Here is a 127,296-nt window from a genome sequence, read left to right as displayed (position 1 = left end):
TGTGTGTGTGTGTGTGTGTGTGTGTGTGTGTGTGTGTGTGTGTGTGTGCGCGCGTGCATGGGACTTGTGGGAATTGCTTCTGTGGAGCTGCCATCATCGTCTGAGTCCTGGAATTGAACTAGGCTGTCAGGCTTAGTGGTAGGTGCTTCCACCTGCTGAACCATCTTGCTAACCCTATGACACCTTAAGATAACTCCTTAGGCTGAAAGATCTTGAAAGGCAAGAGTTTGCATTCTTGGTACCTTCTATTAAGCATGCTATTCAATAATGTTTGTAAAGGGTGGATAGGTGAGTGGATGAATGGATGGATGACTCATGAATGAACAAATGGACCACGGGAGTTTGAAAATATCATAGAAATAACTTCACACCATTTGATGGGAAATGTTCGACAATCAAAGGCCCCTTTAAAATGTATCTCTTCTTGATTATTTCAAGTGCAATTCAAAAATGGCATAGACTCTGAACCCACACAAACCTAGTACCAACTCTGTGTACTTTGCAGAAACCTCTGTTTCCTCATCTATAAAATTGGGTGATATTATTATTAATAGGATGGAATCTCAAGGTGGAAAAGCCAATTTCCCAAAAGGTTGTGTGGATATATTAACTATATTGGCATGAATGTACTTGAGCCAGGATCTAGCTCTCAACTCAGCTGAATGAAAAAAAACCTCACATTTCAACAGCAACAGAGGGGAGGCATTTCCTAGTTAGATACCTCCATCATCTACATTGGGAAAGCAGAGAGCGAGAGTTGAGGCTAAGGCAAGAGAGGGCCCGCCCAGCATGCAGGAAGCCCTGAGTCCAGTCTCCAGTACACATAAACAGGCATGGTGGCTTACACCATGAAACCTGTAATCCCCAGCATTTGAGAGGAAGGAGCAGGATGATTGGGAGTTCAAGGCCATCCTTGCCTGCATGGAAAGTTTAGATCAGCATAGGCTATGTGGGACTCTGTCTCCAAACAGAAGAGAAAAGGACAAGAAGGTAGACAGACCACAGTGTTCACTTATGAAAGTAACAGGTAAAATCACTTGGAGAGTCCAAGTAACTAGCATATTTCCTTCCTATCTGCAACGTCATGTTGGCAATAAAATCATAACTGGAGGATTGTTTGCGATCAAACAAAGGGGCTTGAGCTGTGTCCTTAATTAGTGATAGCCCAAGCACTAGGAGACTCTGGAAGGAAAAGTGCTATGATCTTAGAGTCACATGGCAGAAGCCTGATTCTGGTGGTCTCAACGGACCAGGATCAGCCACTTGTCCAAAGTGACGGAAGAGGATGTAATAGTAGCGCAAGCACAAAATGAATTTGTTTAGCGTATGGGAAGTGGGTATGGGACCAGCATCCTAGGCTTGCCCTGGATGGAGAACTTCAGACTGTGTAAGGAAGGAACAAAACTGGCCTGGGTGATAGTTATCTCAGGAGAGTCATGAGGGGCCTGGTTGGTGACAAGAAAGCCACTACCTACAGAGTAGTTTTGACTCTTATTGCAACATGTTTATTGGTCAGACCTGTTCTCTTGGAACTCACGGTAAGTGCAAGAAGGAATGACTCAGAAAAAGAGCGAGTCAGAAGGGCATGGTGGCTAATTAGGTCAACCACAGGACCTTCTTTCAGGGCTAAGACAATGGCCAGTTCCAGATGCTGCTCTGGAGGAGCGCAACATTAAGCTAGAAGCTCCAGCCTTTCTGCCACCTCTTCCTGCTCTGAGTCTGGGGTGGGTGGGTACAGCCTCCGATGCAGGATCCCGTTTGCGGCTGAGCACTCCACAGGCACTGCGAGCAGCTGAGCTTCTGCATCAGCCACCACCTCTTCACAAAGAAGCTCCTCCCATGAGGCCTGAACTGCGCTGGCCTACGGGGTTAGAGAGTGAGTTAGAGGGAAGTCTCGCAGCGTGCTCATAATCGCAGTTGGTTTGAGGAGGACCACCGTTGAACAGTGTCTTCCGGACAAGAGAGGACCACTGCCCCGGGGAGGCCAGGCAACTGTAGGTGCCTGTGCAAGGTCTAGTTAGTTCCTGCCCACTCCAGTGGGCACAGGAAAGGAGCTCACGAGCTGGAGACCTTGATGGCTGGAGGGAGAGTCGGCTTTAAGAATGTGGCCACTGGGCACGCATGAATATATGGACTTGGTGGGTTAGGAGAGAGGTGGGAGTGGCATGGACAGAGCCCAGAGGCTTGGAACAAGCATTGCTCTTGCAGAGGACCCTCACCTGGTTCCCGGCACCCAGTCGGGTGGCTCACAATGCCACCTGTACCAGCTCTAGAGGATTCAACACCTCCAGGCTCCTCAGGCACTGGTGAACACACACCTATACAGGCACACACACACACGCACACACACACACACACACACACACGAACATGGTTATAAATAAAAAGATAAAGCTTAAAAATAAAAAAGGACAAAAAGTTGGGAGGAAATGAGGGAGCTGAGGGGGGAATATGATCAAAATACACTGCATGCATGTGTGAAATTCTCAAAGAAATCATAATTAAAAGTAAACCATATGCACAAAAGGCCAGAAGGCAGCAATTTGTTGATCATTCTAACTCTTCAAGTGTTAGCCACATCTTAGTGATTCTTGGTATCTCAGCCTTGAAGGGGAGGAGGGTTTTAGATGAGCACTCCTTAAATACAGTGTCGAACAGAAAGCTGACCTAAAGTTTAAAGTGGCCAAGGGGAGAGAGGCACTATGAAGGCACACATGCTAAGCTTCCTTGTTCTTAGTCATTCATCGGACCTCTGCAGGACCATGAGGAGACAGCTCTCCAGCAAAACAGCAGTCAAATCCCTGTCCTTCACTTGAATGCTGGCTGCCAAGATCTGCCTGTCTTCTTGGGTGAGTTTGCATATTTTTCTTTGCCGTATTATACATATTTAAATTTTAATAAATGTGTTGAGTGTATGCATGGCACAGCGGGAATGTAGAGGTCAGAGAACAGGTTATGAGAGTCGGCTCTCTGCTCCCATCAGAGGTTGGCCCTGGCAAGCAGCCGTACCTGCTGACAGTCCTGTTCTGTCATATATTTAGGTTTCCCAGGACTTTTTTTCTTATTTTCAATTTTATGGAGGTGGAAGAGTTTACCACAGTCCCAAAAGCACTAGCAATAAAAAGAACACCCCTGTCTTGCACATCAGCTGTGAGGGTTTCCTGTTACTCCACCCAGGTCAAACAGTTCTCTTCAATCCTATAACCTATAAAGGCCAGAGCCTAGCCCATGCATGGGCCCACCTACGGGAGACGCGTGCGCTCTGGGAGATGCGTGTGCTCCTGGACTCCTCTGCCTGCCCCTTCTCCGTGGTCATTGCTCAGCTTTGTGCCTATTTATATGGGAATCAGTTTCTGCCAAATACAAGAGCAACGGCCCTGACCATTCACGGAAGGGGAAGGCCTCAAATAGTCCCAAATGAAGCAGGGGGCTGCTTGAAACCTCCACCATCTAACTGTGTGTTATTGTTTTATTTTGACGCACTGAGTTTAGTTATGGCTGCTGACATGAGCAGGGGTGGGTCCCACCTCCCGAACCACGAGCAAAATACTAGAACACAGCATGTACATGCATGGAATTGTCAGAGACTAGGAAGGGGGACAGAAACTGAGGGACAGTTTTTGGGAAGCAGGGTTGAAACAGGGCTTCTCTGTGTAGCCCTGGCTGTCCTGTAACTCACTCTGTGGACCAGGCTGGCCTTGAACTCACAGAGATCCATCTGCCTCTGCCTCCTGAGTGCCAAGACTAAAGGAGTGTGCCACCACCAACCAGCCTGAGGGACACTTTAATTCCTATATATGTTGCTTAAGGGGTTAGAAAAAATTTTAAAAATAATTTTTATGTGCATTGGTGTTTTGCCTGTATGTATGTCTGTGTGAGGGTGTGTGACCTTGGAGTTAGAGACAGCTGTGGGCTGCCATGTGGGTGCTGGGAATTGAACCCAGGTCCTCTGGAAGAGCAGCCAGTGCTGCGCCATCTCTCCAGCCCAGAAGAAAGAATTTTATTTTATATTCTTTCTATAAACCAGATACATTTTAAAGATTTATGTGTGTGCGTGTGTGTGGACAGCACCAATAATGCGCTCCTTTGAGCAAATGGCTGGAGTGGTCCTTCTGGTCGTTCTGACTGCAGAACTCTTACAGCGCTACTGTCCCTGGAGTTTCAGCCACGCATGGTGCAGGTTGTTTGCCTTGGAAAACTCTGTTAGGAATGGAATAAGAGTCAGGCCCAGGTTGGGGAAAGCAGGCCAAGGAAAGGGAGAAAGAGAGACAAGCTGGAGCCAGATCCACAGGCACGGCTCTCGAGGGTAGACTCGGTACATCTTTCTCTTTGCAGACGTCAGAACAGTCTGGTTCTGGGTACAAAGAAGGGGCTGAGTGGTGACGAGAAGTAGAGAAGAGACCCCACTTAAAAACTACCAAAGGAGCACACAGTTACACAAGGGCTGCCTGGAAACACATGCATGGAGACACACCAGGCCTTTTAGACTCTCCCAGGCAGGCATGTGTGTCCTCTCTGTAACTTTGAATTCACGTCAGTTGTGTGACCTGACCATGCCAGGGTTGAAAAAGGAGAGAGGCTGGGTGATTTTTAAGCTACTCATGTGGAAAAGAAAGGCCATCTTACCCCTTGGTGTATTTTAATTCCTATCACCCTATCACCCTAGTCCTCCTTCCAGAAGCATGTACTTGAAGGAGAAAGCAAGGGTCCTGGAAGAGCAGAAATCTTAGCCCAGACTAGATTGGATTGAAGCCATGAGACAGGAAGAGCAACCATTAGGAAGCAAAGAAGGTCTCCACACCCACTTTTACTCAGAGGACCCTGCTGTCTTCAGCAAGCTCCACCATGCCCTGCTGGAGTCCAGTTTCATGCTCTGGAGGGGCATGAGGACTGGGAGCTGAGGCTGGAGCCCGACAGGAAAGGCCCATCAATGCAGGCGCTAAAGGAGGCACTTCTCGGAGAGGCCTGTGGCATGGGTTAACTTATTTAATGTTTGTGCTACTAGCTTCTAACAGATCAGTCCTATTGTTGTATTTAATTAATCAGTTTAGTGTGTGTGTGTCCTGTATACAGTGCGTGTGTGAATGTCAGAGGACAGCTTTCTGAGTCCTCTCCTTCCACGCTGTGGGACCCAGAGACTGAACAATGGCCACAAGGCTCGGTGGCAGCACCTTTACCTGTTGAGCCATCTTTTATTTTGTTTGTTTTTGTTTTTATTTTTATTTGAGACAGATTCTCTTGTAGCCAACCTTCTGTGGAGCTGAGGATGACCTTGGATTTCTGATCCTTCTGCCTCCACTTTCTGAGTGCTGGAATCACAGTCGTGTTCCCGAAATCCTGGTTTACATGGTGCTGAAGTTAGGCCCCAGAGCTTTGTGCACACCCAGGTCCCTGTTACTTCAGCCAGGAAAACTTGACACCTCAGTTACATCAGGCAGAAGCCTAGGCATCAGACCTCTGCTCAAACCTGCCTCCAAAAAAAGGAGGACTTTGGAATGCTCCCTGGGCGGTCTCAGAGCTCGCTCAGGCTCAGCCGAGTTTCAGTCCCTTTGGTGCTCAGCAGTCAGCGGAAGGCAGGTTGTGCGGCCAGCCAGCTCCAGGCACTTGGGGAGAGAGCCAAGGCTCGTGGGTGCTTCTCTGGGCGGTCTCCAGCCGGCTCAGCCTAACCTGGGTGGAGGTAGAGGCGGAGCACTGCTTTTTCTGACCTAAGGAGGAGGGGCCGCAGCCAGGCAAGGCCCTTGGCAGCTAAACTGTCGCACATGCAGCCCAGCCCATCTCCCAAGGCAAGTACCTGAACCGCACTCTGGGACTGAGCCCTGAGCTGCTTTGGGAGCATCTTGTCTCTGGGACAGCAAGCCCTGTCCCCTATCACACAGGTCACATGGGTCCTGGGGTGACCTGTCCGTGGGGCAGCCAGCTTTCTGGCTTCCAGGCGAGGACTTGGACGGAGCCTGTGGTGGCCTTAACCCAGGTGGCCGGCTCCCTCTACGATGCAGGGCTGCTCCTGGTAGTGAAGGAGGCCTTCGCACCTGAGGCTGGAGGCTCCTCCAATTACAGTGCCAGCCAGTCGCTTAGGGGGCACCAGGAGGACCAACAGCAGAAGGCCATTTCCAATTTCTACATCATCTACAACCTTGTGGTGGGCCTGACGCCCCTGCTGTCCGCCTATGGACTGGGCTGGCTCAGTGACCGTTACCATCGCAAGATCTCTATATGTACCTCGATGCTGGGCTTCCTGCTGTCCCGCATCGGACTCCTGCTCAAAGTGATGCTGGACTGGCCAGTGGAGGTGATGTATGGAGCAGCGGCGCTCAACGGGCTCTGCGGGGGCTTCTCCGCTTATTGGTCCGGGGTCATGGCACTGGGATCCCTGAGCTGCTCCGAAGGCCACCGCTCCTTGCGCCTCATTGTCATCGACTTGGTCCTGGGCTTGGCCGGGTTTTGTGGGAGCATGGCCTCGGGGCACCTCTTCAAGCAGATCGTTGGGCACTCAGCGCAAGGCCTCCTGTTAACTGCCTGCGGCGTGGGGTGTGCGGCCCTTGCGCTTTTCTACAGCCTCTTTGTGCTGAAAGTCCCCGAGTCTGTGTCGGAACCCAGCAAGGTGTACACCGTAGATACGGTGTCTGGCATGGTAGGCACCTATCGAACTCTGGATCCAGACCAACTAGACAAGCAGAATGCACCAGGAAGCCCTCCGGCTCCTGGGAAAGGGAAGCCCTCCCGAACCATCGTTGCCCTGCTATTTGTCGGAGCCATCATCTATGACCTGGCCGCTGTGGGCACAGTGGATGTCATGGCCCTTTTTGTGCTAAAGGAGCCTCTCAGTTGGAACCAAGTGCAGCTGGGCTATGGGCTGGCTTCTGGGTACATAATCTTCATCACCAGCTTCTTGGGTGTCTTAGTCTTCTCCCGCTACTTCCGGGACACTACGATGATCATAATCGGGATGGTTTCCTTTGGGTCTGGAGCCCTTCTCATGGCCTTTGTGAAGAAGACATACATGTTCTACATTGGTAAGTGTGGGGCTTAAGGCAGCAGGGTACTGCTGGCCCTCTGTGCCAGAACTGAACTTGCTCTCTAGGGGGGTACAAGGAGACAGGAATGGGCTTATCAGTATAGTGCTGCGTATTTCCTCTATGGCTGACTGAATCTTGCCATGGTGATACCCATGGCTCTGGGTCAAGAAGATGTGGTCAGTGGCTCTTGGAATCAGTATGGAAGGCCTCATGTGCCTAATAGCTAACAACTTGGAAAGAAAAATTCTAGATAGATATCAGAGAACTGCCTGAGGTCATAAACCTCAGAGAGACAGCTAGCAAAATGGCAAGGTAACCTGGCACCCATTCCCAATTAAGAAAGCCTTGTACAAAGGACAGAGTGCCCCTCTCCAGCCCTTCCCACGCTCTCTCTCTCCATCCTCCCTCTCCTCTCCTTAACCCACCCCCATCCCTCCACTCTGCATTTGCCTAGTTAAGGGGCAGCTGAACTAGGGCTAGAGATTCAGAGTCTGAATCCTCAGACACTGGGGTGCTGCTAGCAGAGAAGTTTAATGCTTCCAGGCCAAGGCCACAGGGACTTCGGGGAAGAGGGGCTGGAAGCGGAAGGCTTTGCTCTGTTCTGACCTCCCTGCTCGAAGCTGGACTCATGAAAAGTGTTCTTATGATCTGTTACAGCCCGAGCCATCATGATGTTTGCACTCATCCCCATCACCACCATCCGATCAGCCATGTCCAAACTCATAAAGGACTCTTCCTATGGTGAGCAAGAGGACTCTTTCCAGGATGCCCTGCCCAGGCTGTCCCCGCAAGCGGGGCTGGGGAGAGGGCTCCATTGGTAAAGTGCTTGCATGAGGCCCTGAGGTTGGATTTCAGGCACTCATAAAATGCTGGTAGGAAGTACATGCCTGTAGTCCCAGAGCTGGGGCGCCGAGGAGGCCCCTGGAGCTCTGGCCTTCATACACGCACACATGCACGCACACACTCATTCTTACAAGCGCCCTCAAACTCATAAGGAACATACTTGTTTCTATCTGGGATAAAGGGTGCAGAAAAACACCTCACAAAGCTAGTCACAGAGACATATTTTGGGAAGATCCAGCTAGATGCAGACAAGATGCCCATCAAGTTGAGCCACAGAGATGAAAAGGAGTCCTTAGGAGAGTGAGGGGTCTCCTGGAGCTCCCCAGAGACCAGGCAGGGGAAACAAGGAAGGGAGGACAGGACATCTGTTGTAACCTTTGTCTCTTCCACAGGAAAGGTGTTCGTCATATTGCAGCTGTGCCTAGCTCTGACTGGGGTGGTGACATCCACCATATTTAACAAGATCTATCAGCTCACCCTGGATAAGTTCAATGGCACCTGCTTTGTTCTATCCTCGTTTCTCTCCTTCTTGGCCATTGTCCCAATTGGGTAAGACAGAAACTGTGCTGTGTGTGTTGGGGTCCTGGTGCTTCAGTCAATCATAGACTTTTTTTTTAATTATAAGCTCTCTCACAAAGAAGAAGTGTTTTTTTTTTTTTTGTTTTTTTGTTTTTTTTTTGTTTGTTTGTTTCCAAACAGATAATCTAACAATCTGTAAATCACAGTAATGAACAGACAGCTCCAAATATCTGGCTCCTTTCTGGAAGTCTTGTGAGATGATTTATTCATAGCTGCTTCGTATACTTTCTTAGAGTTGGAGTCCAGGTTAGAAACTTGCTTGCTCTTTGGTTTGGATCCCTTTCGGCAAGAGTCATCCAGCTTGTCCCTCCCAAGGACTGTTTCTTCTCTGTGCCTTGAAAGGACTCAGTGGCCCTGGCACGGTGAGCTCCCCAACACAACCCTAGGCAACAATCCCTTGACCTCTTCCTCTGGAACACCTTCGCAGTTGTGAAACAAGATCACTTAGCTCCAGGCAAGCGCAGGCAGGAGGAGGACCCAGCAGCAGAAGAGGCAACTGCTCCACGGCCAGGCACTAGCCCAGGGGTCAACAGAATGGAAAGAATATAACAGTTAGTTCTGGCTTTACTAAAAACGAGTGTGAACCACAAAGGTAGGTGTGTGCGCGGGTGTGTTTGTTAAATTTGATAAGGAGACACTTTATTTTTAAAGATCTTTTAGTTATATGAAGTATTTGTCTGCATGTTTTTCTATGTACCAAGTGTGCCCAGTGCCCACAGAAGCCGGAAGACAGAGATGGGGTCCTCCAACACTGAAGTTACACGTGGTTGTGAGCCACATGCTGGGCGCTGGGAACCCAACCCAAGTCTTTTGAAAGAGCAACAAGTGTTCCTTCTCCTCCTCCTTCTTCTCTTTTTCTTCTTCCTCCTAACCTCAGTTTCCCTTCCCTCCACTACTCCCATAACCCCCCCCATCTTCCCTCTCCCCCAGACCCACTGCTCCTCTGCTTAACTTCAGAAAAGGGCGGGCCTCTTAGTGATATCAAGTGAAATAGGCAGTAAGTGCTTTTAACCACTAAGCCATCCCCCCAAGACCCAAGGAAAAGGTGATCTGGGGGTGTCATTTGATTGGCACAGTGCTTGCTTACTCTGCACAGCCTAGCTTTCATCCTTCCCATCATAGAAGCAATGTGGTGGCACACATCTGTAATTTCAGTACTCAGGACACAGAGGCAGGAGGATCAGAAGTTCAATGTCATCCTGAGCTTGTTAATAAGTTTCATTTTTGCCTACACTATATGAGACCCTGTCTCCAAAAAGGAAAAAAAAAAAAAAAGAAGATGGTGAAGTTAATTATGCTAATATAGCTGGTAAACAAGTATCTCAACATGTGGTCAGCATACGTAATCGGGTAATAGAAATGTCTACTTTTTAAAATGACCAAATCTTTGAAATCCACTTATATATTGTCATCCTTAGAATAAATTCTGACTTAGGTATTCAGTAGCCAAATGTCCCTACCACTTCCCCCTGAACTGAAGCCCTCTCATGTAGGGGCTAGCAACATGTATCTTCCAGGACAGACACAGGATATGTCATAAGGTAGAAGGGGTTTAACACAGTCTCACTCTTGGAAGTACCTGCTTGGTCACTAGGTAGCAGTAGAAGCAGCTGTATTACTGGCAGCAGAGTAGAAGGTTAAATGAAGGCAGAGTAAAAGGACACAGTGATGAAGCCTTTCTTGTTTTGGAATCCTCACATCCTATCATAATATAGGCCTCCTGGGTTAGGAGCCGTCAGTCGTTAAGGCTGTTTGCTTTATTTGTTAGTTGAGGGAAATGACAAGAATCAAACGGGTGGGGATACTTAGCCAAGCAGAGGACCACAGCCGGGTCTCATTCCTAAGGTGTGAGAACTGAACAAGGACTGTCCAGGACTTTCCGTCCTTTAGGCCCTCCCACTGGATCCTGGCTGTTTGGGCTGATTGGATGAGAGCTAGCATGCAGTACAGATTTTTGAGGGGTCCCAACTCCCTGGTCATCTACATAGTGGATTAATAGTTTCATCCAAGTAGCCAATCCCATTTCATTGAAGGTTCAAGCAATCTCTCTAATCCAAATAAACTCCCAAAGCAATAGTAGGAAACAAGTCTAACTTGCTAAAGTAGGTCATAAAGTTATAAACAGACCAACAAAAGCAATGACTGTTTCCCTCTGCATGTCACCCGGGTTGTGCTAAGCGGGATGGCTTGCCTCCTTCAGGAAGAGATGCGAGGGCTCATGGAACAGGTGTGATGCTCTTGACACCTCACCCAGTGGACTTTGGCCACTTGTTTCTGCACCAGTTTTGTGTGTCTGTCTGTGTGTGTGTGTGTGTGTGTGTGTGTGTGTGTGTGTGTGTGTGTGAATGCCATGTGTGTTCAGGTACCCTCAGAGGCCAGTGGTGTTGGTTCTTTTGGAGCTGGAGTTACAGGTGGTTAAAGCCTCTGACATGGGTGCTAGGAATCCTGCCTCAGGTCCCCTGGAAACATCCTTACCTGCAGAACCATCTTGCCAGTCCTACACCAAACCTTAATTAGCCACTCAGGGTCTTCATGATCTCCTGTCCCAGAAGCAGGAAGAGGCTCTGGAAACAACCAAGTGAGCAGCTGACTGGATGCTCCTATGGATGAAGCAGCTACCTGCTAAGTGCTTCTCCATCATTCCTTAGCAGCAGAGAGACACTACATGCCAACAAAGTCACATTCTCTGTATGTTGCACATCCAGGAAGGATTTCAGAAATGACTGCTCTCAGGTCCCATCCCCATAGATGGGGACTCAATTGATCTGCGGCACAGCCTAGGATGGACATCGTTTTAAAATTCTCCATGTCATTTGAGTGTAAACTAAGATTGAGCATGGAGTAGCAGTGTTTCCATGACCTTCCCTCTCCTCAAGGTCACTCAGCGAGAATCTGAAAATCTCTTCCAGCTAGAGGTGGCCAGTGTGCATCAGTCATTTGTACAAGCAGCAGGAAAGACCTGTGGGGTTTCTAGCCACGGAGGCCCAGGAAGGCCGAGTAAAGCAGAGAACATGAAGTCAGAAGGCTGGACCACTTACTGTCTGCATTTTCCTTCTTGATGCCAGGGCTGCCAACAGCCTGTCTATAAATGGAAGAAGCGGGGGGGCAGACGTGGACCTGCCTGGTCCCTACAACAAAAGGGAGGAATTGTCACGAGCACTGTGGGAGTCTGACTTTTCTGCCTGCTCTTCTCTACATAAACAGGGAGGTGCCAAGAAAGTATTTGCGAGGCTCCTCTCTTGCCACAATCCTCTTCCCTACCTCCCTACCCTCCCACATACATGTACACACATGTAAGTACACAGACATATGCACACACACACATACACACACACACACACACACACACACACACACACACACACACAGGTACTCACAGGCTCGCAGAGGTTTTGTGTTGCACAGAGAAAATGTCATCCACCAGAGGAGAATGATTTCACTTTCTCCAACCTACACACTTTGGTAAATTCATGTTCCATCCCTATCCTAGGCTTTTAAAAAATGGTACTAGTTAAATACTTCATATGTGATAATTCACAAAGACTCCGTTGAAGCAACTATTATTTATCCCTATTTTGCAGAGAAAACAAAGCCCCTCTCCCTTTACCTTGCTCTAAGCTGAGTCCTGCTTAAACTCCTGCAGCTTCTCCTTCAGAGCACACCAGCTGTTGACAATTAGTGGTGCCCTGTTTAACACGCTTCCACTAGGCTGGAGGTTTGCAGGGGACAGAGACCACGGCGGTGTGGCTCCCACCTGTCCACTGTGTCCCGCAGAGAGCTCAGCACCTAAGAAGTATTTCGGGAGGATTTGTTTAATGAACAAATGCTTTGTCAAAAAGTTGTGGCCCGAGACAGGGGCTGGAGCTCTGCTGGTGGAGAGCTTAGCTAGCATGTGTGAAGCCCCAGTCTCAAGCCCCAGCTCGTCCTAAACCAGGCATGGCAGGCCATCCCTGCAACCCCAGCTCTCGGAGGGTGAAGGCAAGAGGGGCAGAAGTTTCGGGAGAGCCCCACCTAGGCTTCCCAGGAGACCCGTCTAAACAAAGCAAGAACGATGTGGGGCTAGGAAGACGGCAGGTGACATGTGTGTTGAGGAAGCATGAAGGTACAAGTTCAGATCTCTAGCGCCCATGTAAAGCACCTACAAGCCCAGCGCTGGGACAGGGGATAGACCAGAAGGTTCTCGGAGGTCACCGAGGTTGAGGCAGATAATCTGCTTGGGATCGGTGAAGGTTACTCTGGCTATCCGAGACAGTCACGGGAACGCATCAGCAGCCAGGAGTGACAGGCAACGAGGTGCCAGGAAGGTGCGTCCAGTTCAGCGTTGTGGCATCAGGAGAAGTTCATTATCACAGGACTGGAAGGAATCTGGAGAGTTTTCTCTAGAGCCAATAACAGCCTGGTGCACAGTGGGGCCAACCTCTCTCCCTGTCGGTGAGAAAGAGTGGTGGGAGATGACCCAGGCACAGGTGAGGAAAAGCTATCCCTTCGCCTCATTCCACCTCTCCCTTCATAATTCTCCTTTGCAAATTCTTACAGCATTGTGGCCTACAAACAAGTCCCGAGGTCATCACAAGAAGAAAGTGCAGAGAAATGAAGAAGCTGAAAACAGTGATAACCAGGTCCTGCCCATGAAACCCCAGTTCCGGCCTTCCAATGACCTGCTGTGTGGCTCTTGGGTCCCTGGTGGGCGGGAAAATCACTTTCTGGGTTTTGGAGGAAATTTTCTAGTTCTCAGATGCCTCTGCCAGGTGGAGGTAAGGATCTGTGTGTACAAGCTGCTTGCACAGGCATCCTAGGTCTTGGAGGGGCTCCATTCAGCCAGCCCCCCTTTCCATCACTGTGTGAAAGGCTTCAATGGAGCCTTAAGTCACAGGGCACTAAGCTAGGAGGCATGGCTACAGCCTGCATTTCGCCAGCCCGAGGGGAATGAACACAGAATGGACATTTGTAAAAACTGACAATAGTTTTGTATGCTTGGCAACAGTTTTCAAGTTAATGTAAAATCTTGGGGGGGGGGGAGGAATGAGTTTTCTTGGTTTCCTCAGCTGGAAACAAGAGCAGTGAAATGCAAGGGAGTGTTGTATTACCGTTAGGAAGCAAAGATGAGGACTGGGGCTGAAGTTCAGTTAGTTGAGTGCTTTCCCGGCATGCACCAAGCCTGAGTTCAATCTTCCGCACCACAAAAACCAGGCATGGTTGTGCATACCTGTACTCCCAGAACTTGGGGGGAGGGGGCGGTTGAGGCAGAAAGATTGCAGGTTCAAGGCTATCCTTGGCTGTATTACCAGTCAGAGACCAGCTGGGAATACACGAGATCCTGCCTCAAAAAACAGAAACAAACCCAGCAACAGCAAAGTACCAGGAGACTTCCTTAGTGACTTAGCTGACTTTCAGTCAACACTGTCCTGAGTGGATGGTGTTAAAAGGCAGGGATGTGGAGCGCCAGCTTATTCTGAGTTGTTTATCCTGATTGTCTGTTTTGCTTACAAAGCAGAATCATCTTCTAATAAAATCAATATTCACAATGTGAGTACAAATCGTTCTTTCTCTGCTAGGCTCCCCCTGTAACTACAGACATGGCATTCTCAAAGTGGAGTGAAATATACAGAGAATGCATTCAAATGCCAGGGCATCTGGACAGTTTGTACCTGATTCTCTTCCAAGGAATAATCAAAACTTTACTTTCTTCCTCCTCTCTCAAAAATTCCCTGCATCCTCTTCCTGTCTCCTGTATCCTCTTCCTCCCTGCATCCTCTTCCTCCTGTCCTCCTTGCATCTTTAACTCTTGAGGCCCCAATGGCACTGTCCTTAGTTCTTCAATGTTATTTTTTTTCTCACGACCCCAGAATTTTTTGAACATCTGAGTCAACACCTCCAGTTCCCCAAAGCACAAATCACACACCTTTATTTTCCCCTCACTCACCACTTAAGATTACTGAGTCTTTTCTCTCTTCCCTCCTACAGGAGAATCACCTCGACCCCCATGCTGCAGGATCCAAATCACCTCTGACCTAGTCCCCTTTCTCACAGTTCTCTCTTAAATCCAGCTTCTCATTACAGCTTCCTCCTTTATCACTTTTTGCCATGGTTTTAATGGAGGTCAGAGGAGAATTTTCATGATTCGCTTCTCCTCTATCAGGACCAGGGATTGCACTCTCAAGTGTCTTTATCTGCTGAGCCGTCCTAGCCATGGCTTTTGCAATTTATTTCTATCCAACACCCAGGTCTCCAGTCTGATCCCAATCCTCCAGGATCTGAACTCTGTACCCTCTTAAAAGAGCAAGGGGAAAGGTATATAAAATCAGACAGCTAAGCATATAGGAAAGGCTTACTGGTTAATATTTAACTTGGACATAATTTAAATTAGTAGCAGGAAGAGCCCTTCTGGAAGAGCTCTTCTATAGTGAATGTCCACCACACAGGTGCTTTGTGTACATAATTACTAACTTACGAACCCTGTAGAGCAGGCTTGTCTGCACTTCAAAAGTCATAGTATTGAAGGCTCAGAGATGTAACTATCCTAGAACCACAGTTATCAAATAAGACAATAAAGATTAAGTCTCGAATCTATTTCATCTTGCTGCCCCATTTTATATCACTGTAGTACTGGATTGATGACGGATTAATTGAATTAGATTATTACTAAGCCAAGTTCAGCATCATTATGAAGTCCATTTCCAATGTCTTGCTTGATTTCCAATGTCAGGCATGCATCTATCTATCTGTCTGTCTATCTATCTATCTATCTGTCTGTCTGTGACAGCACCTAATAGTGTAGCCTTGGTTGACATAGATCTGACTTGCTTCAAACTCAGAGAGAGCCGCATGCTTCTGCCTCCCACGTGCTTGGATTAAAGGCATGCACCACCACATCCAGCTTCATTTTATTTTTAACTCAGTGTGTATGTGTGTGTGTGTGTGCATGTGAGGTTGAGAAGACAAAAAGAGGTCCTTGGATCCCCTAGAGCTGGGGTTACAGGTAGTTGTGAGCTCCTGGACACAGGTACTGGAAAATGAATTTTTGTCCTGTAAAAGCAAGGACAAAAAACATAGGCTCTTAAACCCAAGCCTCTCCCCAGCCCTGGCCTCTCCTTATTAACTCTCATAAACTGCTAAACATGGCAGAAAACAAACAAACAAACAACAAAAAACCAACCAACCAACCAACCAACCAAATAAACAAAAACAGGAAGTGGCTGCCTGGACCCAAAATATAATGTGCTTTTATTTCTTCTGTGCGGGAAGCAATCTCTGTGTAATGTCCTCCTTCTAATCACAATACTCTAGCAGTTTCTTCGTCTGCCAACTTGTAGGATTCAGAAGGCAAACTGAGGCAGGACCTATAGTGAAGTGAACATGAAGCTTGTGTGTACATATGTATGTCTTCACTGTTACTCTGTATATTCTGATTCTCACCAGCAATGATCATCTGTTCCAAGAAGAGCCCGAGGCAGGCGCTCCATTCCTATCCTAACAGGGACAAATGAGCACATGACCCGGGTTAATAAAGCATCTTTTATAGGTTTATTGGTCCATTACTTTAAGTTAACTGAGGTAAAGAATTTTTTTATTTACAAGCTAATAGTTTATCAAGCAATACAAATTCTTTGTTTACCTCAAAATGTAATACTAATTCCATAGTAAACAAACAGAATTTCTTACATACAGATATACAAAAAAAAAAGTGGACAAGAACTTTGTGCCAGCATCAAAAATACAACAAAACAACTTGTTTTCTTTTTATACTCTCTAGCCATAACAAAGAAAAAAGGTGACATTCTTTTTTGGTAGTTTCATGAGACAAAGACTTGGATCTGTAAATAAATCACTTTCTTATCAACACACATTCTTCACAGCTTTTGTTTTGGCTTAATGGCAGCGTGGAGAGATAGCACACAACAGGACTCCATACCTAGGAAGCCTTCTTTCTCTGAAAGTTTTAAACCTAAAGAACAATTTTTAAAAATAATAATAATAAAAAAAAACAGTTCAAAAATTTGTTCCAATCCCCCCTTGAACAGTTAAAATATGAGTTAGAAAGTTTGCTGGCAGTTTGTTTCCGGGGAGTCTGTCAGATGTAGGCTGTCTCTCCATGCATTCCTGCCTCAGGCATGAAGGGAAGAGGCACACAGAAACAGAAATGCAGTGAGCAGGGGCTCCGAGGGAGCGGCCCCTGCCTCAGCACCGTCTAAACGGTGACGGTGCTGACTGTAAGATGCTGGTTTGTGCAGGTTTGTTCCTGGATGAAGGCCCAGCTGGCACAGCCAGTGCTTTGTTCTACCAATCCAAACGTTGCTTTGCAGTCTGGGAAAACCCCCTTCTCCCTTCAGCATCATTTCTGGCAGAGCTTGGGTCTCAGCGTCGGTCTCGTGGCGGAACATATGGCTGTGGCCCAGCCTGTCCAACAGCAGCACGCACAGAGTGTTCTCTGCTCTGACGTGGACTGTGGAAAGCCTGTAGTCCCCCATACTTGAGCGGTACTTCCAAGAGAAGCACGCCCAAATGAAGCTCTTTAGTACTGAGGGAGTCAGAACAGGTTTTGTTTGGCATTTTAACCTTTGGAGAATCTTTATCTCTGGAGCCGATTCTGCAGAAGCAGAGCAAACCTTTCATGCTATTGTATTCTAGAGGCGTCTCTGAAGCTATGTGATTAGTCACTGCTGATACTGTTTGTGTCCTCCACTCCCGAATTATGCTAAAGCACACCATGTATTTCTCACTCAAAATCAAACAGCGCCGTGGTCCCCGCTTCCTGATAGTATTTCAAAGACCATTTGGTAACAGCAGTATTGCCACCGGAAGGCCACCTTCCTGCCACTGCCCTCACCGTCTGGCTTCTGCTTTTGAGAGGACTGAAGACTGCCTATGTTAACTTTCCAGACCAACTGCTTCCACGTGTAAAACTTCCTACGCAGACTTTTCAAAACACCAGCTGAAGAATAAGGCAATTAGTAGGTACTGACAAATTGTTACAAACTACAATTAGGCTTTGAACAGTCTGTGGCTTTCTCTGGACGTGTTGGTTTTCAAGGGCTGAGCATATAAATGCAAGACATGTCTCACTGGTCTCTTAGAAGTGTCCCCACAACACTTATTTACAAATTACAGCAGTTAAAAAATACTTTGGGAACATGGTTTCTGCCACATATAAAGGGTCGGACGGTCATAGCTAGGGATATTTCAGACAGACATGACTAAGAAGGAACAGTCTGCCCTGTAACAGCCCTCACCTCACCCTTCCTAAACACAGAGAGTCCTGTCTTCTGATGTGCGCAACCACGGGGACACCTTCAAAATGGAACACTAGCAGCCTACAGAGTGGGTTTGTAAAATACTGGGTCCCTGATTATTCAACTAAATTATACACAGGGAAGAAGCGAGCAGCCCCAAAACCCATACCTCATCTGTTTGGTCATTTTCCTCAACTGTACTGCTAAGTGCCACCTGCTATCTGAGCAGAGAAAAGCACATTTGATGAGAAGGCACATCTGATCTACTGCCATCGTGAAGGCTTTGAAAGAGAGAAGGCAACCCCGAATTCCCAACATAATCCTCTAAATGAGGGTGACGCAAGTCCCCCAGTCATATACTTAGCTTACTTGATTTCTGAAGACCCTCTCTGGGCAAGTGGGACCTGGAAGGCTGTGCCTCGCCCCAGCCACAGGCAGCTGATCCTCTGGGGGAAAAAAAAATCAGCCTTCAAGGTCACCAGCTCCACCTAGTGGGACGGGAGCCCAGTTCTAGTCCACCCTAAGACCGCCATCAGCAGGGCCAAGAGCCTCCTAGGCTGTCCTTGGCCTTGCTCTACCCACCCCAACCAGCTCAGGATAGTGTAGTGTAGGTACACCTCCATGATTCAACTGACCTCACTAAAACTGAGTCAGCTACCTAGGGCGTCAATGCTACAGGACAGGCACACAGTCTGCGTGTTCTTTACTTGTTGTCCTAAAAGAGAAAATTGCCATCAAGCTCACTTCTGAAATCAAAACTTCCATTGAGCCCTTACCAAAAGCTGGAGTGTGCATGAATGGTTCCCTCCTGTTTAGAGGCCGAAAGAAGACATTCTACGCAACAACTAGAGCACTCCATTTGGCATGAAGAGACTTATCTTATATTCCACTTCTATCCCAAGGGCATGCTAGGTTTTCTTATTTCAGCTAAGGGAGCGATCTGGTGAGTTGAGAGCACCAAGCTCACTGCCTCCCTAACCCTCCTCCTCATTCACCAGCAGTCACTGATGAGCCTTTGGCGAGGATAAGACAGCCCCACACAGGCTGAGGAGTCATTCTCTCCTCACTCCAGAGCAAAGCCTGTTTTCAGTAGAGCAGCCCAGACTCTTCTTGCAAATTCCCAACACCGGCAGTGGCCTTTCCTGCTACAAACCACAAGTGTGCCCTAAACAACCTCAGCTCTCAAATCTCCTTGGCTTTAAGAACTGTCTTTTCTGCCTTTGCAGATTTGAACCTGGTAAGCAAGCCCCCATTTCTCAGGACCTGGGTAGTTATGTGGGCCAACTTTCATTTCACTGTCATGTGGTTAAGCTTTAAAAGCTCTCTCTATCCCTCTGCCTGCGGTAGAGAGTGTGGTAGTGCAGCCTAAAGGAAAAGTCTCGTGAAGAATAAACCAAAGGGGCAGTGACTTCAGGGCAACACCTTTTTAACTCCAGAAAGTAATGGAGCCTCTCTGAGGCATTTTGGCACTGTAGTCTCTGAGCTATGCTTCGTGTGGGGAGTCTCTTTTGTGCATGCTTGCGACTGTTGAGTTTGCAGACCCCGGGGAGCCTCAGGAGAAGGGAGGGCAGGAGGGCCTCCTTCACTGTCTACTGCCCCTATTCTTCTGGACCAGCCTCCTTAGCTCGCCAGCTGCTAGCCTGAGGACAGGGACAAGAGTGCCTCCTTGTGCATGGGTGTCCCTGGCTCTGCCACTGACATCACTCCTAGAGGAAAGAAAGTCTCCATTATTCCAGTTCTTTCTGGAAACTCAAAGCCTAGGAACACTGCTCACCAGGGGACATAAGCAGAACAAGAAAAAAATTTCAAGATGCATGAGAGCCATCTCTCATGAGGGAGGGCCTGTGGACCCTGCTTCCCTTTCCATTCTCCCCAGTGCAGCCCAGGGCTGTTTTTTTTTTTTTTTTTTACAAGGTTTACTTCCAGCATAACTAATCAGCACATAGGATTGACTTGGAGTTTCATCAAATTTTAGCTTCTCCATAATTCTTTCTGTAGTTCTTTTCAAGCATCATCACACCAGACACTGATAAGCAAAGCTTCATGTTTCCCAAAGATGAACATCACTGCTGGCCAGCCTGTCCCCTGATGTACATCAATGGCAGCCTGTTGGGGACTGGACACTCTACCAGCGTGCTTGGGGTGGCTCTGAGCATTCACACCCGCACCAACCCGATGGTTTGGAGGTAGAATGAGATGCTGAGACACTGGAATTGGGTGTGTGAACCGTCGTTCTTACTCTTTTGCTTCAGCAGCTCATTGCTATTTGTACCAAAAAAAAAAAATTCACATCAAAGGATTTTGGGATGGCACAGATGGGGTTTAGGCAAGTACCGATAGATGCAGGAATTATTACTTCAATCACACATTTGTCAAATGTGAGGAAAAGACAAATTATTTCATGCTGTCTAGCCGCTGTCCCGCGATGTCCAGATGCAGCTGCCTGAGGTCAACTCCATGTTAGAGGGAGTGACAGGACTTGGCATACTGTGTGTTGACAGGACTGCAAATTGACTCGTGTGTGAAGCCATGCTCTACTTCGTCTTACAAACAAAACTCTTCCATCTACCTGTAGCTCAGATTTATGGGTTTTTAGCGAAGAGTCACAGATCGAAGAATGTACTATGCAGCTTCTTCTCAGCAAGAATATATGGAAGAGCTCCTTTGTGACTGTTGGTTTTATGGCAATTTGAAAAGTTTCAAATGAAGACTTTAAACACAGCCTGCAAACCCTAGATTTGAGCTGCAAATGGAGATTTCCACAGGGAGCAGAGCAAAGAGTCTGATGCCACTCTTCTCGTCTCTGAGGGACCTGCAGATGCTTTTCTTCCTTACCACGGAACTCTGAAGGTTAAGACACCCATGTAGAGTAATTACACTGAGCTTACAGATCGGCCATGACAAGGCAACACACAGCCCTCATCACCAGGCTGCCCAGCCAGCGGGGCACAGCAGGAAGTGCTGAACTAGACACATTTGGTGAGGTAAAGGCGACATCGGAGCTGGGGCTTGGCACATGGGAACATCACTGACTGTAAAACAGCAGCTGTTCTCTAACAGGTCTAATCCCGCCATAATGACGGTTAACAAGCAACACTAGACCTTCACGGAGAAAAATGCACCTTTTTTCCAGTTCACACCAAAAAGCTTCTCCTCTGCTGCATTCTGGTGTCAGAAACAAGATCCGGCGCATTCCCTTCAGCTTCCTGAGGCATCACATAAGGACAAGGACGCTGGCTTACTCATTCAGGCATCAACGCTCACAGACACTGATTTAAATGGCCCCATGTGAACCGAAACAAGTAAATGGATGCCACTCATCACGAGCAGGGAGGAGGCCACAGCCACAGCCACAGGCCACTGTAAATTAAGGGCTTTCCAAGAAGGTCCCCACACCCCTTCCATGCTGGGACAGGTCAGTGCCCTCAGGGGTAAAGTGCAGAGCCACAGGCTCTCCACAGCTGCCGTAGTCTTGTCTCCCCGTGTCCCCGAAAAGCAGGCCCTGGGTTCTGTCCAACAACAGCAACTGGGCTGCCCCAAAGTGATGGCATTTGTCATCTGGGGGGGGTTGCCCTGCCCCTCAGTTTCAAGTCTTCATAGTGTTCCGTTTAGGAGGGTTCTTCACAACACGGAGGTATACTTCTGCTGAGAGATGATTACAGCCTCACAGACTCCACCAAGAATAAATACTAACTGAAAACAACTGTGGGGCGGGGAGAACGTATACACAGGAGAGGTGCTGTTGTGCTCTTTTCCCATGCCACCCCTCCGGCACTGCAGGGACATCTGGTCAGGGCACCATGCCCTGTGGAGGCAGAAGTGTCTCTGTTCCAAGAACAAATCTACTTGGCCTCTTGCTTCTCTTGCAGTAGTGGAATAATTGACTCCCACGCCATGAGGCACTGAAACGACAACATCCACGAAGAGGCAGCTGTTAGTCGGATCCTGTTGGCTCACCTCTGTCTAGTGGTGCCTACGCCTGTTATCAATACCATTATCAAAAGGGGTGGTGACAGGTGTTTGGAACGTGTCCCCCATCTTTATGAGAGAGCAATGTCCTGACAAGGCTTGCACGCATTCATGGTAGTGTGAAGACTACACCCAGGAGTGGAGATGGAGCCACTCTAAGGAGATCTTCACCTTGACTAAGCAAAAACCAGACCAGGCAGGAAACTTTGAATGAGAACCCCAGCTCTGAGCCCTGATGGAGACACAGTGGGAGGTGTGGGTGGGGCTTGTACAAGGATGTAAACATGAGCCAGCCACCTGAGTCAGGGTGGGTGGAAAACCTGCTATTTACCAAGCTGAAGTCTGGTTTGCTTGTTAGGGCCACTCTTAAATAATTTCTACATTTATTTCTGTGTATGTAAAGGGCGAGGGCAAATGTACCATGACATCAGTTCTTTCCTCCCACCATGGGGTTTCCAGGGATCAAATTCAGGCTGGCAGGCTGGTAGACGGCACCTTTACCACCCCCAACCCCCAACTGAGCCATCCCACCAGGCCAACGATCAGGTTTTATTAGGCCCAAATACTGTATGTATTTTATTATTGTTTATTATTATCACATGGTTCACAGTTAGAACATGAATGCAAACTGATACTCCTTTCAGTGCAAGCGCCTTCCTTTCAGATCCTTGTGACATGCCAACAACTTAGAAGACTTGGGCACTGCCACTGGGAGTGGTTGGCCCAGTGGACATGGTCCTCCCTCTCAAGAGCCTCTTGCAAAAGGGAAGGGCAAGCCCACTCTACTAGACAGCCTTGGGGTGAAAGAGGACTCTACACTGAGTCACACGGGGAGGAGAGAGGCAGTACCCAATCCAGGCAGAAAGAGGAGTGGCGAAACCTCTCTCCCAGATACCTTCTGAGGCTGGGGAGGAACCAGACTCAGAAGTCTGTCCTAAATAAGGAAGGGCTAGCCAGCCAGAAGGAGCTTGCTTCCAGAAATGGAGCTGAAGAGAGGCCCATAGCGTTTTCAAGTCCAGGCCACCCCTTCTTAGCTACAAGAGCCTTTCTGCATGTCCCAATAAGAACTATGGTTGATCAAACTTTCTCTTCAGTCCTCAAATGTGCCAAAGCTCTTTTCTTGCTTAGTGACCGTGCATATACTGTTTCCTTTGTCTGGAGTATATATGTTTGTCAGATCTTTGATTCTAAGGCTCAGAGTAAATGTTATTTCAATAGACTGGTCTTTCCTGCCCACTCCTCTAGGCCTCTAGTATTTTTTCCTTGTTCCTTTCCTTCAGCGTCCTTATTGACCCTTACTTTTGGGAAGCTATCATTAGAGCATCACTGACAGACTGAGGATGCTTAGAGGGTTGTGCAAATCCTGCTATTTACCAACTTTGTATACAATCCCTTGCATACAAAAAGTACAGGGGAAAAAAAAAGTCAAATTTGTGTAGAAGCCAAAACTATGCATCAAGATAGTGGCCCTGTTTATGTACAATGGGAAGACACAGACATGAACCCTGGGTTTGCATTCTGAGACTTTCGAGATGTTGGATTCATTCACAGCAGGCATGATGGAGACACTGGACTGGGCTGGTTTTAGCCTGGGAAGTAAGAGCACGGAGCTGTCTTTTATTGAGGGTCTGCACATGCTGGTTTTGTTCTAGTAACTCACATGTGCATTTTCCTTTACCTTCACTTGCAAAACTGATCAGCACTTCCAAATGAGGAAAGAGAGGGGCAGGCAGGCAGTAGTCTGATGATGACATCACCCCCTTTCTGACCCCTGACTTTATTCAGGAATCTCTGTCCTTTCCTGTCTGTCCTTCTTTCTGTCTTGTCTAGTGTTAGGGGGTTGAAAGGGAAGAAGAAAAGGGGTGACGGGTGGAAGGGAGAAGAACCCACAAAGTAGTAAAAGGGCAGCTGCGTATGTCCTTGGCCTCGGCCATCGCTGAGGTTGTGGCTGCTGCTCTGAGGTGATGTGCCTGTACTTTTCCCAGTTTGCTGAAGAGAAGACAGGAAGACAAAGGTGCCCCCTCCCTTCCCTGACTTCTGTCTGGAGGCCCTGCTGCTTCTGAACTGGCTCTGCCCTGGGTGCTTACTTAGCCTGTGTCTGCTCATTAAATTGAACTCTGAATCACTGCTAAGAGGTGTGGTTCTCAGAGGAAGGCCTGAGTCTTACATGAGACTCAGGAAGACTCATGGTATTGTTGGCCCATTCCAAGCACTCAAAAGACTTTTTCAACCCATGGGAAATTGACAAATCCATTTCATCATCTGGGCCAGGCTTGAAGGATCGCAAAGCTTTCCTTGGGCTCTGAGTATGAGCAATTGTGAACAATTGATCAAGACGTGAAAAGACTAGAGCTGTAGACAGCTTCCTCTTTGCAGATGCTTATCGCCTAAGACTGCTCGCCTACAGAGATCTAGCTAACTCCTCCCCCGTGCTATTTCTAATAAACTCACTGAAGTTCTGTGTTGCTGGCAGTAGGAGGCCTCTGTCGGTGTGAGCACACTCCCACCCGATCCCATCTTTATTGCACGTGTGTACCTGTGTGTCTGTCTTTTCTTCGTTCCTTTGCCTTTAGTGAGGATTCTAGGATAGCAGGCCACATGGCTCATGGCAAGTAGTATGACAAAGAGGATTTTATGATTTTCAATTTGAAACTAAGTCAACACTCAAAGAAGTTTAAGATTCCTCCCAAACTGACACAGCCTTTGAGTACCAAATTATAAGTGTTTAGTTGATGGAACCATAGGTCTGGATTGTCCCCACACACAGCTTAGAAGACAGGGGCCACACCCTGCCGGGGGCGTCCTGCCTCCCCAGAGCTAGGAAGCTCTCCAAATGTGAAGGCAAAGCCTGTTTCCAGCAGCTGAATTTCAAGACCACAGTTCTTGCAGTTGAAACTGGGCCATTGTTTAACTGTAAGGTGGCAACAAAAGGACATCAGAGTTATTAGCAGAAAGGACTTCAAATTATACACATTAGGAGTGAAACTTGATTTAAGGAGCTGGCTCTCTCCCTCTTCCCCTCTCTTCCCGTGCGTGTGTGCGTGTGTGTGAGTGTGTGTGTGTGTGTGTGTTAATGTAAATGTTTATGAGGTCCATAAATCAAGCTCTTTTTAATAGCACTGTTTTCCTGTGTAATTCCATATACCTTTATTTTAGTGTATAAGAAGGGTACTTTAAAGTTTAGCACTTAAAAACAATCACTTTTAAGGGCTGGAGAGATAGCTCAACAGTTAAGAGCACTGACTGCTCTTCCAAAGGTCCTGAGTTCAATTCCCAGCAACCACATGGTGGCTCACAACCATCTGCAGTAATGGGATCAGATTCCTTCTTCTGGCGTACATGAAGCAGAACACTTATAAACATAAAAAAAAAAAGACAGTCTTTCAGTGAAATGTCTGTCAGCCTCAACAGATGACTAAAGGAGGTATATGGCACAGTGGGAATGAAGAGCCCTTTATGTGGAACCACAGGTAACATGAAGTACCCCAAAACCTCCATTAACATGCCAGGCTCACTGGGTCTGGGAAGCAGCCAGCCATCCAGATCAGAGCCACTTCCTCTGCAGGGTGTAAGAGGAGCAGAGGAGAGCTGGGTCTCTGCTTCGAAACTCAGCACAGCTCTTCTAGGGCAGCCTCGGCGAGGCAGGGTAGGGGCAGGACAGGTGGGTCATGCTTTGGGATGTCTGGAGACCCCCACGACGGGCTCTGCTACTAGGAACCGCAGTGGCATGGGCCTGCTGCTCACCTTCTCATAATACTGGATGTTCTTGTCAGCCAAGCCCACCAGCAGCTGCCGGAAGTCATGCCGCTTGCTGCTCTGCCACCTCTCCATGTCTGCCTTCAGGTCAGCGTTGAAGCACTCCATCCTGTCCTGGCACTTCTCCACATCTGCGGGCACCTGGAAGGGAGGGAGATTTGTGGCTTTGAAGTGCGGTTGCTTCCTCTACTGTGAGCTCCTCCTCAAACATTTGGGGGGGCCAAATGCTAAATTAAAATGTCAAAAAGCTCCCTGGAAAGCAGACCTTGGGATTCCAGGATTTATGGAAGAGTTTGTAAAAAGCACTATCCTGGCCCAAATATCATCCAATCCATTCAGGCAGAGCAGAGGCACACGGGAACCCAGCCTTCTGTGTCACCAAAGGAAGGTGGTTTAGGATCTTTTAGGAGTTACTCAGCCAGGCTGATAAACTTTGTGCGAGCACGCGCGCGCGCGCACACACACACACACACACACACACACACACACACACAGCAGCAGTGGCAGTCCTGCAGTGTGTGGGAACTAGAAAAGAAGGGTTTCCTTTTCTGGTCCAGTGCTTGTGATGTCTGAGAATGCCTTTCCTCATTTATCTGAGTGAACTGTGATAAGGAGGCTACTGGCCAGCTGCCTCCTCTGAACTACACATCATACATAAACTGGGACCCTCCTGTGCTCTGGGTGGCAGGTAAACAGAAAGTCTCAGACCGCCAGGGAAATCACTGAAGGGTATCAAAACAATCTGAAGCATAATACAGCAAGTGGTTTCAAGCTTTTTCGTAAAGGTTTAGAAAGACTTTCTCAAAAGGGATGTGTGTCCCCTGAGTTTCATGACCTTCACCCTGCTATGGTGAACTGCATTCATCCCACATGGCTAGTGAGGGCCTCCAGCTCACAGTGGTTCTCCAAAGCCGGATTTTCTGTCTTATCCTAAGTGCTTCAGTGGGCCCTTACAGCGATGGAGGCTCAGTATGCCCAAAACTAGGCCAACATCTGCCAGAAGCAAATGTAACTTTGAAGGTCCAATGAGCCCAAATGTTCTAAAGCTACAGGAGTAACTATTGAGAGCTAGGTCTGCCAACCAGAACAACGCCAGCATGGCACAGACGAGCTGAGGAAGCTGGCACTGCCCCTTGTGAAGCTGCCCCACTTTAGGAGGGGCAGCTGACAGCTTGACACTCGGGCTTGCAGGCAGCCAACATTGTGACTGTGTCCTGTGTGCTTTTGTGACAATGGATGAGAAACATCTGCATTTCTCTTGCTTCAACACTTTCCTTTTTGTGACTGAGGTACTGTGAGTCATGCTCCTGTGTCTGACAGGCATTGGGATGGCAATGTCCAAGGATAATGAATGGGTGCTGTGGGACAGAGCTGGGGAGGGACCAGTGAGGAAGAGCTGTCAGCGCTGGGACCTAAGTTTGAATCCCTGACATCCATATAAAAGCTACCCTGGGCAGGGTGGTCCTGGGCTGTACAAGAAAGTCAACTGGGCAAGTCATAGCAAATCAGCAAGCAGCGGTCCTCTGTGGCTTCTGCTTTGGTTCCTGCCTGAGCTTCCTGCAATGGGCTGTGACCAGGAAGACTGCGTATGTGCATGTACATACGTGCCAAATAGACCCTTTTCTCCCCACTGCTGTTGGTTGTGGTCTTTAGTATAGCAATAGAAAGCAAACTATGAGAAAAAGTGACTTCTGAGTGTTTTTAAATACTTATTTCTTGGCTCCTAATCAGCAAGGAGCCTGCAGCTTTCACCCAGCCTTGGCTGGAGGTTGTCCTGACCTTGGGACGATCTTCCTTTCTCAGAGCCACAGCTTCCAGTTTGGCTTCATACTCTGCTTGTACTTGGTCTCTCTTCTTCAATACACCCTGTTGGAGGCAGCAAGAAGCATGTAATAGCCTGCAAAGGGGCCTCAGATTCCCCACCCTCCCCAAATCCCAGGGTCCTGAGCCCAGCCACATGCTCCCAGGTCCAGAAGCTGCACAACACCAGCTCTGAGGACAGGAGGGAGGAAGGAGAGCCAATCCTAGAGTGGGCTTTCCACGAAGCAACCCCTCCTGATGGCGACAGCAACAAATTTTGGGAAGAGCGGGGGAGGGGAATGTTGCACCTCTGCCACACTGGCCCAGGCTCAGCTTTACCGTGTACACTGAGCTTTATGCTTAAGATGCAGCGCTGCCTCCGGGCTCAGTGAAAAGCCGTAAAAACAGCTCTTAACTATGATTATTAGTTTATATAATTGACAAGAATCGTACGTGTTTACTCTGCATAAAGTGTTACAAAGTACATGTGTATTATGGTGTGGCTAAACTGAACTAATTAACAGGTACTACCTCGTGCTTATTTTTTGTGGTGACAGCATTTAAATGTACTCTCAGCACTTTTCACGAACACACTAATCATGTGCACACTGTCATAAAGCTACTGTCACTATATTATAAAATGACTACAGGAGAGTTCTTGACTCTTTAATCTGTTGGGCTGCTCCCTGGTGGACTGGTATGTCCACTGTTCCATTAGCTACTGTTTGCTCCACTGTGTGTCAAGTACAGAGACTCGGTCCCTACGTGAGGGTTTAGTCTGAGAGGTCCTGACGTATGAGGGTGTGTGCAAGAGCTCTGCACAGGGTCCGAGTCCCCAGAACCATGCAGCAAGCTTGCCAGGGATAGTGGCAAATGGGCGCAATGACAGCCAGCCCGGGAGGAACAGACATGAAGCAAACCTGGTGCTCAGTGAAAGGCATAAGGACCATGCTAGCACCTGAGAGCCAATCGCCCCTTGAGCCCTTGTGCTCCCTTCCCTTCCTTGGGCTCAGCTCTGCTGCTCTGACCCTGAGAGTGAGACACAAGAGCTTGCAGCTCTTTCCCCGACCTTCTTCTGGTTCTGGTTCATTAAAGATGGCAAACCAGGCGGTGACCCTGTGCATTCCTACAGTGCTTGCCAGAACAATTTTGAAGTGGTTTGAGGCCTTGCCCTGCACCCTCCAGAGCAAGGTTATAGAAATTTCAGACAACATGGCAGAGGGCCTGCCACGTGGGTACACTACACGTGGAGAGAATGGAATTTACAGTGCTGTACTTCCTTGTTTGTAATTTGCTGTGGTGGAAAAGATTTGCCCAGGATGTAGAGGCAAGCCAAGATGCCCAAGCTAGAAGAGACCTGACGCTTCAGAGTGACCTTTTCAGCCTATTTCATGGAACTTCTGTGGGACGAGAGAAGATGAGGAAGTGAGACTCCAGCCATGTCGAAAAACAGAATCAGGTTTGAAGCCTGCTCTTTCACCTCCCACCTAAAGTGAATCAGCAGTTTCTGGTTCTTGATCCAAGCTGCTGTGCATCTCAGGACAGATGCAGTGTGTCTGGTAGGCATCCTCTTCCCAGAGAAAGGAACTCGGCTGTGCCTGAGGTTTTTTTGACCCCTGAATATAATAAACCATGGATGTCTCAGCTAGCTAGAGGGAAGCATACCTGCTAACCAAATACTTTGGAAGTAGAGGCAAGAAAGAAGATCAAGAATTCAAGACCTGCCTAGGCTACAAGCTGTCCAGTCTCAAAATAAATACAGTTCTATCCATAAAAAAAAAAAAAAAAAAAGGCAAACCAGGAATGGTGAGAGTCTTCTTACCCACTGAGAAGCCACAAGTTACCAAGACAGTTCCTAATCATAAGGATTCTCTACAGGGGACCTTCCAATACAGCGTGGAGTTGGGGCAGGAAGGATCCCCTCCTGGACTAAGTGGAGGCACTTGGTGCCCCTGGGGACATAGTCACTCTAGAGCCCATCTTCTAACAGAAATTATCAACATTGGGAGCCCCAAGTCTTCTCCTGAAGAATTTACTTTGAAGAGTATATAATCTGTAATCATCTTCCAGGTGAGCCATTCCTCTTTCTCCTAAATGCTCTGAGATTCATTCCCCACACTCCCGAATGTCAACAATGAAACTTTCTGTTGTGATAGAAACATTCTATAACACAGCTGTCACTAGCCCCACCTGCCTATTGAATACTTGACATGTGGGTGTGACTGAAGAAACGGATTTGTGTTTGTGTGTGTCTGTGTGCAAGGGCGAGCTCCCGCGCCGTGTGTGTGTGTGTGTGTGTGTGTGTGTGTGTAGGTTCCCACCAAGACCAGGTCTTGATCCCCTGAACCTTGATGTAAAGACAGTTGTGAATCACCCAACATGGGTGCTGAAACCATAATTTGTATACTTTGCAAGAGCAGAAAGTGCTCTTAACCACTGAGTGTTCTTCTAGCCCTGAATTTTGATTTATTTCTTTAAATTTAAAGTTAAATGAATGTTTTTATGGCCAGTCGCTACCACATTAGACAGGTTAAATCTATAAAGCAAACCAAAAGAAAAACAAAAAGCTCAGGTCATTCCTGGTTTCACAAAGTCTGGGCTATAATCTAAATGTACTGGTCTGGTGCCTGTGTACTGAAATGTTCTCTCCACCCAAGATATAAACACATGATGGATCTGTGGGGCCATGGCCATTCACTCCGCACCTGTGCACACCCCTTCACAAAATGCTGCCATCTTACTGGAAAAAACAGGCATTTCCAGCCTAGCACTTCAAGGAAGGAAGCCGCACAGACACGTTCCCTGTCGGTGTGACAAGAATCTCAGAACTAATGGTCCTGAGACAATGCTTTGGACTGTCGGCCTAGTGGATGTTTTCTCTCCCTGCTTTTTATTGTCCCTTTGTTGAGGATACCAAGACTCCTGAGGGGAGGGACGTGAGAGAAGATGAATCCACCTAGATTATTGCCATAGTCTAACTACTCATCCCATTCCACCAAGAAGACAAGAGGACCTCAGATGATGCCATGTTCCTCAGATGATGCCATGTTCCTCTTCCCAGTTCATGGGCGGCTCCTCTATCTAAGCCTGTGCCACCCAACCTCACCTGGAGCGAATGGGATGCTGTCCTCCTGAGCAGGCTGGTAGGAGGATCTGGGCTTGTAGCCAAGAATCACTGGACAACATAAAAGGCTCCCAACAAACTGGTGAAGGCGAAGGACACAGAGCCTGCTGTCCAAATGAGACCTGCACAGTGACAATGGTGGCCTGTCTCTGAGGCCACACTGCTGGAATACAGGACAGCAGCAACTCTGTTTCCACCATCTTCTGACTTAGGGTTTCACAGTCTGACCACAACCCAGCCATGCTGAAGGCTGGGCATCTTCTCTAGGGACCCTCTACACACTGCTGGCCTTACTAAGGATGCCTCCCATTCCAACCACACAATCTCCGGGGAGACAACTGGCTAAACCAGCCTATGACAGTGAGGGAACATTGATCTTAGAATGGGTTGAAAGCCCAGAGGCTCCATCTACAGCCAGGCCCCTACTCCCGCCTCCGAGGGACAACTAGAAGCCACCCGAGTCTCCCACAGCCCTCTCGGTATTCCTAGCTTTCCTCCTCCATTTCTGCCTTTCAGCATCAGGATTCATCAACCTCCGGGCAGAGAATAAAACAAAAGAGCTTTGTCCCGATGGACTTCCATGTCGGCGAGGGGGCAGACAACAAACAAGGAAACAGTCTTGGAGGCAGAAGTGTCACCAAGGAAAAGGAAAGCAGGGACAAATGGGAAGGCTGAGGCTTTGGGGACGGGAAGAGCACTTCCCTTGGGTGGTCAGATGGAGAGCCCTGCGGCATGACTACTGGCCCTGCTAATCCGGACCGTCTCTAGCCTTCTGGACAGATGGAGAGAAGGCTAATGACTCTGCTTAGTGCTCACTGTTAACAAGAAAACTGTGAGGAAAAATTAAAAATGGGAAGAGATTTTAATATATTTAAGAAACCTATCAGTGAATATATGGATTCTGATGGCTCTGGGGAGAAGGACTACGAAAACTGAGATGATGTGACCGTTACTAGATGTGACCATAGTAAGAAACTGGTTTTCTAAATTCGGTTTCTCTTCATCGGTCTCTCTGACCCTTCCTCTCCCCTCCCCCCCGTGTTTGTGTGTGTGTGTGTGTGTGCCTGTGTGTCTGTATGTGGTACATTCCATACCCGTTCGTGCAGACAGAGCCCAGAAGAGGCACTGGGTGGCTCCCTCTCTTAGTCCCCACCTTACTCTCCTGAGACAGGTCTCTCACAGAACCTGGAGTTTATAATTTTTTGTACTGACAACCATCAGCAAGCCCCAGAGGCCTCCTGCTTCTGCTAACCTCACCCACTTCTGGACATATTTGAAGTTTTAAACAAAAGAATTATTAAACAATACAAACACAATACCTGCCATCCAAAATATTTACAATGAACTAACAGCATCAATGAAGAGACTTATAACTGTCACTCGTGACACGCTTGTGGCACACAGCCTTTCACCTACAATGATGAAACTACCTGGAGGAATCGCAGACATATTCTGTGGACTTTCAACATCAACACTGGATTTATTCCAAGAAAATACACAATCATGAGTTTGCACCAGATATCAGAACACATCTCTCCTGAGTTCAAGCCCTGTTTTCCTCTGTAAGCTCACAAACTGCGGGAAGGAAAGAGGGCTCTGGCAGTTGCCACGAGGCTTCCTAAAGACTCCTGTGGGTTTACTGAGCTAGTGCCAACATCAACCATGAACGGCAAGCCAACAGGCCTGCTTAGTCCTGTCCCCCCACCAGCGTGTGGAGGGAAGGATCACACCCAGCCTCCAGTAAACTCTTTTGATTTCTGCTTTCCTAACAAAGAACAAAGTCTCTCAGAAAATATACAACATCAGAAAGGTTGCCAGGCATGGTGGCTCACACCTTTAATCCCAACACTCAGGAGACAGAGGCAGGGGGACCTCTGTGAATTTACTGCTAGTCTGTCTGTCTAGTGAGTTTCAGGACAGCCAGGGCTGCCCAGAGAGACCTTTCTCAAATAAGATACAATATCAGAAAGAGAACCACAGGACTCTCTTGGGGAAGAAAAATATGGAAATGGATTTTTAGGGAGCATGAATATTCAAAAGCAAAAGAACCAATGAAGACATGCGTCACTGTCTGAAAAATCTCATCCAAGCCCCAACAATCTTAAGTGCAACTCTGGCTTTGCTGTTGAGTCACCCTGCACGCCCCTGAGCCATCTCCTCTTCTACCTCAGCTGACACTGGGTCAGGGCTTGAGCTAGAGGCGCCGGTCATCACCTCTTCTTCACCATCCTTCCCCACCACACTGCAACCGACCGCCTTCCCGCCCCACTAACCTGACTGCAGCATTTTGGGGATCAATGCTCAAAAACTCAGTTCAGTGCCTCACCCATGGGGTGAAGAAAGAGAACAAACACTTCTTTGCTGTGTGACTTCAGTTGCTCTGGCAACGCTATGTCTCACAGTGCCATCCATGTTTTAGTTGAGACACCAGTTCAATCTTTGCTTAACGGCAACTTAAGATCCTGCTCTAAGCACAAATGATATTGAGTATTAACAGATTTGCCACATGCTAGAATAGGAAAAAGTGTACAACAATTCCCTAAAACTGCACGTGCTGTATTATGTCTGAGCAAGACTGGGGAGCACCCCAATGAAGGGTGTGGAAGAGTCACATCCAGACAAACCGCGGCTTGTAAAGGTTATTCTATGTTTACGAAAGCTACCAGCACTGCTAACCTTGCAAGCAAAGTGAAAAAACGCTTTGGTTCACTTAAAATAATTTGGGATGCCTTCCTATACTTGCTTCAGCCACACAATTAAAAGGTCTTCCCCTCTACCCTCCTTTATCTAAGTTCTCCCCTCCACCTCCCTCCTAGCTCTATCTATCTATATTAAAAAGCAAAGATGAAAATATGCTGCAGGTTTGGGGCCAGAAATTTTGGGGTTTTGGCCTTTATTTCAATATATATATATAAAACTTACACAGCATTCTGCCTGCATGTATGCCTGCACACCAGGAGACGGCACCAAATCTCACTATAGATGGTTGTCAGCCAGCATGTGGTTGCTGGGAATTGAACTCAGGACCTTTGTAAGAACAGCTAGTGTTCTTAACCTCTGAGCCATCTCTCTAGCCCTCAGTATGTATCTTTAAGTGAAAGGATCAAGAGTTCAGGGCCACCGTTGGCTACTGGAAGGCGGCTGCTTGGAGGTGGGCTTTCAACACAACTCATGTGTTCACACTGGAACTGGTGGCCCAGCCCAGGAGTCCCCAGAAGCTACACTCTCTGCCAGTGTCCGAGCCACCTCGTGGGGCATGAGAACACTGCCATCCTTACGCTGTATAGAGACTGCAGATCTGTCCTCACAGCTCTGTTTCTTCTCACCTGCTGCCACTAGAACAAAGCTGTTTTCACTCTTAAACCTTTATATAGTACCTCTTTCTCCTTTTAGGTTCTTGTATTATCTTTTCCCTTGGTTATTCCTGTCCCCTCAGTCAGGAATTCAGATTCGGAACCTTGAGCTCAGTGCCGTTAGTGTCCCTCACTCTTCCACCACAGTTTTGGCATATTTAGTGGTTTTTGACCTTCCAACTGCTGTTTTTGGTCTTACTTTCTAAGATTTCCTCACCCATGTTTTCCAACTTTACCAATTTTATTTAACAGATCGTGTGCTTTTTTAACTGGTTAATTTTTAGGTCTATGGGTGCTTTGCCTGCTTGTATGTCTGTGCACCACCTAAGCACCTGTTGCCTGTGGAGGCTGGAAAAGGACCCCTGGGACTGGATCCAGAAACAGCTGAGAGCCGCCATGTCAGTGCTGGGAATTGAACCCCAGTTCCCATGTCCTCTGGAAGAGTTGCCAGTGCTCTTAACCACTAAGACATCTTGCCAGCCCCAAGAAATCACATTTTTAATTCCCAAAGTTACCTAACCATCCTTCTGTAAAGCACCCTTGCCTGTTTAGTAGCTATTTTATTTCCTCAGATAAGATCACTGTTGTAAATGTCTTCCAACCTTTTTTTCCCACTTAATTCATACCCTCTAGTCACCATATGTTGTATTTATATGTTCTTGGTATCAGTCTTCCCAACTACAAAGAAGGAACGTGTACCACATGCAAACAGGCAGTAATTTATAGCTTTTTGATGAGTGTGCAAAAAAAGCACCCAGCTTACCTTCATGGAGTCAGAGTATAGAATGTATTCCCTGAGCACAGGCAGAAACTCGTCTGTTATGTCATCTGTCAGCTCTTCCAAGGCTGTGGAGCAGTTCCCAATGCAGGCTGACACGCCCTCCAGGGGCTCCGCCAGCTCACCTTCCAGCGCGCTCCAGGTGGAGTACACAGGCCCATACTCCCTCAGCTCCACCAGGTACTCTACAGGAAGAGAGGCCAACTGGGGTCAGAGCGCACACTGCTTTGATGGATGCAGGATCCACAGCCAAGACTACCTCAGGATGCACAGCCTCGGCTGTGCTCTCTCCTGGGCACACTCTCCTCTAAGGGCAACACAGTCCTAACTTATTTAATTTCAGCATTTAGAATGCTAACGTAAGTTACTACCAACATACAAACATCTAGGATCTTGTTAATAATACTTTATGGGGAAAGGCGGGTAAGAGCCAAATCCAGGCAACGTCTTCAAAAATGGTTAGCTTTCTATTCATGCTGCGAGAACAACATTTTCCAAAGCCATGGGGGGAGACAGCCATATAGGCTCAGAGGGCCTCAGATTCCCCAGAAATGGAGTTATAGATGGCTGTGAGCCACCACAGAGGTGCCCGGAACTGAATACAGTCTCTTCAAGAGCACTCTGACAGGCCGCCATGGCTGTTGCTATTAGGGAACGGCAGTAACTGAGAGGCCTATGTGACGTGGTTCATGTCTCCGCATGACCACCACCAGCACTCAGGTGTGTCCGGCCTACAGCTGCGTTTCTGAGACGAGGTTAATCAGGTGACTGTGACAGGAGAAGGGTAGACAGGCAGTGGTGCTGACGAGGAAGGACAGCCTCAGGTGTGAAGAATGTGAAGTAAAGTGACGCAGGGCAGGGAGGAACAGGCATAAGTTCAAAAGCTCACTGGGTCACAACTCTGGCAAACACGGTTGCCACACTCTTCTTTGGAGCCATCTCTCTGCTAAGTTTGTTTCTGTACTCATCAGCCTTGAGGTTGGAGGACGTGGGAAAAGCATGCGCCATGCTGAGTGCAAGACAAAGGACTGAGTGCGAAAGTCCATTCTAGGCACGACCAGCTCCCCCCTCCTTGTATTTGGTTTTTAAGCAGAATAAGGCCGGGTTCTGTCACCGCAGCATTTCTGCAGGTTGCCTCAGCCTAGCATCTTAGACATGCCATTTCTGCCCTTTTGGGCACCATCAGTCTCAACAGAGAGCTCACCTATTTCTTCTTTGATGATCCGCTGGGCTATCCGATCGATGGTTCCCAGTTTGAGTGCAAAAGTGTCTAGGTAGTCGCCGATGGCTGCGAACTCCAGAGGCCGGCTCCTCAGCTTATAGCCTCCAGTGACGTGCTTGACTGACTCACCCACCCGGGTCAGCAATGCTATCCCCTGCTTCTTGTAGGCATTCAAGTCCTGTGGACAACAACGGAACCTCTCAGTCACACCGGAGGGCTGGGGAAACCAGCTCCCAAAGGCAGTGGCTCATTGGCAATGGAGGAAGTAGAGAACAGGAGCTGGCAGGACCACATACACACTACAGCCCCACTGTGGGAACCCATTCCTTGGGAAAGCCAAACAAACATCATCCACCCTAATAGGGAAAACCAAAGTCTATGTCCAAAGTCCAAATGGAGGAGCCATGCCACAAGAAAGTCTCACCCGAGCATGGACGAGACTTCCCAAAGCTGCAATGTCCAGGGTCTACACACTAGCATCTCCTAAGACCATGAGGCCCGTATGCAACCAGGAGGAGTTATATGTAGCTGTGAGGTAACCAGGGGAGTGGCTGAGATCAAATGAAAGCCCAATGAAGTCCCCAACACAGACACACACACACACACACACACACACACACACACACACACCTATCCTTCTTTGATGGAACATCAATAGTCACCAGACCCTACTCTTGATGGTCTCTTGCAAAAAGTCAGAGCTGCTCTGACAAGATGGTGGCTGCTATGCTTGGAGGAAAGCACTCTACAACAGAGACCCCCCACTCCCCGCACCCCAGAATCACAATCATGTGCTCATGTTCCCTGCCAACATGGCTGGGTCCTAGTCCCTCTAGTCCAGTAATTCTCAACCTGTGGGTCACAACCCCTTGTAGGGGTCAAATGACCCTTTCACAGAGGTAGCACATCAGATATCTTGCATATCAGATATTTACAAATCATAACAGTAGCAAAATTATAGTTATAAAGTAGCAATGAAAGTAACGTTTTGGCAGTGGGCCGTCAGAAGATGAGGAACTGTGTTAGAGGGCCACGGCATCAGGGAAGCTAAGAACCATTGCTCTAGTCAAGTCTACTCCCTGTCTTTAAATGCAATATTCTTTCTAACAAAATGTTTAAAGCCTCTGGCAAAAATACCCCCATGCTAGGCTACAGGGGTGGCTCAGAGGTTAAAAGCATTGGCTGCTCTTTCAAAGGTCCTGAGTTCAATTCCCAGCAACCACATGGTGGCTCACAACCATCTATAATGAAATCTGGTGCCCTCTTCTGGTGTGCAAGCATAAGAGTATATACATTAAACAAACAACAAAAACCCATGCTGTCATTAGGACAAAATTAAATGCCCGAGATTCATTCCATTCATTCACTCAAACCCTGCTAGGGCCATCTAATAAGGAGGGTGCGGAGAAGAAACAACAGAAGCATTGCCAGAGAGCTCCCTGAGCTACCAACACTGTAAACACATTTTAAATTCCGAATTCCTGTGGGTTGAGGCAAAAATAAGCAGTAGGTTGGACCTTTAAACTCTTGTAACCAAAATTTAGAAGATAGAGCATGCAGCACGGTGGTGAAGGCCTTTGGTCCCAGCGCTCAGGAGGCAGAGGTAGTGGATCTCTGGGAGTCAAGGCCAGCGGGTCTACACAGTAAGACCCTGTCCCTCAAACCAAACAAACAAAAAGCTCTTAGAGCCGAGCTGGTGATACATGCCTATGGGGGAGGGGGTGAGCAATGTGGGCTACAGAGTGAGGCCTATCCTTGTCACTGGTTTCCTTTCTATTGCTGTGAAGAGAAACCAGGACCAAGGCAGCTTTTTTTTTAAAATAAGAGGCCGACTCCTCAGCTTATAGCCTCCAGTGATGTGCTTTTTTTTTAAGGACTTAACTGGGGCTTGCTTGCACTCTCTGATGTGTAGACCATTATCATCACAGCAGGAGCACAGTGACATGCATGGTGCTGCAGAAGGAGCTGATGGCACAGTGAGAGAAGGAGGGGGCGGGAGGGGGAGGGAGGAGAAGAGGGGGAGAGGGAGATCACGATCCACTGGTAGGGGTCAAGGGACAAGCAGGCTGACAGACACTGAGCCTGTGCCAATCCACACACTTCAACAAGGCCACACCTCCCAATCCATTTCAAACAGTACCACTTTTGGTGACTGAGCATTCCAAGGTTGGGACCATCTTCTTACTCCAACCACCACAGCCCTATCTCAAAACAGCAACACACCAAAAGCATATAGAGCCCATCAGAGAAACAAGCTGGTCCCCACCACTAAACTGTATCTTGAGGCTGTCCTGTGCCATCCTCAACTACGGGTCCACAGAGGGCGCTGGGGTCTGTTGCTCATATGCACGGCACCATGCAGAATGTTCACCCTCAGTTCACAAAGGGGGACACAGAGCAAGGCTGTGGCTTTCTCCTGGGCTGACCCAGTAAAGAATGAGAACTGATGAATGACAGAGCTGCCCATGCCCTCTGGAGAAGAGCAGTCCCCTCCATCCCCTCTCCACCTCACATCCTTTCCATGTCAGATGGCTGGGAGAATATTCTAAAGCCTCCACTGCCCTTCTTGCCCTCCAGACAGGAAAGGCATCTCCAAAGGCACCATGCCTCTTCGGTGCTGTCACAGCCTCCCTGTCGCTCGGTTCCTGGATTTCCTCTCACAGGTGATATATTTTGGAGACTAGACTCAACTGGCTCATTCAACTTCATACCCCCGCTTCTACGACACGCACCCGGGGTCAGTCAAGTAACAAGCGCTGGAATTGTGGCTGACACCTACCCACCGATGCAACTATCACCACAGATGACCACAGAGATCTGAACACAGTGCTCCGAGCTTCCTCACACTCTCCCAGCACCACTGGCAGCTCCTTGGGGAGATGTCTAATCTGGAGAGGTAATGTCATCACCAAGAAGGCTGTCTCTGCAAATGCTGCACGTTAAGTGGTCCATCTAAGAACCCGGGCAAACGACATGCTGTAAAACACTGCTTTCCCAGCTTAGCACCTCAATCAAGCTGTGACTACCCAAGGGCCCTTGATCAAGATCAGGCCTGTTGCTACCCACAGAAGAAAGACCATCCCACCCGACCTGAGACTCCAGCCACTCCTTGCTAGGCCTGCCTGACACCACACAGAACCATCCTTTGTTGTCGGGTACACTTCTGTAGGACACAGAAGTTAACAGAAGAGAGTACTCATCTGCAGCTACAGGGAAGCTGTCACCTATGTGGGGTGAGGCTGTTTTGCTTTGTGGATGTTTTAGTCATACATACTCCTATAAGTAACCCCTTCCCTGGGCGCTGTGAATAAGCCCCAGTAAACGCAGTGGCTCGGCTCTGGAGTAGTCATTACGTCGGTCTGTCATTGGTGCCCTACCCTGGGGAATAATAAATGACTGTTGATATCACCTCAGGGCAGCTCACACAACAGTGTGTTAAGGGAAAAGACAGGAGAGCTGGATGAGGAGACAGAGCTGCTGTCATGGGTACAGAGGTTCAGGTCTGTGAGACTGGCCTGTTGCAGAAGTTGTGGAGAATGGCTGCTCAGCAGTGTGGGTGTACTTAACGTCAGCTGCCTGTGCACCTGGACACGGCTAAGACCAGAAGTTTCACATCACAGATAGTTTATCTTTTTTCTTTTTCTTTCTTTCTTTTTTTTTTAAAGAAAAGATTGGCTACTTGGTGAGTTCAGTTTAGCAAGTGATACTAAAACAGGGCTACATTTGTTTTGTTTTTGGCTTTGTTCTCTGTTTCAGACAGGGCTCACGTAGGCTGGCCTCCAGTAGCTGAGGACAGCCCGGAATTAAAAGTGTACACCTCCCCAAGCCCCGGGAGAGCCTGTTGTTTAAGGGCTGCTCTCCTGCATTCCCTCACATGGCATGAGATTTTGAAAGAGATACTGAAGGACCTTATCATACATCTTGAAACCCTTTGTCATTCTAGTTAGCGCAGAGTCATTCTCTCTGAGACACTCACTACTCCCACTCATCCTTCATGCAGATGCCTAATGACCAGGATCCAAGCCACAACCCTCTTCTGTTTCACTCAGTGGCGAGGACAACCTAGGGTTGGAGCTGGCTTGCCATTTGGGAAAACAAGAAACTGGGAGAACCACACCCAAGCATCAGCATTCTGAGAAATGCTTCCATGTAAACAGGCTCAACCTGTAGGGGGAGCTGGTGCACAGGCTGTCATCAACTGCAGGTAAAACAAAAACCTGAAGGACTCAGCCAAGACAGTCTGAGTGGAGAGCAGATCTCCTGGGAGCCTTTGATGTCAGAAGCTATCTGTCACATGTGTCTGTTTCCTTGGAATGTTAGCAACTACAACAAATGGACCCAGCCTTCAATGCCCTTGTCATTAGAACAGATTATACACGGCTTGAATGCAGGAATCAGAAGCTAAACGGGTTGGCTAGGGAGAAGCTAGGCTCCCTTAGGGTCTGATAATTTGATAATGTGACCCTTTTCCGCAGTGTGAGTGCAGCACCTTAGCTTTAAGGTCGGTTCTGCCTGCAGCAAGTGAACTAAGCCAGTGAACAACCAACCTGAGCTTGAACGGTCTCTGGTAGCACACTGGAAGCCAACTATTTTTCTGACAAATGACAAGAAAACACACCTAAGAGGAACAGATGTTGGCAAGCAATGGCCAGGCCCTGTGACACAGATGGAGGGTGAGGCCATAAGCCACAGAACCTAAGTCCTAGTGATGTCGACTGAACAAGTTCAATCTCTCTGAACCTCAGTTTCCTTGTCTGAAAAATGAAGCTACAGTTACTTACAGGGTTCCTGATGGGGGCTCTGCAGGCGTCCAGGCAGGGAAGCAAACAATGAAGAGATAAGAACGAAAACTCTGCTCAGATTGACTTCATCAATCTGGATCAATCTCGGTGAGTCTGATGCCAGGCAGTTCATTGTCAGCATTTTGAAAACAGTACAATTTGGGGAAAAGTTTCCAGGAAACAATCATTCCCATTCCATTCTCATCCCATTAAGATGTGCCTACACAGAAACTCCTTTACAAAGCACAAGTGGCCATGAGGGTGGGTTCTATAGTTAAAAGGTCTAGAGTCTGGTATGGTCTCTGACCAAGATGGCATAGAGGCCATAAAGTACCTGTGACATCTCCCCTAAGAAAGGGTTCTATTGGCTGGGAGCTAAAGATAACAGTGTGGGTGGGGAAAAGTCTAGGATAAACATTTTCAGGAGATTTGGGTGAGGTCTGCCTCTACCAGAACCTTAACAATATCCACTTCTGGATGAAAACTAGGTAATTCCTCCCTTGAGAAGAGGCCTCTGTGTGTTTAACATTCCTGGTTTCCTAGGGCTCTGTGGACCCAAAGACCTTTGTGCCTCCAACAGGTTCTTACGGAGAATACTCTTGTAATGCGTTTGTGTTTGTGTTTGTGTGTGTGTGTGTGTGCACACTTTGGTGTGTGGGTAGCATGTGAAGATCAGAGGACAACCCTGTGGAACTGGGTCTTTCCACCTTCACATAGGTCCTAGAGAGAACTCCGGTTCTTGGGCTTTTGTGGCAAACTCTTGGCCCACTAAACCATCTTTCCAGCCCTGAAGAACATTCTTATCAAAGGCTCAGTCTTCTTTCTTTCTCTTTTGTGCCTATTGCTGGTAAGCCTCACTTACTAACACCACCAAGAAGTGCTTAATGGACACTTCTGCCTTTGGAAAATGAGATACTGACTTTCATTGCTACTGTGAAAGGGGCGGCCTGTTCTGCTGGATTTTAAAACTGTACAATGCAATGGTCACCAAGAAAGTTGAGGGCCTTTATCATGCCCATCTCAGAGCCTCATGGAAGTGGCTCTAGAAAGAGCAAAGCAGTGCCTGAGAAGGAGCCCAAGAGTGATGGTTACAGACACACACACAAAAGCTTGCCTGTACCTTGGCCGTGAGGAACACAGTGAAGTGTTCGTTAAAGGAGAGCACGGGGTGATCCGTAATCCTCTTTAGGAATTTATCCAGCGCTTTTCTTCTGGTCTCCACAAACTCTTCTGAAAAACGATCCACCACGCCTTTCACCACAAACTTCTCAGGAAGTGGCTATAAAACAGGAGAGACACAGAGCAATCAAGACAGTGTGATAAAAACTCACCAGGCTAGCAAGTCTTTTCCTGCCCATCCGTCCAAGAGCAGTGTTTGGGGTGTTGTTCGGTTGAGTTTTGTCTGTCTGTCCTTTTTTTTTTTTTTTTTTTTTTTCCTTTTTGAGTCAGGATCTCATGTAGTTCCGGCTAGTCTCAAACTCACTTTGTACCTGAAGAGGACCGTGAATTTGGGGCTCCTGCCTCCACCCTCATACCGAGACTCCAGGCATATTTCACCAGGTCATTTTATGCTAGGCACGTTACCAGGTGACCTACATTTTGGGTCCAGGGCTGGTATTTTTTTAACCTATTAGATCATGTTATCATCAGTGAAGATTCTTGGGACATGCAGCTCCAGCAAACCGCAACTGCCCTGTCAGTTTCATGTTCGGAGGACAAAACACTGTAGCGCAGCCCTGAAACACTGAGCTGCCAAGAGCTGCTCAGCAAATGTGGCTGTGCTGTCCTGACGTATGCACGGATGATGTAAGGAGAGTCGAAGAGAGTGTATAAGAAAAGAAGGCCACGGCTGGGGAGACAGCTTCATTGGCCATGGGCCTGCTGTGCAAGCCTGGGATCTGAGTTCAAGCCCCGGTGCCCATGTTTAAAACAAGAGCCAGCTGTAGCAGTGTGTACTCGCAGTTCCAGTGCTGAGGCTGCAGAGACAGGGCCTTGCTGGGCAGCCAGCCTGGCCTACTCATTGAACTCCTGGCCTGTGAAAGACTCCATGACCCTGCCCCTAAGGAAAAGAAAAGTAAAGAAAAGAGAAGACACTGGTAGAAAATGCTACAGAACAACAGCCAGGGCTGAGCTCTATACACATATACCAAGACATGTGTTCTATACCATCTACACGGGTGTGCGCTTACATACACCCGGACACACTGAGGAAGGAGGTGACAATATTAAGCACACAAAACTTTATTAAACTAGAGTAAGACTCTGTTCCCGGTACAAAGGGCACAAGAGCACGGTGAATGAAGAACAGGAAGTGGGCACACTCACATCTGAAGATGGTCTTCATTTTCCTTTTAGGTTTGAAATCAAAACGTAACTTTATTTACTTCTCTCATTAAATCAAATTTCTCTAGCATAAATCTCTGAGCCGATAGAGCTGAACAATTTAAACTACCTTCTCACCCAGGGACTTTGAGCTTTGACTTATTTCCTTGGTGTCTTGCTCAAACGTGTGTGCTTAAAGGTGTTTTTCTTATTCATTCCACAGGGAAAATTGACTGCTATGCACAATTTTAAAATCCCTGGGTTCTGACAAAAAAAAAAAAAAAAAAAGTTGGGATGGTGTAGACAAGAGGAATCCTTATCTATCTTCTACCATAGGCATGTAAACCAGCTATGTCACTATGGAAACCAGTGGGAGTTTCTTCAGTAAACTAAAAACTGGCTTCCCTTGATAGCACGTGCCTATAATCCCGGCACTCCAGGAGTCAGAGCTCTGGGTTCCAGGCCAGCCAAGGTTGCAGGGTAAGGCTGTCTCAAAAACAAACAAACAAAAAAAAGAAACAACAAATGAAACTGTGGCAATGCAATATCCCAAAAACATGCCTTGTATTTTATGAGAATGAAACCTTTTGCTGGACCACACTGCGAGAATTAACAATACACCTTGAGGTTCCTTGAGTCTGGATTGCTTGCTTACTGTGTACTCACTGTTTAGTCTGCCTTTAAGAAAACAAGTAACAATCATCCTTACTTGCCTTGGTGTTTCATGTAATCAACTTTTACAATCTAAACTAATACACAGCTGTAATCTTAAATATGTACCCCTCCGTGTCCCTGACCCAGAACAATGCATCTGTATCATTTGAAGAAAAAAGCAAATACAGAGATTGAAAGCAACTGTCTATATTATATGTCTAGTATCCACTTATAAGTGAGTATATACCATGTGTGTCTTTCTGCTTCTGGTATACCTCACTCAGAATGATCTTTTCTAGATCCCACCATTTGCCTTGTTTTTAATTACTGAGTAGTATTCCATTGTGTAAATTTACCACAATTTCTGTATCCATTCCTCATTGAGGGACATCTTGGTTGTTTCCAGGTTCTGGCTATTATGAATAAAGCTGCTACCAACATGGTTGAGCAAATGTCCTTGTTGTTGGATATATGCCTAGGAGTGGTATAGCTGGATCTTGAGGAAGCACTATTTCTAATTGTCTGAGAAAGCACCATATTGATTTCCAGAATGGTTGTACAAGTATACAAGGATACTAGAAATATAATATAGGATAAACATACTAAAATCTGTATGCCTAAAGAAGTTAAGCAAGAAGGGGGACCCTGGGTAAGATGATCAATCCTCACTCAGAAAGACAAACAGACATTGGAAGAAGGAATAAACAGGAAACAGGACAAAAGCCTACCACAGAGGGTCTCTGAAAGATCAAAGCAGATGCTGAGACTCATAACCAAACTTTGGGTAGAGTGCAGGTAATCTTATGAAAGAAGATTAGAAAGACCTGCCGAGGACAGGAGCTCCATGAAGAGAGCAACGAACAAAAAAATCTGGGCCCAGGGGTCTTTTCTGAGACTGATACTCCAACCAAGGTACACTCATGGATATAACCTAGAACCCCTGCTCAGATGTAGCCCATGGCAGCTCAGTATACAAGTGAGTTCCCTAGTAAGGGGAACAGGGACTGTCTCTGACATGAACTCAGTGGCTGGCTCTTTGACCACTGACCCCCCCTGAGGGGGGAGCAACCTTGTCAGGCCACAGAGGAGAAAAATGCAGCCAGTCCTGATGAGACCTGATAAGCTAAGGTCAGATGGAAGGGGAGGAGGAACTCCCCTATCAATGGACTTGGAGAAGGGCATAGGAGAAGATGAGAGAGTTAGGGAGAGTGGGATTGGAAGGGAATGAGGGAGGTGGCTACAGCTGGGATATAAAGTGAATAAACTGTAATTAATATAAAAAAATAAAAATTAAAAAAAAAGAAAGCAACTTTCTAAGATCTACCACAAAAGTTGAATGCAAAATCTATGGATACTGATTACTAAACAATGTTTATAGTACTGTTTGCTGTCTAAGTCAGCTGGAATCAGTTTAAGCCCGTGATGTAATCCCTTGTAAAAAGAAGTTAAGACTTCTGTAAAGTAACCCATTCCTTCCTGTGTGACCCTTTCTGTGCTGCTCAGTTAAGTCCTTTGTTTAAGATAGACATACAGTGCAGAGAACTGACAGACACGGGGTCATATTCCCATGACAGCCTTTAGGCAGGCACAGATTTAGATCACACAACAGAGGACAGCAGACATAGGGAGCAGAAAGCAGAGAGTTCAAATCTGGAATCACCCTTAGTTCACCAAGGGGAAATGCTTTCATTTTTTTCCCTTAATTGGATACTGATGCATTATTGGTGACTCAGAGATAATCACTAATGTGTTTAATCCATGCATAAAAATCTGTTTTAAAAAAAAGTCCTGAAAACAGATCTGCTAAATAACCCTGTTATACAGAAAGACTCTAAGCCGACGAACCACACAAACTGTTCATAACAGCAAAGCTAGGGACACAGCAGAAGAATGGATGAAGCAAATGTGCTGGATACACAGTCAGTCTTCAGCCATAAGAAGCCTGTGTCATTTGCAAGCCACTGCAGATAACTAACCACAGTAAGTGGATCAAGCAGGTGTTTCCCTTCTATATGGCATCTAGATTTTATACATAAATGGGTGTGTGTGTGTGAGAGAGAGAGAGAGAGAGACATGAGACTGTAAAGGAGAATAAACAAGCTAATGGGAGACAGAGAGGTGGAGATGCTCAGCAGACAGAATGTATCTGTATGAAAATGTCCTTATCTTATTACAGAGTACCATATACAATGATTACATACAATAAAAACAAACAACGTTTCAGTTATAAAATGCATTTAAAAATAAACAAATAAGGTTGGTGATGAAGCGCAGTGATGGAGCAATAATGTTGACAATTTCTCCCAAAACCTACAAATAGCCAATGAGCACATGAAAAGATGCCACTGTAATTATTAGGGAAATGAATCAAAACCATAATGAACTTAGATATGGTGACACCAGATGTAATCTGAGCATTCAGAGGAAGACTAGGGCAAGAACAACCTGAGACCATGCTGAGCTTCATCAGCCAGCTTAGGCTACGTAACAGGTCCCTATCTCATGACAAGCAAACAACCCTAAGTATTTGTACAGATATAGGTTAGAATCTACCATAAATTTCTACTTGCAAATTATTACAATGATCCATAGGAAACATTACGGTTTAATTTTGAAACACTGACATTATACACAGCACTTGAGAGTTTGGAGTATATGTTACAAATGGTTTTAGCTTCTAAACCTGGTCTGTAATCTGAAATAAAAGTATATTTCCTGTACATTGCCACAGCGAAGCTATTTCTAAGTAGGAAATCTACACACAACTGTTCAGCCACAGAATGTACAACTTCTTGTCAGAGTCTAAACTCTTCCCCACTTTCAACAAAGGTCTACTGCACCCCACTTCATCACTCAAACCTGTCCCTTCCTTCCCTTACCAGTTTGATAGAAAACCTCACTGAAAGGCAAGAATCATTGCCAAACAAAGAGGCATCAAGATTAAAAGCCATGCCATCAAGAATAATTGTCAACCCTAGTTTAATTCAAAATGCTTGAAAGTTCAATCAATATTTTACTATTAACTTCTCTACTGAGTAAGCTAAAAGTACCTCAAAAAAGGAAGCAGAGGCTAGAGAGATGGCTCACTGGTCAATAACACTCACTGCTCTCGCAAAGGACAAGAACTGGATTCCCAGCACCCACACCAAGCATCTCATAACTGCCTGGAACTCCAGCTCCAGGCACCCAGTGCCCTCTTCTGGTCTCCTTGGTCATCTGCACACACGCAATGGTACATACAACATGTGCACATACACAAACATAAATAAAAATGAAGTAAATATTTTATTTAAAAAAAATGGTTTGGGGGCTGGAGAGATGGCTCAGTGGTTTAAGAGCACGGTTTGCTCTTCCAAAGGCCCTGGGGTTCAACTCCCAGCATCCACATGGCAGCTCACAACTGAGCTGGAGTGTCTGTAACACCCATTCCAAGGGATCTGACACCTTCACATTAATGCACATAAAATAAAGAGGGTTTGGCTAGAAAATGAAATCATTTTATCATTTCAAATTGGGAAAACAGCCATTGCAATACAAATTCTTCTCGTTAGTTCCAGTGAGAAGAAAGCTGCATAGCAAATAAATCTTTTGTCCTTCGGGAAAAGCAAACATTCATTTTGCAAGCAGAATTAAACACCATACCAAAGTTCCCAACAGATGAATGCACAACATCTTCCAAGCCTGTGCCTGCTCATCTAATCGTCCACCTGTCTGCTGTGCAGTGAGTCCTAGTGGACAAAGCAGTGACGAGGGCAGTGAGCACACAGAGAGGCAAAGCTCATGAACAATATCCGGAAAGAGACAAAACAATGTAGAAAAGTGGTCTCATTCAAGACTTTCTGGTGTGTTCATTACATAATAAAAAGAGTGAACTGTCTTTACGAATGGTGAACTCACCCCACACACTTCCAGCCCCCAGCACATATGGCTACTTCTTTCTAGTATTCCAGAAGAACAAAGCAATATAAAAAGAAAGAAATCCTCAAGGGCATGGTCAGGTTCTGAAGCTGACCTCCTGTGTTAAAGGCTTGGCCCCAGGTGGCGGTGCTATTTGGGACTGTAACAGAATTTTAGGAGGTGGCAGCTAGTAGGAGGAAGTTAAGTCACTGGATAGGCCTGTCTATGGGGTTATACTTGGCCCTTGGTCCTTTCCTATCTCTGCTCTCCTCCCTGGCTGCTATGAAGTGAACAGCCACATATCCCCAGTGCTGGGACACTCTGGCCTCAGGCTCAAGCAACGGGTCCAAACAACCGAGGCTAGAAACTACAAGACAAAATGCACCCTTCCTCCTTTTAAATTATTTCTTCCAGCATTTGTCAGTGATGAAAAGTCTAACCATGTGTGTGCTGTTCTGGTTTAGGACGAAGATCCATGTTGGAAAAGTACATGCTCAGTACATGTGAGGTGCTGTGTTAAACCCCCAGAACCACAGAAGGGGGTAGGGTGGGGCAGACAGGATACCGGAAGCAGAACGGGATTTGTGAGGACAAAGAAGAAAAGACTGAACTGAAAGGAAAGTCAATCAATTTTTTTTTTTTTTTCATCAGAACTAAGAAAGGATGCCAAGGTTGAAGTCATAGGGACTGGAAACGAAGCAGGTATATTTCAGCTCCTAAGGAGAAGCCAGTCAAGCTCAGGTGCTTTCCCAGAGGCGCTGTTTGGCTGCTTACAATTTCCTGTGGCTTCAGTGAAGTCTAAGCAAAGTGGTGACTCCCAGCCCTTCGCCCCACAGGGAACTGGAGAGGGAACACAGGGCCCTGTGCACGCTGGGAAATACTCAACCAGAGCTTAGCAAGGACTCCTAACCAAAGCAGCCAAACCAGAACGCACAGCCATTCCCAAAATGTTTAACCACAGCTGATCTGAAATGGGGAGAGACGTGGATTGACAGATGCCTGAGACCACTCTCTCCTGTTTTCCAGCCCATTCAAAGAGATTCTAAAGTTCCTTTCCACAAAATGAAAACAAATTTTTTTTAAGGGGCAAAGAGAGGCCTAGAGAGATGGCTCAAGGGTAAGACCATATTCTGCTCTTAAGGAGGGCCCAAGTTTGACACCTAGTACCCATGTCTGACAACTCACAACTCCTATCACTCCAGCTCCAGGGACAACCACACTCTGGCCTCCAAGGGCACGGGCACTCACATGCACATTCCAGGGACAGACATGTCTCCAAGAAGACACGCAAATATCCACCAAGGACAAAGGATGCTCTCAGCTGTCAGGCAAAAGCAAATAAAAAAAATCACAGTATGATGCCACCTTACACCCACTAGGAAAGCTATAATTAAAGACAGATAATAATCGTTGGCAAAGATGTGGAGAAACCGGAACTCATCACAGTGTGAGGGAATGTCAAATGCCTGGCAGTATCTCAAATGGTTACATACAGAATAACATATAATTTAGTAATTACACTCCTAGAACTGCATCCAAATATAATAACACGTAGCCACAGGAGGACTTAAACACAAATGTCCTCAGCAGTGTTATGCCAAAGGAGAAAACAAATGACATTCCATTCAGGGTGGACAGACAGACTGTGGCATGCTCGCACAGACTCTCGCCGTACAGTAAGAAGGAAGTCCTAACCGGTGCTCCTCTGTGAGTGAACTTTGAAACAGGCAGAGTGTAAGACAGAAGACAACATCTATAGAGCTAGGAGGCAGAGAGGCCACTAGACTGGGGAGGGAGGATGGCAAAACGTGAGGATTTTGATGTTTCCTTTGGGATAATAGAAGGTCCTGACATTGATCTGCTGGCTGCACCACAAAGCTGAGTACACTTAAGGTTTTGGAACCGTGAATTTCAAATGAGTAGTGTCCCCATGTGGCTGAAGTTGATGTCTGACAATGTGAAGAAACAGATTTACAAACTGGCTATGAAAGGCCGGACTCCCTCCCAGATAGGAGGGAGTGATCCCGAGGGACTCACTCAGCATTTTATCACCGTTTGTTACTGGTAATAAAATCTTGAGACTCCTTATGTCCAAAGGCCTTGCCCCTGATCTCCCTGAAGATCTCTACCATTTGATTAAGAAAGCCGCTGCTGTCCTCAAGCATCTTGAGAGAAACAGAAAGGAGGTTCAATTCCACGTGGTTCTGCTGAAGAGCAGAACTTGCTGGCTGGCTGGCTGGTTACTATAGACTAAGCGGGTCCTCGTACCCAATTGGAAATATGAGTCATCCACAGCCTCTGCTCTAGTGGCATAAGTTCTCTTGTGTGCACAAGCAATAAAATCACTTAGAATAACAATAAAAGGACTCAGTGGTTAAGAACACGGTTGCTCTTGAAGAGGACATGGGTTTGATTCCCGGTATCTGCACAGTGAGTCACAACCATCTCTAACTCCAGTTCCTGGAGAGCCAATGTTCTCTTCTGAGCTCCTTGACCACGAAGCACACATATGATACACATGCATAAAAGCAGGCAAAACACACATAAAATAAAATAAATAAGTCTAATAAATTTAAAAATAGGGTTAGGCATGGTGGTACATACCTTTAATCCCAGCACTCAGAAGAGTTCAAGGCCAGCCTGGTCTACAAATCAAGTCCAGGACAGCCAGGGCTCTGTTAAACCCTGGCTCAAAAAAAATTAAACATAAAATAAAACCTTTCTTAAAGGAGACAGCAAAAATCTAAACAATAATTATTCTGGAGGGCTGGAAAGATGGCTCAGTGGTTAGGAGTATAGGCTGCTCTTCTAGAGGATCTGGGTTCAATTCCCAGCACCCACATGGCAGCTCACAACTGTCTGTAACTCCAGTTCCAGGGGATTTGGGATCCTCATATAAACATACATGCAGGCAAAACACCAACACACATGAAATAAAAACCATTAAAATAATAATAATAATAATAAACATTTTCTTAGTTCTCCATTTTTGCTAAGATTTTAGTGTGATTTCTTTTTAAGATATTTTTATACTTATGCATATGCGTGTTCTGCCTGCATGTATGTCTATGTTCCATATGTGTGCCTGGTGCCTGCGGATACCAGAAGAGGGTGTTGCATCCCCTGGAACTGGAGTTACAGACAGTTGTGAGCCACCACATAGATGCTGAGAGCCCGGGTCCTGTGCAGGAGCACGTGCTCTTACCCAGGCTGATGCCCTACGCACCGATGCCCTACGCGCCTCAGCTGCTATTTGACACTACGTTCTCCAGGGCAAAGGTGCCGTCTCTATCTTAAAATCCCTCCCCTATCTGTGCTCCTACTAAGTCTAGCGAAGAACACATAACTGGTGCTTAAATACAGAGATACCCTCTAAGAGTTCCCGTAAGGTGATTTCAGGGTGGAGGGGGAAGCCGAAAGGTCATTTCTCATGTGACTCCTCTTAAACGAGAAATACTTTCCTAAATTAAATCTCTCCACTTCGGTTAAGTATCAAGAACTTGAGAAGAGACATAAGTCTCTGCTGCTCCTGAAGCGCTTTCCTGCGCATCACTGTCACCCAGGCAGTGCAGACAAGGCTGACGGAGGCCTGGGTCCTCAAGGATGCTGGACCATGGCACTAATTCCCAGCAGACATCACTCTCAAGCCTTTGAGGCTCAATTGCCAAACCACAGGGAAAACAAAACAGAACAACAACTCACTAGCTGCCAAGAGGGGAACAAGGCTTGAACTACAGGGAAAGAGTGGGGAGAAGGCACAGAATCTCTGCAAACATTCCTTCAAGTCATGTGGCTTCCTTCTCTGAAACACCTTACTCCACTTCCATGGTCTAACCAAAAGCGCCTTTAAACAAATGTCCCCCAAAGCATGAAACCCCTCATTAGCAAACCCCAACTATGAAGCTCATCAAGACCAGGAAAAGTTGAGGAACTTTCACAAGCAAAAACAGCCAAAGGAGCATGACCATAAGATGTGATGTGGCATCCTGGAATGGAAACACACATTGGGCAAAACTACTCAACTCTAAATAAAGCAATTTGAGTAAATGATGTTCATTAAACAATATGGACAAGGACTGGTAAACTAAAGGAGACAAGCAGCTCACATTTATGTAGAATGTCAGTCATGAATGCAACCGGGTGTTGAGTGTGGAAGAACCTGCTCTCCTATTTTCACAATAACCCTAAAGCTGTCCTGAAATAAAAAGCATATGTTCAAAAAAATTAACACTAGCTGCCAATTTGGCCAAGCAGGATCCTAGTTTAAGGACGTCTTCTGTTTTAAGATGGCTGCTTCTTCTCCAGGCATCTTAAGTGACTGGAAGGCAAGATGCAAAGCTGCAGGGTTGAAAAGAGCAGGCAGGACTTAACGGTGGCAAAGCAGATCCTGAGGACCCCATCACATCCAGCCCAGTCCTAACCACATGGATCTCCTCAAAACCCTGAAGACACCCAGTACTCAGAGCATGCACAGCTTCATCCAAGCATGGTGGACAAGAAGGTTAGGAAGGCGTAGTAGCAATGTAAAACAACTGAGCAATGCTGGACAGCATTCATACAAGGTCTTGTTAACACAAGCTGCCCTGCTCCCTAAGGCCCCCAATAGCCCCTAAAGACAAGGTGGGCCCAAATAGTAATTACCTTAACTTAAAGGCCTCGGAGAACTACCTAATACATATGTTGACTATTCAGTCTTTATAGTTTTAGTTCTCACTGTTAAAAATAAACCAGCATGGAGCTGTAAAGCGGTGGGCCCATATCATGCTGCATCAACACCGAGGGGCACGTGGTCTTCCTGCTTGCACTTCAAATAAACTGCTGTGGTCGTGAAAGAGTGGTGTGCCAGGTGCCTGCCCTGTCAGCCACAGTCTGAAGCCTCAGCTTCACCCTGTTGGTAGGCAGCCAAACCTCGGGGAGAATGTCTGCCAAGGGGGAAACGCAGCTTCAGTGAGACTCACTTCCAGGCTTCAATCTCTCTGTTGTTGTTTGTTTTTCCAGACAGTGTCTCATACTATAGTGGAGACTGGATGGAATTCATTATGTGGTCCAAGATAGCCTTGTAGGTGTGTGCTAGAACACCTAGCCACCAAACTTCAATCCTTTAAAGAGGTGGGGTGTCCTCCTTTTCAAGGAAAAAAAAAAAGTAATAATGAAAGTGAAAAATCTGAGCTGTATACTGTAGCTATATACAGGGCTGTTCTGGGCCAGCTTGGGAAATGAGGTGATATCTTATATCAGAAAAAAAAAAAAAAAAGAAAGAAAGGAAAGAAAGAAAGAAAGAAAGAAAGAAAGAAAGAAAGAAACAAAGAAACAAAGAAACAAAGAAACAAAGAAAGAAACAAAGAAAGAAAGAAAGAAACTAACTTGAGCCTGGTGGTATATTCCTGCAGTCCCAGATACAGGCTGATGGAGGCTGAAAGTTCAAGGCCCACTCAGCTACAAAGTGAGCTCAAGGCCAGCCTGGGTACTCAGTGAAAACATGTACCCAGAGAACAAAGTAAAAAGGTTAGGGTACAGCTCAGCATAGAGTGTATCATAGTACCACAGGAGAGACAGAGGGTGGGAGAAACAGAGGCAGAGGCCAGGAAGGCGGCTCAGGCAGGTAAAGAGCTAGCTGAAGAAGCTCCTCAGGCCACACTGGAGCCATGGGAAACACTGGAAGCAGAGGTGCATGTCTGCAATCCTGGCACTCTACAATCGAGATGGGAGGCAGAGGCTGAGACTCATCCAGAAGCTCATGAGCCAGCTAGCTGGGAGAACGGGAACACCCACACATCAGCACGACAGCAAGAGCCACTCCTGAAAGCTGCACTCTGATTGTCAATGTATGTGCATGCGCACACACTCAGTCATTAATTAGCATGTTTTTCAAGAAAGGAAGATGGGAGAAAGAGAAAAAAATAAAAACCTATCTCCCTTTATCTAAGAAGCTAGTAGAGCAGAAACTGTCACACATACTCTTGGTGGGTGTGTTCAGTATAAGATACAGAGTGAACCCATCATTGCAGAGGCAAAGAACTGAGCAGCACCCATAATTCAGGAAAAGCGAGAACCAAGCTGCAGTGACTTACTACCTACGGGAATGAGATGAGTGGGCTGCGATTCTTCCAGCTTGTTCCTCAACCAGTCGAAATCCTGGTATCTTCGACGGACCGAGTACTCTGGCAGGTCAAACTCCACCCTCGTGCTCTGCAAGTGAGAAGAGAGTGGGGGACCCGAGTAGGTGAGTAGGAGTGCACTCGGGCTCAGGGAAGGAAAAGCACACTTGGGATAATTAAATAAGGCAAGAACACACCTCCCTGCACCTGTGCTCTAGCCAAACACAGGGTTCACCACAGGCCACAAAGAAGGAGCTGCCCGCACAGTGGCTCCCGCCTTTAATCCTAGCGCTCAGCAGGCAGAGGCGGGCAGATCTCTGAGGCCAGCCTGGGGATACAGAGCAATTTCCAGGATAACCATTGCTACACAGAGAAACCCTGCCTCAAAAAACCAATCAATCAATCAACAGGAACTAATATGGAAACATCAGCTCTTTGGTTTGGATTGGTGGTGGTGGTGGTGGTGATGGTGGGGTGTGTGTGTGTGTGTGTGTGTGTGTGCGTGCGCGCGTGTTTTCTCCTACCCTCAGGAAATGAAACTCAGCTATTCTTGAGAATTGTCTAGAACATTTGATTCATTTCCTCTGGCTTATTTCTGAGAGGTTTGTTGAGGGTTTTTTTTTTTTTTTCCACAGAATAATACAATTTCAGATACTGCTGCTGAACTGACAAAAATCCCTGAAAAGAAATGACGTCTGCACCTCCTGCTACATATGCCGCTGACCTTGCTGAAAGCAGAGGGAAACCGTCAAGTAGACAACGAAGACTGCGGCTTAGCACGCAGCTTCTGCATGTTGCCAGGTATGGTGGTGCACGCCTTCAATGCCAGCACTCACAGCAGAGGCAAAGGAACTCTCAGTTCAAGGACAGCCTGGCCTACACCGTGAGTCCCAGGCCAGGAAGGCTACACAGTGAGACAAAACAAACAAACCAAAACAGTCAGACATTTGCTTCATCTGCCGTATTCTGCCAGGACAGAGTGTGTCCAATACACTGCATTCTAGAAGTGATGAGGAATCATCCAGAAAGAAAAAAAAAAAAAAAAAAAAAAAGCCATGACACTGTATTCTAGATCTAGATGAGGAAATATCCAGAAAAAAAAAAATGCCAGTGTGCTACAGAAAATAATAACAATCTGTGCTGAGCCTGAATGTTTAAAGTTCTCTGAAATGCAGATACATCACTTTAATAAAATCAAGTTACAAGCGCAGGCCTGTGTGACTACGCCTTGCACAGTGGATTGATTTGGGCAGTCTCTTTCCCCAGCTACCTTAGGGCAGGACCCTGCGGGGCCTGCAGGCAGTTTTCTCCTCCTTTAAGATGAGATGGATGCAGGTTCAAATGGACAGACAGGCGTCCTGTCTGACTCCTCCCCAGGACAGCTTTCCCATCTGAGCTGTTTTAATAAACTTTTAACTCCAGCACCCACAGCAAACTTTAATTTCAGATATTCGCTGTGACATTTGAAAAGAAGGCTAGGAATTCCATGTGTCCGCTGGTTATACCTCTTATTAACTGCTATCTTTTCTCAGATACAGCTTTCCTTTCTGGAGGTGTAGCAGCAGGTGCTGATCTCAAACATGAGACCAAGTATGAGATAAAAATGGTATCAGCCACATTCTACAAATTTATTCTTTCAAGCCCAAAGTCTGTTTTAATCCGAGGCATCAGAAAAATCTTAAAAATACCTAAGGAAGAGTCATCTACCAAACAAGGCTGTGAACAGCTTCAGCTCTGACATTAATGATGTCATCCTCCCCAAAGCTGTGCTCCAGCTCCCGCTCCAGTCCCTGAAATCATAAGCACCCATGAAACGCAACCCTTCTATGCCAAAGCAGGCAAAATGGGAAGACTCGGGGACACACACCACAAAGGGACTGCCCGGGTATCAGAAGGCTTCCTGGAGAAAGCGGAACTGTACATGAACTCAGACCCAGAATGACAGGATGGCCACAGATGGGCCATGTTGTGCTCTGTAGCCCTGGGCAAAGCCCAGATCTGAGAACTGCACCTGGCCTCCCTGTGCTTTAGTTTCCCCAACATGAAGAGCAGTGAGAGAGACGCTTTCAAGATTCCTCCTAACACCCAAGACTCCGGAACACCTATGGACAGTGATGAGGGAGAGCAACCTGTTTTTCCTGTGAACGGGGAACCAGGCCTCTTCCTCCAGCTTCCTAAATGTTTCATGATCAAGGCAACCATGTTTCTTATTATGTTTGCCAAACCACCTCAATAACCCACCATTTATGTAACATTTCTACTCTATGAAATCGATACATGGTAACTACAAAAGTTACAAGTAAAAGCTGTGCTTTTCACCCTTCTGTCAGGTTATATTTGCTTGCTTGCTTGTTTTTGGCTTTTTTAAGATAGGGTTTCCCTGTTTGTCCCTGGCTGTCCTGGACTCACTCTGTAGACTAGACCAGCCTCAAATTCACAGAGATCCCCTGCCTCCACCTCCCTGGTGGTGGGATTAGAGGTGTGTACCATCACCACTGGGCATATTTTCTTATTTTAAAACTTCAAGAAAAATAATAAATGAAAATGGATATAATCCCCCTAATAGAAAACAAAATTAATATTTAAAGTTTATAAATATAAATTAATATTTAAAGTTTATAGACTATGCATATTCATTCAGTTTCTGTATCACTTTAATACATCCTGAACAACTTTATGCCCAGATCTTTAAAATCACTTAACACATATATAATGTTCAACTAAGTGGCTATAACATGATTAAACCAAATCCTTACTTAAATTGTTTCTGATTTTTAAAATCAGTAAACAGTGTTACAATAAACATCACTGGGTATCCACTAATATCCCATTAAACATCATTAATCCCACTAAAATAAATTCTTAAGAATAAAATTGCTGGATTAAAAAATACATTTTTTGGTTTAATTTTGAGATAGGGTTTTACTGTGTAGTCCTGGTTGGCTGGCCTGGAACTCACTTTATAGACAGCCTGGCCTTGAATTCAGGGATCTACCTGCCTCTGCCTCCCAAACGCTTTGATTAAAGATGTGCAGCCCCATACCCACCAAGGCAGGGTCTCCTGGTACCGAGCTGTGTGTGCCAGCTTCTGGGAACCCTCCTGCCCTGACCTCCATCTTGCAGTAGCAGCACTGGGATTGCAGCTGCACCGCCATGTCCAGTTTTACATGAGGTCCAGGTTTCAAATTCTGGTCCTTACTATGTGTGGCAAACATTTTATCCACCAAGTTATATACAGTGTATGGGTGCTCTGCCTGCATGTGTGTCTGTGCACATTTATGTACCTGCTGCCCGAGGAGGCCAGAAAATGACATCAGATCATCTGGAACTGGAATTGGAGCTGTCATGTGGTGCAGGGAATTGAACCCAGATCTCTGGAAGAGCAGTCAGTGCTCTTAACCACTGCATCAAAATGCTTGTGTTTTAAAGGCTCCATTAGGGACCGCAGGCGACGCACTGCAGCAGGAGATTTTGTTCTGACACAGCAAGTACATATCATCATGAAACAGAAAGGCTCGTTCTTCGGCTCAAAATTTACTTATTTTTACCACAGCTTGTTCTCTGAAAGACACACTGACACATAAAATACAATCCAATGACATAAATTAGTAATAGGTGAGAAAGATACAAGAAAAGCAAGGACAGGGAGTCTAGGAAAGCAGAGCCAAGAGTGAAGCCAGCGCAGCATACTTGCAACACAACACTGCAAAGCTGCTGAAAGTGGGCCACACGCATCACTGTGACTTTCTAGAGAGAGGCTGAGAGAGAAGACTCACATGTTCATAAAACATGTCAATCACAAAACTCCAGAGAGGAGTAGCCAGTTTTCCTCTGTGAAACTCAGGGTTTCTATGCTCTAATCAGTAAGCAGAAAAGAAGGAAGGAAGGAAGGAAAATGGGAGGGAGGGAGGAAAGGAGGGAAGGATGAAGGAACGCAACAACATTCCCATCATCAGAGAGAACCCTACCTTGTCCTTCCACACTGTGTAGAGCATACAGAGATCAGCCTCCACTACAGTCAGATCCGAGACCGTAACCTACACAGAGGGACTGGGGGAGCTCACCACGCTGGGTGCACTGCTGATCCGCGTGAGCACCCTCTACTCATCTGTGCAAACGTGGTACCAACCCACAGTCTAGTAAACACCCCGCAGGACAGCCGGGACCTAGACCCCACAACCACAAAACCCTCCACGCCTAGAAGGTGTAAGGCTCTGCAAAGCCCAACGCCCTACGGAACTTCTATCCCATCGCCTACATTATGGGAACCCAAAGATATTGACAGACTTTTTAAAAATCTAAATTGTACAACAGCACTCTCCAAAGGCAACAGAATTCATGGTGGGTTCGATGAAACTGACCAAAATTCTAACCTAATTTAGGCAGCTGCTAGCTTCTACACACTCAAAAGCTATAAATGTCCTCTGGTAACACCCGAACCTTTACCAACATCAGGCAAAAAGCAACATACTCTACAGCAAGATCCCCAACACTGCCAAGCAACACCAACTCTCCCTGCACCAAGCAATCTCATCGCTCCTCACTGCACCAAGCAACCTCAACCGTCCATCACCACTTAGTAAAAGGCTGTAGACACCTTAAAAATTTCTAAATTCTGCTTCAAAACCTCCCTTTGTTCCTTCTAGATGACCCTGCCACTCTGTCCCAGAGAAAACTGCAGCTATAGACAAAGAACCCCTTAACTTCCTGTCATGAGACGGCTTCCCTTCCTTTCCCTATCCTCTATGCTGTCCTCCATGTAATCTCCTCACACCTCCCAGCAGCACCCATCCTTCTCTCCAGTCTTGACCGCTATGTCTACTTTTCTGCCAGCCCTGTCCATCTGGCTGTCCATCTTTCATCCTCAAAAATAAAAACATGTAAGCGTATTACAGACATAGTGACGTATATTTATAATTCCAGCACTGAGGAGGCAGAGGCCGGAGGATCAGAATAACTTCGATGCAAGCCTGGGCTACACAGCAAGTTTGAAGTCAGCAACTCTAACACACACACACACACACACACACACACACACACACCTCATTCAAGTGTTCTCTTGTGGTTACTGCTCTTGCCTGGTGCTTTGTTCGTGCTTCACTGCCAAGCTAAACACTCACATATTTTCTCCTCTTGCCTCCCATTCACATCAACCAGCTGCAAAGCACACCAGTGAAACTGCTCAAATCAGTCACCCATCCCCTCATCACTAAGTCAACCATCCACTATGACCCTGTGTGCCTTACCCAAATCTCTTCCTAGCACATACACTCTAGACTACTGAGGCATCTAATGAGAAACTGGCTAGAGCAAAGGAGCTGGTGATGACTGGAATAAGCCCGGGGGGCCTCCGGTGGTTCCAAATCCACCCAACCTGACAGTGAACACTGACCAACACAGGAGAAGCACGGCACAGAGCATGGACTCTGGACTCAGACTCCAGCCCCACTGCATAGTCACATGTCACTGAGCAATTATATTCATGTCACTGTGTCTAAGTTCCACTTTAAAACTAAGGATAGTTGCAATATTCACTTCACTGTGTAGATTAGCAAGACACATAAAGTTCTTTGAGCAAGATAAACAATGGGACAGCCGGCAAGAGAACAGCACTGTAGTCTCCAAGATGACAGCAAAGTGTGGGGCCTAGAACCTGCTGGCAAAGAACAAGATCTGCAATGCAGTCAGTGAACTGGCTACATACAACTATTCATTTTCCTGAAAGACTGGAGGAAACAGCATACCAACGTACCAGCAGTTACTTTGACTATGCATTTACAGGCATATTTTTATTTTCTTCTTTTAGCTTACTTTCGTTTTCTACGTTTTCTGCAACAGATTAAGTACATAAAATAAAAATTTCTATCACAAAATGGATGTCCAATAACTAGCTGTTACTGTGCTATGACTTTCTAGGATCCTGAAGAAAAGAGCCAGGAGCTGCTGGCCCTAAGAAGGCGCTGTGCTGACCTCCCCACCACAGAGGAAGGTGTGGGCCATGGAGAGGTTTTCTTATTTTTATTTTTTTAATTTTTATTTTATTTATTTTTTTGGGGGTGGGAGGAAGTTGAGACAGGATTTCTCTGTGTTGCCCTGGCTGTCCTCATAGAACTCTGAGAGATCTACCTGCTTCTGCCTCCCCAAGTGCTGGGTTTACAGGTGTGTGCCACTGCGCCCAACAACATGGAGATTTGATGGAGCACTCCATATCAGAAGGCCTTCAGCTAGTTTCAGTGCAGGCAACACAGCTGTGTACTGTGTCACTAAGAATCTGAATTACAGGGGCCAGGGAGGTAGCTCAGAGGTTAAGAGTATTGGCTGCTCTTTCAGAAGACCCAGTTTGAGCCCCAGCACCCACATAGCAAGCAGCTCATGGTCAACTACAACTCCAGTTCCAAGAGACCCAGCGCCCTCTTCTGGCCTCCAAAGAGCACCAAGCACGACATGAAGATGGTACAGACAGGTACGCAGGCGAAACACTCATGCACATAAAATAAATTTTGAAAATCCAAAAAGAAACCATCTGAATTAGAGTAGGCACAGTAGCACACACCTTCAATTTTAGCACTGAGGATGCAGAGGTAGGCAGATCTCTGTTAGTTCTAGGCCAGGGAGGGTGAGACCCTGTCTCTCATCATCATCATCATCAGGAGCAGCAGCATGCGCACCACCACCACCACCTTCTAGAGGATGAGGAATGTAGCACCTCATGCTCTGACCACCAACTCAGCCTGAGGACCTCTGCAGAATGCAAGTCCTGGGTGTAGGGTCTTGTGGCCCCATCTCTCCTCTCTCTCATTCCTAGATATCACTATCAATCATGTGACAGGGCTTTCAAAACAAAGCCCTCCAAAGATAGTGAGCCTGGTCCGCTTTCAGAAACAGGAAGAGGAGTAACTCTGGGGTCAGGAGTGCAAGAAGAGAGATGGTAAAAAATACTCAGCAGCAATTTATCACATCCCAGGGGAAACTCGGGACTAGAACTTGGGAAGGGAAGTTTCTCAATTACAGGGAATAAAATAATCCCAGGATAAAGGGCTGAAATAAGAATGCACTGGAGGAGAGGTAGGCAAGAAGGAGAGAGAAGAGCCTTAGGAAAGATGGTGGCTTACAGCAGGTGCAGTAGCCAAGGAACCGGTTAAGCCTTGCAGGGTTCGCTTTGACCAAGCGAGGTGTGGCGGGAGTGTGGATTGTGGGTGCAGGAGTCAGGTAGTGGAGAAAACTGTCAGAACAGGCAAAGCACTGCTGTGCCAGCAAGGCAGTCACCCTGCCACCAAGATGCTAAAGAAACAAAAAAGGGTTTTGTTTCACTGAGTACAGAGTGAAAAGTAAGTTCACCCAAATATTAAGAATTCCTGAAAATAATGTACATCACACTCAGGCCTCTGAGGAAATCATACCTGTGTGAGTACCCTCTCGGGGGGATAATGGGGCAGACACGCATGAAAGGACAAACCTCCAAGTGTGCAGAAAAAGATGGGTAGAGTGACTCTAAAAAATTGAGAATGTAATAAAATGTAACTAATAATAATAAACAATAAAAAAAACCTGAGAATGGTTTAAATGTCCACAAAAAAGAAAAAAAAAAGACATTTGTATAGCCTTTGCACAATTAGACAGAGACCCAGAGAATAAGCTGAAAGTGGGCATGTGGACATGGAAAGGGTTTCATAACACTGCCAAGCAGTAGGAGAGTGAGAGCAGCACACACTGAAACCCACACCATGCGTTCTAAGTACTTGTGTGCCCATATGGAGGGAGAAGCGGGTGCACGCCACGCTGCAGCGGCTGCTGCCTTTGCTGGGAAGACTGTCCAACTGAGGAGGAGCCGGCAGGAGAGTGCCCACTCTCTACTTGGTCTTTGAAACTGTTTGAGTTTTACAAACATGTAGCGGTTTTAAGACATAGTATTTCTGTCCAATAAAAGATGAAAAAGTATGTGAACATATTTGATTCTGTTTATCTTTCCAAAGAATTTAAACAGGTATAGAACTTATCAAAATTTTACAATTAAAAAAGTAAACGTTTGCTGGGTATAAAGGCACACATGTCATCCCAGAAGTTGCGTGGCTGAGGTAGAAGGATCAAGAGTTCTAGGCCAGCCTCGGCTACACAGCAAGACCTTGCCCCTGCCCAAATAAGTCATTAATAAATTATTTTATAGTTGAAAAAAAAAGGAGGCTGGGAACGCTGCTCAGCGGTACTGTGCTTGCCTAGCACGTGTGAGGTCCTAAGTTCAATTCCCAGTGCTAGAAGGGTCCTTCTTCCCCGCACCAAGTCCTTATCCCATTTTCATGTCTTCCGCCCCCACCACCCAAGACAGGGTCTCTCTGTGTAGCCTTGGCTGTGCTGATTCACTTTGTAGACCAGGCTGGCCTCGAACACAGAGATCTGCCTGCCTCTGTTTCCCTGAGTGATGGGATTACAAGTGTGTGCCACAGCAACAGTGTCTTTTTGCTTTGTTTTTGCAAAGCACTTTTTAAATTCTAAAATACAAAGTGACAATGTGAATTTTCTCTTTAGTAAAAGATAATTTAGACCAGTGTTTCCTATTAAGAAACAATTTGGCAACCCAGCAAATAGTTGTCAGTGTCTGAAGATCTTTCTGATTGTCTCAAACGGGAGTGGAGACAGGTGGGGGGTGCTGCCAGCGTCTAGTGGACAGCGCTCAGGGACGTGGCAGCACATCCTTCAATAGGACAGGCCCCATAAGAAAGTACTGTTCAACCCAAATGTCAATACTGCAAGTCAAGAAACCCTGCTCTGCCTCTGAAACTTCGGTACTACTGTAAATATGAAGAAGGACCTCAAAAGTCAAAAACAATACGGGTGAAGCGGTGCAGTTCAGTGGGCACAAGGCCCCCGGTTCTCCGTCCACCATTCTGCCGAAGAGTAAGCACGGAAGGCGTTATTTTACAAGTAAGTTAAGAATATGGACTTGTAGTCTAAGAATTCACGTTTCGAACCTACTGACCAATTCTGTGGCTCCATCCGAGTTACTCAGTTTCCTCACATATGTAATTCTAAGTAAACATGAGGCTTTTAGGATTGCCGTGAACACTGTTCAGCTGAGTCCCAGTGCTTTGCCCTCTGTCTGCTACACGCCATCGCACACAGGCACCGGGCTTTGTTACTTCTGTCTTTAACCCCAATCAGGGTCCCATCACAGAGAGGTAAATTGGAATAAGGTCTGCATATTGTGAAATGGACACATTAAGCAAAACTGTCACACGACACAGAGTTAATACAGGGATTAAATATTTAAACCACTCCAGCCACAAGTTCTCCTCATTTTAAGAATAAAAACTTATTATTCCTTTTTATTCCTTTTAACATATAAAACCACTCTCTCCTATAATTATAAGAAAAGTGACCAAGAGAGACAGCAAAGGCAGAGAGAGGATCTCGATTCCCCGAACGGCTGTTCTAGGCTGCCTCCCCCTGCTGTGATGACACACCATGACCAAACGTGGGAAGGACAGGGTCTGTTTGGTCTGCACATCCCAATCACAGTTCTTCACTGAGGGAGGTGAAGGCAGGAGCTTGGAGGCAGGGACTGACACAGAGACCATGGAGGAAGGCTGCATGTTTAGCTGCCTTTCTTATACCTCACAGACCACCGGCCCAGGGTGGTACCATCTACCCTGGGCTGGGCCTTTTTACATCAATCATTAAGAAAACGCTCCAGAGACTTGCCAGGCTCAGAGGCATCGCCTTTTTTTTTCTTTTTAATGTGCTTATTTATTCACTTTACATCCTGACTGCAGCCCACCTCCACTCCTTCCAGCTCCCCTCACATGTCCCCTCCTCCCAGTCTCCCTCTCCTTCTCCTCAGGGAAGGGAGAGGTACCAACCCGCCCTGGCACATTAAGTCGCTGCAGAACTAGAGGCATCCTCTCCCACTGAGGCCAGACAAGGTGGCCTGGTTAGGGGAACAAGATCCAAAAGGAGGCATCAGGGTCAGAGAGGGATCCCCCTCCAGCTTTTGCGCCATCCACATAAAGACCAAGCTGCACATCTGCTACATAGGTGCAGGGGTCCTAGCAGGGGTCCTAGGACAGTGGTTCAAACTCTGTGAGACCCCACTGTTAGCATACAGGCAGTCTTACTAGCCTCACACAGGTGGTCCCCCTAGCCTGCCTTTCAGGGTCCTCACAACTTCTGATAAAAGGACTCCACCAGCCTTCTCAGTGCGCACAATCTCTCTCTCTCTCCTCAGCTTCTCTGTCTCTTTCTCTCTCTGTCAGGGGCACCCTCCTCTCTCCCCCCTCTCCTTTTACTACAATAAACCGCCTTTATACCAAATACATTGCATGGAGAAAAAATAATTATTGTAACCCATAGCCTAGGTTAGTTGACTCCGTAGGTCTTCTTGTGGAGTCCTTGACCCCTCCACCTCAATCATTCCCCCAACTCTCCCACAGGACTCCCGTGGCTCTGTCTAATGTTTAGCTGTGGGTCTCTGCATCTGTTTCCACCAGCTGCTGGGTGAAGCCTCTCAGAGGAGTTAGGCTAGGCTCCTGTCTGCAAGCATAGCAGAGAAACATTAATAGTGTCAGGGGTTGGCTCTCTCCTGTGGGGTAGGTCTCCAGTAGGGCCAGTCTTTGGTTGGCCATTCCCTCAATCTTTGCTCCATCTTTGTCCCTGCACATCTTGTAGGCAGGACAAATTTTGGGTGAAAGGTTTTGTGGGTGGGCTGGTGTCCTTCTCCCTCTGCAGAAGTCCTGCCTCGCTATAGGAGGTGGCCACTTCAGGCTCCATATCCCTGCTCTTAGGGTGACTCCCATAGACTTCCTGGGGCCTCTCCTAACCCAAGTTTCTGGCAAATCCCAGAGGTGACCCCCATCTCCGATTTCCATTCTCTCACCCTCACCCTGTGCCCCTCCCTACTCCTAATCCCCACAGAGGGGGGCACCTCCTTAACTGAGGATTCCTCCTCCAGATAACCCTAGCCTGTGTCGAAAACAAAAACAAGAGCACAAGCATGAATCCAGACATTCTGAAAGAGACCTACTTTGGTGGTGATCCTATACGTGATATAGGTCTCCATTGTACAGACGTGCTTCTTGGGATCATCAACCGTGACAAAGAGATCCCTGGTCTCACCGTCAATGTCGTCATCAAGCTGAAGTCTGTTCAGAAGGGAAGATGAAGAAGCTGGGCTCGAAGTGCCTGCTGGAGTACCGCCGTTGGGCAAAATGAGATCCTGGAAGAAAAGAAGAACAGCCTTACAAACCACATGAATGGAGAACCTCATCAACCGCAGCTGCAGCCATGCTGAGACCCTCAGCAACGCCTTCCCAAACACCAGCGCTTCTCTTCCTCCATCTACTGTGAATGACCATGTCGGGAGGAACTCTGGCAGGAACTGAAGCAGAGGCCACGGAGGAATGCTGCTTTCTGCCTTGCTCTCCACGGCTTGCACAGCTGCTTTCTGATACACCGGTTACATGCCAAGGGTGAAACCTCCCACAGTGGGCTTGGCCCTCTCACGTCACTCGTTAATCAATACAAGGCCCCACAGACTTGCCCAGAGGTTCATCTTCCCAGATGACACTACCTTATGTTAAGTTGATAAAAAAGCCAACCAGCACCTTGGCCCATAATATAATCTGCCCTCTTTTGTGAAATTTTAAATTTTAAATTCCAGATTTTAAAAAGATTAAAGAGACGGTCAAAGGGAGAAATGTCAGGGAAAGACGGAGGGAGGGAGGGAGGGAGGGAGGAAGGAAGGAAAACAACAGTTCTCATTCTCTTTCCACCTTAGGATGAAGGCCTAAAGCTACCTGAAGAATTTGTTGCAAATATAATATTTTTAAAAGGCTGTGGTGATCTGAATGAAAATGGCTCCCATAGGCTCATAGGAAGTGACACTATTAGGAGATATGGCCTTGTTGGAAAAAATGTGTCACTAGAGATGAGGTTTGGGGTTTCAAATGCTTAAGCCAGGCCCAATCTCTCTCTCTCTCTCTCTCTCTCTCTTCCTCTCTCCCTCTCTTTCCTGGCTGCTAATGCAGCTGTAAAACTCTTAGCTACCTCTCCAGTACCATGTCTATCTGCATGACACCATGCTTCCTGCCATGACTATGACTGACTAAACCCTCTGAACTGTAAGCCATGCCCAATATCAAATGTTTCCTGTATAAGATTTGCCATGGTCATGGTATCTCTTCCCAGCAACAGAAACCTTAACTAAGACAGAGGCCCAACCTCATAGTTCCTGTTGTGTCAGGACTGATAATGGAACAGAGGCCTCTCTAGCAGAAGTTGGGAAGACTCCTGAATGTAAGTTACCTCAGGTATCATTGGAAGACAAAACCTAAGAATGTGAGCAGGGCATGGTGGCACACGACTTTAATCTCAGCACTCAGGAGGCAGAGGCAGGAGGATCTCTGGGAGTTTGAGGCCAGCCTGTTCTACAAAGCAAGTCCAGGACAGTCAAGGCTACACACAGAGAAGCCCTGCCTCCAAAAATAAAACAAAACAAATAAACAAACAAAAAAAAGACTAAGAATGTGGAAAGAAAGTGACGGGACACCAATGGAAAGCCACTGGTGACCCCAGATCATAGGGTGGGGCCAAGGAAGAGCTCCGAGAGCTGTGACTCGTCCCCTAGAAGGCACCTCAGCAGTCATATCCATGAGCTACAGCTGAGCGGAGGAGACTCCAAAGAAGAAAGCCAAGACAAGGCGATGAAAGCATAGCCAAGGTCAAGAGAAATGTCGCCCTACCAGGTGGGTGGCAGAAAGCCCACAGAAGCCCTCCCTTGCCTCCCACCTGCACAGACCACAAGTCATTTAGTCCCATGCTTAAGGCAGGGTCAAAAAGAAAAGGTGGCACACGCTTGGCATGGTAGTGCACGCCTTCAATCTTGGCACTTGGAAGGCTGATGCAGGTGGCTCTTCTGTGAGTTCAAGGCTAGCTTGGCCTAGAGAGCGAGTTCCAGGACAGCCAGGACTATATAATAGAGAGCTGCCTCAAAAAAAGTCTCTGCGGCTATTAACAGGGTGCCATCTTTACAGAAGGTGCTCATGGGAGCATACTCCCAAGTCCGCACTCAGCTACACTTCCAACTACGGGGCCACATGAGAAGCCATCATCTGGGGACCGGGTCCCCGTAGCTGCTCTGGCGTAGATATGAAGGCAAGCCACTACAACAGCAGCTAGTGGCCCCCTGGCCTTCCCAGAATGCCGGTGCCACAGGGCAAGCATGGACGGTCACTATCGGCGTCTGAAAGGCTGGCAGGAGACATCGTCTCTGGACATCTCTGACAGTCATAGAGTCACTGCCCTTTCAGTAAAATGTTAAACATGGACTACAGGCAAGTCACCTTGTTAGACTCATAAGGGCCCACCTTTCCATTTGTCAACACTAGAGCACTGGCCTTAGAACAGCTTCGTCAGTGGCTAACCACTGCACAAAAGAAAGAAAGAAGAGTTCTGTTTGATCTAGCCTGGCCAAGTCTGGAAGCTGTTATACACTGTGTCTCTAAGATCCACGCCCGCTAATACAGATGTGTCCAAATATGTCAGAGCTCCCTTTGAGTCTTCCCACTCTTTCCCACACTTGGAAGGCACCTTCACCGACACAACTATCAACGTTAATCATTGATCTAGGGCTGAATAGACAGCTCAGTGGTTAAGGGCTCAGTGGTTCAGTTCCCAGAACCCACCTGGGGGCCCGTAACTATCTATAATTCTAGTTCCAAGGGATCCAAAGTCCTCTCATGGCATCTGCAAATTCCACACACACATGTGATGCACATACATACATGTAGACAAAAAATTCACACATAAAAGTGGACATTTTAAATCACTGTAACCTGACTTATCCACAAACAATGGCTTCTCCCTGTGTGTTCATGTGTGCATGTGTGTGCAATGTGCTAGTGTAATTATCTATCTGCTATCTCTTCCCTGCTCTCCAGGGACTCTATGCCAACTGTCCTAGGCTTTGCCCTAGGGACCTCAACCAGTAACCTTCAGGAATAGCCACATAAAATCTGAAATGCCGTGAATATAGGAAGGGGGATTCAGGCAACCAGATCTGGTGAGACCCTTCCCTTCTGGGCCTGCACGGCCAGGGCACAGTCTCTCATTCCAGGTGGCCCCTGCAGCCGGTGGGTGTACAGGAATGACCGAGGAACCTCAAGTGCCTGAGGACTCTGTAACAATGAGGCCACTGCTGTGACACACCCATGACAGCCTTGCAAGAGCAGCAAGCCAGCTGCGACCTCTCTCCGTGAGGACACAGACGGAAAAGATGACCTACCTTGCCCTAGTGTTTGCTATGCCAACACTTGAGCCCATGTTCCTTACCAAGCTCAATCCCTTCATGGAATTTTTCCAGCCCCTTTGCTATTCTTCCTCTCCATTTTCTGGTTATAAATTCTTCTAGGTAAACACGAATCTTCTGTTTTTAAAGCCAGTCATGTAAAGCAAATATTTTTCCCCCTCAGGGTCATAAGTTTATCACAAAATGATTCTTAAAACACCTTTGTGTGAGAAATAAACTCAGTATGAAAACACGAAGATCTTAGGGTTGATAAGCAAGGGTTGGGTGAGCTGAAGGGCCCAGGCCCAGCAGAGGCCTCGGCAGTAGAGTTTGCTGTGTGTGACCTGGGCTCTCAAGTAAGCATCTCATGGTGGCAGCACCACCTATGACCAGCATGAGTGCAGACACTGGAGCAGGTATCCTTAGGTTAAGTATCATCAATTGGTTCTCCACACCACAGCTAGGGTACTTCCAAAAAATACTCTAAATCCAAGGCTAGAGACATGGCTCAGCAGAGGGCACCCACAAAGGGTGGCTCACAACCGTCTGTGACTCCAGCACTAAGGAACCTGACACCCTCTTCTGGCATCCTCAGACACCTGCACTCATGTGCACTGACTCAGACACAGACACAAACATATGTATATAATTAAAAATAAGTAAGTAGCTAGACATTTGGTGGCACATGCCTTTAATCCCAGCACTTGGGAGGCAGAGGCAGGCAGATCTCTGTGAGTTCAAGGCCAGCCTGGTCTAAGAGCAAGTTCCAGGACAGCCAGGCTGTTACACAAAGAAACACTTGTCTCGAAAAACCAAAAATAAATAAATAAACAAAGTAACAAACAAATAAATAAATAGAGCAAGTTCCAAGACAACTAGGAATATATAATGAGATCCTGGCTAAAAAAGAAAAAGTTTTAAAAATATAAACTGAAATATGTTGCTTCCTTGCATAAAATTCTCAAAACCATCCCATTACACAAGTCTAAACCCCCTTCTATAGAGCGGGCACTGCTGACCTTACCTTCCCCTCCTCCTCTCCACTTCTCTCCCTGGCTCCTCCTCTCTGTGTCACTGCCTTCTGGCTGGCTCTGGCTCGCGGTGACCCCAGGGCCTTTGTGCTCCTGCTCTCTCTCCCAGAAGATCGCTCTCTCCCAGCTCTCGATGTGACTACTCCCTCTCTTCATACAGGCCACAGCTCAAATGACACCCACCTGAGACACCGTCTCCATCCAATAAAATCTAAAACTAGCCCTGCAATCTTCCACCACTCTTCAGCTCCTTCTCCAGCTTCACTTTCTTCACAGGATTCTCATTATTTGAACTTTCTTGCATGTTCACTGATTTGACTGTCTGACACTCTACTCACCTGTGAATTCCATGAAAGCAGAGAGCGTGCCATAGGGGGTATTCAAAAGAGGTGATGAGTCTTAGAAATGACCCAACAAAAGATGCCTGGTAGACACGTGGGACGTGAGACAGACAGAAAGTGAGAACACCTCCAAGGGTAACCTCCCAGGTGTTTTGCCACTCAAAACACCTGACTCCCCAGCAGCAACACTCTATCTTAGTCCTCTCATTTACAACAAGGGCACAGCGCAGTACTGAGCAAGTCAGCATGGGGGGAACTGGAGAGTGTGTGTGAGCAGGGCAAACACGGGAAGATGCCATGTCACTCTTCAGTTTGTTTAACAACAACAAAAAACAAAGTTGATTTGTCTGTTAAGTACCTTTACATTTTGTTATAAACTGGGGCAGGGTTTACCATGGGCACATCGGTATTACTGAAAAGAAAAATCACAACAGGGCATAGCTGCTACCTCAAATTTATTTTCTTACTGGTTTTATTGTGCCAAAAGCTATGTAGACTAGCCCTTGTAGTAACTATGCTGGCAAATACATAACACAATCATTGCTGTGAAATGTCAACTCTTACATGCAGATGTAAGAACATCCCTTCCTCTGTCCCCTGCCCCTCACACCATACCCAAGGAAGGCAGAGAAAAGTCATGCTAAAATAGCCCAGTTTCTCTTTTGGCACCACTGGAAAAATTTGGGTGACATGATGACCCCATTTCAGAAGAGCACGGCAAAGCAGCTCGAGGTGACCTAGAGGGGAAGAGGACAATGCTCTGTCCACAGCCTGAACCTGCCCGGTTTGTCCCAGTTCACTGCAGAGTAGACACCTGAAGAATGAGTGTCCCACACAAACCGAACAGAACACTCCTGGCTGTTAATTTTGCTGAAGCTCAACTTAAACCCACTACAGACAATCAACTCAAAGGCAAAAACCTCAAAAACGTGCTTGGCAAAGATCCTCAGAACAGCACAAGGAACACATGAAACCTGGAAAATAACCAGGACTGATGGTGTTTATAGTAGCAAGACAGACAAAATGTTATATGCTCTTTATAAAAATTATAAATCCAAGCTGAGCATAGAGGAGCATGCCTATAATCCCAGCACAGAGCTGGCAGAGGCAGGAAGATTGCAAGTTTGAGTCCAGTTTGCATTATATAGCATGCCTCTGCTTAAAAAATAAATAGGTAGACAGACAGACAGACAGATCGATGGATAGAATAGACAGACAAACATTATAAATCTGAACTTGTAGAGAGTCTCAGTGAGTTAGCCACCAGCAGCTTCTTCCTCTCCACCCTACCCTCACACGCCAACCTAGCATCTAAAGAATGAGCAACAAAAACAGGTGGGTAAACAGGTAATAGGAAAAGCAGGTAATAGGAAAAACTCCGGAAATGACGATAGGGTGCCACCCAAGAGCCAGACTTTCTGAAATGTAGAACTAAATCTAACTGGGACACTGCTGAAGAGGGAACCACGAGGCACCTTTAACAGTTTTCAAAGTTACTGTCACTGAGGCTCACAAAGAAGTAGAAAATGTCTTACCCCCTCATGTGTACCCTAATTTGTGCACCCTAGTTGTGTGTGTCTGTTGGGGTGAGGGGGGTGTGGGGGAGGCAGGACACAGGGAGACAAAGGAAAGTTTTTGGCTCTGGTACCAGATACTCAGGGTGAGTGTCACTAGCAGCGGGTGCCCCGCCCACCAGGCTTTGGCGCATCACTGGGGACAGGTGAGCCCAAGCAGACTACTCTGGGCATGCCCACAAGTACAAAACAGACACAGCTGAAAACACTGAGGGGGTGGGGCTCTACCATGGAACCAAGGCCCCTGCGAATCTGGACAGTGAGCTGAGCCAAACCAGCTTTCACCAGCTGGAATGCCCAGGACCCTCCCTTCCTTGCCCTCATCCTTTTGTTTGTTCATGTGATTGCAAGTGGAAAACCCAAAAACACAGGTCTATCCACACCAGCAGAAGCGGAGGCAATCCAGTGCAAGGCCAAAAGCAGACATGCGCTCTTACCACATCAGACATGAGTAAACCAGCCAAGAAGAAAGTAAAAACCTTAAGCCCGCATTATCTCATCATTCTGACCCAAGAAAACAGAGTCACAAAGCAGGTAAGTGTATACGGGAAAAGCCCTTATCCCACGAAATGTGCTCATTAGACCACACCTACTTTGTGCTCCCATTTTCTAACTGAGAAAGCTTAAAACACATGCTGAAAACAAGAAAAGGCAACAAAACCAAAATTTAAGTATCTTTAAAGATGGATTGAATAAAATAATAAACCTGACCAATAGGGAAAAAGGAAAAATACGACTACTTAGGGCTTCTCTCTGCGCATGATTACACGTGTGTATTACAAGCACCTACACCAGCAAGCCGGAGCTGCAGGAGCTTGGGAGCACTGGGGGAAGGAGGAACAGACACAGAATACCTAAAACCAGCAACTGCCAAGGCCCCAAGGTTTTACGGTCAAGCTCTAGTGAGCCCAAGGCCTACCTTATCAGATATTCCAAGACACACATGTAAATCAGAAACTTCCCAAGTTTTTTTATGAGGGTTAGCCAATAATCTGCTATCAAAATTATGAGAAGGAAAGTATTACATACCCCAACAATAGAGAAACAAGCCGGGTATGGTGAAGCACACCTTTAACCCCAGCACTTGGGAGGCAGAGGCAGGTGGATCTCTGTGAGTTCAAGGCCAGCCTGGTCTACAAATCAAGTCCAGGACAGCCAAGGCACCACAGAGAAACCCTGTCTCTAAAAAAAATAAAAATAAAAAATAAATTAGAGATTAAAAAAAAGTAACAATTAAAGCCAAATTTCAAAACGTGGGGCTTATGTATTGGGGTTTGTTTTTTGTTTTTTCAAGACAGGGTTTCTCTGTGTAGCCTTGCCTGTCCTGGAACTCCCTCTGTAGACCAGCCTGGCTTCCAACTCAGAACTCAGAGATCTGCCTGCCTTTGTGAGCCCCCCCCCAAGTGCTGAGATTAAAGGCGTGCAGCACTGCATTTTTAAAAAACATTTAAAAAAATGAATCTTTAAAAAGAATGTATCAAGGGGCTGGAGAGGTGGCTTGGTGGTTAAGGGCCCCTGCTGCTCTTGCAGAGGACCCTTGTTTAATTTCCAGCACCCCATGGTGGCCCCAAACCGTCTATAATTCCAGTTCCAAGGTACCCAATAGAAATGCATTTGGTACACAACCATTCATGCAGGCAAAATATTCATACACAAAAGTAAATAAATAATTTTTTAAAGTTTTTAAAGAATGGATCAGAGAGCTGACGAGATGGTTCAGTGGTTATAAGAACACTGGCTGCTCTTCCTGAGGACTTGGGTTCAATTCCCAGCACCTGTATCATGGCTCACAAACATCTGTAACTGTAAAGACAGGGGCGCCAATGCCTCTTCTGGCGTCCTGAGGCCCGACCGCACAAACCTGGTACACAGACATACATGCAGACAGAACAATCCATACACATAAAATAAAAATAAAGACATCTTTACAAGGAAAAGCAAAGAACAGGAGCCTGGGTGGGGGTGGCGCAGTGGGGGAGGGTAAGGGCACCCACCATCAAGTCTGACAACATGTCCATGTGATGGAAACAGAGCGTCAGCTCCCACAGATTGCCCTCTGACCTTCACACTTGTGCCCTAGCATGCTTCTCCACCCCCTTCCAGCCCTGCAAACACAATAAATATGTAATCTTTAAAACAGAAGAATGTGTTAGGATCAAGACAAACGAGTTCCCGAAAGTCAAGAAGGGTTCAACACTGGGAAACACACTGATACAATCACTGCTGTAAGAACTGTATACAGACTGACTGTTGACCCAGCCGTGCCCACAAGTGCCAAAGTGCTCACTGGCGCCCTGCATCGGTCCATACGAGCCGCTCCACTACAATTTCTAAGTGAAGGATCTGAAAGAGGAACATTCATAGTATGTTAAATACTATCAGAGACATCAGCAATGAGCTTTGAAACCTCACTCTGAGTGAGGGAACAGGCACAAAGACCTCACATTTCATGAGCTGTTTTTGCTAACTGTAAACATGGGCATGTCCTCAGACACAGAGCAGACTTCTGGTGCCAGGGACTGAAGGAGTAGGGGACAGGGACTGAAGCTGATGGCTCAATGGGGATGGTGACTAAGTTATTTTGGAGTAAGATGGTGGTGATGGCTTCACAGTCCCATGTACACACCACACAACACCTGTATGGCCGACAATAGGAAAACTTCACCCTGTACAAATGAGATCTCACTAACAACATGATACAGCAGACAGTGAAATGTCCACTCAATTCACAAACAAGAAGAGGAGTGCTGAGACAGGGCCTCACGCGGCCCAGGCTGGCCTAGAACTCAGTGTAGAAGAGGGTGACTTTGAGCTCCCGATCTTCCTGCGCCGCCCTCCCAGGGCCAGGATTCAGGCGAGTGCCACCTCAGGAAGCTTCGGGAGTAAGATCTGACACCAGTGTTTGCCACAGTTCAGCACCTGGAGGTGACACACTGACAACAGCTCAGCCACACCTGCTGCTCCACAAGTTTCCCCAAATTAACTTAGAATTTAATACAGTGAGAGCCCTTAACACATTCAGAAAGGATGAAAGCACGCAGGGCACTTACACTAAACACTATTCAGTGAAAGAGGACAGAAGACACCTCAAGCGGCTGACCCCCTTCCCTTGAGAGCTTCACACATTCTAATTCTTGCCAAGTGGCTTCTCACAGAAAGCCCTACACCAAGGTTTTGGGGTTAGGTCATGTGACTTGCTCCAGCCAATGGCAACTGAACGGCTGCAGCATAGACCAGCTGAAGCTGCGCTTTGGAAACTCTTGCATCTCCCATAGTCTCTTGCTGTCTTTTCCCTGCCTAGCATGTCCCCAAAAGGAACAGCTCCTTCAGAAATGTAAGACTTGGGAAGAGTGACTACAGCTGACTCACAGCCAGAAAACAAAACATGACCTAGAAATTACTGTCTGTTGCAAACGTTGAGATTTGGGAGTTGTTTATTATTTCAGTAAAGCTGACTGGTGCATATAATTATACAAGGTCTGTATAATTTTCTAAACTACAGAGAGGAAATAGTGAAAACCGTAAAGAATTTTAAAGACATTACCCTTTTACCCTGGAGTTATTCAAATACGTCTTAAGCAACACGCCCAAGTTCTTGGACCCTCCCTACTTATTATTAGTAGCCAAGGGCTCAGTTTCCCCACACTGTCCTAGACGCCCCATGTCAAGTATTCTCCGAAACCCTCACAGAGGTGCACACCTCCGCAGAGTCCTCAGGCGGCCACAGCCTGGTTTCCAGGCTGCTACTATCCACAGCTAGGTTTACACTTTTCATTCATTCTGGATTCTGATAGTTTCTTATATAACAAAGACTCTTCCTTATATGTGGGCTCACAGACCACCTATGACCCCTCTTATAGGCTGATAAAACTCTTTAGAAACTGATCATGTTTCCCTGGCTTTTCTATGAGAAAGTCTGCCCTTTAAAACGCATCCATTGGCCCAATGTTTTTTACATTTGAACACCTTCAAATGAATTTCAAAATCAGAGTCCCAGTCTACATTCTTTGGCAAGGTTCCTGTGATCTGTTATTAGATTCTTGAAGAAATCTCCAGACTTTAGTCCCTGCTCTGGACATTCTTAGCTGCAAGCATTTTTGCCTCACTCTCAGATTAATTTAAATACATGATTCTGACTCATGTCTTCTAAGGAGAAGCCACTATTTCAAGGACATACTGAGCATCTGAGAGATGTCAGTCAGAGTCAATGCAGGGCTGCTGAGACAGGACCAAGACCGTCTGTGTTGAAATAGCTCAGGGTAGCCAGGGTGCAAATACCAAAAGAGCTAACGATGACACAGAGCAAAACTGGTTGTAACAGAACTCATCTAACGATGAGAGCAAAGGGCACTGGGACAAGCTTGAGAAGAATAAGGACACTTGCCAAACAGAAAAACAAGGCTAGGGGAGAGCAGCACGGACATTCCAGGCCTAGGAGTCACCACCCCTAAAGGAAGAGAGGTTTTCTCAGAAGCTTGTCCCCAGATGAGTAACAAAGGCCCACAGCAGGAAGACTGTGGCTACTCCAGGTGTAACTGATGACAGGCTTTAGAATCACCATGGAAACACCTGTGGGCGTGTCTGTAAGGCAGTGTCTAGGAGACTGGGAGCTGGGCAGCAGCGGTCCTCTCTCTCCATTCCTGAGCACAGATGCGGTGAAGAGTAGTTGCGTCATGCTGCTACCTCCATGCCTTCCCACCCTGGTGAACTGCAGCCTCACACTGGAGCCAGCAGTGGCCCTTCTTTTCTTGCTTTTCTCAGGTATTTAGTGTGCCCACCGTATGCAGGTGCCAGCTGTCGGACCTCAAAGTCCAAGTGCACAGCTTTCTAAGAGGACAGACTACGCCTTCCTAACTCCACCTAAAAACTTTCCCTACGTCCAGCTCTCTTTATGCCCACCTCCAGCCTGCTCTCAGGATCCTGCCAACCAAAACCCACAAGCCTGAGCAAAATGTTCACGTGGTTCTACTAGCACCGCAGCACCCACGTCACACAAGGCCTTGGGGCATAGAACCCGCCAGAAGTCAGCAAAGCTGTGTTCTACTTTAAAAGGAAAAGACTGGGAAGTGACAGGCAGGAGGTCATCCAGATGACACAGAATGAGCTCAGGTCTCATCACGGCTGTCCCACACCACACCGCGGAGCACTGTCCTCTTGAGTACAACAGCCATTAGCACCTTATCAGGGGAGCGGTGACCTCCCAAGAGACCCTCAACGTGGGACCTGCTGATGTGTCCCAGGGAAGGGAGGCTCATTAGCCCCTCATCTGAGGTTTGAGCTACTCCCAGCTGTACTTGGCTTCTGCCGCCACCTGCATCCGGCCTGGCAGCTGCTCAGGCAGACTGCAACACAAAGTTGTCATCACACAGTTCACACTCAAGAAGCATCCATCAAGCTACAGAACAAAAAATCATACACACACACACACACACACACACACACACACACACACAAAATCTCATCGCTAACTAAGTTTACAATTTATGTTGGGCCGCACTCACAGCAGCCCTGGGGTACACTCAGGGCAGAGAAGGTCAGGCGACAACTGCAACCTCCTTATACGGAAGAAGGCACCTGGCATATATTCCGGGTCCATGAGTGTTCTGCATGCATAAATGTGCGCCCGATGCATGCAGTGCCTGGCGGCCAGAAGAAGGCATTGAAGCTCCTAGAGCTGGAGATACATGAGCGGCCATGTGCTGCTGGCACCCCAGCCTAGCCCTCTGCAGGAGCAGCAAGTGCTCTTAACCAGTGAGCCAGCCCTCCAGTCCCCATCCCAACTTTGTAACCACCATTCATTCATCTTACAAACTTTGGTCCCGGTTCATGTGTTTTTGAATTATCATTGGTCATAGAACCACACAGATATATCAGAAATGTTAGCAAAGAACATTCTTAGCTGTCAGGGCAAGGGTCTAGAAGAAACAAAATCCTAGTTATGTTCACAGGGTACTGTCTTTGGCCTCGCATTTCTAGCAAAGTGTCCTCAGTAGCTGTTTTTGGTACGATGTAGATCAAAATCGAGGCACCACTGCTGAACACCTCAGAGCTAACCCTGAGACCCTGTCCTTTCTATGGGCGGAGAGAGAAAGAAAATAAAAACCAGCCTCAGGAAGCATGGCCTTCTCGGGTGCAATCACACGCTGCCTCCCATCCAGCCTGTTCTGGCCTTGTGTTAGTTTTCAGTTTGGGTTATGGGTCTGAAGACACTGTGCTGCCACAGCTGAAGGGTGAGTATGTCACAAGTCCTGAGTGTGAGTTCTTCGGCAGAGTTGTGTGTCCAGCGGAAGTAGGGGTATGTTTCCTATTCTAGGTCAGAAAGGCAGTTTAAACTCTGTGGCCCTTCTTCCTCTCATTGGCAGTTTTAAGACCCTGGAAGTTATATTCTCTCTCCCAAGTAAGGACATACGTGTCAAACAGCACAATTTGACACTTAATTTGGCTGAGATACCCACAAACTTCAGAGAGAGTCTGTTTTGTAAGAGAGTAGCGAATTTTTTGGTAGCATCTGATAAAAAGGACACTTTCAGTCTTCTTAAAAATGTGAGGGATTTAAATCCTATGGAGAGATGAGTGCTGTGAAGACCAACTTCAGGGTAACATTTGATGCCATCAATGTCTTCCTGGCCTGTTCCTTGTCTGAGTGGCTTTTGTCCTCCAGAGTTTGCTCCGCACTCAACTGCACTGTGTGCTGCGACCAGCGTGCTGCTAACTGGCCTCACTCCCATCATGTCTCCATTGTCCTTTCTCTTGTGTGTGATTATCCACTCAGTTACACAATCCCTCTGTGTGTCACCCCCGTAGTACTTCGCACAGTGACATACTGTACAGCGGGTGGCCTGTACCTAGGCTGGATCCCACGCAGCCTCAGCTCCACCACCACCTAGGCTTTTGGAAGCACAGACCGTGGTGTTCACACAATGAGGAAGGATCTAGAAACATATTCCTCAGAACACATCCCTGTTGTAAAGAGACACAGGACTGCATTGATCCCAGTCCTGCCCTTTTTATGGGCCATTCTGAGCTCAGCTCAGAAATGAGCTCTGCAAAGAAGGGATAGTTATCTGACTCCTCCTCACTTGACAACAGACAACAGAGAAGTTAGACAGAGGAAGAAGCCAAAGGAAAGAATGAGGCCCAAACCTTACAGCCTTGTCTCTGAACTGCACTTGGGAAGGAGATAATGCCAACCTTTGTGTTGGCATTGCAGTAGATACAGGGTCTCACAATAGGGAGAGACTTGCAGGCTTGTCTTGATGCCAATACGTAGAAGAACAATAACACTGAGGCTTTCTAGACCTACCAGACCTACCGAATCCTTTTGTTGCTTTGGTTCTGACAGGGCTCTGAGGTAGCCCAGGCCCAGCTTCCTGAGTGCTGGGATCACAGGTGCACACCACCACACCTGCTAAAGATGTATTATTTACATTTCACACGATAGAGAAAAATACCAGCTGTCCAAATTGAAGACTGTGATTATTATTTGCTAAAGTTGTTCTAGAGAAAGGCTAACAGATTGCAGGAGCTCACTTTCTGAAAAACCCTCTCCCTGGTACAGCTGTTGTTGGACAAAATTTAGCTACAAGGTTACATTCCTAAAATACATATAATTAAACATGTGTTAAGCACCTTTCTTCTAGTAATAAAATACCTGATTATGTCTCCATGAGATGGCAGAGAAACAAAATAATTATCACTTCCTATTTATATTATAGACCAAAATACGGGTGTTTTCCAACACATGGGATTTTAAGTGGCATAACTGACAGGTGCTGTAGGCCCCCAGAGCACAACTGAGAGGGTGTGGAACAGCAGAATTTATTTGTGCATGTATTTAATCCAAACACAGCGTTCTTGATGACTGCCAGGTGCTATTCTGGGGAAACGAGCAGGCTGAGAAGGGATTTACTGGAGGAATCTCGTGTAGGCTGCAGCGTGGAGCATGGCAACTTAGATACAGCGAGAAATGCACAGACGAAGAAGAGACCCACAGTCCAGAGGGAAAACAATCAGCTTTTGGAGGATGTTTCAGGATGACTTTGGCTTTTTTCTTCAACAGGACAGCAGAAAGCCTGGGCTGAGGTTCCAGCTGGTTGTCAGGCCCCAGGCCAGCCCCTCTGACTCACCCACACTAGCGGGAGGATGGTGAGTCCCCCCTCCTGGGCAGGGAGGGCGCACAGGGTACTGACAGTGCAGTGCAAACCCTTCAGAACCAGGCAAGTGCCCTTCAGTGGAAGGCAAGGCAGCCCTGCAGACAGTGCAGCGCCAGCTGGAGGCCAGGCCCTGGGCGGGCATGAGCTACCTGCGGTGGAGGGAGGAGTACAGCCTGGAGAGTAGATGGCTCCAGCCTCCAGGATCTTAAAGAAAGATTAGAGAAGTGCTCTGCAAAGGACGGCTAAGCTGTGAAGTGGGAAAGTGGTGCCTGAGCTTTTCAGAAAAAGCACCCAGAACAAAGAAGGGTCAGGCCAAGCAACAGTGCATGGAAAAGCAAGGGCAGGCAGGCACTACCCACCTTCCCTGGAAGATGCCAGGAGAGGAAGGCCAAGTGAAGGGCTCTTAACCCTGAGGGTTGGTGGCTAAGATCCCCTCTGCCTCTCTCTGTCCCACTTATTCTCATTAGAATTTAGCATATGTTCTTGTAATGCAAACAGCATGGGAACAAAGACTAGGATATTCTCTTGAATGCCTCCCAGGTAGCAAGAAAAACAACAGAGCAAATCAGAGGGAAACTGTGTTTCAACAGGAAAGTTACAGAGAATTAGATGATGCTGTCCTTCAGGCAAAAGCAAATAAAGCCCAAATCAACAACCTACCTAATCCCCGCAGACTCCATCCTTAGGGCAAGAGAGCAAGTGCTGCCAAAATAACCGCTCAGCAATGCCTAGGCCAAGGTCATGTAGTGCCTGCCATTTTCTTCTTATCCCCGAGAACTGTCTCCCAGAGACCCCTTCTCTTCAATGCTCTGTTTCATGGATACCCAGTCTGGGCCATTTTTCTACTGCCATATACTAGCAGCTTCATCTTTGGGGCATCACCATCCATTTGAGGAGGTCAGGGTGACATTCTACAAATTGTCATTATACAGTGTTCTTGGGACACCTGAATTCACCCTTAACAAGACAGCAAAAGATGCCAGGCCTTTAATCCCAGCACTCAGAAAATAGAGGCAGATGGATCTCTGAAACTGTAAGCCAGCCCCAATTAAATGTTTCCCTTCATAAGAGTGGTCGTGACTATGGTATCTCTTCACAGCAATAGAAACCCAAACTTAAGACACAGCCATTGCTGAACTAGCTGAACCACAGCCTATAATCCACTAATAAACCTATTTTTAATAGATATTGATTCATTCTACTAGTCTGTTTTTCTAGAGAATTGAGACTAATACTCCTGTTTTGCCTGCATGTATGTCTCTGTACCAGGGTCTCACTGTACATAAAACTGGGCTGGCCAGGAATATACTATGTAGCCCAAGCTGGCCCTGAAGTTTTCAGCAATCATCCAGCCTCCTGAGAGCCACCACACCCAGATTATAATATCAAAATGAAAATATTATCATTCCCTTCATCTGGGCAGACTAAATGATTACCCCTGACCCCAAGCCTCAGTTGAAAACAAATGCGCTCAATGTCTTGTCAGGGTCAGATCAAGGAAGGACCCTGCAAACAGGAAGAAGGGTATGATATGTGAGTCTAAGGCTCTGTCAGACTATATGAGCTGACAAAAAAATGAATTACAGATCCAGTGCCTTCTCTATTCTATCCTCAGCCATGCCAATGACAAAGATTTAGAATGCATTTTACAGCACCCATTTGTCTTCAACGACCTAAGTGCTTTTCCTGTCAGCTGCAGCCAGCCATTCCTGCCTAATGAATTTCATACTATGGCAGACAGCCCTCAGAATCACCTGAGGCAGCACAGGCCCTGGTGGCCAGACTGCTCAAGCCGGATGGAAGGGAGACATCTTTGATTCTGTACACAGGGTGTTTGATGCCTGAACCTATGCACAAAGCTGGATGAGGTGGCAGGCATCTAGAAGGATCTGCCAGAAGTTCTTGGGCCAACTGGTCTTGAGCACAGTGCACAGGGCAGCACCTGAAACCAGACCCCTGCCTCAAAACAATGTAGAAGGTGAGAGCCCCTAAAGTCATCCTCTGGCCTCTACACAAATGCCACGGCCTCTCTCTCTCCTCTCCTCTCCTCTTCTCTCTCTCTCTCTCTCTCTCTCTCTCTCTCCTCCCGGCCCGGGGAGGCAGAGGCAGACAGATCAGATCTCTGTGACCTCAAGGCCAGCCTGGTCTACATAGCAAATTCCAGGCTAGCCAGAGTTAAGACCCTGTCGGAAGGAAGGAAGGAGGGAGAGAGGGAGGGAAAGAAGGAGGGGGGAAGAAGGGAGGAAGAAAGGGAGGAAGGGAGGGAGGAAGAAGGGAGGGAGGGAGGGAGGGAGAAAGGAAGAAAGGGAGGGAAGAAGAAAGGAAGGAAGAAAGGAAGGAAGGAAGGAAGGAAGGGAGGGAGGGAGGAAAGGAAGAGAGAAGGGAGGGAGGGAGAGAGGGAAGTAGGAAGGGAGGAAGGGAGGAAGGGAGGGAGGAAGGAAGGAAGGAAGGAAGGAAGGAAGGAAGGAAGGAAGGAAAGAAGGAAGGAAAGAAGGAAGGAAAGAAGGAAGGAAGGAAGGACCTAAATAGGATTTTTCTTTTATTTGAAGAACCTGGGAGGAATACCAGATTCGGAGCCACAGTGCTTGAGAGCAGAAACAGAAAGGGATGGCATGGTGGCCGAGGAACTGGAGAGTGTGGAGTGGCCGGCTTCTTGGAGAAAGCAAAGCAGAAAGTTATTTCCATAACAGCTGTGAAAGCCTGCAGTGCAAAGCAATTCGTTTCCCACTTCCTCAGTTGAGGAGGCTCATCCAGCCTTCCGTCTTGTTACCAGCCACATAGGAAGCTGCAAAGACCAAGCCCAAGGGCCAGTCCAGAGTTCTCCCTCCCAACATTATCCTACACCTTTTCCAGTCCCTGCAGCCTGAGCAAAGGCCAACTATACAGCCTTAGTGCCCAGAAAATATCACATGCCACGCCCAGGAGTTCCTCAGTTCCATGGGGGAGGGGGCTCTTGTGGACATAATGCATCACTTTAGAGAAAATAAACCAGAATAAAGCCTTACTCGAAAAAGAGCTTAGGAGGTGTGACTCTGGTGTCAGAGCGCTTGCCTGAATGCAAGAGGCACTAGATCTCCAAACTGCATAAAACCAGGTGTGACAGTACATGCCTATGATTCCAGCAGTAGAGACATGGAGGCAGGAGGATTATGAATTCAAAGATATCCTTGGCAAGTTCCAGGTCAGCCTATGATACATTGGGGGTGGAGGGACAGAATGAGGGAGGGAGAAAAAGAGGATACATTGGTTATACCTCAGTGGTAAAGCATGTACTTTAGAAGCACAAACCCCTGGGCACAATTCTTAGTATTCTCTCTTTCTCTTCTCTCCTCTCTCTCAAATGAAAAGAGAAAAAAGACGGCATTAGTTTAAAAGATTTATAAAATAGAAGGAACATTAACTTTTTTAAAACCACAATCATGAGGTCAAAGTCAAGATATCAATAAAACCCAGGCATGAAAGAAAGGCACGCCATAACATTTCTCCTCCTTCTGGAGAAAATTAGATGATAACTAATCTGCCTATGGAAAAGAAAGATAGCTAAAAACATTAGTCAAATGGAAACACGAAATAGATTGCAGAGAAAAAGAAAATTGAACACAGCAAACTTGATCAGTCAGGTCAGACAGGAATAGAGAAAAGAGGTGGGGGTGGATGAGCAGAAAATGAAAAATTCAAAATTCCATACAAAGTGTTAGATGATTCCACAGAAAACTGCTCACCATGCAAGCCTGACAACCTCAGTTTGATCCCCAAATCCACACACAGTGCCGGAGCTAGCTGCAGTAGCCCATCTGTAATCCCAGCATTCCTCTGTTGAGATGGGAAGTAGAAACAGGACACCGAAGGCCAGTTAGGCAGGGTACACTGCACAGCAGTGAGAGATCTTCCCTCAACAGGCAGAAGACAAGAACTGACCGCAGGAGCTGCTCTCTGACCTCCACTCAAAGGCCCTGACAAGCACACTTGCATGCACGCTCACTAAGGAAATTTTTAAACCATTAGCAAACTAAATCCATAGCAAAGTAGGATGCATTCTAAGTATAAACATAAGCATAGTTCAATATTACATCAACTCACAGCAGGGCATGATGGTGCATGCTTTTAGTCCCAGCACTCAGAAAGCAAAGACAGATGGATCTCTATGAGTTTAAGGCCATCCTGGTCTACATAGAGAATTCGAGGCCAGCCAGGGCCTGTCTCAGAAAAAGGGAAAACAAAATCAACTAATACAGGAAAAAAAATGTAATAATATAATAACATCCACAGATGCTAAATGGTGCATTTTATCATAACCATTCCATTCATTTCATAATTTTTTTTTTTTTAAATTAGGGGATGGAAAGCTGGCTCAACAGCTAAGAATATTTGCTGCTCTTCCAGAGGATCCAGGTTCAATCCCAGCACCCAATGGCAGCTCACAACAGTCTGTAAACTCCAGTTCCAAGGGATCCAACACCCTCTTCTGCCCTCCACTGGCCTCAGGCACACGCTTGCTGCAGACATGCATGCAGGCAAAACACTCATGCACATAAAATTAAAATGAGTAGAAAAATTCTGAACTTAGGAAGAAACCAGTAGCAAACAAAGCTAATGAAAAAGAACTCAACGCATGCCCCTTTGACAGGACATAACCTCATCTAAGAATTCCATAGGTCCAAGCCAATGCCATAAAATGTTCTGTTTTTAAGTGTGTGTGTGTGTGTGTGTGTGTGTGTGCACGCGTGTGTGTATCTTGTGTGTGCAAGTGTGTGTGTTGCACTGTCTGATGTGGCTGGGGATCCTAGCTCCCATACTCTGACAGAGCAGTAAGTGCTCTTAAGCACTAAACCAAATTTGGTATAGGTTTTGTTGTTGTTGTTTTGTTTTGTTCTTTTTGGGGTTGCTGTTGTTTCTGAAACACGGTCTTCCCATGTAGCCCTAACCAGACTTGAATTTGCTCTGTAGACCAGGCTGGCCTCAAACTCCCAGAGAGCTTCCTGCTTCTGCCTCCCAGGTGCTGGAATTAAAGACATGGCAATCACAATACCCAGCCAGTTTAAAATCAATAGGTTTCTTAAAATCAATAGGTTTCAAAATGCGATTAAATTGAAATTTCTAAGTAGGCAGGTGTAGTTAGTGGTTTGGATGATGACTGTTCCCCATAGTCTCTAGCATACAGATACTTGGTCCTGAGTTGGTGCTGTCTGGGGAGACTTGGCAGGTGTGGCCTTGCTGGAGGAGGCATGGGGGGCGGGGCATGGAAGCCAGAAGCCATTCCCAGGGCACTCCTGGCTTTCTGCTCACAGGTTAAGGCAGGAGCTTTCAGCTTGGGGAAGCTGCCTGCAGCCATGCTGCCCGACCCACCTCTGGTCCTCATCGATGGCAATGGAGTTCTCATCCCCCTGGAAGCTGAAGCATAAACAACCCTTCCTCCTGGAAGTGCCCCGCTGTGGTGTTTGCTCACAGCAGTAGAAAACTAATGCAAATTATTCAGAATTGGTAAGAAATTGGTAAAGTTACTAGAGGCAAGATTAAACTTTAAAAAAGAGCTTTCCTACAGACTGACAATAAAAATATCAGCCTGGAGCAGTATAATTTTTTAGTTTGGGACTCTCATCTTTTAATATTGTGGGGCAGAAGGGAACCTGGGGAGCCCTGCAGAGGCTTGTCCTTGGGGGACCTGGCTGTAAGCACACAGCCACCATCCACACTTGATAAACATTTAATGACTAAATGAACGCAATCCAAACCCCCTGACTAAGTCTGGTTTCTCTGGTCCACGTCTCTTGGGAGGAGAGCCTATTTTCCCGGCAGCTGACACACGCCGTCTCAAGGTGTACAGCACATCAAGGCTCTTCCTTTGCTTTTCAATATCTACACGGTCAATGAACCAAGGGTAATCCAAACGCGATGAAAAATAAGAGGAAGGGAAATGACAGCGTGTGCCGGGAAGACGTCAGCGTCGGGACGGGGTTGATGGCAGTGAACAACAGGCAGTGGCCGCGCACGGTGGGGTGATCAGTGTCAGGACCATCTACGATTTGGCCTCAGAGTCAGAAGAAATGACTCCTTGAACTGGCTCACAAGTCTCTCCCCACTGATAAACTCTGCAAAACTGGATTTATTTTCTCTGGCTCTGTGTGTGTATCTGTGTGTGTGAGTGTGTGTGAGTATCGATGTGTGGTATGTGTATGGGGTGTGTGTGTATGTGTGTGTGTGTGGTATATGTATAGTGTATGGTATGAGTGGGGCGGGTGAGTGTGGTACAGTGTGGTAGTGTGTGTGTGTGTGTGTGTGTGTGTGTGTGTGTGTGTGCACGGCTGGAGTTGCAGGATATGGATGTGGGCCAGTGCACACACTGACGGACATACTCCCGCACAAGGATACCCGCAATGGAGGCCGGAGAGCAAACTCAGGTGCTGCTCCTTTTCTTCAGGATGCTGTCCACCTTGCTTCTCAACCCAGGGTTTCTCACCGCCCCGTCCATCTAGGCCAGAGCCCAGTGCTAGGACTGCAGGCCCTCACTTCACGGCCGGATCTCTGCCTGAGAACCTCAGCAACAAAGCTATCTCCCCAGCATTTGCTGCACAGCCCTCCTGTGTCACAAATCATTCTTCTTTTCATTTTTTTTTTTTAATTTTACTTAGTAGCAGTGGTGCACCCCTGTAATCCCAGCACTTGGGAGGCAGAGGTAGGTAAATCTCTGTGAGTTCAAGGCCAGCCTGGTCTACAAAGCGAGTACAGGACAGCCATAGCTATACAAGAGAAATCGAGTCTCAAAAAACAGAAAACATTTAAAAATTACTTAGCAATTTTTCTGTGTATGGCTGTTTTGCCTGCATGTATGTCTGTACTGCATGTGTGCCTGGTACATGAGGAGGTCAGAAGAGGACATTGGGTCCTCTGGGACTGGAGTTACAGACAGTTGTGAGCTTCCATGTGGGTTCTGGAAATCAAACCCGGGTCCTCTGGAAGAGCAGCCAGTGCTCTAACAGCTGGGCTGTCTTTCTAGTCTCGATTCTTTATTTTCTTTCACTCATGTCTGGGAGGTTAAGGTATTCCATTTTACTATAAGATGTTCCTCTCTCTCTACTATCACAAGCAGGCAGAGAGCTGATATTGTGGTTCCTAATTCTAACCCTAGCACTTGAACGGCTGAGGCGCAAGGATCACCTTAAGTTCAAGGCCAGCATAAGCCACAGAGTGAGATGCTGTATTTAAAACAACAAAAAAGCAAAGAATCTTTTCAGTCACTTAAAATATGTTCACCTTGGGCTGACAAGATGGCCCAGTGGGGAAATGGCACTTGCTGCCAAATCTGGCAACAAGGTCAATCCCTGAGAGCCACATAGTAGAGAACAATTCCCACAAGCTATCTTCTGACCTCACCCCACACACACACAGAGACACAGGCACACACCCCCCCCACACACACACACACAGAGACACAGGCACACCCGCCCACACACACACAGAGACACGAACACACACACACATGAACACACACACACATGAACACACACACACACACACACACACACACACACTATGTTCACTGAAGTTAACAGAAATCACTTATAAAAACAGCTTTTGAACCTCACGAATCTCATTAGGTTATCTGAACAACCTAATGAAGTAAGTATTATTATTACTATCTCCCTCTTATTGATGGGACAGCCAGTTAGTGATTTTATCAAGGTTTCCTTGGCTCCGTCCAAGGCTCCGTCCGGCAGCAGCTTGCCCTGCCCACACTTACAGCCTTTAGCAATCTCTCGGAGGCAAAGCTCCCCTCACAGCAGCACTTCCTGTTTGAGAGGCACACCGCAGCTGGCACATCACCCACTTGACGCCTGGCCACACTGTCCATCACACTAAACAGAGCTTCTCTTCCCTCATTTGCTGCCACATTGGAGTTTGTCTGACTCACTAAGAAGGGCACAGCAAGACTTCTCTAGCCAGCCCCATAATTTAAACACAAAGAAACTTGGAAACAAAATGCTTCTATACGCTGTGCACAACAGCAAGCAGCCAAGGTCAACACCTGAAAACGCCGTCATCTGTATGTGCTGGCTTCGGTGAGACTCTTCCTGGCACGTTGCAGTGCAGCATGGGTGTTCTCACGGCTGCATTCACACCCTGTGCAGGGGCCTAAACCATCAGAACAACTGGAGGAAAAGCAACCAGCGACGGCGGCTGAAGGTGGAGTCGCAAGCATGTGCTCCAGATCACCGCCAGGTGCTTAGCGTGCTGAAAGGAAGCCGCCCGAAGGGGGTGGCGCACGCCAGTGATCCCAGCGCTCAGGGAGGCACAAGCAGGCAGATTGCTGTGAGGTCAAGGCCAGCCTGGTCTCAGCCAAGGCTACACAGAGAGACCCTGTCTTGAAAAACAAACAAAAAAAGTTAAAGATACAAGTTAGTGCCACAGCGCCACACTTGGACCTTATTCTACCTGCAAAGTGCTTTTTAGTCTAGAATGCTACAAAGATAAGCTCTGAGTTATTCAAAACCCTTCTCCTACACCCAAGATTACAGGCTAGGTCTCCCGGCACACCTGGAGAGAATTTGGTGGCAGCACGAGCTAAGAAAACTCAACTTTCCACCTTGTTGTTAAGACAGGATTTCTCGATGAGCCTGGTGCTAGCCATTTGGGCTAGCCTGGCTGACCAGGGACCTCCTGGGAGCCTCCTGTCTGCAATCTCAGAGAGCTGGGGTTGCAGAAGTGCCACCAGCCTTCTCACATGGGTGCTGAGGAGCCAAACACATGTCCTCATGCTGAAGTAGCAAGACTTTAACTTTAACAGCCCAGGAAAGGGGTCAAGGGAGAATTCTGGGTGCTTGTGGCTTCAGTTTCTTCAAAACACAGAATCGTTCGTGGAATGTGTTTTTTGTGCTCCCACCACGTGTACTGGATAGGAGTGACTCTACCTCAGGTTCCTCATTATTGCTTGCTGTTGTTATTCATGTAAGTGAACTATCCTTTAGAAGCCTCTGCGGAAAAACATGTTTTTGCCACATGTAGCTTGTTCTTGGGATTACAAACTCATGAGAATTTCACCCACGTGACCGTTCTTAAACCTCAGAGTATAAACTGTCTGAGGCTCTGAATAAAGTTGGCTCCTCCTTGAGACCTCAGTCTGCCTCATTCATAGGTTCCATTCTCCCATGAACCAGGTCCTTCCTGGTAGTTTGTGCCTGTAATCCTATCGCTTAGGAGGCTGAGGCAAGAGGTGGCTGTGAACTCAAAGCCATCCTGTGCCAATTTCCAGGCCAGCCTGGGAAACAAAACCAGTTGCCAAATGATGCTGCTCAGGCCTTTTGCTGTGCTGGTAAACATTGAAACAAATATCTTTATAGGGACATCACTCAGCACATGCTCCTTTACTGAATCAACAAACGTGTGTGCCCGTACCAGCCTTGGCTTGTTGACACATTGAAATTACATCAATAAACTGACCAGTAAAGCTCTTTCCCTCAAGCAGTTTATAGCAATGAAGAGACAAGTATTAAGCAAGATATCTGCTGGCATAAGAGTTGTTAAACAATATAAAGTAGTGTGGAAAGGGAGAAACTGGAGTAAAGCGGGCTCTAGCACAGCGGCTGCCCTTACCCCCAAGATGCACATTCTAAGGAAGCCCCCAGCAAGTGCTGAAAGGGAAGCCAGGGCTGAGACTTTTCTCAGTGAGTGGTTTCCCTACGCAGACACAAGTATGGAAGTTTAATCTAAATAGAGCACAGCTAGAGATTAATAATCACTAATTAAAAGGAAGCAATTACAACAATATACTCTAATAAAACTGCCAGCATTGGGGGCTGGAGAGATGGCTCAGGGGTTAAGAGCACTGGCTGCTCTTCCAGAGGTCCTGAGTTCAATTCCCAGCAACCACATGGTAGCTCACAACCATCTATAATGAGAGCTGGTGCACACAGAACAATGCATTCATAATAAAATAAATAAATCTACCTAAATAAAAAAAACTGCCAGCATCACTACCCTTGCACTTTGAGGCCTGTAGCAGTTGGAAAAAGAATGCCTCTGGGGCTGGACAGATGGCTCAGAGGTTAAGAGCACTGGCTGTTCTTCCAAAGGTCCTGAGTTCGATTCCCAGAAACCACATGGTGGCTCACAACCATCTATAGTGAGATCTGGTGCCCTCTTCTGACCTGCAGGGATACATGCAGACAAAATACTGTATAAATAATAAATAAATAAATCTTAAAAAAAAAAAAAAGAATGCCTCCAAGTTAGAACCCTTGGTCCCCAGTTGGTAGAGCTGTTAGGGGAGGTGTGGGAGGTGACGTGTCACTGGAGGCGGCTTTGGGAGCTTGAAGAGTCTGCTCTGCTTCCAGCTTTCCTTCACACTTAGCAGCTGAGGATGCGAGCACCTGTTACAGCCGCCACGGCTGCCCGACATGGCTGCCACCTGTTCCCCACTCTCTGCCCTCAAGGAGTCTGACCCTCCAGACTGTAACAGAAATAAACTCCTCCTTCCAGGAGGAGAAAACTGCCTGCCTATCTGGGGCCATCTTCAGTAAAACAAGAGCTGAACTGAGGACTTGCATGGCTTCTAGGCAGTCCACGGAAAGACAGTGTCCAGCACAGACCCGAGCCAGCACTCATCCCTGACCAGGTGGGACACTACAGAAAGGTGCTGTGCTGTTGGCAATAAATGGGTGTCAGTCTATAGAATGTCTATTATTAGTGTTTGCCTTATGATTATTTAACCCGCTATTGCAATTAATAAGACACAGACACCTGTTAGATTTGATAATTGTCTTATTTACCTCGGGCCGGGCAGATATTTCACCTATACTGTCTCGGGAACCTCACCATCCATCACCCAGCCCCCATCCAATGACATCCGTCTTAACCATTCCTATCTGGGCTACGTGTCATCCATAAGCCCAAGATATTTGCTTACATTTCTTATCTTGCTGTTTTCTCCATCCACGCCATCCTTGGCTGCACCTCCCAGCGCGGGCGGCTCCTTCTCCATGCTAACCCACCGAGGTGTCCTCCTGCCTCCTCTCTTCCTGCCTATCTCCTGTGATTACAGATGTGTGCCACCACACTCAGCATCCCGTTCACATTTTGAAATGCACACAACTCACGCAGGAGAGCACACAACACGCGCAGGCTCTGCGCTCAGCCTGAGATTTGAGGGTTCCCCTTTCCAACAACACCCCGCCCCAGGGGGTGCCCCGGTCCTGGTTTGCAGGCCGCTTGCAATTCGAGGTCTTAGGGCAAAACCTCTCATGCAGTGTCCATTCATTCCTTGCAGTTAACAGCAATCCTACCACACGGTGAGATGGGCTGAAGCCATATTCCTGTGACTCTACTGTCATATTCTTGGAAACAAGAATTCACACACCATGCCAGGCAGCTCAGGAGGAAAATAGTTGGCAGCAGCATAATTTGTTAGGAAGGGACAAGAAAAATAAATTGGTCCCTGACCAGAGAAAGCCAGGCTGGCTAAAAGATCATTACTGAATAAACAATGTCTACACAGGTAGGAATGAGCACTCAAGCCAGTTCTTGAGGAACTCGGAATTCGGCTAGCGTTCAGAATATGAGGGGCCTGGCTGAATAAAAGAGTCAAAGCCCTGATGTGGATGTTGGCAGTAACAATGGAAATGAAGACAGGCATGAAGGAACAGTAAAGCTTGGGGAGGAAGGAGACTGTGGGAGAGGGGAAAGGGGCTTGAAATACTCTTACACAGGTGACTAAAGGTCACGAGAGGTGGGAAGCATTCAGAACTCTGAAAGCCGAGCCAGAGATGCAGCCGTGAGAATCCTAAGCAGTTCTGCGGTGTGGAAGCCATCCAGAGGTGTCTAGACGGAATGGGTAAAGGGAGGAACCAGGCTGGGTCCACAGGGCTTAGAAGGAAAAAGGCCAAACATGGAAAGAGTCAGTTCACTCAGCAAGTATCAAGCATTAGATGGAGAAAATGGCTGTGAAGATCCTAACGCCAGCTTGGCCATGAACCACCTGGGTAACTATCGTCTGAGAGATCAGCTTCCTTGACTAAGAAAGACCTTGGGGAATGAGAAATGATGTTCACAGCTCCTCGGCTCTGGTAGCCCAGGTTCTTCAGAGGAGAATAAGGACTGGACCTCCTGAGACAGACTGACGGGGCAGGACCTGGGTGATGTGGGTGTGACACTGAATCAGAAGGAAACAGATGGTGAGGCAGATGGAAAAAGTGCACTGAGACCACTCATCCACGGAGCTCACGCGATGGCACCATAAGGCGGCCTTAGAAACAAGGCAGAGAGGGACACTGCGTTTAAAGCCCAAAAAAAGCCAGAAACTGAGAGGAGGGAATTGACGCAGGTAAGACGCAGGAGGAGGGTCAGCTGTCTGAGGATCACGCTCTACATATGAAATGCAACATGGTTAACTCGGGGCTGTGCTGTATGGCACTGCTGAAGGACCTGAGCTGAACAGATCCAAGTTCAAATCCCAGCCTCACCTTCTTTCAGCTCTGAACATGGTTCTCCACCTCCGCTTGCTTGCTTTTCTGGTTGTCAGAGAGGAATGGGACAGTGACCATGTCCAGGGAGGGAGGGGTAGTTTACTGAAATAACACCAGAGAGCACTGTCCAAACCTTGGGCTCCACAAGTACCAGCAGTGGCTACTGGTGCTACGTTACTGTGATCTCTGGGAGACAGGGAGAGGAATGAGAGAGCATACACTGGAGATGCTTGCCAGCTTGGATAGCCCTTGCCAGGACGAGACAGGAACTAAAGGGATGAGCAGAAGCAAGGCTAGGGAAATAAAGGCCCACCAAACACACACTAACCATGGAAGGTTTGGCCTCGGAGAGACTGGACTGTTCTTCTACAGACGGAATGCTACAATGGATCTGTGACCCTCACTGTCAACCAAAGCTGGGAAAGCAGATCCTGGGGAGCTCAGCTGTCTTCCTCACACACACAGGATGGAAACGGGACAGACCTAGAGCACAGATTCCTGAGGGTCTTAACTGGACCTGAGAGCCAGCGACCTCCAAGACACATGGGCCTGCGTTAAGGATGTGCCATCTGGGCACCTGTACAGCACCCTATGTTCAGAAGCGTTCCAATGCTGAGCTTGCTGCCCTGTTGTTACCACCCCAACACAGTTAATACCTGAACTTCTTTATGGGTGCGGATACATTGCCTCCTGCACATGTATGTGTATCACGCACATGCCTGGCAGGCGGAAGCCATGAGAGGGCAACAGTTCCCCTGGAACTGGAGTTACAGAAGCTTGTGAGCCACCACGTGATGCCGGGAATTGAACCCAGATTCTCTAGAAGAGCAGCCAGGGCTCAGAACAGCTGAGCCATCTCTCCAGCCTCCATGTTTGGTATTTTCAAAAGAGAAGGCATACATTTGAATTGTGTACCGTGCCTCACAAACAAATGCTAACTGCTCTTCCAGAGCATGTGGGTTCAATGCCCAGCACCCACATGGCTAGTCACAACTGTAACTCCAGTGTCCAACACCGTCATATAGACATACAGACAAAACACCAATAAAAATAAATAAATTTTTAAAAACTACAGTTAAACATTGATAGGCTGGAAATGAACACAGATTGGATTAGAAAAATCTAAAAACCAGGGGTTGGGGAGTTAGCTCAGCAGTAAAGTGCTTGCCAGGCAATCATATGGGCCTGAGTCAGATCCTCAGGGCTCATGTCAAAAAGCTGGGCACTGGGGCCACAAGCTTGTATACCCAGGATGAAGACGTGGAGGCAGGAAGAGCCTTAGCGTCCACTAGCCAGCCACTCAATCTAGCGACCAGTGAGGGACAGTCTCAAAAACCAAGTGGGTGGCTCCTGAATGCAACATTTGAGGAGTTGCACGCACTCTTCATATATGCACACAAGGAAGGCAAAGAGAAAAGGAGGGGAAAAGGGAAAGAGGAAAAGAATATGAGGAAATAAAAACCCTGTCCCCCACCCCCATGCACTGTGTGCATTACAGTATCAGCTCATTGGAGTAGCTATCAGACCACCTCTCTGATCCTCAGACACAGCACCCGGTGGGCAAGTCTCCGAGGAGCTAATAAGAAGCTAGCCTGCCGTTTACAACTGCTGAAAGTCACGGAGTGCCCATGGTTTGCCTGGGCAGATGGCGCAGAAAACGGAGCTACAGTTTCTCCACAGAAATGCTGATGGCAGCAGGGCAAGCTCGCTGGGACTGGAGTTACAGACACTGTGGGCCTCCATGTGGGTGCTGGTGACCACTGGGCCATCTCTCCAACCCACTATGTGTAGCATTTTCAAAACAGTCAAGAGGCAAAAGCCGCCCAACATCCCTTAATACATGGATAATGAAAGTCACAGTGGCTATTCCAACAAAATACTATTCAGCCTTAACAAAAGAAAGTCTTGCCATGTTACAAACATGGATGATCCTTGAAGACATGCTACATAAAATAAGCTGCAAAGAGAAAACTACTGACTGATCCCCTCCCCCAAGAGGTGTCTTAAGGCAGCCTCTCAAAAACAAGAATATGGGTTATCAGAGGAGAGCAAAGGAAGGGTGTGAGAGCTGCCATTTAATAAGTACAGTTTCTCCTTATCAATGTTCTGCAGAGCCACACGATGTAAACATATTTAACACAGTTGAACTGTGTGTGAAAAGTGTCTGAAAATGGAGAGAAGAAAGCCAAGGAAGGCCCTGGAAACTATCCTACTGTACATTGGAACTGAAGTTGCTGTTACAACCCTGTAATCCCAGCGACAGCAGAGGCTAAGGCCAAAGAACTGCCCAAGTTCATGGTCAGCCTGGCGAGTCCTAGGTAATGTAGTCAGAGTTGGTCCTGAAATTTTAAAAAGGGGGAGCTGGAGAGATGGCTCAGTGGTTAAGAGCACTGTCTGTTCTTCCAGAGGTCCTGAGTTCAATTCCCAGCAACCACATGGTGGCTCACAACCATCTATACTGGGATCTGATGCCCTCTTCTGGCATGCGGGTCTATATGAAGTCAGAGCACTCATATACATAAAATAAATAAATAAATAAATCTTAAAAAAAAAAAAAAAAAGAAATTTAAAAAGTTTCTTTAAAAGTTTGGAGATTGGCTCAAAGCCTGGAGCAATTACCTAAGCATGGTGAGGACATGTGTTCAGTTCCTAGTATAGTTTTAAAAAATGAATTAATTAGTTAAAGTGACTGTTGACCTCGAATATCAAAGCTATTATAGAAAATTACATAGGTTATATTTGCTATGCTTTGGGGAGGAAAAGGGGGCAAAGACCTAGAAAACAACCTAATTTCTATTAACTGATGAAAGGATAAAAATATTAATAAAATGAGTATTCCTCACATAAAACAACAGAGCAAGGCCAGGGGTAGAGGAGCTGAGGGGAAAGGGGAAGCATCAGACAAAGGTCTAAAGCTGCCTTACAAAGTGAATAACTTAGGGACCTAACATGCGACATCGTGATTACAGTTAGGAATAATGTGTTAAATACTTGAAATTTGCTGAAAACTCAAAATTCTTACCCATTACATAAAGTGATGGATATTTAAATAGCTTGGCAGTGGTGGTTATTTCATGATACTGGAGCACATCGGAGCTGCGCATCTTAAATGCAGTTACATGGCAGTCAGACCAGCAAGGCTTGGGGGACAGAGCAGCGGACCCCAGTGCTGATGCACTCAACACGAATGACCCTTTGAAGCATCAAAGGGACAGAAGCTCGACACAAAGGCCACATACCCGATGGTTCTACCGACACGAATTGCCCATGTAGCAAACCTACAGTCTCAGAACCAGTAGGTGCTAGGTGCTAGGGGCTGGGAACAGAAAATAAAGAATGCCTGTGCACAGGCCCAGAGGTCTTCTGGGGAAGTGAAAATGTTTTAAAGTCAGGTAGTAATCTCATCTAAAAACTACCATGGTGTATACTTTTTAAAAGTTCTTTTTTTGTGGCCAGGCACAGGGTCATGTGTCCCGTACAAAATACCAGGGAAGCTGAAGCAAGAATATCACTTGGACCCAAAATTCAAGGAGAGCCTGCAAACATGCAAAACACGACATGCAAAAAATAAATAAGGAAAGAGATCCCGGAGAGACGGCTTGGGGGTTAAAAGCAGTGTGTGCTCTTAAGAAGACCTGGGATTCAGCACTGTTGATGGCTCACAGCTGGCTGTGACTCCAGCTCCAAAAGATTCTGTGCCCTCTTCTGACCTCTATGGGCACCTTCATGAATGTGCTCCTACCCCAACACAGACACACTTGTATACTCACCAATATAAATAAATCTTTATAAACAAATAGAATAATTGGGCATGGTGGTATAAGCCTTTGGTACTCTAGGCATTGAGGCATGTGGAGGCCTGTGAATTTGAGTATAGCCTGGTCCACATAGGAAGATCCTGTCTCAACAAATAAATACATACATACGTACATACATAAATGGATGGATTCTGTAGCACAAGAATATATAACTTTTTAAAAATAATTTATGCCATAGGGTGTGACGGTGCATACTTTAATCCCAGCACTCTGGAAGCAGAGGCAGGCAGATCTTTGTGAGTTCAAGGCCAGACTGGTCTACAAGGAGATTTCCAGGACTGCTACTGTAACAGCCCAGGGCTGTTACTCAGAGAAATCCTGCTTCAAAAAACCAAAAATCATTTCTGCTTTAGAAAGCCTATGCTTTCATTTATGACCTGTGTTTCCTCAAATTCTTCCACCACCATCTGTCCACCTTCAAGGACCCAGCTATGAAAATAACACCAACCATGCACTCAGATCTCGTCCAAGCCAAGACAATCAGTGTCTGACTCTCAAGGTCCACTCGACCTGGCATGTGACCCCATTGAGGCGGCCTTGACATTTCCCCATTCACTCAGGCAGTCGAGCTGTATGGACTGCAACAGTTGCCACGTGACCACCTGGAAGTCTGCAACTGTAACCATCCTCAGTGTCATTCAGAGCTTCCAGATGAAACTGTCAACATGATCCCCACCCCTACTTCTGCTCGAGTTAAGGGGACTGGATTCCTATTACTAGCAAACAGGACTGTCCAGCACACTCGGTCTGGTGAGTGGAGCCTTGTGAAACTGCTCCAGCATACCCCACCTCTAGGCTCGACTCACCAGGCCCATGCTAGGGGCTTGATCACCAGGACCTTGCTTAAACCACAAACGGCCCTGCTCTCCGTCCTCCCACTTGACTGGCCTGACTGCTTGCTTTACCTTGCCACTACAGATCTCAGTAACTGCGCGCCCACCTGCCTCTCCAGGCTCACCACCACTGCCCTTCCACAGCATTTCACAGCTCACACTTAGCGCCTGCACATTTACATTTGGGACTTCTTTGGGGGGGACGAAGGTGGGCTATTTCTGTTTCCTATTTCTGTCCATTAAGAAATCACCTACTTCATTCTCTGACTCAGAAGTCAGCCCCTTTGGCAGAGGCACAGCCTCTTATACATAAACTTCATAGTAACTATAGCAGGTGCCGTCAGTGCCCAGCAGTACACCCCACGTTTTGACCACTTCAGCACCCTCTGGTCTAACTACCAACCCCAGGCCCTGTGTTTCTCAGCCTGTTTCCCCAGCTGAACCCGCCCTGTCTCCCCGCTAGGCAGTATGAAGATCACTGTTAACTAACGCTCAAACCAAGCAAGCAGCCTTCGGCCAGTGGCTAATGACAGCCCCATCCTTTCCCTTGTAGGGGCTCCTGGTGTGAGGTAAAGGTCCAGCTATGCTCGGGGAAACTCATTTGGTAACATATTCTCCTCGGCTTGTAGCACAGTACTGGTTTCACTTCTGAAATGTTCCATCTGTCTGTCTTCCTTCCCTTCCTCCCTCCCTCCCTCCCTCCCTCCCTCCCTCCCTCCCTCCCTTCCTCCCTTCCTCCCTTCCTTCCTTCCTCCCTTCCTTCCTTCCTTCCTTGCAGACAGGGTCTTACTGTGTAGCCCTGGCCGGCCTGGAATTCGCTGTGTAGACCAGACTGGGTCAAACTCAAAGCCTCCCAATGTTTGCATGTTCGGATGTGCCCCAAGCACATATTGTAGACTTGAAGGTCAAAAGAGGGTGTCAGAGCCCCGAAACGTAAGTGGAGACAGTTGTGCCCCACCAAACCTGGGTCTTCTGCAAGAGCAGCAAATGTAGCCCAAGTGCAGGCATCTTGGGGTGGGGGGTTAGCTTCATTCGCTCTGCATGGAAGCACCGGTGTCTTAGAGGGAGTGCTTTCATTCGCTTTGCATGGCATCTGTGTAGAAAGGGGACAGCTGAGTCATCCAGCAACTCCATTTTTAAATATTTAGGAAAATACTGTTTGCTTTCTTTCCTTTTTTTTTTTTTTTTAAAGCTCTGGGTCAATTTTATTAACAGTTTAAAAGAAAAACATACAGAACAGGCAAGCTGTAAATCTCAGCAGCTGCTGGGAGGGGAAGAATGGAGCAGAGAGAGAAAAATCAAAAAAGCCACTCCATGTAAGCCAGTCTGGAGATCAGCCACATGTGGACAGCAGCCACATGGCAGAAAAGGGTGCTTTACAGACCGAGTAAGAAGCTCAAGGTACCAGAAAAAAAAAAACATACTTGGCTTCTGGCCAGCAAAGCTGTGCTTTTGTGACAGGCCTCAGAGGGGAGGGCAGGCCCAGGCGGAACACATGATGGCTTGCGGGGACTCCCTCCGTGCATTTTCTATAGTGACCTTACTGATCCCAACCGATGACCTCAACTACACTTGAGAGGCCACAGGACAGACTCTTCTCAATAAATTACACAACCTGAATTTGAGGCCCTTCTTTTTTGTCCTGTCTTAGTAGGAGTTGATATGGCCAATCCTGGGTACAGTCCACTCTTGGAGAGATTTTTTTCCTTACCTGGGTCTCCCTCTCCCATGGTCTGAATACAATTTGTGTCTCCCCAACTTCCAAAGTTCAGGTGTTGAGAACTGGGGCTCCAGGCTGATAATACTGTGAGATGGTAAGAACTGTAAAAGCTGAGTGACGGAGGAAGACTCCTGACTTTGGAAAAGATTGTGGAGCCCCAATTTGTGCTTGTTGAGCTCTGCACACTAAGCTGAAAGAAGCATTGCACCCTTGAACCTCCAAACCCTCAGTGTGTGTATGATAGTCACTGATCCCCCAGAGCTTTGCATATGCAAAGCAATCTAGCAGTGGGCTACACTCAAAGCTTAAATCTTTGAGATAAAGTGAGTCGTCTCCCGGGAATGTCACTGCAGTAACACAAAGCTGGCAGTAGACACTCCCAACTGGCTCATTCCATTCACACCTGAAAATGCTCAAAGTAAGAGTCAAGAACATTTTTCTGTGGTGATCTTTCCCTCCATCTCATACTTAATATTTATGCCTATGTGAATATCCGTATTTATTTTTTGTTACTGTTGTTTGCAAATGTGTTTAGAAGGAAGGTACACTGCCTGCCATCCGCTCTAATTGCAACCTTAGGCTCACTCCTCCGCCTCCTGTTATCTGGTTTCTGACTTCACCATTCGGGGTCCTCCATGACTTCCTTATTGCTAAATCCAATGAATGCTTCCCGTTCCTTATCTCACCTGGCCCTTTGCAGGTAGCACCCAAGAGCCCTTGTGCCCTAAGGCGTGCCCGTGGCTCCCTGTGTAGCTGTGGTCTGGAGCCAGGAACTGTTCTGAGTCTCAGCTGCACTAGCATGGTCTTGATGCTCCCTGTCCTGTGACCTCCATTCCGAGGTGAGAGCAAGGACATTCATAGCATCATAAGGCAGCTCTTCTTAATCCTTGATATGTTCCTCCATGTCTCCTTTCTACATTATAAGAAAATAATGTGGTCCAGTTGGAAAACAAAAACCACTAATGGTACTTCAATCTGAGGGACTTGTAGTACAAGAATTAGTTGCCTAGGTGATGAGAAACCTAGGCAGCCAGGCAGGATGTCATCAAGAGCAACAGTAGCTGAAGTGCCCATAAGCCTCAGGACTGGAGCGCCAGTGGAGAAGTTGACCTTAGTAGAAACCAGTCACTTCTGTGGACTCTAGCTGGGCAGCAGGGCTATTCCTCCCAGGATAGCAATCAGACTGGCCAGCTTCCCTCTAAAGAAGAGCAGAAGGAGGGCAGGGGAAAGAGACAGACCTGCCCTCTGTTTTCATCCTGTACTCTGGTCTCTCATCAATGTCTTCTACTACCAAAATACAGTCCTTAGTGGGCAGGTGATCTGGGCCCACCAGTCTTTCCCGAGATTTGTTAGATGCTGAGGAAAATATTAGGTTTCTATTAGGTTGAGAGCAACTGTTTCTCATAATGCACAGAGTGCCTGCTTAAGAATGAAGTCAGAGCCAGGTATAGTTGCTTTGCATACACCTTTAATCCCAACATTTCTGGAGGCAGACTGATCTACAAAGTGAGTTCTAGGACAGATAAAGCTACAACGTGAAACCCTACTCAAAATAAAGTCAGAGGTAAGTAAACTAAGAAAAAAAGGGACAAGATATTTGAATTCTGGAGCCAGCTTGTTCAGCAACTAACATGAATTCTGGTTATAGAAGCCAGAATTGATACTTCTGTTGATACTGCTTTACATAATACTGAAAAAAAAAAATCACCTTAAAATATGAAATGTAAAAAAAAAAAGAAGAAAGAAAATGAAGTGAAGCCAGGCAATTGTAGTGGACGCCTTCAATCCTAGCACTAGGAAGGCTGAGGCAGGCAGATCTCAGTTCCAGGCCAGCTTGGTCTACAGAGTGAGTTCCAGGGCAGCCAGGAACTCAGAAAAACCCTGTCTTGAAACAAACAAACAAGCAAACAACAACAACAACAAAAAAAAAAAAAAAAAAAAGAAAAGAAAATTTGGGAAGTGTCAAAAAGGCAGTGTGTGCTTCTTATTGGTCAGTCCAATTACTGAAGTATTTGTGTTTGTCTGTGAGTGGGCTTGGGTGGCAGGGGCTATGTGTTCATCCTGTCCTTGAGGCTTAAGGAAGCTTTCAGGAATTCAACTTCAGTGAGGAAAGCGCCATCTGAGGGAATAGCTTAAGCAAAGCTCCCTACATGGGGAAAACTATGCTTGTAGGAGATGATTAAGAATCAGAAACATGCAAATGAACTTTGAGCATCTTAAGGGGGAGAATGGTAAGAAAGGACAAGGGTAGGAAAGGACCTCCCAGAGCAGTGATACGGACGTTAGCTTTTCTTCTTTTGTTTTTTTCAGGGTTCTTGAGTGAGAGAATCTGTCTGGCAGTGAAAGGTCAGTCTGGCAGAGACTGAAGTTGTTGCCTGAGGAGGAAGGATTCGGAAGTATTCAGCTGAGTCTAGTTGGTGGCATAGGGACTGGCCTCTGAGGCACTGAAGATGATCCGCACCTTCTCAGACAGATTCGATGGAAAGCAGGGGTGCTAGTGATATGTTCAGAAGGCCAGAATGTTTTGCTACTGAGTTATTTCAGGACAGAGGTTGTCCAAAGCACACCACTGAAAAGCCGCTCAAATGAACGCTGCCCTGGAAACTCTTCACTCCAGATGAGCCGTCCCTGTAGGTCTGATTAGAACTGAGAGTGCAGGATGAAGAAGCTGAGTTCAGAACTTAGACAAAAAGTGTTGCAGGGAGTTCTAGGTTAGCTTGGGCTACACAGCAAGTACTTCATAGCAAGAAAAAAAAGAAAAGCTTAGACTCAGAGGATGTTGACAATAAAGGGAAGGCAGAATACCATCATGATCAGTGAAGATTATCAAAGCAAAATTAGCACATAGCCATCAGCTTGGCTAAGGAACATGTGTGGTTTCTAAGCATTGAAGCCTGCTAACTATAGACAGTAGAGGGCTGAGTCCTTCATTTTGACCACCAAAGCAGGCAACAAGAACTAATGTCATTTGTGTATTCTCCTGTGTATGTAGAGGGGCAGAGTGGAGAGCTAGAGATATTCAGAAAAGGTTTCAGGGGTTCTGTTTGAGCACTGACACAGATGGAGGACAAAAAGCATGTGACCCGTTTGTGTAGCAGAGTGCAGGTACTTTCAAACCCTTATCTCTTGAGCCACATGCCTGCTCTGCGCTAGCTGCTGCCGGCGTAGACAAAGGTAAGCAAAGGTCTGCCTCAAGCATCCATTGTCCAGTGAGAAAGAGACATGTCAACAGATAACTGGCTACAGTCAATGTGGCAAGGGCTTAAGTGCTAAGCTCTGTGGTCTGGGACAAACTTCTTAATGTTAAAATGCCTCCATTTCTGAGTCTAAATTTTGGTTATATTACAGGAATGTTGTAACATTTAGTGTTGTTGTTACTGTGTGTGTTCCGTGGTGGACACGTGGAGGTCAGAGGACCACTCTGAAGATATCTCTCCTCCCACTGTGTAGAATTAGGCCTCCATTGTCTCTGCCACTCTTTGCACTCTTGACTAGCTGACCTTCCAGCTTCCAGATCCTAGAACAACTAAAACCTGATATGGTACCAAATGCCTTTAATGCCAGCGCTTGGGAGGCAGAGGCAGGGAGATGTCCGTGAGTTTGAAGACAGCCTGATCTACAGTTCCAGCACAGCCAGGGCTGTATGTCAAAAACCTGTCACCAAAAAAAGATTCTTGTGCTCACTCGCTCCCTGTTCACTGCAACATCATTCACTGCAGCCAAGACATTACATCAATCTAAATTAGTTTGCTTCGCTGTGACCAGCTTTTTATAGTGTGTGTCTCCCACCTTTGACTGTTCCCTGTCTTCCTAAAACATAATCCAACTGGCATCACAACGCTGCAGTGATCCAACGTCACCAACAGTAGGGCAGGGTCCTCACTGGCCAGTCAGTCTAACTACATCAGTGAGGTGCAGGACCATCAGGTAGATAAGAAAATAAGAGATGAATTAAAATAATTGTTAAGAGAGTGGAGTGATGGCTAAGTGGTGAAGAACACTGGCTGCTCTTCCAGGACCCAGGTTCAACTTCCAGCACCCACATGGCAGCTCACAACTGTCTATAAATCCAGTCCCAGGGAATACAACACCCTCTTCCAGCCTCCGTGGGTACCAGGCACACACACAGTATAGACATACAAGTGGGCAAAATGTACACACATATAAAATAAAATAATTTTTAATTATTAAATACACAGAGGCCAGGGGTGGTCCAGGGGTGGTGGCACAGGTCTTTAATCCCTGCACTTGGGAGGCAGAGTCAGGTGGATCCCTGTGAGTTCAAGGCCAGCCTGGTTTACATCAAAAGTTACAGGACAGCCTGACCTACATAGTGAGTCCCTATCTCTTTACTTTTCTTTTTTTGTTTGTTTTTCATTTTTTTGTTTTTTTGAGATGGGTTACTCTGTTACTCATGTAGCCCTGGCTGCCCCAGAACTCATTCTGTAGACCAGGCTGTCCTCAAACTCACAGACATCTGACAGTCTTAGACTATTGCTTAAATCCTAGGATTAAAGGGTGTGCCACCACTATCTGGCAAAAACAAAACAAAAAAAGGTAGAGTGTGACTGAAGAAGACACGTGCACGCATACACACACACACACACACACACACACACACACGCATACACACACACATGACAGAGTACCGGAGTATTTCCTGTGAATACTCACGGGAGTCTTGCTTGCCCAACATGCACTCTTACCTCTGCTTTTACTATTTTCTCCTCCTCCTTTTTCCCTCCTCCCTTCCTGCCTCCTTCCCATCCCCTCTCTCTCTCTGTCTCACTAGGAATTCAAGAGCAGTATCTCCTGTACAATGGTGAGTACTTCACCAAGCTGTTCTCCTATCCCATTTACTTTGGAAGCCACCCCCTTCCTGCCTGAACGTGGAGGGGCTTCCAAAACATTAGCAATAGTCCATGTCTTAACATGTGTTGATTCTATTCCTTAACTGACAAAAATAATCTTACTCTTCACTTTCTATGAGCACATTTTTAGATACACTTTATTTGTGTATTCCACTTTTAAAAGTCCCTCAAGCCAAAGGTAACTGAATTTTAGCTTGGGCTGATCAGTCACAAACACAGGTGTGGGTGTCTGACCCAATTCCAACCAAGCCAGAGCTTTGTCCAAACTATCAGGAAGAGGTACCGTTCCTGCTTGTTGCAAGTAACAGATTCTCAACACCATCATCACCGATCCTAGCCATTCCTGAACCCAAAATATCTGGGCCTTTGCAATATTGAAGCTTGTATGTTTTCCTATGACCAGCCTGCTCTTTCAGTTTTCTGTCCTTTTAAAAGAATCCTAACTAGGGGTCGACAAAATGGTTCCACAGTAAAAGCACTTGCCATGCAAGCTGACAACCTAAATTTCATCCTCAGAAGCCCACGTAAGAATGCCTGATGCTGTACAGCTATAGGCGAAGCACTCCACCTGACAGGAGAAGGGCCTAGAAGCTCACAGGCCACCAGCCTGGATTAAGTAGCACCACAGAAACAAGAAACCCTGCCTCAACAAGGCAGGGGAAAGGGGGCTCACAAAGCTGTTCTTTGACTCCCATGTGCACACGCTTGCATACACACACACCAGATAGCAAAAGGCTAATAGTAACAATAATAGCCAGGCATCGTGATCCACACCTTTAATCCCAACACTAGCAGGCTGAGGCAAGGAGTTCAAGGCCAGCCAGCCAGATTACCATAGCAAGACTGTGTTAAAAAAAAAAAAAATGACATGATATCATGATATATTTACATGTCTGTATATTTGTGTGTGCAAGGATTGTGGATGTCAGAGGTCAACAGCAGGTGTCCTCAATCTGACCTCTAGCTCACAGAGATCCAGTCTTACCTCCAGAGTGCTGGGATTAAAAGTATGCACCATCATATCCAGCAAACTCCAATTTGAGATAGTCTCTTGCTGGACCTGGAGTTCACCGGTTCATCTAGGCTGGGTTCATCTAGGCTGGCTGACTATTTGTCTGTCCTAAAGATCCTCCTGTCCTGCTCCCACAGTTATGGATGTGTGCAATTATGCTTTCTGTGGATGCAGGGGGCCCAAAATCAAGTTCTCATGCTTTCACAGCAGGCACTTTATGAGCAGAGCCATCTCCCCAACCCCCACTCCGTTTTTTTGTTTGTTTCAAAACAGGTTGGCCTTGAACTCTATATATAGCTAAGGATGATCTTAAACTCCTGACTCTTCTGCCTCCACTCCCAGTGTGGGTGTTACAAGAGTATACTACCATCATGCCCTGTTCATGCTGTGCTGGGGATTGAACTCCAACCTAGGACAGGCTAGGCAAGGCCTCAACTGATGGAGAGCATGCCCACTCTGCCCCTTTGGAGGGACACTCCACTCTTTTTGTTCATTCAGACAATATTTCAGTGTAAGCACTGTTCTAGGAACCCAAGATTACTTACTAAACCAGCAAGACCCCCATTCTCAGAGTTTGCAGTTGTGCAGCAGATGCTCTGGAAAGAAAGCAGGGTGGGAAGGGGACTGAAAACCACTGGCTGTTGGGAAGAGGATGTGGGCAGGCCTTTCTGAGAATGTGAGACTTGAATAGACTTATGGAAATGAGGGAAGTGGCAAATGGAAGTCTGCAGCAAATGTCAGGTGGAGGGCACAGCGGAGCAGAGGCCTGAAGAAAGGAAGATGAGTCGGGAACAGCCTGGAGGCCAATGGCAGGGAAGGTTGGCCTGGAAAGACCCCTGGGAACACTAGCAAGCCTTCACTCTGACTGCCGTGCGGACACTCCAGGGTCATAAGCAGGAAGAAGGCAAGGCTGCACTCCCATGCTGCTGAGCTGAGACTTGCTTATTTGATCCACTATATTAGTTAGCTTTATTTAAAATACATTATTATTATTATTATTAGCATTATTATTATTATCATTATTGATTGGGGTTTTTTGTTTGTTTGTTTGTTTGTTTGTTTTTTAGGATAGGGTCTCCTGGCTGTATGGTCCTGAATTTATTATATAGCATCAGGTTTAAAGGTTAGTTTTAAAGAAAAAAAAAAAAGCTATCAAAGATGAAAGGGGAGAATCTGGATTCCCACATCCAATGAATGAAATGTAAAAGAAAGAGACACCCTGATGGCAGGAATGGTGAGGAAGTAGGTGGTAAAAAGGGTGAGGATGTGTGGCGGGTTTCAACTGGGGGTTGAAAGGGGTCATGTATTTAGTTTTAGAATGAATACCCAACCAAGTCAGAGGCTGAGTCACAGAAGACACTGCTCAGAATATGTGGACAAATGTAAAAAGGAAGAGAGACGGGTCAAGTGGTTTTATTTACATTTTGTTGGAAAGACAAATGAAGTGCCTAGTGGGTTGAGCTAGCATCGGAAGAATACACGTATCCAGCCCTTGGTAGACAAGAAGAGTTCTTCACATTGAACCACAATTTGGACCACAAGAGAAAGTGACAGATAGAGCATCCAGCACATTCGACTTTCCTACCCCAGAACCAAAGAAGCCATTCAGAACTGTAAGCTACACTTTGATGACACCATTTGAACCCAGAGAAAGCAAGTCCCTCTGGGCAATAACCTAACACTATCTTCAGCCTGCCAAAACCTTCAATGCCCCTTACCCAAAACCAAGCTGAAATCCTTGTTATCTAGGATGAAAACCCCAGTGTCCTGGCAGGAAAAAAAGGCCTTTTCCTGCTGGGCACGGTGACGTATACCTTTAATCCAGCACTCGGGAGGCAGAGGCAGGCGGATCTCTGTGAGTTCAAGGCCAGCCTGGTCTACAAAGACAATCCAGAACAGTCAAGGCTACACAGAGAAACCCTGTCTCAACAAACAAACAAACAAACAAACAAAAAAGACTGATCACAGCACCTGACTTTACCTCCTGCCCTCCAACAACACTCATGCTACCCAAACAAGGTAAAACAGAGCGAAGCTCCCTTCCGTAGGTCAGGGGTTCGCTGCTTCTCTTTACACATATTTGGGAGGGGTTGGAGAGTCAGCTCGGCAGTTAAGAGTACTTCCTACTATTCCAGAGGAACTGAATTCAGCTACCAGTGCCCATGTTAGGAGGCTCACAGAGCCTGTAACCCAAAACCCTCTTCTGGCCTCTGGAGGGACCTGCGCACACACACAGACAGACAGACAGACAGACACACACACACACACACACACACACAATCTCTTTTTAAAATGTATGAGGACGCATGTATGCCAAGATAAGAGACTACTACTCCCAATCAGGAAGAAACTACAATGCTTAGCCTCTAAGGAAAAGTGACTGACTGTAAATCGGACCCTTGGGATTTGTGTCATTTGGATGCTCCCCACAGTTGTTAGGATGCTTATTAAATGTTGAATAATTAATAATAGTGCCCTCAAGAACAGATCCTGTGGAGGAAACCATGCGTAACTAGAAAAGGGCTCACTTCCTGCCCCCAACCAGCTCTTAGTGGGACAGAGCACTGACCTTCCCACGTATTTACAGTAAAATGGCTGCACTTCTGGATTAACTATCCAGCAGCAGATCATAAATAAATATTTTAAATAGCTATATGTGAGGCAAGGGGTAGCTTAGCGGAAGAGCACTTGCCATGGGTTCAATTCCCAGCAACACGCACAGAGACTCTATAGAAGCCAGCCTCCAAGCTGGTCACAATGGTCTCCATTTCCTAGGATTCTGCAGGATCCATAATACAGCAGAGGTATGTCACCTCGAGGATCCGTTTATACAGAGCTGGCTGGAGTCGTGGGCTGTCCTGGATCACTTTCTCTGGAAGAACCCAGTTACTCTGGACTGTGAAGAACCACGTGAGAGAGCCCTCCCAATCCAGCTGCAGATGAGGGCAGCCTCCTAATGGCTGACTCAGAGCGCCCAGGATCCTGACCCATAGACAGGATTTTCAGGTGCTAAATTCTGGGGTAATTTGTTACACAGAAGTAAGGAAAAAATTCAATTTCCTACGTACAACCAAGACAGCAATTAAAGGCTTAATCTTAGTTCTCATTCTACATCCATTAAAAATCAATTTCTCCTGTATCGAAAAAAAATCAATTTCTCAACTAATAAAAAAAACAAATTATCATTCAGGCATTCAACAATAACTTTCTGAATGTCAAACATAAGCCAAGGGTTTGCAACCTCCCTATGTTTTCATATAGTCTAAAATCTATAAAAAGCAATAACCACAGAAGTTCAGATGTACATGCAAGAACATATTTTGAGCTGTTCAATCCATCAATTTCATTAGCTTATGCTTTAATTAATTAATATCTCTCCCTGGTCATTCTGAGGGCTCGGGGCAGAAAGTCACACCCTCCCATGGCACTGTTATCCTCACATATACCCTCCCGTCTAAGGGAAAAAGAAAAGGTAAGTTCCTGATTACATTAATTCCACTCATGTCGAGGAAAGGGGAAAACTCAGGAAGAAACCCTGATCTCAAGTGCTAAGAACTACTGGAATGGCTACAACTCATGACTAAGTGTCAGCAGGAGCGAAGATACAGTCACTGCTCAAAATCCTGGTCACTGCTGAAACAGCGATGGCGACGAGGGAGATGCTGCCTCTTCCTCCTCCTTACTGGACTTTACTCTCAAAGCAGCAGGAGGGTAGTATAGCTCAATGACCAAGAGCCTTCCCCTGCACAAAGAAGGTCAAAGGGCAAGCTTTTTTTCCTTCAACCACAAAACCAGCTACTGCCAAATCTAATCAATGTGGTCCGCTACAGGAGGTGAATGAAGCCCTGGACAGAAAACCACAGCTAAACTCTCCTCCAGCCGCTGCTGAGGTCGGAGTCAGGTGACTCCTCGGGGCAAACAGCAAACCTAAACAAAGATCACTCCCCACATGACCGACTAGAGAGAAGAGCAATGCTGCACAGTCCCACCCCGGAAGGCCATTAGCCATTAACTCCTGCTTTTTTTTTTTTTTTTTTTTTTTTTTTTTTTTTTTTTGCAGTCCTGAGAAACTGGAGGCGCCAACAAGTTAGTCCCTTTTCAAGGAATGCACCTAGAGGGGTGAGGGACCTCCTTTCTGGACACGGAGGCCACTTACCGCAACACACGCCCCGGACCCCCACTTGCAGGCTGCAACCTGAACCCCTCCCCACCGGCTGTCACCCGCGCTCCGGGTCAGTCTCAGCCAAGGAAACACATGCCGTCTGGCCACTCGGGCTGAGACCCCGCGGGAACAGCGAGAGGACACGCTTTGGCCAAGGGCTGCAGGGGCCGGAGCACGCCTAGCCCCCGGGAAGGAGCCAGGATGAGCGCGGCCCGGTGTCAGGGGTGGCCCTGGATCCATCATCCTTCCCCGCTCCGCCCCAGGAGTCCCCAGCCCCGAGCGCCCCACCTTGTCACCGAAGCTGCGGGCCATCAGTAGGTCCGGGCTGGGCGTGCTGTCGCCTCCCACGGCCTCCTCGCTGCTGGAGCCAGCCAGCGGGTGCGGCATGTCGCGCAAGGAGTGGGGCCCCGTGGACGGCAGGGCCTTGGGGGGCCCGCCCGCCATGGCGCGCAGAGCTCGGGACCCGCCGCCGCCGCCGCTTCCTCCCGCAGCGCTCGGCCCTACCCGGCCCGAGGCCCTGCACCAGCCGGTGAGGGCCGCCGCCGCCCGAGGCTCCTCTGGCCGGTGGGGCTGAGCTTCCCCGAGCGACACGCCGGAGCTCCGCGCGCCAAGCCCCGGCGATCCCCCGCGGCTCGGGCCCTGCGCCCAGCCAGCAGCGCCACGCCGCCCACGGCTCCCAGCCCCGCCCCCGCGGAGCCTCGGCCCGCAGGGAGGGGAGGGCGGGGCGGGGCTTGAGGGAGGAGGCGGCCCGCCCCGCCCACCTCCCGGCAGGAAGTGCGCCCGCTGGCAGCCGTGCAGGGGTCTGAAGGCTAAGAGCCCAGGAGGCACGCCAGTAGATGAGGGTCTTCCAGCCTCACGGCGTGCGCAGAAGGAAACCAGAATAGAACCGAGAAGCGTATCTTCGTAACGTAAAGGGTTACGTGGCTCAGAGGAGCTACAGAACATCGAGTAGAGAAAGGAGAAGGACATTTAAAGAGGCAGTGTAGGCTGTCTTCAGAGCCACACTGACCTCCCCATACCGTCTGGCTTCTGCAGCTAAGCTCAGTTTAAGTAAGATGAAACCTCAGAAGCGTTGAGCGTCCGTAAATCGCGTGTACTACAAATGATTTACGGCCCTTAGCATACGCTATGCCAACCGGTCTTCTGCAAGAACCATGAGGCTCCAGTTACATTTTTGCATTGATGGTTCCTATCCTGGCTTAGGGCCTAGCTGGATTCGTGGCTTTTTTTAATGGCATGGGGGAGACAGTCAAGGCTTTACTTACAACTCTTTAAAGTATACATTCGTCCCTTTCTCCACTTACCTGACATTGGAGCTTCTGTTTCAAAGGCCAAGTTAGAGGGTCATCTGTGTGGCTCACTGTGAGGTAACACAGTTCCAGTCCCCAAACTTCTTAGGTTTGACCAGTTTGCCTGTTTAAAAATGCTGACAGGTCTTGCAACTGGCATTCATGAAGAGCTCTCACTGCCACACTTTCTCCAGAAACAAAAAGTGGAGAATGCAGAATTGAAACCAACCCAAAATAACTACCAGAGTCGCATTTAACTTCAGTGGCCCCCTTCTGGCATGGTCCAAAGAGTTGAACCCTTAGTACTGTAGCTATTGTCTTTTATCTCCTTCAGAGCCTTCTACCTTTATCAGGGAAAATAGTGAAAGGACACTCACAGCAATTTTAAATGCTGCATCTGTCTCCTGTGAGAGCTTGGGGTCTTATCCTCTGTGTTGGGCAAAGTTGTCACTTCATTTATATTTAGGAGCTGCCTAAAGCAGCTTACACACCCTATTATCTTCATTAAAACAGGCAATACAAATATAACTAAAAATGAATGATCTGTGGATACCTGGCATATTTTCTTCTTGAATATTGTTATTTATTTTAACAACCAGCATAATGGAGCTCTTAGGATTTCACAGAAGTGGGGCTGGAGAGATGGCTCAGTGGTTAAGAACACTGGCTGTTCGTATAGGGGACCTAGATCGGACAACACCCATAAAATAAAAGTAAGCAAATAAATATCAAAAGAAAATGCCATAAAAGAGCAAATTACATGACTCAGTAAGTAAAAGAACTTGCCACCCATGCCTGAGAACCTGAGTTTAGTCCCTAGAACCCACATGAAAAGCCAGATGTGGTGCCATTCTTTGATCCCAGCACTCCTATGGTGAGATGGAAGGCAGCATCGCCCAGAAGCCCTCTGGGCTGCTCCCAAATGCTGCAGCCTCAACAGAACACAAGAAGCGGCCTCAGTGAGGTGAAATGAAAGAGCAAACTCCCCAAAAGCTGTCCCTCTGACCTCACACATGTGCACACAATAAAGTAAAGCTGTTTCCTAGCCTACCAAAGAGAGAGAGGGACACAGAGAGTAACACATGAGACAGCTGTGGGAGTTAGATGGTCCTTGCTGAATGTTAAGAGCTCCCTAAATATTAATTCCCTTCCTTTTCCCTCAGGTTTTTTTTTTCTACTATGCTTATGAAACAACAACCACAGAATATCCATAATTATATGATGCATTCCAAACTCCATTTCCTTCGTTTGAGTAAGAGCTACGCTTCTGTATGCCTCCCCACAGAGGAAGGGGAGGAAGAGGAGAAGAAGAAAAGAGGGAGAGAGAGAAAGAAAAAGAGCCAGAGTTCCTAAAGGGCCATATGAGAGTTCCCTTATTTACTTTCCTGGTCAGTCAGAGGCATGTGGCCACAATGATTCAAGGGGTGGTAGTCTCAAAACTAGAGAAAGTGAACTATGGGAAACTTTTTTTTTTTTTTTTTTGTGGAAAGTTACAGCATTCATCCGCAGCTAAGGCTTGCCTGTTCCTGTCCACAGTTTCCTGTTTCATTTCAGTGCCTCTTGTGGTAAGGAATAGTTCCTGAAATAACCCAAGTCCCAGAGCAAATGACTCTGTCTAGAGCAACATGGTGCTGAAGAGTCAAGTTTATCAGCACAAAAGGCTGTGGTGTTGGTTGGAATGCATAGAGGGACACTTGGATATCTAGGGCTGAGTTCTGAGAAAGACACGGGAATTTGTGGGATGCCTCCAACGTCTCTACAATCCCCAACCAACCATCTTGGGAACTGCACTCCCTGGAAAAGCCCGTCTCTGTTGAAGACCACAGACTGAATGATTATGACTTTGCGGCGTTGGAATGTTGCAGATGGTCATTTATTGCTCGGTGTGGAGGCACGTGACTTTAATCCCAGAAGAGGCAGGCAGATCTCTGAGTTCAAGGCCAGCCTGGTCTAGGAAGAGTTCCAGGGCAGCCTCGGCTACACAGAGAAACCCTGTTTCTTTCTTTCCTTCTAATGTCATTTGCTACTAACCTCTATCTGACCTAACTTCCTTTTGACTAGCAAGTAAAATCTTTAGGATGTATTAACTCACCAAACCACTAGCTTCTATCAACCCAAAAGCTGAGAAACCATCATCAGAGAGCACCTGAGGCCCACAGCAGATATGTCCCCACTTGCCATAGCCTGCCTAGCTGGTGCCCCCACCAACGTATTTGGTAAATGTATATATTTATCACTTTTTTGTTGTTGTTGTGTGACTATAAAAACTCACTTGAGTCTGGCTGCGGTGGCACATGCCTATAATTCCAGCATTGGGGAGGGGAGCAGCTTTCTAGGAGGCCAGCTTGGTCTACAGACATGAACTTCAGGCCAGCCAGTGCTACATAGTAAAATTCTGTCTCAAAAGAAAATCATGTATGAACATCCACAGTAGAACATGTCATTAAGAGTACCCTCAACCCATGTTCCTTGGGTCATGGCCAAACATACTTGGCCCAGAATAAACTCTCTACCTTTGGAGCAAGACCCAGTTGCATGGGCCCTTCCCCATCCTCAAGGAAGGTGGGCACTTAGCCTGGGGCCTCTCAGGAGATAGGGCCCTGTCACCCTGGGCAGCTCTGTCTGGGCTGCCTGGGAGTGCGCAGTCCTCAGATACAAAGCAGTGCCAGCAAGGCACCGTCCCATTTTCTCCCTTGGTACAGCGTGTGCTCAGGCACTCTTGGTGTTTGTATTAGCTGCTTATCCCACTCTGGCTTGTCATACAATCATAGCTTTCTTCTATATGGCATCCCAAAGCCTGCCTCACAGTAACACCACTGCTTCTGAAGTGGATAGCTGGTGAGGACAAAGGAAGTGTTCAGAGAACATTCAGAGTGACATGTAACACACCACAGAGGCCCTCTCAAAAAACGGAGGGGTACCCAGCTGAGCAGGAATAACCCCAACAGAGAACATTTTGTATGGACAGTTTAATTCAGCCAGTGATGTCCCGGGGGGGGGGGGGGAGCAAATCCTCTTGAAGCCAGAATCTGAAGAGTTTTGCAAACAAGAAATTAGATTGTGTTTCAATGGCAGCAGATAAGTTTTGGTGTAAATGGGATCATTTTACCTCTCCATATCAAAGCACTCTGTGGTAGGGTGGGTAAAAGTGCTTGCTGTGCAAATTTAAAGGCCTGTGTTCAGATCCAATCGTCCCAAAGAAAGCCAGATGTAGGAGCTGGAGAGATGGCTCAGTGGTTAAGAGTACTTGCTGCTATTGCAAAGAACCCTGGTTTGATTCCCATATCCACATGGAAGGTCACAACAGCCTTTATCTCCAGTTCTAAGGGATCTGATTCTCTTCTAGTCTTTATCAGTACCAGACACTCACACACATACAAATAAAAATAAATAAATCTTGAGGGAAAAAATAAGTCAGGTACAACACCAGAGAGGGAAAAACAAGAGGATCCTGGAGGCTCACTGTCCAGCCATGCTAACTAAACCCCTGAGCTCCGGGTTAAAGGGGAGATCCTTCTCCAAGGATCATGGTGATAATGACGATGATGATGGTGATGATGACGATGATGATGATGATGATGTAGAAGTGCTTGTACAATAACACCCAACGTCCAGCTCCTGCTTCCACACATGCACACCTACACAGGAGCACAGGGTGGGGCGGGGCTAGAACCCCCCCTTCTCTTGTTTGCAGGTGTATGTATGTGTACCCGTGTGCCGAAAGAGGATAACAGGTGTCTTCCTCTATCACGCTCCACCCTGCTCTCTTGAGACTGGTGTCTCACTGAACCCAAAGCTCGCCATTTCAGCCAGGCTAGCTGGTCAGCATGCTCCTAGGATCCATCTGTCCTCCCCATACCCAGCTATGGGCTTGTAGGCACTCGTGGCCCCACTTTAATATGGGGGCTTGGGCTTTGAACCCAGGTCCTCACACTGGCACAGCAAGTGTTCTTACCCACTGAGCCATCCTCTCAGCCCCTTCCACTCCCCTTTTTTGAGGCAGGATCTATAAGTGTTCCAGGATGGACTCAAATTTGCTGTCTAACCAAGAACTTCTGATCCTCTTGCCTCAACCTCCCTGCTGCTGGGATTACAGGCATAGGCCACCATCCCCCCTGGCTTAAGTGGAGCTGGATATCAAGCAGGAGGCTTCCTGCACACTAGGCAAGCTCTCTACCAGCTGAGCTACATCTCCAGCCCCCTACCCCCTGAAACTATTCCAGCTTGTTTTCCTGGTGGTTTGTTTTGTTGGAACATTTCTCCAGTGTTTAAAATTTAGAAGAAGCCATGTGGTGGTGGCACAAGCCTTTAATCCCAGCACTCCAGAAGCAAAGGCAGGTGGATCTCTATTAGTTCAAGGCCAGCCTGGTTTACAGGATGGGTTCTAGGACAGCCGGAGAAGCCTCAAAAGAGAAAAAAAAAAAAAAAAAAAAAAAAGAAGAAACATTTAAATGAAGTAGACTATGAGTTGACTCATTTCACATCTCAGGCTATGAAGTAGATCACAAAGGAAAGGATATTTTCTAGACCTGGGCTGTAGACTCTTGGTAGCTGGGCCCTCAGCTGGCCATAGAAATGTAATTTTCTGCCATAACCTAAGAATATCTGGTGCCCAGCTTTCTTCTCAAGCAAGTGTTGGCTGAGAGTAAGGTAGGCATGAATGTGTGCTCCCTAGCTGTGTCTACTCAGCGTAGACCTGGGCTGGAGAAGACACGGAGCTAACAAGTGTTGGGAAACACATCAGGAAATGCTTAGCAGTGATTCTTCGCTCACAAATAGTTGCCCAGTGATTTAGCAAAGTGACTGGATAAGGCAGGACTTCCCACATAAACACATGAGGTAATCAATTACGCAGGAGTTTAAGGCTCAGATATTTGAATATTTGGTCCCTAGTTGGTGGCGTTGTTTTCAGAGGAGTGAAGTCTTGCTGAAGGAAGAAGGCTCTGGCTACCAGCACATGGGATCAAACTCAGGCCCTTAGGCCTTGGTGGCAAGCACCTTTATCCTCTGAGATGTCTCTTCAGCTACTCATACCTATATAACTCCCATATGTTTCCCATTCTAGAAAGGATCTTCTTTATTATTGACAATACAGCTGTTGATAGTATATGGAGAAGCTTCAAGTGTTTACCTTTTCCACTTATATCCCAGGAGGACTTGGGCCAGGAGAACAAGCAAGGAAGGAGTAAAAGGAATGTCAAAAAAGAGTCATGGCGGGCTGGAGAGATGACTCAGAGGTTAAGAGCACTGGGTGTTCTTCCAAAGGTCCTGAGTTCGATTCCAAGCACCCACATGGTGGCTCACAACCATTTATACTAAGATCTGGTGCAGGCATACATGCAGACAGAACACTGTATAAATAATAAATAAATATTTAAAAAAAAAAAAGAGCCAGGGTTCAAGTACTAAGAGCAGTAGCAGCTGGATGGGCACTGGGACCACTGAATGCTGGAGTGGATGAACGGTGTAGCCTGGCACCCCTGAATGCTGGGGCGGGTGACGGCTGCCGTGGTCCTGGGGTAAGCTGGGCAGTTATAATCCTTGGTCACAGGGTGCGCCTCTGAGCTAGCTGTGGTGCCAGCAGTAGGGGTTGAGAAAGGATTCCTCGAAATTCCTTCCTGACCATCCTATAATTTGCTCAGTGGGTTATAGACACATCGACTCTATTTCTGAGGGCTGGTGCTTTTTTGGCTTAGCTAGGTTCCCTCAGGAAGGATGTGGCTGGCAGCTGTAAGTGAGCCGCTCCTCTTCCTCGTTTAAAGCTTTTACTTTAGAATGCTTTTTACACATCCAGCAAAGCTGCAAAGTCGGCACACAGAGTCTGTGCCCATGCCTCACTCGGTGTCTCCTGTGGTCAGCATCTCTGTCATCAGTGTGACTTGTTTGTCACAGCTAAGGAGCCAACTTGGTACACTGCTATTAACTGGACTGCATTCTCCATTCAGATTTCACTAGTGTTTCCTTAATGTTCTTTGCCGAATTCAGTATCCCATCCAGGATAGCCTACTACATCGTGTGGGAGTGTGTGTGTGTGTGAGTGTGTGTGCGCGTGTGCTGTATATTGTATATTGTATGCATATGTGTGCCCATGCATGCACAGATGAAGGCTGGAGGGTGATGCTGAGGTGCCTTCCTCTAGCGTTTGCCACTTGGTTTCTTTTAAGATTTACGTGCTTCTCTTTATTTCCTGTGTGTGGGCGGTTTGCCTGCAGGCATGCTGTGCAGCATGCGTGCTGAGTACCTGTGGAGTTCATTGGACACCCATGACTGGAGTTACAGACGGTTGTGGGCAGCGATGTGGGTGCTGGGAATTGAACCAAGGTCTCTGGAAGAGCAGCCAGCATGCTTGATCTTTGAGCCAGCCTTCAGCCTCGCCATCTTGTTGTTGAAACCAGGTCTCTCACTGAATGCAGCGCTTACCAACTGGCTAAAGTGGCCAGTCGGCATGCCCCAGAGGTCTTGTCTTTGCCTTCCAATGCTGGGACATAAGTAATACTAAATGGGGTGAGCAAGCTGTGTTTATGTATTTATGTGTGCACATGTGTGTGTGTGGTGTGAAATATTTTGTTTATTTGCAAGGCTTAAAAAAATAATATACTTTGCAAAAAAAGGAGGTAAGTCGTTGCCTATAGTGCCACAGGCTGGAACTCAATGGTAGAAGTTTTTCCTTGCATGTATAAAGGTCCAATACCAAGTACTGCCAAGAGAAAGGGAGAGAGGGGATGGACCAAATATGTCATCTTAGACTTCTATGTGTTATAAGGAGTGAACAGAAGGTGGACTGTGTGTAAAAGAAAAAAGCTCATCAGCCCGGAGTGGTGGCACACCCCTTTGATGCCAGAACTCGGGAGGCAGAGGCTGGTGGGTCTCAGTGGGCTTGAGGCCAGCCTGGTCTACAAAGCCAGTCCAAGACAGGGAGTGCTTGTTCCACAAAAAAACCCTGTCTGGGGGGAAAAAAAGGCTGTGCTTTGGAAATTACTGAAGGTTGGTATAATGTTGAAGACAACTGTTACTAGTCGTAGCTGGATAATCTTGCTATTTGATGCATAACAAAGTTCATAAATTATTTCAAATGTGTACTGTAAAATATCTTGCCTTCTTATCAACAAAATAACCATGTGTATTATAACAAAATGATATGATTTTTTTTCACAAAAGCCATTGCTTTTTAAGATTTATTTTACTATGTATACAGTATCCTGTCTGCATGTACACCTACAGGCCAGAAAAGGGCACTAGATCACATTACAGGTGGTTGTGAGCCACCATGTGGTTGTCAGAAATTGAACTCAGGACCTCTGGAAGAGCAGGTAGTGCTCTTTTAACTACTGAGCCATCTCTCTAACCCCCAAGCCATTGCTTATTGATAATAAAAGTTGGACAAATCTTGTGTAATTATACTTAAGTGGTTCTAGAATCATTTTAATTTGGAGAAAATATTTGCTCCAGTATGAAAGCAATTGAAATGTCAAATTAAAACTTCAAGCAATGTGTAGGTTCAGAAATGACAGGCTGGAGTGATGGCTCAATGGTTATGAGCACTGGCTGCTCTTCCAGAGGTCCTGTGTTGGAGTCTCAGTACCTACATGTTGCCTAACAATTGTCCATAACTCCAGTTCCAGGAGATCTGATGTTCTCTTCTGGCCTCTGCAGGAACTGCATACTAGTGGTATGCAAACACACATGCAGGCAAAACACCCACACACCTGAAATAAATATTTTTAAAAGCCAGAAGTGATAGGTTGGGATGTAACTCAGCTAAGAGAGTGCTTACCTACCAAGCACAAGACCTTGGGTTTCATCTCCAGTATAATATAAATGTGGTGTAGGGGTACACACTTGTGATCCCAGCACCTAGGAGATAAAAGCAGGAGGATCCTAAGTTCAAGGTCCTCCTCAGCTACATAGGGGGTTCAAGGCTAGTCTTCTAAAGAAGGAAGGAAGGAAGGAAGGAAGGAAGGAAGGAAGGAAGGAAGGAAGGAAGGAAGAAATGTGGGGCTTTGTGGTACATGCGTTTAATTCCAGCACTCAGGGAGGCAGAAGCAGGTGGATCTCTGTGAGTTCGAAGCCAGCCTGGTCTACAAAGCAAGTACAGGACAGCCACGGCTACACAAAGACCCCCCCCCCAAAAAAAAAGGAAGGAAGGAAGCTAGTTACACTGAAGTTTAATAATAAAATACCATGGCTTAAATAGCTGATACTCGTTTCTCATAGTTCTTGGCAGTAGAGAGTTCAAGCTCAAGACATAAGCAAGATAGGTTTCATTCTGAGGCATCTTCTATTGGCAAGTAGTCAGCCCCTCATGTACTCATGTATGACCCCTGTGTATTTAGGAGAGAGCCAACAATATCAGTTATGAGGACATATCCTGCCATCCATGGCAGAACACACCTGCTCTGTATCTAGGATTTGGGAGGTAGAGGCAAAGGATGGTTACAACTCGAGACCACCTTTTCTCTATAGTGAGTGCTAGATCAGCCACAGATACACAGCACAAGTTGGTCTCAAAACAAACAAATAAATAAATACATTTTTTTAAAAAAGGGAAAGGAGGAAGAGGAGATCTGCTTTCCTCTGCTTCCCTAATGCAGGGATTAAAGGCATGAGTCACTATGCCTGGCATATTCCATTTTTTTTAAAAAACTGCTTTTTAAGAAATGTCTTTGTCCTTCAGTAGAAAATCAATCTGTGTTTTACCGGTGTTTCATAGAGTCTTGCACATATTGGAACTCAGCACAGTACGAGTAGTCAGTGTCGCAGAAAGCTTCACCAGCCACAGTGTGCTAACTCAGTGACCTAACTCAGAAGTGTCTCTGGAGTCGCAAGTGAGAAGAAAGAGAGACACTCAGCTAACTGACAACTGCTATTAGCGGTGCAAATCCCTCCTTAGTTCTGATCTGAGAGGGTGTTTTGGAAGTTCACAAATCCTCCTTTCTCTTACGTAAGCAGCTTTGCTAGTCACTGCAGTTTTTAAAAGTCACATTTATTTATTGTATGTGTGAGTGTTTTGCCTGCATGTACGTATGTGGACCACATGTGGAGCTGGAGTTAGAGATGGCTGTGAAGCATGTGGCTTACCGGGAATAGGACTTGAGTCCTCTGTAAGGGTAACCAGTGCTCTTAACTACTGAGCCAACTCTCCAGCCGGCTCCTGCGCTTTTAAAAAGTGGTATTCATTATGGACAGGAGCACAAGTATAACCTACAGACCACCACAGCATTCCAGCACAGCTGCCTTTTGTTTCCAGAGCGTGTGGCAAGAGACCTGAAGTGCTTCCGCGGGGCCTAAATGCTGTTTGTCACAGGAGACTACATTCAAGATTTGTGCCGTGCTCCTGATGGTATTATTTGTTCCTTAACGTCCTGATCTTTTTTATGTCAACCTGAGGCAAGCTAGAGTTATCTGCAAGGAGCCTCAGAGGAAATGCCTCTATCTGATACCCTGTGGGTGGGCCTGTGGTGCATTTTCCTGATTAATGGTTGCTGTGGGAGGGCCTAGCCTACTGTGGGCAGTCTATTCCTGGCTGGCGGTCCTGGGTCACACAAGAAGGCAGACTGAGCAAGCCGGAGCAGCAAGCCGGTAAGCCCTTCTCCACAGCCTCTGCTTTGGTTCCTGCCTCCAGTTTCCTACTCATCACTGCTCGGACTTCCCCCAGCAATGGACTGTGATGGGCAAATGTAAGCCAGCCCTTAGCCATGGCCTTGATCACAGTACTAGAACGCAAACTGAGACAGATAAAAATGCATGTGCACGTGTCTACATGGGACCCTCTAAAATGTGGAGGCAGGAGCGCCTCTCGCTTGGGCTTGGGGATACTATTGGGCATATTGAAAGCCAATGACTTCAAACTGTGCTGTATAAAGAAAGTGTTTTCAGTCTTTTCAACAAAACATTTGGGAGAATTGAGTCACCCAGGTTAGGGAGTAGTTTAAACAGCAACCTCAAAGCAATACATGGTATAGGTAAGGGCAGCCTCTTCATACAGGGACAAGTGATAAACCCATCATTGACTCATAGAGTTTAGTGTGTTGGTTAGAACTTACCAGTTTAGTGGTTTTGTTTGTATTTAAGTTATAAATCTGAATTTTAAACAAGGTTTTTTGTTTGTTTGTTTGTTTGGTTTGTTTTTACAAGATAGGGTTTCTCTGTTTGTCCCTGGCTGTCCTAGAACCCACTCTGTAGACCAACCAGGCTGGCCTCAAACTCAGAGATCCACCTGTCTCTGAATGCCAAGTGCTGGGATTAAAAGGCCTGTGCTGCCACCACCCAGCTCAGTGGTAGAATGTTTGCCTCATACATGCAAAACCCCAGGGTCATGCCTAGCACCATACACAAGCACGAAGAATCTTGTAAAGCCAGTTGATCTCCATACGCAGGCACACAGCTTGCTTGACAGTTATTAGGAGTGGATTATGGAAAATCATTCCTATTGTCAATTAACAAAAGATTTCTGAAAATAGCAAATTGGTTTTTCTTACACTGCTCTAGAGAAACGGCATATTTGAAAAAAGCCACATAGGAGTAGCAAGAAATACAAGAGTTTTATTAATCTAAACCTCGTGTAAATACTGGAAAACATTAAGCGGGAAGTTTTCTTTTACACAATAAATAGCACAGGGCTAAAGAGTTGGTTCAGTGGTTAAAAGCACTTGCTGCTCTTTCAATGGACCTAGGCTTAGCTCCCAGAACCTACACGGTGGCTGGAAATCATCTGCAACTCCATTTTCAGGGGCTCCAGAACTCTCTCCTGGCCTCTATTGTCACCAGGCACACACATAGCACACAGACATATGCATGTCATATAACTCACACACATGCACGCATGCACGCACACACACTGAAAAGGCCTGTAAGAGATTTCATTTCTAGCTTTTCTAAGCAGAAACTTTAGCTAAGTTAGTGCAAAATGATCATATACGTTTTGCCTTTTATCATCAACACATTTGCAGGGGAAAGCCCTCAATGGAGACACAAGTTGCAATACACTTTTAAACACTTTAAACAATGCATATTCAATAAAGGTTTAAACACCACCTGGTCTTGGTGGGAACCTACACACACACACACACACACACACACACACACACACACACACACACACACACACGACAGGCTCTTACTGTACAGCCGTAGATGGCTTGGAACTCACTGTGTAGACCAGGCAGGCCCAGACTGAGCTCCTCCTGCCTTTGCTGGGATTAAAGGTGTGTGCTACCACCATGCCTGGCAAAAGTATCTTATGGAGACAAGAACATATCATTTTGTTTGTATTTTTCCGGTGCCCTACATAGCATGTGAGTCGTTGAAGAGTTATTGCATGAGTGAGTTTCAACATTGTTCTTCTGGAGGACTGAAACTAGAGCCTCAAGCATTAGGCGAGCACTTTCTTGCTAATGTACACCCAGAGCCCTGCATCTCTACTTGAACTGGGTTTAAATTAAACATTAGTCAACAGCTGTACCTGCCTGGCTTTCTTCTGGGCACTTTGATAATACTAGAACATACTGGAAACTTGGTTTTCTAGAGGTACTCAAATTAGAAGTAGGTGTTAGGAAATAATACACTGACAATCATGCAGCCATTCCACAGGAAACCTACTGCAATTAATGAGCCCTTTAAAGGACCCACAGAAAACACCAGGATTCAATATAGTCAATAATGATACAGCCTTCAGTCTAATTACAAATTGTCATACACTAAGAAATGGTGCATACATGGAGGCTAGTTGCATGTTTCATACTATTAGCATTCTTTGTTTTGTTTTGTTTTTTCAGGACAGGGTTTCTCTGTGTAGCCCTGGCTGTCCAGGAATGCGATCTGTAGACCAGGCTGTGCTGGAACTCAAAGATCCACCTGTCTCTGTCTCCAGTGCTGGGATTAAAGGCAGGTGCCACCAATGCCCGGCACTATTAGCATTCTTCATGGTGGTAATAAACACAGAGGAGCAACTTCCACTGGATCAGTTCATGATCATAAACAAGCCAAACAACTGTGGCATATTGGTCAAGTTGCTTTATTTCTTAAAGTCTCTTTTAAAATAGGAAGATGACAACCATATCCGTCTGAAGGGTTGGTCTTGAAAAATGTACGTAGATGTTCTAGGACAGTAAAATCTGTTAAATGACACTGATTTCCCCTATGGTTCCTAGACATTTTCCTTCTGCTTCACTGAATCATCAAACCATGTACATTTGGACTTAAACCCACCTCTCCTTTAACGATAGGCTTTTCTTGTGTTCATGTGATGTAGGAAAATGTTCAAGTCCAACCACATATTATCACACATCAGGGCATGGGGATAGAGGGAGAGAGTAAAAAGTTTGAATGCAAGTATCCACTTACAAGCATAATCCTGATGTGTCCAACGCAATTCCTTTACAACCTGTTTCAAATTCTTCATCTTCCATTGTCTGGTAAAAAGCGCCAAGTCTTCAGAAAGGTGCAGGGCTTGTATTGTCCCATGCTCCTCTCTTTGCTGCCATCTACTGGACAAGTAAATGGATCTCTCTCTCTCTCTCTCTCTCTCTCTCTCTCTGTGTGTGTGTGTGTGTGTGTGTGTGTGTGTGTCTGTCTGTCTGTCTGTCTCTGTCTCTGTCTGTCTCTCTCTCTCTCTCTCTCAACAACCTTTCTATCATTCCAGAGACTGTCTCAAAGATAATTCATTCGAAAGGAACCAGGCCATTACCCTTAGCTAGACAATCCTCTTGCAAGGCTAACACTGTGAGAGATGCTGCAGCAGGCATCCTCAGCACCGATAGCACTCTTTTGATCTGGGTGTGTTAATTACATCTATTGCTGTGTACAGGACAGGAGATGCTTGTGCTCACAGATAAGCACTAGGCTAGCCAGCAATGTTAAACATGCTGTGTCTTCCACAAAAAACATGTCTACCCATTTTCTTCCCAGAAGGCTGGGAGTGGATACAGTTAAAAGCCAGGTAACCTGTGCTATCCGTAGGCCCAGACCACATGTGATCTCTCAGACTATTATCTCTCAGACTTTTCCTCTGTAGACCTTTATCTCGAACATTGTATCTCGGTCACTAGAACCCATCCTTATGGAGATGTCACATGTATGTCGTAACTTCATGATATCTATGCTGTCTATAATCACACCAGATCCTCTCCTAGGTCCCTAAGCTATAGAACCCATCTTTATGAAAGAGCTCACATGTACTTTGCAAACGAGTTTCAATGTCATCATCCCTTAAGCTTTTTTGTGCACATGGAGATTGAGATAATTGTTACCAGGAAACTTATTTCCAAAATATTACTGTACTTAAATGAAAGAAACTGCTGGTGTCAGACTCTGGAAGTTTGAACTGACACTAGCTACTGAGTCACGCTGAACTGGATTTCCTTTTTGCCTCATAGAGATCATTACTCTACTGGCTGGGGCATTTGCAGAGACCCCGACATTAGTATATAATGAGTTATCACAAAATTTAGTAGTTAAAGTAACAGGTATTTATTATTTTGTATTGTTTCTGTACACTAGAAGAATTTTAACAGAGAGATACAATCAAGAGGGTCATGGCTGCATGGTTAAGAGCACTTGCTGCTCTTCCAGAGGGCTCAGGTTCTATTCCCAGCATCCACAACCACCTAAACATACAGCTCCATGGTACTCAACACTCTTTTCTGGACTCTACAGGCACCAGTTATGCATATACATGCAGGCAAAATACTCATATAAAAATAAAATTAAAATAAGTAAGTAAATAAATGTAATTAATGGTTCCTACATCCTAGGCCTAGCTACTCTGCAGGCGGAGGTTGCAGTAGCACTTGAGCCCAAAGTGTGAGAATTTTGTTGCCCGGCTAACAAAAAATGAAAAGAAGAAAACTAAAATGTGCAAATAGTTTCCTAGGTGGTTCTTTGGTTCAGGCTCAGGGTTGTGAAGGTCATGAGTGCAAGACTTGCCTCAGTTGCTGTCACATGGGCCTTTCCACAGGGCTGCTTCAGTGACCTCCTGGCACAGTGCAGGCTGGTTTCCCTCAGAGCAGACGACTCCAAGTGGAAGCTACAATGTCACATGGCAACATTTGCACAGTGTGCTACCAGTCACACATATCAATGCTCTTCAGCCCAACCTTGCACACTGCTCCTTTCGCTTGCACATAACTTTCACCATACCTCCCCCCCTTGTGACAGGGTCTCCCTGTGCAGCCCTGGCTGGTCTGCAGAAGTTCCAAAAACTCTCAAGGAGAAGGCAGATGATCCATCACGTTCCCCAACCCTGAGATACTGAGCTCAGGAAATGACAAAATGTTCTGGAAGAACTTCCTCCCACTCCTTACGCAAGCTTCTTTCATCACATCCATCCTTTTAACGTGTTGTTATTTTTGTTGTACATACGTAGGCGGTGTGCTGTAATAAGAGGTGTGCACTCACCATGTCATGGTCGATGTGTCATGGTCGGGGTGTGCACTCACCATGTGGTCGGGGTAGTAAGGGTTTTCATCTACCTCAATTTTTATTTCTCTTTGGAAATTAAAGAGCTTCCTGTGTCCTAGTTTCTGTATCGACTATCCAGGCAACAGGACAAAAAAAAAAAAAAAAATTCTCCTAAGAACATAGATCTCATTTATCTTTATAGTCACACCCAGTCTCACAACGACCTTTTAACTGAGAGAATTTGTTAAGGATTTTTAAGACTGAATACGGCTGCATTTTCACAGCACACACTAAAATCCTACCATCATACTTTATATCTTAATTATAGTCAAGAGAGTTGAGTGTGATGGCACAGGCCTGTAAGTGCCAGAACTCAGGAGGTTGAGACAGGAGGATTCCAGTCTGTAGCCTGGGCTACATGGTGAGTTCAAGGCCAGTATCTATGTACCAAAATCCTCTCTTAAGTGGGAGAAATACTACCAAGAGCTGGCCCCGACATTAGTGTATAATGTAGGCCTAGGATGTAGGAACCATTAATTACATTTACTTACTTACTTATTTTAATTTTATTTTTATATGAGTATTTTGCCTGCATGTATATGCATAACTGGTAGAGTCCAGAAAAGAGTGTTGAGTACCATGGAGCTGTATGTTTAGGTGGTTGTGGATGCTGGGAATAGAACCTGAGCCCTCTGGAAGAGCAGCAAGTGCTCTTAACCATGCAGCCATGACCCTCTTGATTGTATCTCTCTGTTAAAATTCTTCTAGTGTACAGAAGAATTTTACAATGATGAATACAAAATAATGAATACAAAATAATGAATACCTGTTACTTTAACTACTAAATTTTGCGATAACTCATTATACACTAATGTCGGGGTCTCTGCAAATTCCTTTCTCTAAAGCAATGGTTCTCAGCCTTCCTAATGCTGTGACCCTTTAATACAGTTCCTCATGTTGTAGTGACCCCACCATAAAATTATTTTGCTGGCACTTCATGGCTGTAATTTTGCTACTGCTATGGATCGTAGGTAAACATCTGATATGACGGGTGCCTTGCGTGTGACCCCTGTGACAGGCTTGTGAGCTGCTGTCCCAGAGCAAAGACAGAATTTCAAAGTTGGGGATCTGGCAGAGTTTGGGGCTTTGGCTCCGCTCACTGCTGGGCACAAAAGCACTGACAACTCTGCTCCCCACATACAAAGCACAGACAGACCTAAGCCGATGAACAGCAAGTGCCCAGCACTTCGACAACACTCAACAATTTCTGTGAACTAAAGAAATCCTTCGTACTGAACTTACTGTTTCAGTCAAGCACTCTGCAAAACAAAATTGGGCATCATAAACATTAACAAGCACCAATTATTATTTTAGAAATAAGGTTTTATTTAGTCAAGGCTGGCCTCAAACTTGCTATGTAGCTAAGAATGACCTTGGACAAAAGATCCTCCTCCCGCTAAAATCCCAACGCGGGGTTGAGAGGTATGCACCACTACGGCCTGTTTTATGCGGTGTTAGGTATCAAATTCAGGGCCTCCTGTGTGCTAGGCAAGTACTGTACCAACTTAGCTACATTCTTAGGGTCCCAAACGTTAATTAGTAAGAGCACAGGTGCAAGTCGTGGAAGGCGATTAATGACCACAGAAGAAGTGATACACGTCAAAGCACATTTCCTTTTTTTCTTCCAGATAGGGTGTCTCTGTGTAGACCTTGCTGTCCTGGAACTCGCTTTGTAGTAGACTATGTAGCATCAGGTAATTTCCGGTAGTTCTTGGTGTGACATTCACTTTTTGTCGTTTGCTTTTGAGACCACACAGGTCTGACTGTGTAGTCCTGCCTGTGCCGGAGCTCAGTATGTAGACCAGGCTGGCCTCAAACTGAGATCGGTCTCTGCCTCCAAGAGCATTGGGATTAAAGGCGTGTGCCACGACTCCAGGCCGGCACTTTTACTTTAAAAATGCAGATTATGCACTGTAGTGAAAATTTGTTTAGTGCTCTTCCTGTGTATAATTATTTACTCAGACCGTAAACAACAGAAATACTCCTGGGATGGTTGTTAAAATCAGAAAGTGTGTCCCACCTCCCTCTGAGCTCTGCTGAACTGGATTGGCAACACGGACAAAGCCTCTTGCAAACCTGCAGGACAAAAAGTCACTTTAGGTGCTAGGGACCCGGCTCCATCGCGGCCTATCAGCGTTGGGCTCCACCCACCGCCCCGCCCGCTCCCAGCAGTACAGCCTGCATCTCCCGTGAGCCTCCGCGACTGTCATTCTTCGGTAGGGAAACCCTTTCTCGTCGAAGAGGCGTTTAAACTACGAATCACCTAGAGTAGCCTCCGTTGCGTCCACGCGGTGGGCGGGACTTCCGGTCCACGGGCTCCGTCAGTCAGGAGGCGGAAGCTGGTGCCGGCGGGAATGTTGTAGTGCGGCACCTTGCAGCTCTCTCGCCGGGTTCTACGCGGGCGCGCCCCCCTGCACGTCGGCGCCCGGAGAGCGAGGTTTCTCGAGGGTCCTCGCATCCGGGTAAGTAAAACCGACTGGTGACGCTAGGAGGAGTGTGGCCGAGCGCGGGCCACGGGACGGCGGCCCCGCGCGGACTAGCGGGCGTGGGCTTCTCTCTTCCCGTTTTGTTCCGCTCCGGGACACCCTGCCCCTTCCTCAGGGCGGCCCCGACTGCCACTGTTCGCTCGGCTTCTCACGCTGCGCTCCAGCCGCCGGACACGCGATTCCCGCGTCCCTGGCTTCTGCTTCGATCCCGTGCCCGTCGCTCAACAATAGTTCTCTACTTCCGCAACCCTGTTGGCGCCTTGTTTTGTTTTTGAGACCGGGTTTTGTAGTCCGGGTTGGCCTGTTGCTCGGCGGTTCTTTGGCCTCATCCTCCCGGGTGCTGGAATTACCGCTTTGTGCCATCTCGATTTTAAAGAGCGCTTTGGTTAAATTGGTTTTTCTCCTCCCCCACCCCGTGCGATTGCTTGAATGAAACTCAAGGGACGAGCTTACCTTGCGATTTCGGCCCGGCCTAATACAGAACTTATTTTCTAAACTTAGAAATAAGCAGGCATGGAGTTGGAGAGATGGCCCAGCTGGTAAGAGCACTTGCTGCCCAAGCCCTAGGGTCTGTTGGACTCGCCGGTGTGGCTGGAGGGCCTGGACCCCAGCGCTGAGGGAGGCGGAGACCGGAGAATTAGTGAGGATTGCTGGCTGCCGTCCTAGCTCCAGGCTCAGCGAGAGACCCTGTTTCGAGGGAGCAAGGTGGAGAGTGATGGAGCAAGGCATCCAGTGTCTTTTCCTGGCCTGCTCGCTCATGCTCACCAGTGGGAATACACCACACACACAAAGAAACCAGGAGTCCTAGTGTGCTTACCAGTTTTGTGACAGTTAACCTCCACATACATAAAACTGCTCATTAAAAACTTTTTTTTTTTTTTTGGAAACATCTTACACAGTTTTGTTGAAGATTAGATACTTATAAGGTTCTTCTTTTTTTCTTTCACCAGCACAGCAAATGATGGGATATGTTTTTAAATGGACAGTGATTTTTACAGAATTTTATTTTTCTTCCTAGCATTGATCATATGGATACTTTAAAAAGGTTGATATATTTGGTAAATACATCTTAACGATGTAAAATAAAGTAACTAAATCTTGGTATAAACAATTTTAAGACTAAAAGAGTGTTCTTTTTAATAAAGTGCTTGAGGAATTTGCAGAGTTAAATTTCTGATTTAAGTCTGTGCTTTTTGCATATATCTTTCTGAAGAGACTAAGAAACCGAACTCAGCCTAGCTGTTCTTCACCATTTTGAGACTGTAATAAAGGCCAGTGCATTTTATGTGTGCACATAAATTTTTTTACAGATGATTGTAAAGTGCTGATCAGTGGCCACTGAATATAATTGAAACAGAATAGGAAGATGGCAGCAAATCCTTCAGGACAAGGTAATG

At 46.7% G+C, this 127,296-nt stretch overlaps 3 protein-coding genes and 1 non-coding gene across 7 annotated transcripts in view; 3 read left to right on the top strand and 1 right to left on the bottom strand.

The window, feature by feature from the left end:
• Positions 1 to 5,881: 5,881 nt before the first annotated feature.
• Positions 5,882 to 13,032, top strand: Slc46a2 (solute carrier family 46 member 2). The gene is made up of 4 exons (XM_055611598.1): positions 5,882 to 7,013; positions 7,674 to 7,757; positions 8,252 to 8,408; positions 12,975 to 13,032. Exons 1-4 carry the CDS (start codon positions 5,882 to 5,884, stop codon positions 13,030 to 13,032), a joined length of 1,431 nt encoding a protein of 476 aa, XP_055467573.1.
• Positions 12,326 to 108,324, bottom strand: Snx30 (sorting nexin family member 30). Of its 3 annotated transcripts, none has more exons than XM_055611599.1 (9): positions 107,956 to 108,324; positions 64,437 to 64,628; positions 53,403 to 53,513; positions 41,572 to 41,730; positions 35,653 to 35,848; positions 34,434 to 34,633; positions 27,173 to 27,259; positions 25,382 to 25,534; positions 12,326 to 12,863 (listed from the first exon to the last, which is right to left on the bottom strand). In XM_055611599.1, exons 1-9 carry the CDS (start codon positions 108,109 to 108,111, stop codon positions 12,768 to 12,770), a joined length of 1,350 nt encoding a protein of 449 aa, XP_055467574.1. In that variant the 5' UTR covers positions 108,112 to 108,324; the 3' UTR covers positions 12,326 to 12,767. The 3 variants fall into 3 exon arrangements, with proteins under 3 accessions (XP_055467574.1, XP_055467575.1, XP_055467576.1); XM_055611600.1 differs by lacking the exon at positions 12,326 to 12,863 and adding an exon at positions 19,560 to 21,570; XM_055611601.1 differs by lacking the exon at positions 12,326 to 12,863 and adding an exon at positions 24,749 to 24,989.
• On the top strand, positions 28,290 to 28,406 carry LOC129680177 (small nucleolar RNA SNORA9). The gene has a single exon (XR_008720646.1). It is a non-coding gene; the product is annotated as a small nucleolar RNA SNORA9 (small nucleolar RNA).
• Positions 108,325 to 125,746: 17,422 nt separating the features above from the next.
• The window catches only part of Inip (INTS3 and NABP interacting protein), a 9,994-nt gene continuing 8,444 nt past the window's right edge, over positions 125,747 to 127,296 (top strand). Inside the window, exons 1-2 of one of the 2 annotated variants that reach the window (XM_055611732.1) lie at positions 125,810 to 125,875; positions 127,210 to 127,290. In XM_055611732.1, coding sequence (XP_055467707.1) covers positions 127,266 to 127,290 — 25 coding nt within the window. In that variant the 5' untranslated portion in view covers positions 125,810 to 125,875; positions 127,210 to 127,265. Of the gene's footprint in view, positions 125,876 to 127,209; positions 127,291 to 127,296 lie in introns of both variants that reach the window. The other variant, XM_055611733.1, reaches the window with a different exon arrangement.

This window comes from Psammomys obesus, unplaced genomic scaffold, assembly GCF_907164565.1.
Source record: "Psammomys obesus unplaced genomic scaffold, mPsaObe1.curated_primary_1811, whole genome shotgun sequence".
NCBI lineage: Eukaryota > Metazoa > Chordata > Mammalia > Rodentia > Muridae > Psammomys > Psammomys obesus.
Note: the sequence above shows the minus strand (reverse complement) of the source record. Positions and strands in the feature narration are given on the sequence as shown.

What these genes read in the sequence shown, in the direction of transcription:
- Snx30 (XM_055611599.1), bottom strand. Translation starts at nt 108,111, where the DNA reads ATGGCGGGCGGGCCCCCCAAGGCCCTGCCGTCCACGGGGCCCCACTCC. An exon ending in CCCGCAGCTTCGGTGACAAG is followed by an intron (nt 64,629 to 107,955) that starts GTGGGGCGCTCG and finishes CTTTTCTTCCAG; the next exon opens with GATCTCATTTTGCCCAACGG. An exon ending in GATCATCAAAGAAGAAATAG is followed by an intron (nt 34,634 to 35,652) that starts GTGAGCTCTCTG and finishes CTCTTCCTGTAG; the next exon opens with AGTACCTGGTGGAGCTGAGG.
- Slc46a2 (XM_055611598.1), top strand. Translation starts at nt 5,882, where the DNA reads ATGGGTCCTGGGGTGACCTGTCCGTGGGGCAGCCAGCTTTCTGGCTTC. An exon ending in GACATACATGTTCTACATTG is followed by an intron (nt 7,014 to 7,673) that starts GTAAGTGTGGGG and finishes GATCTGTTACAG; the next exon opens with CCCGAGCCATCATGATGTTT. An exon ending in CATAAAGGACTCTTCCTATG is followed by an intron (nt 7,758 to 8,251) that starts GTGAGCAAGAGG and finishes TCTCTTCCACAG; the next exon opens with GAAAGGTGTTCGTCATATTG.